Source organism: Corvus cornix, chromosome 1 (assembly GCF_000738735.6).
Source record: "Corvus cornix cornix isolate S_Up_H32 chromosome 1, ASM73873v5, whole genome shotgun sequence".
NCBI classification, from domain to species: Eukaryota; Metazoa; Chordata; class Aves; order Passeriformes; family Corvidae; genus Corvus; species Corvus cornix.
The window spans coordinates 84,456,483-84,597,640 of NC_046332.1; the positions used below are offsets into that span (position 1 = coordinate 84,456,483).

General features: G+C 41.9%; 4 protein-coding genes and 1 long non-coding RNA gene across 16 annotated transcripts; 1 reads left to right on the top strand and 4 right to left on the bottom strand.

Moving 5' to 3' along the window:
• Window positions 1-1,745: 1,745 nt before the first annotated feature.
• Window positions 1,746-16,309, bottom strand: LOC104686023 (regucalcin-like). 3 transcript variants are annotated; one of them, XM_019282826.3, is made up of 7 exons: window positions 13,977-16,309; window positions 7,861-8,029; window positions 7,217-7,399; window positions 5,790-6,005; window positions 4,193-4,324; window positions 3,419-3,573; window positions 1,746-2,204 (listed from the first exon to the last, which is right to left on the bottom strand). In XM_019282826.3, the coding sequence occupies exons 2-7, from the start codon at window positions 8,024-8,026 to the stop codon at window positions 2,154-2,156; spliced, it is 903 nt and encodes a 300-aa protein (XP_019138371.1). In that variant the 5' UTR covers window positions 8,027-8,029; window positions 13,977-16,309; the 3' UTR covers window positions 1,746-2,153. The 3 variants fall into 3 exon arrangements, with proteins under 3 accessions (XP_019138371.1, XP_019138372.1, XP_019138373.1); XM_019282827.3 differs by lacking the exon at window positions 13,977-16,309 and adding an exon at window positions 11,305-12,675; XM_019282828.3 differs by lacking the exon at window positions 13,977-16,309 and adding an exon at window positions 8,810-11,038.
• A 111-nt stretch (window positions 16,310-16,420) lies between these two features.
• On the bottom strand, window positions 16,421-27,962 carry LOC104686024 (regucalcin). Of its 3 annotated transcripts, none has more exons than XM_039571069.1 (7): window positions 27,864-27,962; window positions 27,412-27,577; window positions 24,475-24,657; window positions 22,976-23,191; window positions 21,354-21,485; window positions 17,504-17,658; window positions 16,421-16,764 (listed from the first exon to the last, which is right to left on the bottom strand). In XM_039571069.1, exons 2-7 carry the CDS (start codon window positions 27,572-27,574, stop codon window positions 16,714-16,716), a joined length of 900 nt encoding a protein of 299 aa, XP_039427003.1. In that variant the 5' UTR covers window positions 27,575-27,577; window positions 27,864-27,962; the 3' UTR covers window positions 16,421-16,713. The 3 variants fall into 3 exon arrangements, with proteins under 3 accessions (XP_039427003.1, XP_039427052.1, XP_039427104.1); XM_039571118.1 differs by having other exon boundaries at window positions 27,838-27,936; XM_039571170.1 differs by having other exon boundaries at window positions 27,860-27,877.
• LOC109143945 lies at window positions 27,733-40,195 on the top strand. 2 transcript variants are annotated; one of them, XR_005604511.1, is made up of 4 exons: window positions 27,733-27,903; window positions 32,469-32,601; window positions 38,854-38,915; window positions 39,702-40,195. It is a non-coding gene; the product is annotated as an uncharacterized LOC109143945 (long non-coding RNA). The 2 variants fall into 2 exon arrangements; XR_005604515.1 differs by lacking the exon at window positions 27,733-27,903 and adding an exon at window positions 28,774-30,729.
• On the bottom strand, window positions 35,303-101,459 carry JADE3 (jade family PHD finger 3). 7 transcript variants are annotated; one of them, XM_039570437.1, is made up of 12 exons: window positions 101,431-101,448; window positions 83,755-83,807; window positions 68,365-68,424; window positions 67,155-67,237; window positions 56,482-56,639; window positions 54,481-54,671; window positions 52,124-52,335; window positions 49,411-49,578; window positions 43,546-43,662; window positions 42,614-43,087; window positions 40,206-40,323; window positions 35,303-38,697 (listed from the first exon to the last, which is right to left on the bottom strand). In XM_039570437.1, exons 3-12 carry the CDS (start codon window positions 68,411-68,413, stop codon window positions 37,805-37,807), a joined length of 2,463 nt encoding a protein of 820 aa, XP_039426371.1. In that variant the 5' UTR covers window positions 68,414-68,424; window positions 83,755-83,807; window positions 101,431-101,448; the 3' UTR covers window positions 35,303-37,804. The 7 variants fall into 7 exon arrangements, with proteins under 7 accessions (XP_039426371.1, XP_010392481.3, XP_019138375.3 ...); XM_010394179.4 differs by lacking the exon at window positions 101,431-101,448 and adding an exon at window positions 100,982-101,086; XM_019282830.3 differs by lacking the exon at window positions 101,431-101,448 and adding an exon at window positions 87,854-87,872.
• A 7,578-nt stretch (window positions 101,460-109,037) lies between these two features.
• Window positions 109,038-127,047, bottom strand: RP2 (RP2 activator of ARL3 GTPase). The gene is made up of 5 exons (XM_039571511.1): window positions 126,826-127,047; window positions 116,050-116,715; window positions 114,291-114,405; window positions 113,041-113,126; window positions 109,038-111,615 (listed from the first exon to the last, which is right to left on the bottom strand). Exons 1-5 carry the CDS (start codon window positions 126,961-126,963, stop codon window positions 111,532-111,534), a joined length of 1,089 nt encoding a protein of 362 aa, XP_039427445.1. The 5' UTR covers window positions 126,964-127,047; the 3' UTR covers window positions 109,038-111,531.
• Window positions 127,048-141,158: the final 14,111 nt, after the last annotated feature.

A 141,158-nucleotide genomic window follows, 5' to 3' on the forward strand; every position in this document is an offset into this window, starting at 1 on the left:
ATTGACATGGTGCCAAAGGGCATTTAGCACCTTTGCTCTTAAGAACCCCCAGCAGTTTAATTACTATTGGAATTATGACTTAGGAAGAAAAACAACAGCCTATTTGTTGAGCAAACATTACAATAAGCTGAATGTTTTATTTCTCAATCAAGTTGTCTCTGTGCAGCTCTGTGCACTCACCTCCAGGGCAAAAGATAGGAGGGATAGGCCAAGCCCCTTTACCCTGTCATACAAATTATCTGGTCAAGTAGCACAGGAGCAAAGTGCTTGCTAATGACATAAAGTAACCGTCTACAATAAATGTCTGGAAAGTACCTAATGTGGGTTTTAGAGTAGACTTCAGGTAACTGCAGTGAAATAATGCACTTTGGAAAATCCTGTTCATGGCCAAATATATTCAGTACTACTTAATGAATAAAGCTCCCTTCCTGGTCCTCTGTATCTCAGATTTCTTTCCAGACTGTGGCCCAGTTCAACTGAGGGGCCAAATATACATCCTAACCTTCCCCTGTAACATCCACTTTGAAACGGGTAGGACATTTTCCTAGGATACGTGGTTTGACCTATCCTCTGACTGACCAGAACTCAGCACTAGACCTCCTACTTGTCAGCAGGACAGAAGGCTAGCACATAAGAGAGTTTGGCAATGTGGGTATTTTTAAAGGAATAAATCAACCCAGTTTGGTTCTTTCAAAACTGCTGTGAGGGACCCCTGGCTAGGAGAGGGATGCTGGGTTTGGAGAAAACAGCTAATTCTAGAGGCAGTCTGCGTACAGCCCTGTGGAAACTGTGTTTAACATTTCTGCACAGCTAACCACAGTTCCTCTGCTCCTCCATGCATGGGTTGTTGGGGGAGGTTATCCTCCAACACTGAGGAACATTGAGGCATTGAGTACCTTCTCCCTGCTCATAGTGTCTGAGGGCTTTGAATGGCAGGGGTGAAAATGTCAAATACCTCAGAGGAAAACACTGAAACATCTGGTCTGGTAAATGATGCATATTATTGCCTTCTTTGTAACATTATGAAGTATCAGCATTAAAGATCTGAAAATGTATTATATGCTGTATATCTTTCCAGGCAGCAAAAAGACAGCAAACTCAATGCAAAGGCTAGATTTGACTGCATATCTACAGGTCTCCAGCATTCTGAAATCCTGAAAGGATCACAGCGGTTCAGTGAGTCCAGGGTAGCGCTGGGTCATTATTTAAGCAGCCTCTAAAAATACACTTTGATGTTGTGCTTTCTGGAGGAGAAGGGAGGGGAAGATCTAAAGGGAAAAAGGAGGAAAATACTTGAAACAGGAGAGGAAGAGCACCAGAAGAAAGGGGAACAAGAAGGTGAGGCTGTGCGCACATTAAGAGACGTGTAAAGCAAAGGGAAGTCTGTGTGTGTGGGTGTAAATGTCGCCCCTGAGAGGACAACTCCACCGAGCATCCGTGTTTGGTAGCCCGGGCCGTCCTGGTGGTTCTCAGCCTGTGTGTGCACTGACTGTGTGTGGCCAGTCAGCATTTTCATGGTAACATCTGAATGCAGAGACAAAACATCTGTAAGCATTTTTTTAAGTATAGTTGCATAGTTTATTTTCAGCAGCCTAAGTGGTGTCCTAAAGACAGGACAGCCTGGAAAAAGGCTAATGAGGATGTAAAAATGGAACCTGGATACTACAAATAGGTCTGATCATCAAAAAAAAAAAAAAAAAAAAAAAACACCTCGGGGGAGTCCCACAGCAGAGGAACAGTCCAGCTCAAGGCACCACTTTTAAAATGTTTATTAAAATCTGCTGAATCTGCTGTATCATTGCTGGTATATCACTGTAACATGAGGAGTCAGATTCTGCTTTGGGAACTGCACAGACTTGAAATTCCAGAGCTGGTCATCAGAAAGTTCAACAAAACTACACTTGAGCTCTAAGAGGTTTAGGGTAAGTCACAAAAGCTATCAAGGTGTAACACAGATTAACTTTACCTCTCTAACCTATTGCAGCAAGCCATAGGCCCACAGAAGAAGAAATATCTTCAACTCCAAACATGCACACTCACAAATGTGGGCTTAGAAATCCTCACACAAACAAATTCTGTAGTTCATTTGACTTCTCCTAGTCAGAGCTGCTGCAAGATGGAAGCATTTCTTCTTTGCTGTTTAGTGTCAAGGTTCAAGCAGCATAGAGATTCTGTGGGATCCCTTTCACACCCAGGCCTGTTATCTGTTTAAAAAAAATTAAAAATTAAAAGATAAGAGAAAGAAAACAGATAAATCTCCAACTGCATATAATGAAAACATTCAAACATTGTAGAACAAGTATCATAGCAACAGACTCCTATGTGGAGAGTCCCCTGCTTCAAGAGGAGCCCAGAAAGAGTCATTACTTGGAGTTCTTTCAAACTCATTAAAATCACTAAGATTATCTTGCACCACTAAATAATTTTGCTAATTTAAATGTTATCTGTGGCCCTTACATGTAGTCCTTATCTTCAAAATGACTCATAGTAATTTTTAACATGCTTTGTCTATGCAAGACAAATGTGAATTTGGAAAATACCAATTCCCTTGTGGGACTGGAGAACTCAAGAACAAAACCAAAAAAGACAACACTCATTTAATCCTCCTGTGGGCTTCTAAACTATACTGCTTGAGCAATATATCAGGTCTCAGCCATGAGAAATCTGCTCTAAGCACAGCTTTCAACTGGAGTGTCCCAGATCCTAGAATAGATCTCCATCCCTCCTGTAACATCTTCATCCTGTTGCCAAACAGATAAAAGAGTTTGGTTTGGGTTGATGGCAATTGCTGAGTAAGAACGGCATTTTATGTGATGTGCTTTTTGCTAATGGAGTGGAAAAAAGAATGAAGAGAGAAACAAGTTTCAGATTCAATAGCCCTGGACAAAAATGTTTCTCAAAAAGTAGCAGTCATTTTTAACAGACCAAAAAAAATCCCAGAAGTTTTCAGATTGAGATGCAAAATTTTGCCCTGGTGAATTTAAGCATTTAATCTTTACAGGAGAAATATGTTCTGTAAACCTTTAGATTTCCTGGCACAATTAAAAACTGAGAAGTAAGAGAATGAAATTTCCAAAAGTGATGGAAGTATATTAAGAGATAAAAGCAATTCCTTACAGTATATTACAGAATATGCTATCTGTATGGCAGATCCATACCCACTGACTGCCTTCAGATCCTGACCAGCCAAGCTGGCCAACCCAGCTAACAACACTATTACTTGTATTTCTCCAAATCTTCCTTCCAAGTGCATGAGCAGCTCTGCAAAAGCAGCTGTGCCTGGCTGGGGGACAAGCAACGCACCTGGAGCAGTTCATGAGGCGAATGGGATGAGCAAGGGCAGCCAGGGCCACCTCACTCTCAGAACATGAGACTTGGCAGGTCTGATGTACAGGAGGAAAGAAAAAAATCTGCTCACCTTGAAAATCTCTCCTGCGTGAGGTTCCTTGGCTAAGGTGGCCTCGTCCAGTCCATCATATGCAGAAGTCACATACATTTCTGAGTAGTCTTTTCCACCGAAGCAGCAAGAGGTGATCCTCGGAGTAGGCAGCCTCACAGTTTGGATTCTTTTTCCTAGGAAAAATGTGCAAGTGTTTTCTAATGTTCATTTTCTAGGAAGCATGTAATTATGAATGTACTATTAGTGCACATGGCACAGATGTGACATTTACTCAGAAGGCACCTCACCTTCAGACAGACCATATCCTGAAGGACAGTTTGTGGGGAAATCAAATTATTTCATCTAACTCATCCCTAACTATTTTTCAGCCACTCCCCTGCATCTGCGAAGCTTCATTTCCTTTTCTCCAAATGAAGCAGTACAGTGTGTGAGGCCAAGAGGGCAGGGACACCTGACCTGGGATGGATGTTTTTCCTTAAAGCATTTCCCAGTTAAACATTTCAACACTGAGAAAATTTATATGCAGTATTTTTGGTGTGGGTTTTTTGGTAGTGGTATTATTAAGAAGAGTGTGCAGTTCATCAGCAAACAGTGGAAGCAGGGGTACCTGACACTGGGAGGCAGCCCAGGGAGCTGCACTCTTTACATGACCAGAGCCTGAACCAGCAACGGTCTTGGCAACCCATGGGGCAGAAGTGGGCAACAAATTTCGCCTTCTTATATCACTTTCAAACTGTTCTTCCTGCTGCCATTCCCCTCAGGTTTGTATGCACAAACTGGTGGAGGTCTCACCTGTCTCTGGGTCTATGCGAATGACTCTGCCGCCGTCAATACAGGCCACCCAGAGCTTCCCTTCCGCATCTATGCACATCCCGTCTGGCATTTGCTCCTCCTTTTCCAAATGGTACAAAAGTTTGGGGCAGGCTGCAGGAAGAGTTACAAAGCTGATGTTATGTGGGCTGCTACCCATTCTGTATCAGTTCCCAGTCTAACATCTTCCATGCTCTTGCAAACATCTACATTCATTTTCTGGGAGAAAGACATGCTGCAAAATGTACATAACATACGTATTTTAAATGTGTTAAAAGCCTGATTCAGCCTGGCTGAGACAAGTCCCCAGCACTGCCATTTGTGTCTGGGATTGTACCGAATTAGTGCTCCTGTTATTCTACCAAGAGAAGAGAACAAAATGCCCCCATCTCTCTTGTTAACCCACCTGCTGCCTGCCATAACACAACTGCTGCAAGTGCAGTAACTTTTCCTGGACTTTCATTGGTCATGGCAGCCTGTATATGTCACATAAATAATCACCTGGGTTTAAACATCGGTGATAAGCAATCTCTCCCAGCTAAAGATCAAAAACTTTACTTTTTAATGGCCATCCAAGCTACCAGTTTTGATTAAGCCTGGACACCAACTGCTCATGGTCTAGGACACAGTGCAGATGTGTTGGTGGGCACGTATGGTCCATGGAGCAGGGTCCACGGGCCGTGGACCACCTGCTCTGACCCACCCAGCACCTTCTGGCCATTACACTACCCAAGGAAGAGACAGTTGTGAGCATAAAGCCAAGCCTAGGAAGCTCAAACATATTACTTTTTTATATTTTCAGGGGAAAAAGTTGCATTATATCATCTTTAGAAACCTCATATCCTAAAATCTGTAGAAATAGATGTTCTCAACAAAATGAAATCTGAGTGAATGTAATTAATTTGTGCGATTTTTATCTGTGATTACCCAAAGCTTGCACTCTTTAAAGTACAAAGGCAGTTGAGCCATTTAAATTCCTGTGAAGCATATAAGGCTGATACAGCATGAAAATATTTCAAAAAGTTTTGAAATGAGATTATATCCATTTTGCTTACACTTAAATTTTCTTTCTTGCAGATATAATAAAAAATGTTTATCCATAAAATGAATTTAAGTTAGATTTTAAAACATCTCAATTTCAGAAACTTGGTTGGGAAACCTACATCATAATGACAGCTTGATCCTTCAAATACCTTTCTGTGATACATACACAAGCACGTTCTCCACTTGTATTTATGGAGCTAGTACAATCAAAGTAACTCCAGTAGATGGCACTCAAGAATAAATAGCATCCTAAAAGCTCTTTCTCATTCTGCAGTGTAAATGGCTTCTTCCCTGCAACTCCTTGAATAGGTCTGAGCCATCTCTCTAGATGTAAGTAAGCTGAAAGACTGTCAAGTTTGTTCACCAAATACACCTGGTGAGTAACTAAATTGAGAAATATCACAATCAGCCTGCTGACAAGCTGTAACCAGAAAATATGAGATCTGTCAAATAAATCACTGCATCTCACAGGCCCAGGTCCTGCTGCAGGCAGAGCAGTAGCACTACTTGTCACCGAATTTAAAAGCACGAGTACCGATCTTTCCAGTGTGCATGTCATAGCTGAAGGCATGGACAGCATATGACAGGCTGTCGATGTGAAAGAAGGTCCTGTGGTCCAGGGACCAGTCCAGACCATTGGAGATGTCCAACTGGTCTAACTGTTTTATTACTGAATGGTCAGGGAAGAGGGTATAAAGAGCTCCTTGCCGCCTCGCTCGGACCCCTGGTGCCGTCTCTTCAGCCATCGTACCTGAAATGGAAGTGGGAGCACTGGTTAGAAAGTAGAAGCTTGCTCCTCATGTTGGATCAAAAACCTTCTCTAAGTGTTACCAAGAGGTCCTAAGGAGAATCACAGGATTGTGGGTTTTTTTCTTTTCTTCCTAAAAAGAAGAGATTTTTAGGAAAAATTCTTTGCTGTGAGTGTGGTGAGGCACAGGAACAGGTTGCCCAGAGAGGTTGTGGATGTCCCATGCTTGGAAGTGTTCAAGGCCAGGTTGGATGGGGCTTTGAGCAACCTGGTCCAGTGAAAGGTGTCTCTGCCCATGGCAGGGGGGTTGGAACCAGATCATATTTAAGGTCCCTTTCAACCCAAACCATTCTATGATTCTACAATTCTACAATTCTATGATGAAAGGGACTAATAGGTCCTGTCAGATTGATGCGAAAGAGGAAAAGGAGCAGATCAGGAGCAGCTGCCTCCCAGAGAGCTGATCCTGGCCAATGAAAGGATGTCTCTGCATTGCCACGAGGTTTAAGTCATAGACATCAAAGACCCAAAGGACCACCAGGACATGCCAGGGGGTTGAGGTTTTGCTTACAGCGAAAGCCAAGATGCAGGCAGGCATCATATGCTGGTTTTGTTGTTGGTCTTTGTAGGCTACTTTCATGATTTAAATGGGCCATGGCTTTAAAATACAGGTGCACACCATGTGCCTGAGAGCGTTGTCCAAACTGTTCTTGAACTCTGTCAGGCTTGGTGCCATTACTGTTCCAGGGCCTGACTATCCTGCGGGTGAAGACCTTTTACATAATACACAACCTAAACCTCCTTCCTTCTTGCCTTCAGGAGGCTGAGGATCTCCCTTGTTTTCCACAGGCTAACCAAGAGAGGCTGCATGTAAAAGGTGCAAGCTGCAGTTCATATTCTGCTCTAGAAACTGCGTCCTTCTCTACATCTCCAGAAAAATTCCCACCTCTATGAGCCCCTCACTGGCTTTTCATCTTCCATGGAGGCAGTTGTTTGAAAAACACCATCCACCAAGTAGGAGAGCCTTCCTGTCAGATGGCCCTTGTCAACAGCATCTGTCCTCATCTAGGTCAGAGGATGTGAAGTCTCCTGTCCTCCTCCACTGGGCAATAAGCAAGCAGAGCGTTCACAAGACAGAGAATAAAATGCCTTATATAAAATACACTGTAATTAGTTTCCCTTTGCTCCGGGGGAAATTTCTGCCAGGAACTTACCAGCAAAAAACCTCCCCTTTGGATCCACTTTCCCATCATTGAACCTGTTGTTGGGTTTATCTTGCTCGAGCTCGAGGATGGTGGTGACTGCCTGGGTGTCCCAGTCCAGGAAGGCAAACCTGGTCCCCAGGGCGATGACATAGCCCCCACACTGCCGCAGTGCCACTGAGCCGACACGGGCATCTGTGGGTGAGAGAGAGCTGAAGATGAAGGGGAGCTCTGGGGTCATCACTCAGCCCTCACAGAGGGCATCTGGGCTTGACTGGGACATCCCTGACAGGGAAAGGCTGAGCTGATGCCAAGATCCTTCTTCCCTGGGATTGTTAGCACATCTCTCTGGCTCTGTGTTCCATGGACTTTTCCATCTGCTAGAACAGCACAGCCATTAGTGCTATACCTTTTCCTCTGCAGGTCCCAAATGAAAAGTGCATTCCCATTTAGGCTTGTTGGGGCAACATGTGCATGGTCCTCTCTGCTCAGCTGGCTTAGGCCACACTGTGCTCAGCACCACATTATGGGAAAACAAGGTGTGTGGTCCCATGGAAAGTAAGAGAGACCACCAACCTGCAGGACTCCTACCAGGAGGGAGGGATGGGAGAGACAGAGAAGACTCCCAGGATGAAGCAGTGAGTACAGACTCTTACCCACAGACACACTCTGCACCTCATTGGTGACTGGGCTCCAGCGGCAAACTTTCTGCGAGTTGATGTCTACATAGACAAGTGCATTCTCCCTTTCTTCCCAGACTGGGCACTCTCCCATCCGGTTCTTCTCCTTCACAACAGACTCGATTTTGATGGAGGAAGACATGATCTGAGGAGAAGTTAATAATGGATGTAATTAGAAGCCCTGGTGTGGATTTTTTTATGGCTACAATGTTTAAAAGCAGAGTTTGTAAATGGCAAAGCACTCCAAATCTCACATGACAGAGTAATTTAGGAGGTTCCTATGACATTTCCATGTTCTCATGGCTACAATGAGCTCAAGGCACCAAAGCTTCTCCTTAGCAAAACTTTCCTAAACCACAGCTGCTGATGAGGCACCTGGTTCCAGGCACAGGAGTGCTGGGGTTATGGCCCTGAGCTGGAACCGAGCTGTTGTCTGGGGATCAGTGATCCTAAGGGTCCCCCAGACCACAGGGAGGGATCAGTAGGCAGCAGCACCAATCAGTCAGAAATCTTTTTGTGGAAAAACAAGGCTCTGACCTATCACCACAGGTGCATTGACTTCCTCTATAGGAAGATGCTTATGCACCCACAGCACCGACTACTTGCCACAGAGGCCGCTGCACAAGTACAAATTCCCACACCGAGTCAGTGAGAATATGCAAACACTGAGGAAAGCTCCTGCCTTTGAAATTCTACTGCTTTGTTTTCCCTCCAAGCATTTCCTCTTCATCAGCCCCCTCACTGCCCCAGCTTCATCTCCAACCCCTGCTGCACACTCCAAATTTTGCCCAATGCCAGGCTGTGGGATGCAATTGCCCCAGTTGTTGCTTGGGGGGCCAAGTGAAGCTCCCATTCCATATGCCTGCTTCTGCCAGGAGTTGTTCATACCCTGGCTACCCCATCCCCATTGCAGCAGGGTACTCACAGGGACATCAGTCAATCAGCCACAACTGACTGACACCCACATAGGGTGCACAATCCATCAGGTTTGTGTCCAGAGCCCACTGATGTCCTCCAAAACATGGATCCTGGGCCTGCCCTGACCTTGCTGAGGGGTGGGATGTGAACAATAATCTCCGTCATTCAGCTCTTACAAAAGAAAGAGGCCCACTCACTGCCTCAGTCACCCCTAATAGAGCCGCCTCCACTGCTGCACCCACTGGCCTCAGCACATTTTTTCCACAGATTGGAAGATAATTCTTGGGAGGCAGCCAATCCCTGACATAACATCAATCCTAGGGATTACTGTCTTCAAGTGGGTATTGTTTCCTAGTAGGTGAGCTGTCGATAAGGTTTCCAGATAATTAATTAGCATTAATGCACTTCAAAGTATGTGGTAAGAGCCAGTCGATCACTGTGAGTGGAAACGCCAGGGCTGAGGGACATGGGATCTTTCCTGCAGTGAGTCATAGTGCCAAGGTAAGATTCATACCACCCAGCTATCGAATAGATCCTTCTCCCTTCCAAAAAACACTGGCCACAAGAGGATGGGCAGCAAGCTGCTCCACACAGACAAACAGCATCAGTCTAAAGTATAAATGAGGATACACAGCAAGATGCCAAGTTTTAACCTCCAAAAACCTATTAAACAATGCTTGAGCTGAAGGAGTGAGTTTCTCTTAGGTTAAAGCTTTGTGTCATGTGGCTGCCATATGTGGGACCCGAGGCTTGGAGACACAATGCTGACTTTATTGTATCATGGTCTGGAAAGCACAGAGCTGTTCTCATCCCTGTGGGAAAACAAGAGTTCGGCAGCAGCTCGGCAGCAGTGAGGTCCCTGCAGAGGCAGAAAGACTCCAGAGGCAGAAAGCCTCCAGATCTGCAGTAGCCAGTGCATATTTGTCTTGCCATCTGCTTCTTGACCCAACCGAGCCTTATTAAACCTTTCTTTTCCATTTCATTTACACCCCCCTTGTCCAGCTTGGCCCACACCAAAACAGGGGCCTGGCAGATAAGCCACGGTGAAATACCGATTCACAGACACACCCCACATGCCATATGAGGAGTACACAATCACACTACTGCCAGCTGTTTTGCAAGGCACAGGCAGGGGAGAAACCATCCTGCCTGCATCAGCTGCCTGCTTCCCCTCTCCTGTCCCCCCAGGGATGCTGCAGAGACCTGCCCTGTCCCGTGGACCCTCAGTGCATATCTGCCTTCCCTGACTGCACATTCAGCCTCAGCATCCATCCCCTCTGCCAAAGAAATAACTCCTGTGTATCACTCCAGCTGTGGAAGTTTTCATACTGATGAATATTTTGGCTCAAATCATCATCACCCCTCCCTGTTTTTAAGAAGAGGGCAATTAGAAGAGAATGTCTGTGTTTTGCTAGCTGAGGTTTCACTAATCTTTACAAGCAGCTGAAAATGGAGGCTTTTAACAGGAAGGACCATCCAACCCTAAGTGGCAGCACTACCCTCCAAAAGAGTCCACACAAGCTGGGAGGGACTCAGCCCTCGTCCTGTCCAGACCATGTCCCCACTCTGCTCAATGAGCCACCTCCTGCCATGCCCTCCCTGCTGACACCCCGTGGAACTATGCAGCAGTAGCGTTTCACCAAATACAGTATCTCAGAGAGAAAAATGAGGAAATGACCCCAAAAAAACCTCGTTCAAAATACCCCAGCATAATCAGTCCCCAGCCATCCTGCCACCTGGAACCTTTATCCGTGGCACCTCGTACCCTGCTTGGTACAGCACTGACCCATCAGAGATGGGTGTGCAAGGAAAGACAAGAGAAATTCCAAGCAAAAATCACCAAATCCTTTTGTAGTCTCCCAAAACGAAATCCCTGGAAAAAAAACATCATCACATTCACCCTGCCTATATCCTCTTTCAAACTTTTGTTGGCTTTGCAGCCTCCTGGACTCATGCCTAAACCCCTTATGGAGACTACGGGATGGACAGGTGTCACTGAAACATTTTCCAAGTTAAACTGTTTAACTGGTAAAAGTTACCAGAATTTGGAGACCATAAGAAAAAATTCCTGTTAGGAATAAAAAACTAATGTAAAAACATCCTGTCTGCTCTGGAAACTAAACCCTCTCTCTGGTAGCTGTTTGAAAACAGCCTTTGTAGACCTCAGTCCACATCCCTTTTCAAATGATCTGGACAAAAGTTGATCATTTCAGTACCCCTAAAAAGATACAGGTAAAATACAAATGAATGACTGGCCTTAAAAGTTTTTTTGCTGTTTCCCTCCCTCTCTCCCTCCCATGCAAACACACATCATTTCATTTTTGATGTCAAGCTGAACCTTTGAATAAGCAGGCAGACAGCTAAAACTTTTAATGTACAGTCAGGAAACCATCTGCATAAACCAACTTTAAGAACCCTTTTCCCCTCAGTCAAACAGCTGAATATTTTTACCAAGCTGGAGGACACCTATGCGAAACTCTGCAGTTCATCACATCAACGCACCTGCTGAGGAAAATATTGCAAGACCTGGGTTGGTGACTCTTTTCCAGCACTGGTCCTATGAAACTGGCTGCTGTTTTCAGCGACGGTTAAAAATGTGCACCAGTTGATGTTATCTGCATGGAGCAGGTAACCTTTTACATTTTGTATTCAGTCAGCAGTCACATGAATGATGAGGTAGGGACCAAAGCCTTTCTGAATAGTCTGGTTTGCAGTGCCAGCAGCAGGACATGGGATAGAGAAAAATCCTTGCTCAGTATTTTGCTCATGTCAGGAGAGAGCGAGAGGGAAACTGAGGCGTTACACCATTCGGTCGCCCCAAGGGTTAGCCCAGTCTTCCCAAATATGGGGTGTCAAAAAGGGAAGGTTAATGAAAGAGGCAGGGTAGGGTTCTGTAGTACTCTGATAAGGAAAAAAATATTGTTGTGATTAAGGCTTATTATCATCATTAAGACTTGGCTCCTACTCCCAGCTGTGCCACAACCTTCTTGTGTGTGAAGTCACAAGGCTCCTCACCTCAAGCATGCAAAGCCTGATCCCACTTTGGCAAAGAGCTCCAAGCTGCTGCCTGTAGCACACACAGGGAAGGACTTTTGCCAGGAAGTCTCAGCAATTGCCATGGATGCTGCAGGATGGCGATGTCTTGCCTGGCTTTTATTTTCTCCTTTCTTTGGCATTTGCCTTCTTTTTGTTGTCTGTGGGAGGCAAAGTGGAAGATGCCAAGTGCTTCTCCCACCCAGCCCTGCTCAGCAGAGGTAGGAGATGGCAGGGCCAGAAAGGTGGGGACAAGGCAGGCTTGCCATGGGGACAGAGTCCAAGCCAGGCAGTGAGCCAGAGCAATCACCAGAGTTTTGGTGACAGGGCCACACTCAGTGAGGGCAGAAGCCACTTGGGAAGAATCAGCCCCAATCCAGCATGCAGGAACAATGCATTTCTTTACTCATGAAAGATTTTGATGAACTTTTTAATTTGATGTTCAAATGATTCACAGGATGAACATGTTTCCCTGATAAGCAAGTAGACAGGATAGACGTATTATCCTATCATAGTCGCCATCAATCCGCATTCAGAGATTAAAAAATTACAGTCCTAAGACAGAGACAAATTCAAACATTTCTAGGGAAAAAGCCAGTAATATTTCCAAGTCAAACTCCTTCTAAAATCACTGTATTACAAGCAAAGTGATTCTGGGTGCCTTGAGGAACCTTCTCAGACTTCCTTGGCCTCCAGTGGCTCCATCCCATCTGAGCACAAACACCCAGTCTCTGCTTGCTCTCAGAGAAATTATCACATTACTCTCTGCTTTCCTTCTTTTAACCTAGATGATAACTTTGAAGGGACATTCAAGTAGAACAATATGCTTTTTTTTTTTTTTTCACAGCATTTTCAGCTGGAAGACATACTCAAAAAGAAAATTCTGGGTTATGATAATTTTCACTGAAAACTAATTTTCAATTGAAAAGAAAAATGAGTGAAATATGTAAGTTATCCTTTTTTCTGCAAAATATTTCCCAAAGCATTTTCTCTAAATGGATTTTGGAGGAGAAAACCACATTTTACAGACAGCTCTTCTCTTCTGGTGACTTGATTGACTTCCTCACCACAGGCTGCAGCAAAGTAAAACCAAGCCAGGCAGAGGGACAAAGAATTCACCTTGCCGCAACTGGAAACACCAAACATACATCTTTCTGGGTGAGCAGCTTGGATGCTGGATCACCAGCGGCATAGGAAGGACAGCAGCTGGGAAAATTATACCAGAACACGTCTCTCTAATTTATTCAGGTGGCTGCAAATGCTCTGAGGATGCCCCTGCCACATTTGGTACCATCTCTTATTCCTACCCTGACCACTTCTAGGCTACCAACACAAGTATCACATCTTCCACCCTGCCATTTCAACATCCCCCATGTCTGCCTTTCCAGAAGTCGGTCACTTTAGGAAGAGACCGACTTTAGGAGGTTTTGTGGGTGTTGTTGAATGGTGCAACTCTGCAGTAGCAGGTGCATGTATTTGCTAGCCAGGCAGCTATTCTTTTAATTGTTTCCACAACATAAAGAGCCTGGCCTTGCCATGCACTTTGTTTGTTTCTAATGTTGCTGGGTTGCAAAGCAGAAGTTTCTGGTGAAGTTGGCCAAAGGCAGCCACGCACCCCTGTACCTCTGGTTGACACCCAACCATCCTGTCTCCTTCTGGTGTGGCTTCCTCTCTCCTTTCCCATTGCTTTGGTATCCTCTGATGCAACTCTTACCAATTCTTTTTATAGTCCCTAGTTTTTATCAACATAGAGTAGTCAGGAGAGTATCAAGGCATTATTGCACGATATAATGTTGTATTTAAATAATTGTACTTGTCTTCTGTTCCCCACAGGCATGTGCTCAGACAATAGCTGGGAATTTGCCCCTGTGGCTTTGCAAATATTTAGTAAATCCATCGCTTCACTTTTTCCCCCACAAGTCCCCAAAATATACTTGCGTTACTTATTCCCCTTGAGGCTCCATCCCGTCATTCATTGCGCTAGAAATTCAACTTTGCCTGTTATTTGGTTGTCCTGATTTCTTCAAGTTTTTATGCACCTCTGCCACTGTCTCCGTCTTGGAGATGACAACAGGCATGGTTAGAGTTAACGAAGACACAGGTATTAAAAACCCCGGGCAGATACAGGCATAGCTACTCACCCCAGCGATATCACACTCGACAGTGTTGTCCAAAAGTGAAGCCAAAAGGCTTATCTTTTCGGGTTTCGCCCTTTTGTAGGAAGGGCCTGGTCCCTCCCCTGTGCTCGAGATGGGAAGAACTGGAGCTCCCCAAGCAGTCAGTGCCGCCTGCTTTTATTTCAGCAGAGCTATTTTGCCAGCAAAGGATTACAAGAGCTTTCTCCAGCTTGGTTTGGAATAACTACGCTTCACCTATGACTATAGATTTTGGTCATGAGGGTGAAGAAACCCTTCAGGGCACAGCAGCTGCTCCTCCTGATACAGCCTTTCCTGTCACTGGGTTCTTGCTCAACCCTAATTGAAATCAGTGCTGGTCTTTGATCAAAGAGGTGAGCGCCATTAATAAGCGAGGGATTAAACAAAAGTCAGGAAGCCTTCCTAATTGAGGGAACCGGCAACGGCTCAGCTCCAGTTTGCCAGATCCAGTGCTCTGTCATGGGACTCGAGTCAAAATATGCCGGCAGCACCAGTTTGGGCTCCTCGGGGCTGGGGCGCGGGAAGCAGCTACAGCCTCTGCACTGGAGGCTGCGCAGAGACGCGCTCCCAGGGCATTTCGGCAACATTAAAAATGCAACTCTCCTGGCAGACTTGGCTCTTCCTGCTCATGTGAAGCCCATGAAACCTGTGTAGCAAAGCCGAGCAGATGCTTTTACAGAAGGGGGAGGTGGCATTCATTTGTAAAATGTCTGCAGCAGCTTATTTTACCTGCCTCTGCTCCCACACTCACAAGCACAAAGAAATACATTATTCAGACCTTTGCCCAGTGCCACCCATGCACAGCATGGAGGAAGAGGGGCTCCAGCAGCCATGTCCTCCCTGCGTCTCATGGGTGCCTCCTGGCCAGCTGTGATAAACTAATCTCTGACCTGATTTTTCATGCCTGTACAAGCTATTGCTCTTACTTTTCTAATGCAGCAAGATAAAAAAGATCAGTTTGGTATTTTGTGTTGTGCTGGCAATCACCCTACTGCCATTGTGGTGGTATGAGGGTGAGGACAGTACAAAACCTCAACAGTGATGGCAGAGGGAGCTTATCTGTGTTTACGCCCACTTATTTTCTGCTGCATCTCTGGATCTCCATTAGCAATCAACCACAGCAGCCCAACAGCACGGTTCCTGAGCTGCGGGTATCACCAGATTTGTGACTTTAGTGAGATCAGAGCCCTGAACTTGCCACATTCATCATCTACCTCAACTCAAGCTTTCTCAATACTGTGTTTGAGATTGCCTTGTAGCACAAAGTAAATGAAGGATATAGACGTTCCACAAAGAACAAGGCCCAGCTTCCTTCACTGCCTCATGCTCATCCACACTGAAGTGGGGCTGCTTAAATCTCCTTTTTTTTCCAGCTGCCAAGACAGACCCCTGCATGATTAAAAGAGGGGAAACAGTAACTTGCACACAATAATCTTTGAACCCTAGGATCAAAGCAGCACCGAGGCCTCAGTGGGCAGCTGAGTCACCCACTGCGCACTCGAGTGCACGGCTGACACAAGATGATCCATCAGAAACTAACTCCACAGGCCTGCAAAGATGGCAAACCATTACGTGCTGATTCTTGGAGCTACCTGGAGAGAAAATGCACTGCCACAGGCTCGCTTGGCAGTCACTTGGTGGGTTACCCTCACACAGCAGGGTGGGAACAGACAGCTGTTCCACCTGCAGATGGAGGTACACTAACATGGGAACATGTAACATTCCAAGAGCAAAAATCCGCAGTTTAAAATCCAACTGAGATACATCACAGTTGTTGCAGCACATACAGGCATAAAGTTACCAGACCTCTCACTGGACTGCAAAATGCAATCCAGGGAGTAAGTTTTTCATTTACAACAGGTAGTGTGAAGAAATCACAATGGAACTTCCCTTTCCTCCACATTTGTAAAAGCAGTGTCTATTTGGGCATGTGGGCTGCCTTGCCTCTCTGTCCTCTGGGAGAGGTTGGTTCAGGAGAAGGTATGTGCAGGTGGTGCTTTATGTACAAATGGTCAAGAATGCCTGATGTTTTCCTGTCATCATGGATGTCCCCAGAACAGGGGATCTTCAAATGATGGAAAAAGATACAGTTCTTGATTCCAAAAATCTGTGTTTATATTCAACAAAATGAGCAACATGGTAGCATGCACGGGGGAGAGAGGGTGATCAGCTCCAGCCAGAGTTAATTTAAGCACAGCCACAGCCGAGACCTGTTAGAAGGAAGCTGCAGGTGCACAGTGAGAGGTATTAATGTTTCAGTTGTTGAGAACATCATAGGACAAACGAAGTTACAGTTAAAACAGTGGTAAGACCACCAAATGGCGTTTTATGAGGAACTTCAAAAATATGTAAAAGAGACAGTACAAGCAGTTTAATCAGTAAAACAATATAACATAAGTTGCAAATGAGACAGAAGAATACGAAATAAAAAGATATTAAAATATTATTTAATCATAAAATAGAATTACAACAGTAGCTTATTAGGATGACAATCTTTTTAGCAAACAGTAAAAGTACCATCATATATTTAAAGTAAGTTTAAAGGGGAAAAAAAGATCAGTTTTAAAATATTCCATGTATTTCAGTAGTTTTTCATCCTTTCCTGATGAAATATTATAATGGTGTCATGATTTCAAAGCAAAGATGCTGAACACCAGAATAAGACCTTCAAACTTGTCTTGCTTATGTCAGCCCTCTCTAATCCCTTCTGAAGAGTGTGTATTTAACCTGCAAATGGATATGGTGGAACTCCTTTCACCCCCAGTCCTGTTATCTGTTAAAACACAGAGGGAAAAAAAAAAAATTAGAGCAATAATTCACCATTATCAGACATTTGCTTTCCTTACACAACTAGACATTCTTTAACTGAGAAAAAGACTGTGTCCGCCAACGTAACATCCTACTATATTTTGCACCCATCAGCTTATCACAGCTAGGAATTTCAATGCATGCTCTTTTCTCTAAAGCTCAGTAATCACAGGCCAGAGTCCATTCCCCAAAAGCCTCTTCTCTTAGACACTGCTAAGCCTTAATTCTGCAGTTCACAATGTAACCTTCGGCATGCACACACAGAGAAGAGCAGAGCTTTAAAACAAATCGCAGCAGAACAAATGTTTAAAGAGATAACTTTGTGATAATTAACTAGAAAGTAAATAAAAGCAGATGCTTTTATCTTCCACTGATTAAGACATGTAAGTATTTACCCATCCTTTCCATAATAAATAGAAAATGCAAACAGTGTTGGGAGAGGGAGAAGTATAAAGAGATGATTGCATAGAAAATTTGCACTATCACTATTGTTACGAAGTTTAAACCCCAAAGTATCTTCAAATCTCTAAATGCATTTAACCTTCCACAACAGGAACAAAAAATACAAATAGCTTAACATATATGATCAGTGTCCTAACAGCTATCTTTTTCCAGCTTCCCACCACTCCCAACTGCTTTGCTACCTGAAAAAATCAAGAGTGAAAAAATGGCCTTCTAAAACGAAAAGAGAAAGTATCATTCACCTTGAAAATCCCACCAGCCTGTGGTTGCCGTGAAAGCCACTCTTTATCCATCCCATCAGTGGCAGTAGTCACATACATTTCTGAATAATCGTTTCCTCCAAAACAGCAGGAAGTTGTTTTGTCAACTGGAAGTTTCACAGTCTGGAGTCTTTTTCCTGAAGGAAAGCACACATGATGTTTCCTGTTTGTCTACTTACATCAAGAAATTTAAACAAATTATTGCAAATAACTGTTGCAGAGCCAGGTGTTCTGCAGAAGTGGGAATCAGGGCTGGGGGACGTCCCATCCTGACTGATGAGCACCAAGACAGGGAGAAACCAGACTTCTGTGAGCCCTGTTGTTGATCATGTATTGTTTGACAAGTTTCAGGTATCACAAACAAATCCCATTCCAATCCTAGTTTGTCCTCTAATTAAGCACTAACATCCACAGCACAGACACATATCTGAGCTTGTCATCTAGGCTGTCCATGCAGTCAATGGAAATGGGATAGGATTCCTCTCTAAAACAGGTCACATGAATCACACCCTAGACCTGCTGACTTTTCTACTTTTAACTACAAAGGCAGCCTGGAGCGAGCAGACCTCGTGCAGCATTACAGAGGCGAACCTCCTGCTACACCTCTACTGCCTGCAGTTAAGGAAGATTAATTCCTAGAAGTTTTTCCTGAAACTCCAATAGTCTTTCAAATCAAGCTTCCATAAAATAGGGATCATGGGACATGTCTGATGTTTACAAGAAACTAGCGCTACCATAAATAATACTACGCACTTACTATGCCAACAAACAGCTATGGTCTTAATGACGGTAGTGAACAGATCTCCTCCAGCCCTAACCAGAAGGTTTGTTGAGACATCTTACAGCAGATTTTCCCAAAATTTCTCCTAATCCTGGGCAGTAAGAGCCTATTCCCATTATGCCTATTTGATGTACCTGTGAGTTTCTCTTTCTAGAAATATGCTAAAGCACATGAATTTCCTTACAAAATGTGTCATTTTTCTGTCCTCCCAACTGCATATGTAAAGGGCTTGGTCCCCTTACAGCAACTAACTTTAGTGATGTATTGAAATAGCAGGAAAGTAACTTTGATGTTGGGAGCCCTAGAAATTGACTGACACCAAGTCTGGGAGAAAGTGAGTGGGAAGGGCATTCAAAACAAAAAAAAAAAAAAATGAACTGTAGGAAAAGAGGCATGAGCCCCAAAGACCAGGGGATAGACTGGTTGCAGTTGTAGAGTGCTCTCAGTGGATAACAGCCTGGAAGGTATCATTTACAAAGCTCTGAGATGAGCAATGTCTCCCTGGAGTTCCAAGAAAATCTGCACCTGGATGTTCTACAATCTATCTGAAGTATTACTCTGTGCTTGGCCTCTATAGAAGAGACAAATGTAGCAAATCTTTTTGACACTATAAAAATCAAAGGATATTAAAAACAATCATTAGGAAGAACTGTAAAATATTTAATTGAGGTTTAGACTGGGCATTAGGGAAAATTTTCTTCACTGAAAGGGTTGTCAAGGATTGGAACAGGCTGCCCAGGCAAGTGGTGGAAACATCATCCCTGAAAGTGTTTAAAAACCATGTAGATGTGGTGCTTAAAGACACGGTTTAGGGGTGTACTTGGCAGTGCTGGTAGATGGTTTGACTCGATGACCTTAGAGGTCTTTTCCAGCCTTAATGGTTCTAGGATTCAAATTAAAAGAATAAAACTAGCAGGTCACTAAGTGATCAGAAGGTACAACAAGACTTGATAACATGTAAGTTAGACATCCCTTTTGAGTCATTTGCAAACCCCATGGCATCAGCCATCAGCTCTTCCCTGTAGCACACCCTCAATCTAAAGGCAGCAGCCATCTCTGCTACAGAAGCCTAGACCCAAAAAGCTGTTTTATTCTGAACCTCTAAACCTTACTTAGGAAAGATGCCAAACAAACAAGTTTCCTCGTCCCATTGCCCTAAAAACAAAGTCCAGGCTTTGTTATCATTGAAACCTGAAAATCCCTCACGTGCTTTAGATGAGCTCTTTATCAGTGAATGTATCTGCAACTGGCTGACAGCCATTCAAGCCACACTTAATGGCTATTGTGCGTTAAAAGAGAGGCTTTCAGAGAATTCTCTTCAAGCCTGTCTGTGTTATCTCCCTAAATAATGACAATTCATTCAGAATTCAGCAAATTGAAGATTTTAGATATTACTTTAAAATGCTAGCATGAGAGGGCAGGTAAGCATGAGACAGTCACAAAAAAAGGTGGCTCTTTTTGACACAGACACTTATCCTGTGAAACTTCATAACACTGTTCCCTGAAAGTGCTATGGCATGGGTGAGGGGGGAGACAGAACAGGTTCATGGAAGAGAAACACACTGAGAAACACACTACCAACACATCAGTATCTCATCCATCTGTGAGCATAGTTAAGGACTAGGAGTGCATTAGGGATATGTACTCTGCCATCAATATTCTTACTATCCCAGTGCATCTGCTTATGGACACTATTGCCTCTAGCTTTCCCATATGAAAACACCTCCAAAAGGGAGAAGGAAAAGGAAAACAAGTGGGAAAAAGGGAGGGAAAAAAAAGGTCAGGGAGAAATAAAAAAGGCCAGGGAGGAAAAAGGTGGTAACAGTGAAACAGAGAGGAAAAATGATTGAGTCTAATACTCCAGAACGGTATTCAGAGGGCTGGTGGATGTCACCAAGGAGGGCTCTGCCCACCAAAGTGAGAGGATGTGGGTCCAGAAACAAGCCAAAGCACTGCTGGCATCTCCCATCTGGAGCTTCCTTCCCCTGGAGGAGAAGGAAGCACCCTAGCACTGGGGTGCATACTCTGCAGAACAGAAGTCCCACAGGTTAGCAAGACTTTGGATGGGTACAGATTAAAAGGTGAGGGGGAAAGCACAGTCTGAGCCTCAAGTAAAGGTTTCCAGCAGAGTCAGAAGACAGGCTGGTGCACGTGTGCACACACAGCTCTGCTGTGTGCTGCAGACGAGGCACTGGCGTCCCTGAATCCACAGTCCCACAAAACCCCAAATCTTCTACTAGACTCCAGATGCATCCCAGTGCAGTTGCTCTTCTGCTGCATGATGCAAACTTGTGCTGTCTGGGATCTGACAAAATCACGCTCCCATTCTCACCCAGCGGCCCCTTCTAGCCAGTGTGGTTCAGTTTCCCTTAAGTGCTTTACATGTGTTTTTTACCCAGAGTAAATCATCCCTGGCACATCATTGGAGTCCAAATGAGACCAGCAATGAAGGACAGACTCAGACAATGGGCACACCCAAGACATTACTGAGGGAATGATAAAATGCTGTGGTATTCATTAAACATTTTTTGATCATTTCATTGCAAAATTGATCGTGTAAATAACTTTCAACAATAAAAAATATGTTGCTGGCATCAGTGTCCTGTGGGACTTGTAATAAAATCCAGTAGGCTGCCCAAAATAATACACTAAGCTGAAGAAACAAGACTCAAAAATGGCTTAAGTCATCTTTCCCATTTATCAAAGAGGTAAACATTGGTCTTAATTTTGGAGGATGCAATAGGATGCTAACTCAAACAATTCACAAGTAGAATGATGATCTCCTTAGCGACTTTATCCGTTCCAACACAACAGATGCTGGGAACAAAGGAGACTTATTAACAAAGGTAATTTTTGAGAGCAGGGACATAAAATCGTTTAAAGTAATAATAAAAAGCAAAAAAAAAAAACCAAAACCCCACAGTTTTTTAAAAAAGAGCAGATATACCATTTCTGTGAAGGGAAAAAAGCCCCACCTCTCACTTGTTTTTATTTCCACCTGTTTTGTTTTGTTTAGCACAAAATTCCAGTCCATCTTTTGCAAGGACTTACCTGTCTCAGGGTCAAGGCGAATCACTCTCCCACCGTCATAACAAGCTACCCAGAGTTTTCCTTCTGTGTCAATGCTCATCCCATCAGGAATGCTCTCCTCTTTTTCCAGTTTGTATATACTCCTACGGTTGCCTGCAGGTTAGAAAAACCACAGAACTGAGTGAAACAGTTGTTAAAATTTTTATCAGTTACAGCCCAGCAGAGTTATTTGTATTATTATTTTCAAAAGCTGTGCTAAGGCCCTGAGTTCTTTTCCCATGAAAGAAGTAGATTGTGTCTGCTGGCCTGTTTGTTTCCCGAGACAGTTGTTTCTCAGCATGAAAGCCTGTGGGTCAGTTTCTATCCATTGAAAGTATAATCCTTTTTTCTGGCATTCATTTCTAGTGCACCACTCATGTTCCCTACTTGCAATATTAAATGAATAACTGAATAAATTAATGTTAGATATATTCATAAGATTAATTGCTTGTTCTAAAAGCAGTTTGAATAATTTCAGGTATGGGTTGCTCCAGCTGGAGACTTTTCAAACAGTTTGCTGGAACATGCCAATAATCACTGTTCCAACACAAAACTGACCTTCAGATCTATAAACTGAGAGCTTACATAAACACAGAGTTAGGAAACGCATCAATTTCAAAGGCATATTATCAACCTAAAAACAAACAACTCTATCTGAACTTTTACCACTGTTATTAAATAAAATTAAACCCAACGTTCCAACATTGTTTATTTCATGCTCTGACAACTTCAATGTTTCTCATATGCAGCAATATTCTTAATGAGTTTCCTTTTTGCTCCTGGGGATTTTCAGACTGCCCACAGAAAGAGAGTGAGCAAGAACGAGTGAGAGAGAGAAATACCCTATTTCCTAAGGAAAAACTCAGTTGTAAGCCATAGCAGAGAATCATTAGGACAAGGTGCTACATCCAAAATTACTTTAAATTCAGAGTTTTAAAGCTAAACATCAAATTGGCTGTGTTCTTTTAATGCAAATACCTCAGCCCGTGTACTCAAAAGCAAATTACTAGTCCAAGTCACCTGAATTTTTCTTTTGCCCAAGCTTGTAGAAACCCTTAAGGCGTTGTTTTGTTTTAAACTAATGAAGGAAGCTTTGAGTTACTGCTACTGTTGTTGCCTTGTTCTTTCTGCAGAATCTTCATTTAATAGCTTATATTTTAAAAAACAAAACAGGGTGAAGAGTGAAAAAATATCTAGAGAAGCTGGCAGAGGTTTTGCACAAGACTACAAGCTTGCTGTCAGTTTGCCTGTGCTGCCAGTAACAAGAAACACGCAGCCACAGGAACAGACAGATGAGATACACTTTGTCCTTTTCACATTGGAAGATCAGATACGCCTTGTGTTTAGTAACAGTAGTACAGATTACTACTCAAACTGCCACGCAATTTAAATACTTTATAGCATTACCAAACGACCCTGACTGGTTTGAGCCAGAAGCCTACGCAGGCACAGACAGATGTTAATATGTCTTCTGTTGTTTTGCTCTAAAGAGGTTTCTGGATAAGTGCTCCCAAAGCTCTCATCATCTGTGTAATAACCAGAGCAGAAACAAATATCACAATCTTTAGGCACAAACAATTATTTTGGAATACAACCACTCATACCAATTTTTCCAGTTTGGAGGTCATAATCAAAAGCATCCACCGAGTAGGACAAGCTGTCAATGTAGAAGAAGGTTTTGTGATCCAGCGACCAGTCCAGCCCATTAGAAATGTCCACCTGGTCAAAGTGCCTCACCACTGAGAGGTCAGGGAAGAGAGTGTACAGAGAGCCTTGGTGTCTCTCCAGCACAGCGGGACGAATCTCCTCTGCCATTGTACCTGTGAAGAGCCAAAGGGGAGGAAGCAGGTTCAGAGTGAATGGACTCTCCTCCAGGTCTGGGGGCAGTCCCTCACTATGATGATGATCACACTGCCAGCATAGAAGGGAGCAGTGAAGATGGCTTCTGAAATTTAAGGAAGAAACTGAGTCAAAAGGAAAAGGTGCATTTTCAAAGTGCTTGCTCTTAGCAGAAGGTGACAAAACACAGCTTTTGTTCTTTTGTTGAACATTTTTGGGGCAGAAATGGTGTGCAGCATGATTCCTGCAAAATGCTGTATTCAGTCATTCATATATTATGACAGGTGTGGCCAGCATTTAAGTTACAATAAATCTTGATGTCTTGTAGAGCTGAGAGAGTGGAAAAAAATTACCTCCTCCCTCAGAATGAGTCTTACACTAAAGCCTCTTTTAAAGCAAATCTCATCTTTGCAGCTTGAAGTTGGCAGCCGAGACCAGCTCTGGAGAGGCTGGGTAAATGCAATTTAAGGTAAGCCTCGGGACTGAATGGCACAGCAGGAGCACAGAATGGTGTTTTAAAAAACAGGAGGACAGGATCACAGCTGAGGCTGGACGGCACCTCTGGAGATCATCCAGGATCACCCCCTGCTCAGAGCAGGGTCAGACACTGCAGATTCCTCCCATCAGTGTTGGGTGTTGAAGATCTCTACGGATAAAGACTCCACAGTCTCTCTGGACAACCACTGTTCCACTGTTTGATCATCCTCAGTAAAGGAATTTTCTTACATCCATACAGAACTGACTGAGTTTCAGTTTGTGCCCACTCCTTCTAGTCCTTCAGTGGGCATCACTGAGCAGAGTCTGGTCTCCATCTTTTTTACTCCCTCCCCAGTCAGGTACTTATACATACAAGTAAGATCCCCTGAGCTTTCTCATCTCCAGGATGAATAGTCCCTTAGTTTTTAGAAATAAAATTCTGACTTATGAAGAACAAACCACACAGTATAATAAATTTCTCACTAGAAAAGTATTTTCTGTTGGCACCCTTCCAGTATTCAAAAAACAAGTAGCTGACAGGGAAGAGGCAAGGCCAGTATCTTAAACTAGGCAGGCTCCAAATAGTCGGCCTCTTTTAAACAAAATAGTCCAGATTAGATAGTGCCCAGGTGATACAAATAGATTTGTAAATGGGATTGAACTCTGTTTGAAGACAACAAAAAATCCCCACCACTTAACTGTCAAGGAAAACTTGCTATGACTGATCATTGCATGTTATCACCAAAACCCAGCAAGCACCAGAGGGAAGGAAGAGCCTGCAGCATACCTGCGAAATACCTCCCTGCAGGATCCACCTTCCCATCATTGAATCGAGTATTTGCTTTATCCTTGTCCACTTGAGTGATGGTGGTTACCAGCTCCTCTTTCCATTTCAAAGCAGCAAACCTGGTTCCTAGGGTGATGACATAATCCCCAGACTTCCGGAGAGCCACGGAGCTCACAGGAGCATCTGGAAAAAGGGTGAAATTGAAAAGTGGGATGTGCTATGAAGAGATATTTCTCTTCTGCCCACTTTAGACATGCAACCTGAACTCAGTGAAACCACAGGCAAGAGAAACAACCTACTTTTCTACCAACAAAATTGATGTTTAAATACATAGAAACAGATTATGTCATATGAACTTGAGTATTACCACTGCTACCAGGAGCTATAATCATTACCAGCACCTAGCTGAGCTAGGAGCTGAATTTAAAAAAAAAAAAAGTATAAAAAGGGGGACAGGAACATATACTTTTTACAATAGCTTACTATTTTTCCCTCTCCAAGGGAAAAATCAATTGCCACAAGAGCTCTAGAGCAACTGTGTTTATTTAGCACAGCTCCTGCATAAATGAGCCCTGCAGTGATGGAGGCAGGGTATCTCTGCACTGGGACAGGACACAGTGGGCAGGAGAGACACCCCCCCCACACCACACTCTGCTGTGCTGCACAAACCTCCAGCAGCACCAAAAACACACCAAGAGTGGCAGGACTTCCCAAGAGCTAAAACAAAACAGAAAACTAGTAAATGCTCCAGATTAGTTTACACTCACTTGAGCTATTATGCATAAAACCTCAATTGCAGGTTATTATAAAGGAATTAGTAAAAAAAAACCCCAGTGAGCGTGAAGATAACATTTCTGTAAAAGCCTAACATCAGATGCAATATAGGGAATAATAACTTTAGGCAGGGCAACAAAATCTGGCATAATATTTTCTATACATGGGACTAATTGCTAATTTTTAAATTTAAAACTGAAACATTTCTTGTATTTATGGCTTTGCAGGGGTATAATTAGGTAATAGTTTCACAAACACAACCACCATCAGTCACCACTAGGTACTAAGAGGAACTGCTCCTTTCCAGCTGTTTGCTCATGGGTCAGGATGCCCCTTCCCTTGGAGGCCTGGCAGCAGTACCACCATGACAGAAACCCAAATGCTATTTGCCCCCAGCACTGGAGATGCACACCTGGACTGCAAGCTCTGCCGTAGCAGCTGAGGCTGCTGATGGTCTGGGCTCATTTACACTGAGGTGCCATTCCTTCCTCCCGTGCCAGGACAGAGGGCAGCAGAGTGCCCTCAGCCGTGTGTGGCACCTGCCACACAGAGTAATTTTGCTGGTCTTTGGACCACACCAATAAAAGTGGTTCTCTGTCTGTATCAGTGGCAGGGACTTTCCTAGCAGAGCATGGGAGTGCAAGTCTACATTTGCTCTCCCAGGAAAAAGCCGGGGGCCATGGCTCAGAGGACTCCTTCCACCTGGGCAGCCCCCAGGGCCTTCCTCCCACCCTGGGGGGAGCAGCCCCGAAGCACGGCTGTCCACTGGAGGTGTTGGACATCCAGGTGCCCCTACAGCCACAAGAACGTTCCCTTACCTTCCTGACAAAGCACCCCAGAGGAAAGGGATGCATGAGGATGCAGCCACCCTACTGCTCACTGAACAAACATAGCACAGGCAGAGTCTCAGCCCATGCATCCAGCTCAGTCTGCTGCGACCCCGGAGGGCTTTGTTAAAGCAGCACCTGCAGGAACTGATTGATTTGCAGCACCATCTTATGCCCAAGAGAAAACTGACTATAAGGTCTCCCCTCCAGGCCCAGTTATGCATTTACGATGTTTCCCCTGCAGAGTCAAAAAGGGCATTAGAAGTTTTTTCTAAGCATGGGGTCGTTGTAATTCTCTATAAGCATAATAATGAATAATTTCTCTCTTCGTTTCTACTTAGGAGACCCACTACTATAATCACATGGCATTCTTTGATTGTTTGGGGGTTGGGTTTTTTTTTTTGTCTTTTAATCATAGCATTCCCAAAGGCACAGCTATTAACCATAACTATTTTATTACTAAAGAGAGGAAACAATAAAATGTGGTGTGCTCTCCCTTCCACATCTCTAGAGGCCGCAAGTAAAAGATTACACCTTTGAGAGCAGATCAAGTTGAGGGGAAAGGCAAGAAGAAGCACACTCCCTCAGCTAAACTAAGAGGAAGTAAGTTTGGGAAGCAACTCTTCCAAAATTAGTATCAGGCCTTCTCTCATCCTAAAATGGGAAACTACAGTAATTTGAAAGGCAGATAAGCTCAGATCAGTTTCTAGTGAATAATGAGAACAGCTTACAGGTAGGCAAAATTGATTTTCACCAACTGTTACTGAACATGAGAAAATAATAAATTGTACTGAAATCACTTAAGGAGCTGTCTCCCAACACAAATATTTACTTTATCACATCCAGCAGTAAATCTGCAATCCTTTTTTTTCTAAGAGTTAGCATATCTCTTCCTTTCTGGAATAAATACTCAAACCACTGAGACTGTAGCTGGTGACACCATTACCTTAAAAAAAGTATCAACTTCTTAAATCGTTTTTGGAAATCTTTCAATAGAGAAAATATTATGAGCATTAATCATTCAAATCAGAACTACTATAAACACCAACAGAAGAGTGTTACTTCTGGGACAAAGTGGGAACAAAAGAGAGCGAGTTGTGGACAACTTACAGGAAAAAGAAATAGATCAAACATAACCCAGTAGCACAAAATCATAGGGGAAGTCTCCAGAGCTACCTCTGGTCTGTATCTAGTGTCTGTACATAGTCCCAGTGTGCTGGCAGCCTGGGAAACCCCAGCTGTAGAAAAAGGTCTCCAGCTCTGAGCACCGTGCAGCTGCCAAGGGACACAACACGCAGCTCCCGCACACAGAGGGGGTTTTCCAGCGGCTCCTTACCCACAGGAATGGCCTGCACCTGCCTGGTGACCGGGCTCCAGCGGCACACCTTCCTACCCGTGATGTCCACGTACAGGAGCGCGCCCTCCTTCTCGTCCCACACGGGCGACTCCGCGATCCTGCAGCCCTCCTTGGCCACGCACTCGATCCTGACGGACGACATGGCCTGCGGAGGGAATCGTCACCGCGTGTTACCCCCGGGCCCGCCACGGCCTGCGGGGACCAACGAACGGGAATGGGGGGCGGGAGAAAAAAAAAAAAGGAAAAAAAGGGGGCAATAATAAAAATAATAAAAAGGAGGGGAAAAATTAAATCGCGGGGTGCGTGCGGGCGCAGGGAGGGAAAGGCCGCTCTGCCGGCGGGCCCGCCCCCGCACGCCCGGCTGCTGGGGCGCACGGCGTGTGCCGCCGTGTCATGTACACTCACGAGTGTGTTTGTACCGAGGTACCTGCCTGAGAACGCGGGAGAGAAGAGGAACACCAAGAAATACAGGTAACTCGTAATAACAAAGCGCGCCCCCCGCCCGCCCCGGCCGTGCCCGCTCCCCGCCCCGCTCCTGCAGCGGGCTCGGACACAGCAAGCGGCCCCTGGCCAGGGGCGGGCCCCCCGCGGGCCGGGCTCTCCTGCCGGGCCCTTCGGGATCCTCCTCTCCGTGCGCGGCGAGCCCCGGGAGCGAGGGGGGCGGCTGCTCAAGCAGCAGCGGCTCGCCCCCCCCCCCCACCGCTTCCAAGAACTGCAAAGCGGAAAAAGAGGGAGAAGTTTCCCACCGCAGTGTCCAGGTTTCTCAGCCCCCAGAGAGGCTGATTCCCAAAAGGCCTGGTTTCTGCTTGCCTTCTTGCCACAGAACCTTGGCCCTGGCTTCCAGCATCAGGGAACCTTAACAGCTCCTGCAGCAGCACCTTGGTTATCCAGAAATCCTGGCCCTTCGGCATGCTGTGCCCTCTTTTACTCCCTGTGCTGTATAGTCTCAAAAACTTTCAAAGCCACGAGGCAAACAGCTGGCATCAAAATTTGCAGATACAGTTCTCTGTTGTGCCTGCTTATCTCTGTGCTATGGCCACTACGGCTCCCAGGCCTCAAGTTTCAAAGCAGTGGGTACGTCTTATATCTCAGGTCTCCTCTTCAGCATCCTATGACATATTGCCTTTTGACTTGGAGTTGGTGATTCCCATAGGGATCAGTGACATCAAGTGGCTTCAGGCTCACTGCTGCGTGTCTTGTGTGTCTCCTCCTGGAAACTCAGGAGCACAAGGCAGGCACAGGCTGGCTTGCTGCTGTGTCCCCACAAACCAGAATTAACTAAGCTGCTCCAAAACTCACTTCTCCCCCATCCAGACTTTGGTTTCCAGCTCATGTAGCAGCCCCATTATTCAAGGGGTACTGCACACCAGTGAGCACAAAGCATCCAGCATGGTCTTTTAGGAGGTAGTCCCCACAAAGCTCCTCTTACAGATTTATCTCTTTGTTATCATACACCCTCTTAGCAATTATCACCTGTTGAATATTTTTATTTGGTTGCCTTTATTCACAAAGCAGGTGCTCACAGCCCAGGCTTCACTTGGTCACAATTTTTTCTAGTAGTGGTATATTTGGAAAGTTCATGGGCTACATGACCTTACCAACATGTGTTTCATGTACGCTTCTTTTGATAGAGCACTGATGTGATATTTATTAACTTATTGTGGCTTTATCTGAGCAGTTAAGACTTCTATTTTATAGGCTTCCATGGCATTCCTTCTGTGCTTAGCACTGAATTTCTCTTTCTGTCCTACTGCTGCCTGTACAACAAATAGCAGGATTTCATCTCAGACCTGACACAAGCAAATTATTAGCAACAGCCAACACAGAAAAACATCCAGAAAAAAAGTGTCACATCTCTGTCCTTTTTTTCCATACATTTTACAACACGGAAAGAAGATGCAGACGTTTTAAAAAATGCATGCAAAGAATTCATTAACTACAAGGAAGAACAATTATTGCTTCTTACAAAGCTTAGCCACATTTACTGCTCTCCCATTGTCTTTGCACACTACAAGGCCATTTGGGATACGATGCAAGAGCTTACTGAATCCAGCAGCAATAGGAGATACACCCTCAACCCACCTCACCAATCTCTCTGCTCCTTGCTGACTTAGGCATTTGCCAGCATGGTTTGGAGGCATCAAAACAAGCTGTGTGCTGGCACACACCTTGGGAGAAAATTAACAGCTTCTGTAAGTGCTAGGTTACAACACACACTCTGTGCCTTGTATTTTGAGCTTGGGTCTCTAGTTACATAGGACAGCACCCCTGCTTTGTCTTCTCTGTAATGGCTGATCCAAGCTTGCTGAAAGGTAGAACAGGGAGGAATCCATGGTTGGGGTGCCTTCACAGAGAGCATCAGATGATGTCTCCTGCCAGTACAAGTTTACTGTGGGAGAGAAGAGCACAGAAGAGGTGGCTGCCAAAGGTTGTGCTACTTTGCGCCTTCCCCACTGGGAACTTCCCACTGTTGAAGCACAGCCACAAAGTCTACTGTGTGGCCTCCAAATCTGACTGATAGGGAGCTTACACAGCACCTCTGTGGCTTCCAAAGGGCACGCTGGTAGCTCAGCACTTATTCCACATGGTAGTGCACATCGTACACTTACTCCACCTGCTTTGCAGGGAGCAGGGAAGCAGAATTCTTACTTACCTACAATCATGAAGAACACAAAGAGTAGATCTGTGATGTGGGAGGCCCTGTAGGGTGAAGTCACAGCCCTCCCCCAGCCTGCAGGTTCCCTGAGCCTGCCAGAAGCCATTACCTTTCTTGCCAGTCAGGAAATGCTCAGTAGTTCTAGAGAACAGCCCAGAGCACCACAGAGATGGAAAAATCCCCCCACCCTCAACAACTGTAGGCAAGAAGAGGTGCTGGACTATTTCAGGCGCTATAGAGACTGGGTTTTACTTCTGCTCATTCCTGGAAAGTTGAAGTTGTTCTTCTCTCCTTTTATGAGCCTGATCCTGTTATTTCTTCATCTTTAGAGCAATCCTCATCTTTTTTCCTTCACCTTTCGTCTTTACTACTGTTAGTCCTCCTTCCTGCTTGAAGTTGGGAGGGCTCTAGGCCTTATCCACAGCTGGTACAAAGTGCAAATGCCACAGTCAGATGTCTGTGCCCCAAGAGCTGCCTCCGAGTATGGAGTCTGTCAGGCCTCCTCTGCAGATGGGCGAGGTGCAGCTGAGAGCGGGGACCGCGCCAAGGGCAGGGGAGCCCAAGGAGCCACTACTTCAGAGCAAACCTGTTAAATCCATTGGGGCAACCAGAGTGGACACATGGGAATTCTCCACTAGCAGGTAATACTGCATTTGGGGGTGCACAGATGGAGGGACAAGCAAAAAACATTGAGCAAGAGCAGAGGGAGAAAGACAAAATCAGTCACTGCAATCAGTTGGCTGGAAAGCAATAGTTGGCACTGCTGTGCACTTGTTTGCAGCCAAATACAGTTCTTGGAATTGGCTTGTGTGTCCAGATCAAGTTTTATTTGTTAGCAAGCAACAAGTAGGTCCAGGAGAGATCAAACTGCTGAGAAGTTTAATTGTTTACTAGCCTGGATGATCATATTTGTGTATTTAAACATAAAACATTTGCCAAAGCAGTCCATTTTCCCATTTGCAAATGTCTGCTTGGGAGAAGGTGGCACCAGCAGACCTGTGCCCATTGACTAATTTATGTGTCTAACACTTACCACTGTCACACAAGTTAATGCAGAATGGATTAAGAATCTCAAATAGGGAATCTTTTTTACAAAGGATTGCACCAAATCACCATGAAGTCATACTGAAGTATTTAGCCTTTCAAGACTAGTTTTCACAAAAATGACAACTGTGCCCTGTACTTATTACAATTCATTACACAAGACTAGTTTTCACAAAAATGACAATTGTGCCCTGTACTTATTACAATTCATTACACAGACTTCTTTCAGCAAATTCCTTCTGTACTGGCCACAGGCTCATGAAAAAGCATCTCTCACTTAAGAATACCATGCTGTAAGTGAACGTGTGATCCTTTCCACTGCAGCCAGCCCCCCCAGTGCTTCATCAAGACCCTCACAATGTTACAGGTGCACCTCCAACTCCTTTGTCATGGGAGCACCAACAGGTGCAAGTTTCTGCTCCCTTAAGCTGCCTCACAAAACTGGAGTTCCCAGCCTGTGCCTCTCCAGACCTCCGCTCTGCACCGGGAGCAGTTGGGCAACAGGGTGCTTCAGAAAGCGTTCTTCAGTGGAGCGCAGCCAAGACATTTTTCATTAATGCCTTACTTTTCTGCTCTCTGTATCCCATGTGACCTGGATTTGCATTTTGCTTGCCTCAGGATAAAAAAAAAAGAGCATTGATATGTGCTACAGCAGCTGCAAAATTATAGTCACAACAGAGGTCATGCAACAGAGCCAGGACTTCAGGGAAAGGCAGCATCTTTCATTCAAATAACTGATTTAGCAACAGTACTTCCAGTGTTTGCAGCTTACAGGCATGCAAATCCTTTTTCTGGCCTAATCAAAAATAAATTTCAAATTAACTGCAGATTTACGGTGACTTCTCAGAGCCTAATTTAAGATGATCAACCAGACAATTTGAGAAAAGTCTGGTTTATGTACTAGCCATTTGTAACGAGTGTAAACTACAGCTTGCTTATTAGTACCTGCATCACCTGGCTCATCCAGTTTTTAGGCCTCTGTGCTTCCTTTAACAAGGCTTGTTGTAGAATAATCAGGAAAAGGATAAAATAATGCCCGTACTTCATTTTAGAGGAGACAACAGAACAATAGCTGAGCTAGTTTTAAGGAGGGAAAGCACTTTGTTCAGGTTCCATTCAACCAGATGCAAATGGAGCCTAAAATGCCAGTGACAGGGGTTCCCAAACTACTCAGCACCACCCTTCTGAGATAAGGAACTACAAAGGAATGCAACCAGACACCGTGGTTTCAGGTGAAGTGGGTGGGCTAGTTGAGAGACGTTTTTCCCCCTCAGATGACTCATTCCCTCACTAGGGCCTGCAGTTCCCAGGGTATCTAACTTTTTTCTTGTTACAGGTACTACTCTTGAAGTCTGTCACAAGCTCAAGAGCTCTCAGATGACCAAGAGATTTCTTGATGGCATCTTCCTTTTACGTTGCTGTTGTGCTAAGTTTTAAATTCTTCCTCAGGACACTGGCCCACTGATTTGGTGAGCAGAACAACTCTGGAACTGTTATGGAACTGTCACAATACAACTTGTGTCTTGCTCCCCAGTGCTCTTTCCTGGGGCTAGGGTGGGTGGAGCAGCACCTGAGGAAACACAGCAGAAACCGGAAAAAATGCCTTCAGGATGTTTAAGCCAAAATAAACCATAAATGTGTCATTATGGAGCCTACCCAGAGATTTAAAACAATGTATCAGATAAAGCAGCCAAGGCGAGGCAGATACCCAGCTCCAGGGCTGCTGAGAAAGCAATGGAAGGCAGAGAGGGTCTGCCCAGCCTGAAACAAAAGAAGAGTCCCAGAGAAAGGGCAGGGCAAAGTGGATCCAGGAGGTTGTCCCAGACAAAAGAAGCCTACTGGAAAAAGGAAGATTATCTGGAAGCTGCACACACAGAGGCAGGGAAACTAATGAGCAACTATCTGAGGCTGCTTCTCCTTCTACAACCACGTGGTCACACAAATTTATCCAAGCTCTCTGCAGAGGGGGTTAACTTGAGGAACAGAAATAGGCTTGCACATCTGCTGTTTTCAAATAACTTACCCAACTGCTATGTAACATTTTCTTTCAGAAGGCTGTGCTTGCAGTCACTTTAATCCACCTGTCACATCCCGCTAGATGTGCTGACTTAGGAGCAGAGCCTGGCAGCAGTCATCCCAGGATCATCTCTGCAAGAGGGACGTATTGCAGAGTTGCACCCCAGGAGTGGCAGAAGTCTGTTCAGCCATGAAGCTGGTGTAAAAGGAAGGTTCAGAAGCAGCAGTAGGCAGGGCATCTCTCATGAAACCAGAGCCCAGAAGTCTGTGTGTCTTCACTTCTTCCTAAGGAAGCTGCATTGAGGCACTCTATTGTTTTCCATCTCTGCCCATCCCCAGTATTTTTCCCTTGCATGCCAAGCTCCCAGGTTGTGCAAGCAGCTTTTGTTCCTTAATTCGCATCAAAAGCATGTTTTCCTAACAGATGTGTCAATTCCCTGCAGTGCTAAACCTTTACAAGTACTGGGATCGTCACAATTCCAAACGATCAAAATGAGTAGTTTCGCTGGATTATCTTCACAGCTCACAGAGGCAGGCTTTAAACACTGGGTCCCTCCCAGGTATCAGATACACATCATGCGTCTGCAGTACAGCCTCTACATCCAGGCCAGGTAGCCAGATGTACCACATTGAAATCAAGGGAATGTTTCAGGCTTACATGGAATAGCTAAACATTTGTCATTTGTCCTTCTATGATTTCAGATTCATGGTGCAAAGGAAACATTCCACAAGTTATATACACAACTGAGAAACATTTCTTTCAGGGCAGAAACATAAATGCAGAAATGATGGTGCTCAGAGCCACTGTGCAGCCCCAGTTAGTCCTTAGCCACGTTACCATCAACAAATAACCACAGTTATATGAAAAGACTCTACAAACCAATAGTAGCTGTTTCCAAATTAATGGATACCAATCTCTTTCCTTGGCCCTGTCTTTCCCACATCCCAGCCACAAGCAGACTGTATGTGCAGAGGGAATTAGAAGCCACCAGTCAGAAAGTCAAAACAAGGAAGTCCGTTGCTGGTATCTGTTGCAAGATGTCTTTAGAGAAGAAGAAATCTTGGTCCTGAAAAACAACTGGCAGTCCAATGCTTACTGCTTCTTCCTAGTCCTGGTTTTTCTTCCCTTCTATCTGCACCTTTATTGCCTTTCCCCCTTTTTTTACCTCCTGTTTGTTTTTCAGCTGAGGGACTTGAGCTCCATTTCACCCAAGCTTTCTCCAGCTCCAGTTCCAGCCTGCCTGGGGCCACCTGCTCAGTCACTCCAGTCCTTAAGCCAGTCCAGAAGTGTGTTGTTGGCTGCTCAGTTCTGACTCACTCTGCTGCTGCCAGACCCATTGCAGAAGCAGGAGGGTCACTGCTGCCTGCAACACCCACATTGCAAATCCCATCCTTCTTGAAGGCTGCCTGTTGCAGAGGCAGGCAGAGGAGGGATGCTATGGGATCAGTTGTGCAGCTACCCCAGCACCTTTCTCTCCACCTTCTCGTTTTGCCTTCTTCCCTGCTCTAGGCCGGGGAGCAGCTCCCCTGTGCCAGCAAGGTACCTCACAGCACCGGCCTGTGGAAGCAGGGGGAACTACAGCAGAAGGTCGGGTAAAACCCACAAGAAGCCGACACGAGCCCAGGAACCTGCTCGCCCTGCTTTGTCCTTTGCACGCAGATGGCAACAGCGGGCTGGTGAGCGTTCAGCTGCACACGTCTGCGGGGTTACACGAGGGATCAGACAGAAGGCCTGGCTACGGCTCTTCCTCTGTAACTCACTTTGTCCAAGCAGGGAAAACCAGCCATACTACAGCATAAGCAAATACATTGAAAAGTGAGGCCAGGGCAGCAAATGGTCTGTTACATTTGCTCAGCTAGGCAGAAACAAAAGCCAGGCTTGCACTATTTGCTTTGCACAGCAAATTAGTGCTCAGCGACTCTTTTCTGGGAGGCTGAAGGGGAAGGGTTTTCCTGGATACTTAACTTATTAAAGTATTGCCAAATCTGCAGAAATAATTTACTCCTGATGGACACAGTACTGATGAGTTTCACAGCCTGCCAGACACAGAGGGTAAAGCCCTGAATAAATCACAACAAATGAAAATATTGTTAGCAGTTTCATAATTTAATGAAAAAGTACTTGTAAAAAGGGGACATCTGAAAAAGACCGAGTCCATATTGGAAAATTGAATATATATATATTTATATATATAAAACAAAATGCAAAAACACAAAAAAAAATTGACAAATAAGGTTAAGAGGTAATACTTCAAACAGTTAGCCACCGAACGCACAATAAAAACTAGCAAATGCACTTTGGGGACAATACTTGAGAACTACATAACCAAGGGCTCCTTCATATGTCTATTAAAATAATGTAAAAATTAGCAAAACCATTGCCCAGACTGGAAACAACTGAATTGATAACCCCAGAAGAGCAGAAACGCTGAGTTTTGCTGAAGCACCATTTTCCTCTCTCTTCTGTCATATGCTTCCAGCCACAAAATAACATGAACACTTTGCTGACCTCCCAGATAAGTGTTCCCAATAAAAGCTTCGTAAAATTTCATGGCCAGTGAGAGAGGATTACTAATAAATATTGAAGGAGAACTAAGAGAATCAGAACCAGAATACAAATGAACAGACATTTGTTTACTTATTCTGAATGACCCATGGCTTAGAACACAAAGCATTTCCCATTAAAATAAAATATGTGGAAACCTAAATTGCTACTGCATATTTACACCAAAAGAAATAATTTTGGAGATACAGCTCTAGAAAGATCAATTACACAAATATACATAAAATCAAGAAGTAAAAAAAAAAAAAAAAAAATTAAGATGCATGAAGCAAACAGAGCAGATTGGCCAAGTATACTTTTTTTTTATTATTTCACTACTGAAGAGTCCTCCAGCCCCTGACCTGCTAGTCCTATTGCAGCTAGGGAGATTTCAAAGTTTAAAACAAATCTGAAAATGTCGTTGCCATTTCCCAACCTAAAAGCAATAAATTAAAACCATGAAGCGAAATGAGCTGCTGTTCAGATGCTGCATAGCCATCTCCTCACTGTGGGGGGAACACCTTTTGTTTCTAGACAAAACTGAGCCCTCAACAGAGCTATATGACCTGCCCTACACTACCTATGGGCCGTTTCAGCCAGTGATGTGGGGACAGAGGATGTTGTGTGTTTATGAAATGTACAGCATTTCAGAGAAAAACAGTGCAGTTGCTTTGTTGATCAACACAACACCATCTGTAAAACAAGAAGTTAGTTTGCATTCAAACAAAAATCCCTGTCATTGAAACAAACAGAAAGGGATTCATTCCCTTCCCTTCTCGACTCCTCAGTCAGTACTGACTGAAATTTAACGACTATTTAACAACTGCTGATTTTAAAGGACACACAAAAGATGTGTTAGACTGGGAAACAGCAACTGATCCAGAGGTTGAAAAGCAGTGTAATAAAATAGTAGATTTTAAGCAATTTAAAAAAAAATAATTAATTAAACCATCATACTCCAAATGATGACTGGCTAGAATTTTACAGACCTAGATGCCAGAAGGCTCCTATGCCTGTGTTCAGGCAACTAGGGTTGAAAATTTGCACCTGAAAAAAAAATTCAGCTAAAATTATTTCTAATTCAGCTGACTTTAAAAATACCAGGTAAAAACACCTCTGGATATGAAATCTCAGTTTCAAGAGGAACCTGGCATCACCGGTGATTGCCTAAATGTAAGAGTCAAATAGCATTTTTCTTTGAAGTAGTACATCTACTTTTGTAAACACTATCCACAAAATTAGCCATCTGTACTTGTTAGCTGGGTAAAATATTTACAAGTGCATCCCACAACAAGCATCTATGTACAGAGATTAAAAAAACTGAAGTACTAGAAGTTGTATATTTACAAAATAAGCGAATTATTGTGAAGAGAAACACAACCTTCAGCAAAAGCAGGGAATGGGGGCACATCTAGAGGTCAGCGAGTTTGGCAGCGCCAGCGACGCCCGCTTCCGCCCTCCGCAGGGAGCCCGCAAACGCCACTGCAGTTCGAAGCCTCCTGCAGAAGGGGATCGTCACTTAGTAGTCACTTTGGGCCTGATCCAGCAGAGCACATCGGCATGTGCTCGGATATCTGAGCACAAACGTTCCCGGGGGAAACCAGCAGGACTTCTCACATGCTTAACTTCCTAACACATCCGCAAGTGCATTGCTGGATCAAAGCCATACTGCAGCTGCCGTAACAACGCAGTTTCAGTGTCTCCGTTTGCAGTCTCTTGCAACATGTTAGAGCAAAGCAAGGACTTCTTTAAAACCTGTCCACCACCATGAGACTGACTCCACATGAACACGGTGCCTCGCACATTAAGCTGGCAAGGGGGAAACGGTTTCCTGAATTTTTGCACAATTAACGCCTTGTGCTCTCCCAGATGTTACGCTCTGATAAAACACACGACTTCCACATGACTTTGTGGATAAGTGAGCTAACCTTGCAAAGACTGCAAACCAATTCACAGTTGAACAAAACTACTCTGATTTCTCTCCCCTCTCCCATCCCCTACTGCAGCTCTTCCTAACATAGGTCCTAGACTATTTTCTGGAACCTTTTGATGCTGAGCTTTGCACTGGTACGCTGGAATACATAAAGGCTGAATTACCCCGTGGGGGCTTCTAATCACCTTTGTACCGAACTGTGAGATATCATATTCTTTTTGTTTCTATTGTGACAATCTCTTCCAAAGTCCTTACTTGGGCTTTCTCTCTCTGAGCTACTTCGTCTTAACCTCACTTGCTCTTTGTTTTCATCACTTTCTGCTTCAGAGTCACTCAGCTCTAAGTCAGGACAGTACCCATCATTGTCCTGGTATGGAGCACCTTCAAGTGTCTGCTTGCTCCACAAGCGATCTTTCGTTGCAAGTCTTCTCGCTGGCTTTTCACAGCACCGGAGATCTTCCGTGGTCCTCACCAGACTGTTGGTAGCCTCTTTAAAGGACCGGCTGAAATGTTCTATGGTGGATTTTCGGAATCCACTCTGGCTGGCCAAGTGAGCCGTGAGCACGGACTCTTGTTCGTAGGACGTCTGGCTGGAGCTGTCTCTCTGGCTCACATCTCCAGCCCTGCCCATCAGACCATTGGATTTGGACACCAGCCTTGAGTTCTCCTGCTGCACCCGCCCATTCCCAATGGAAGACTGTCCATGCAAAGCAGCCTGGAGTGCTAAAGGCTTCCCGGATGACTGGCCCCGGTGAAACTCCATCAGCTGCGTGGGGCCAGAATCCTTTGCCTCGCTCCGAGGCTTGCCAATCCCTGCCAGCAACCCGTTACTTCTGCTGTCGTGCTGATACCTGGCATAAGATTTTGCTTTAATTTCGAACGATTCCTTTGACATTGGCACACTCCGTTTGCTGTAAACAGTGCTGTTGTTGTCAGGAGAAAGCGGTCTGTTGCCAGGCTTCAGCGAGTTATTTTTGCAGTCTCCCAATGCTGATTTGGGCATTTTTAACTTGAGGGTGATCCTGGGAGGTGGGTAGAACAGTGTGTTCTCTAGTGCACTTGTCAGGGTATGGCCTACAGGAGAAAGAGACAAGAAAGTAGAAGAAAAAGAAAAAAGGCGCTTTTAAAAACAGTAATTTCTTTTGTCACCCGTAACAAGTTTTATAGGCCATTATAAGGTGATGCAACAGTAAGAAGCATTTGCAAATAATTACTGTGAAATTATTTTAGGACACTAAGGAGAAGCTGGGAAAACCAAACTGTTCCAAATTATCCACCACTTTGGAATTTAGGTAAGCATTTAAATATTTCCACTAAAAACAACAATGTGCCCTTTTTACGGGGCTTTAAGCCAGCGAATTGAACCAGTTTTGAGATGTGACTGAAGTTGTTCCAACAAAGCTGTAAAAAAAGTTCATATTCAGTTTTGGATGAAGAAAAAACAATGCTTCAAACTGAGTTTCAATTTGGACTTGGTTCAACTCTCTGCTTTGTATTATAAAGTTCTCTAAGCTTTAAAAGCCTAAAATTTTTACCTCGACATATGAGTTATTTACGATAATACATGCATACAGCACCCACTGCAAGTATCAAGCTATTATAATAAGCATTAAAAAAGCACTTGTATTTGTAAAGACATAGAGTAAACTTAGTAGACATTTCTAATAAAATGCATTTATGCACAAAAGCAAGGAGCTTCAGAGTGCCAGTGCTTCCACGAAGTACTAGTCTGAGCTAAAACAGTTTAAAAAAACCTACCTTATCAGTACTAATGAAACCTACCAGCATTTCAGGAGCAGAGAAAAAAAGCACAAAGACTTCACCCTAAACTGGTGAAGTATGTATCTTGAAAGACCAGAGAGATCTTAATTTCACACAGGAAAATAGCTGCCTTTCCTATTAAAAAAACCCCAGTAATTACACTGGTATGCATACTCTCTTCCTTTTTCCAAATACTGTGTTCCTTATCTTAAAAAGTTGCTGTAAATGTGAAGGGCAGAGTAGGGTTTGGCACCTCGGCATTCCTAAACAGTTACTAGTCACTATTAATAACCAGAGTACTTGAACTCTTTTTGAAGGAAGGAGAGCAACTGCAGATGGCAAGCTAAGAAACCTGCGCTGCTCATGAAGGCACAGGAGAGCAGCAGCAATTCCCATCAGTCAACTCTTTCTCTTGCCTGAAGAAACCAACTACTGACAGCAAGCAAAAAAGCTTTCTCAGCTGGAGAACCAACCAGCAGGACAGAGCTTGCTGTGGGGGACCAGTGCCACGGACAGCAACCCGAGGGTGCACAAACCTGGAGATCACCACCAGCTCATTTCTGCTATCTGGATGCCACACTGATTGATAAGCAATAGGCAAATACCCAGAAAGAGCCATAAAATAAAGAAATATTGAAGCAAATATTTTAAGCAATTTAAGAGTTCTCTCTGTGTTGCTACTTTTATTGACTATGTACTTGAAGAAAATTCTTGAAGACATTTTTACATGTTAAAGGCACTAAGCAGGAACATAAAGAGAATACACTGTTTTAGTTTAAATACAGGCAGGATTTATACATATTTTACGTTTATATGATTACCTGCAGCCATTTCCTGATTAATGAGTTGAACTTGCAAGTTGAAGACCTGTTCATGAACTTTACTGTGGGACAACTTCAGTTTCTCTCTCCTGCTTACCATGTAGCAGAGATTTCTTACCTACAGAGGAATAACAGGAGACTTAACAAGCAATAAGAAAATAAATCCAGACAGTTTAAAAAGTGTATCATCAAGAGAATCAAAACAACATTACATGGAAGATCCCTTGGTAAAGTTCTTGTCAATAGTACTAAACATACTTAACAATGCATTAAAAAAAATCCCTTCTTTTTTTTTTCCTGTCAATTCAACATATGCCTTGAAAATATTTTGCAAGACAACAGAATATATTTTCATTTTGGCTGACCCATTTACCAGTTTATTTTTTGACTCCATTGCATTGACTCATAAGGTTCAACAAGGCCAAATGCAAGATCCTGCTCCTGGGTCAGAGCAGTACCCAGGATCAACATGGGCAGGGGGATGAATGGATGGAGAACAGCACTGCGGAGAAAGACGTGGGAATAACTGTGGGTAAAAAATTGGACATGACCCAGCAATGCACACATACAGCTCAGAAAGCCAATTGTATGCTGGGCTGCATCAAAACCAGCGTGGCCAGCAGGGCATGAAAGGTGATTCTGCCCCTCTACTCTGCTCTGGTGAGACCCCACCTGGAGTGCTGCATCCAGCTCTGGGGTTCCCAGCACAAGACAGACATGGACCTGTTTGAGCAAGTCCAGAGGAATGCCACGAAAATGGTCAGAGGGCTGGAACTCCTCTCTGCTGAAGACTGAGAGAGTTGGGGTTGTTCAGCCTGGAGAAGAGAAGGCTCTGGAGAGAGACCTCACTGCAGTTTTTCATTATATGAAAAGGGATTATAAGAGAGAGAGAGACCAGAGCCTGTAGTAACAGAAAAAGATGTCATGTTTTTGAACTGAGGGAGGGTAAGTTTACATTGGGCATGAGGAAGAAATTGTTTACAGTGAGACACTGGAACAGGTTGCCCAGAGAAGTTGTTGAAACCCCATCCCTGAAGTTCAAGGCCAGGCTGGATGGGGCTTTGAGGAAATCTCATGGAAGGAGTCCCCATCCACGGCAGGATGGCTGGAACTAGATGGTCTTTAAGGTCCCTTCCAACCCCAACCATGCTGTGATTTAGTTCCACATAATTCTATTTTTACTACTTGTCTGAGTTAATAGCAACACTTCCACCTAAGGTAATAGAATAAGAAGAGACACTGAAAGCTCTTGATAAATACCTAAGAGTTCTTTCAAAACACAGGAACAGCATAGGGGCTGGTTAAAAGGTATGTGTCAAACATACTTTTCCCAGCACCCAGTTCCATCTGTTCAGAACTGGAATCTCTTTACCCAGAAACAAAATTCCAAGATTCCCCAATTTATATTTATCCCAAGATATAACAGAGTAGAAAATCTTGTGGCACAAGAAGTCTAGAAACTTGGAGACAGGCATTTCAAATTATGAATCACCTCCACCCAAAATACGTACATCAATTTCAACAAAATTTGGTACAAACCAAATGTTTATCAAACAAAAAGCCTGACATGGTCTCTTGAAAAACAAAAAACAATCCACCCCCAAATACCAATCCTCCATCTGAAGCATGTTATGGGTTTGAAATTTTTTCTTAAAGTAAGCTTCCATACCAAAAGCAGTCCTGGAAAAGATCTGAGATTGATTATGACAGATTCAAGACAAATGACAGGTGCAAATCTTGGCTCCAACAATCTTCCTGTATTTTCATGTTGTTCTCTTCTCAATATTTGTTTCTCCTTTTCTTACAACACTATTACCTCTCTTCTGATTTTACTTCCCCTCTCCTCATCCCATCTACTTTATTACCTTTTTTATATTCACTATCTACCTCTAAGCACTTGAAAACTGCGGGTCACCACTATCCAACAGGCCAACCTAAGGGGCAGCCTCCAAGTGGTAACAAGCCTTACTCTTACTTTTTGTTTAATAAAAGTAACATTTTTTTCTCATTTGATATGTATCACTAACTACTACTACAGTGGGTCAAATAAATTTCCTCATTTTTTAAACATTTACTCAACTGAAGCTGGAATCATACAGTCAATTACCAAATATGTCCATTGTGCATAGAAATATGCATCTTAAACCACATAAAGGAACAGCCTTCAAGCAAGTCAGGAAGCACTCCTCTCACATTGGATCTTTCACTGGACTGAGAGGGGCAGGTCCTGAAAGTCTCTGCAGCAGGCAGTGCAGCATATCAAAAGATTGGCGTTACTTTAAAAATTTTTTTAAATTATTATTTTTAAAATCATCTCCTTTTGCTTTCCCCATTCCTACTTTCATCCACAAAGAAAGATCTTGCTCACCTGCAAATAGTTTTCAAAACTTTACAAGTTAAATTCTTACCCTCTCTAGGTCCTGCCTTAAATGCATGAACATCCTCATGCGAGTATGAATGCTATCTTCTTTTGGCTGCACCAAGCCATTTTCTTCATCCTCCTTGGGAGGAAACAATGGTTTGTTAAAGTTACTTTTTCGCTTTAATTTCCAGTAATTGTAGATGAAGTCTACAGCAAGTTTAGGAAGGCCCAGCTCTGCTGCAACATCCTCCACTTTTACTAGTGAGTAAAACTCTTCTTCCAGCTCTCGGAGTTTTTGGGCTCGCAGGCTCGTTTTCTCACTCTCTGTTTGCTTCTGCTCTGACACGCTCTTGGGGTGCTCCTCAACATCAGGCAGTGAATTCTGTTTGTTCTTGCTGTGCTTTAGACAATATGACTTGAACTTGACCTCATCCCCATCATCCAGGATAGTCTTCATCTCTAAGCTATGCTCAAAGGCACAGGTGACATGAAAGGCAGTGATGCAGCTTTTCACGGAGCACTGCATACAAAATAAAACAAAAAGCCTCAATTACTAACAGTAGCAGCAAACCAGAAAAAAAGGACATAACTACCTCAACTACATGAAAATCCATCCCTACCAAAACCTATTTCCTACACATTCTTAAAAATAGTACCTTTGAAGATGGTATTACCCAATTTAGTATTTTCTTGTTTGCAAAGAGTGTTCAGTGGAAGGAATTTTCTGCCCATCTTTGATACACATAGTAGTGCCTCTCAAACATCTCAGCCTTATTCAAAAGGCAGCAATCCAGACTAATTCCTAAATCCTGTCCAGTCAACTAATTTGATAGCAAATGGCTATGAAGAAGCACACATCTGTCCAACAGTCATCTCCATTGTAAAACATCTCTGAACACAGGAAGAACAAAGTGCAAAACTGAAATTGCCCTTCTGACAAATTCACCCCTGCAGAGTCACTATGGGACAAGTACGTACCTGAATGCAAGCACCAGTTTTCAGTTTGCATAAACTACACACTAGAGCCCATCGACTTGGTGGAATGTGAGACACCTTTGTGATTGGCTCCATCCTTTCTGGGCAAGCAATACTAACCTGTAAAGAAACAGAACAGAGTAGAAAACTGTTATCAAAGGGGAAAAAAACCCCCAAGCTCTCCATTTATAACAGAAGAAGAAAGCCATTCATTTCTCTTACTGCAAGATCTCCATGTGCTCATACTTCTTAGAAAGGGACCCCAAAAGATCCCACAAGCAGGTGATAGTGTGGAATACTATCAGTTTAACCTGGTGACTAAAAGTTGCAATTATTCAAAACATTCGAGGCACTTACAGCACTCCCTTGTTATGAATCAGTGCCCTGGTTCCAGCCAGGACAGGGTTAATTTTTGCAGTAGCCAGGAGGGAGCATGGCTAGGACTCAGAGGTTAGTCTATACCAGCTCACATAATTTTCTGAGGACAGGGGGAAGGGCTCTCTTCTGGTCAGGGTGTGGCGTGAAGCGAGTGGTCAGGTAGTGTTGGCTCCTTCGTTACTGACAGTGCAGCTCTTACTGTTTATTTTCTTATTTCACTGCTGCTTCCAGTAAATTGTTCTTATGTAGATCAGTGATCTTTACCATTTGTGCCTCCAAATCTCCTCTCCAGCCTGCTGCAGAGGAGGGGGGAGTGGCACATGGTTTGAAGTGCTTCAGTAGGAACACTAAATTGGGGAATACCATTCCTAAACCACTACCAGTTGAGAGACTGCAGCAAGTGATACTTAAGTTTTTTCAATTCCCTTGTGGTTTTGTTTCTGGTTTTTTTCCCCAGTGCTGCTTTCACAGGTCTAACTTAAAAAGTGCCAAAATACAAGCCCCTCAGAACAAAACAGGAACACTTTCCTGAAAAGCTCTTTCTATAAAATCCCTAGATCTGCTACAGTATCTACTCCTGTCAACTCAAGATTTGGGACAGAACCAGATCTATCAGTCAGCAGCCAGGAAAAGCCTTGCTTCCCAGCCCTGCCTCTCCACTAAGCATTCCCATTGCAAGAGGTGATACTATACTAACTGATTTCCTAACTATGGATTGTATCAAACATAATTTGAGAAAAAACACAACAAGCTTCTCTTATTGCAAAGCAGGATATATTGTCTTGTGCTAATGTTCACGTACTTAGACTGGATGATCAATTTGTCTCTGGTAGACCAGATTAAAGATATTACTAAAAGAAAGAAAGAAAGAAAGAAAAAAACAGATACAGACAGAATAGCTTTTCCTATTCTTTGTTATATTAACTTCCACATATCCATTGTGATAGAAGTTTCTCAGTTGCCTGTTGTCTATACAGGGCAATGAGGACTGTCCTCTATGATTTGGACACCAAAACAGATATATCTGTATCTGTAGGCATCCCTGAGCCCCTCCTGACAGGATTTATCCAAGCATAGAAACAAAAACTTGGCCAGCTCTGAATGACTAACATGCAGAACTGAGCCAATATGAGAATGGCACATGGCAGAAGATTTCAGTGGGATAACTGTCCCAGGAACACCAGCCTCCAAAAGTTTGGATTTTGACACTTCTACAACACTTTTTGAATTTAGCAGCTGCGTGCCTTGGAGGGCTACCTGGCTGAAGCAAAACCACAATGCTGATACTAGCTAGGAAGCTCTCCCACACTTTCTAAAAGCAATTCCTCTGAATAGAGCAGACCAGTATTTCCTGTGGTGGGATATGGGCTTCTTCCCAAAGGTGTCAAACCTAAGAATTCAAAGAAAGGAGGTTCCTAGGTCATGCTCTGTGGCACTGTGAGGCCAGAAGAAAGCTGATGGCTTAAAAAAGCAGGTAAGGATGAGATTTCAACAACAGCTATTTTGGTTTTTTGGAAAATTTTAAGAGCATTACGCTACAGTAATTTTCATAGATTAACTTCACAATAAGAGTCACCCATGGAAATTGGGGTTGTATGAATTAGTTTAACATGTGATAATTAAACTGGTGACTTTACAAGAACCAGTAGCTGTATTTCCTAGCTTCCCTTTGGGGGTACACTATCAATCACTTGATGCACATACTCATTTTGAAACCTGTTTAATCCCTGAGGATGAAAAGCTTTGCTTCAGCAGACCTCCTCAGTGAGGTAGACTTACCCAAAGATAGCAGTGCTAAGTCATAGTTGCTATGCTCAGAATATTTTTGCTATTCTCTCCTTATCATACATTGCTTTAAGGATCATTTAAGTAGGTGGAAAAAACAGCTTTGCAAGAGATTACTCAGTTCATCATTTCCACATTAGAAAAAAAAAAAAAAAAGCTGACCAGCAGTTCATGCATTAATGACATAAATTGACTCAGATATATGTTTGTCACAGTACTTCCTCCTCTGATCTGCCAAGTGCAAGCCCACATCTTCTGGAATATACTGAGGTGAACCGGCTGCACGGCATTTCCAAAAGTCTTCATTAGGAAGACACTGAGATGCTTCAGAAGGTTCAAGTTTTAAAGAAGAACAGGCAGGCAATATGTAATGCCCTCATGAGATAGAGGCAACAAACAATTTAACCTCTTGTGGCCTTCCTATAAATTGGTGGAAAAGTGACAAGACTGTCCCTGGAATGCCCAAATAGTTCAACAAAAACATGGTCATCATTCTTAAATATGATCAAATGTAGCTTTTTTACTTCCAAAAGGAAAGAGCCTAACTTGACCATGCTCAAAACAGCTGGTTACAAGTTGCACAGGTATTTTTGAAACAATATTGTACTAAGATTGGCTGTTACCACTACACTAAGAGACAAGACTTCCTTTAGGAATTAAGGGATTGTGTCAATGTATCAGGTTGTCTATATTCTTTTCAAAAAGAAACCAGAACCTGCCATGATTTTTTTCTGGAGACTAAGTAATACCAGCTTTCCCCTGGGCTTCCCAGCAGGAGCTGGGAATTTATGTAGACCTTTTTTCCCCTGTCCCTCTCTGCCCCCTTAAATGTTCTCCCTGCTTCTTCCCCAGAGGAGACCCATAAGGTCAGGAAACATTTATACTGGAAATACTGTTCATTCAGCTTGTAATGCTGGCTGTTGATATTACCCCACTTTGTAAAAGCACAAAGAGGCACTTACAGAGTCAGGTGCAATTTATTTATACTGGCCTCGTGCCACCTGCATGTTTCTGCAGAGAGGAGTCAAGGCAAAGTCTGTTTGAACTTTGCTGCTCACAAGGGATCCAGAGAGCAGAGGCCAACCTTTTCATCCCCCAAGAATTCCCATTCCAAGGCAGAAATGATCCATCTGCCATAACATGTAGTCATTTTCTCCATTTCTTCACCTTGCATCAGGTTAGATCTTGACTGCTATACTCTGAAGAAGTTCAAAGAGTGGGAGAGAGTGAAGACAATGGGTTGTTGAAGCCTATTATCTGCAACTGTTGTGCACATGATCAATCACCCTGCTGTCCTCTGCTTCCCTGCTAACTGTGCCACCAACAGCTGCACCAGTACACAGGGATCTCCATCAGGCTGGGAAGGGCAGCCCAGTGGCTTGAGCACAGTCACTCACAACAGCTGCTCCGGACAGTCAATTTCGTCTTTCCTCTACAGGCGGGGGGGTTAGCACCTTCTGCTTCAGCTAACACCACACTGACTGGCAGAGGACATACCTGTAATAGGTTATCTAAGGCAGAGAAAGACCTTGAATTTCAAAACACTCAATACAGGTTTTCTGGTATCTGTGTTTCCTTTTTTTTTTTTTTAATTTAGAAGAATGCCTTTTAAAAAAACATGAAACAGACCACATATTTACACTAAAGCAAAGTAAAGGCAGAAGAAAACGAGGATATAAATCAACAATGAGTACACTTTGGAAAGTAAAAACCTTTAAATGTCCCAATCAGTCAAGGGAGCATAAAGAAAGCCTTTAAACAGCATTAACTCACAAGGAAGGCAGGGAAGAAAACACATTTTAAGACAGTGCTGAATGAATTTAATTCAGGAGAATACCTGGCGCAATTGACTGCAACAATGCTAGACTACACTTGGTGACTCACGAAGCCTCTTTGAACCTTTTGCCACAAGACACAGACATGTTTATAGCCCCCTCCTCCCTGCATTCTGCCTTGCTCCGCTTTGTTAGGGCCACAAGAGGAAATACCAGTGACTCTATAATTAATCTGTTTCTTTCACGGAGTTCCAGCATGCTAGTACCTTGGGAAGAGAAAAAATGAGATATGAGAATACACATTCTCCCCTAAAGCATCCATACCTGGGTTTTCAAGCTCTATGTCTTTCTTGCCCCTTGCAGCACATAAGGCCACTCCAGACAGGAACTAACCTGCCATTTTAGTAGAGATTTACAAAGGTTTTTTCTGGCTTCTCTGGTAACTGAATTGTTTTACCAGTGACTGCACACAAGCCCGAGAGAGAGAATGGCTCCAAGAGGCATTTCCCTGCAGGCAGGTGCCACCTCTTCACTATGCCTGACACACTTGCTATTGGTGTGGAGGGGTGGAGGTGTCCAAAGCCTGGAATCACTAAATGGGCTGTGGAAACAGCTGGATTCAAGCTCTCCCACCGTGAGTGTCCCCCAGCAGCTTCTCTTCCTCAGCCAGAGGGAGGTGGGCAGGCAGGAAGCCAGTGTGTGCTTCCTGCCCTGCCATCACCTGCTCCCAAACCTCACTGTTCCTCTTCTGCTGATGAGAACAACATGGCAAACACATGCAGAATGGACCTCTTAGAAAAAACAGTCAGCTCAGAGCCAAGGAGAGCTTCCAGTCAAGACACTTAATAAGTACAGGAGGAGAAATGATTTTTAAAAAATAAATATTTTTTGTTTTCTTCTCAGCTCCTCTCTCCTTGAAGGTCAAAGAGATGCCAGAAACTACAAGAAGGCCTGAAAGGGGAAAGTGCAACTGCAAAGATTTTCTCCTTAAGAAGCAGATATTAACACCCGAGACAACTAAGAATTACACATTATATCTGGTTGCTAAGTTAAAAAAAACCCCCACCAAAACAAAACACCAAAATCTTAACATCTTCCTCAAAGTTGTGCCCACATTAGGCCTGTCTGCAATTGGGAGCAGAAGATTCAGAAAATACTGTATCCTTGATTTCATGGTGCTGACAGACCTGGCTACTGCTTCACATTAAACCACCTGCCATAATGCATTTGTGAAACTTACCAGAAATAAAATGTAAATATTCCAAGTGCAGAATTAAACATAAACTCCATCTATACCTAAGTGAACTTTCTGTTTTACAGAACTACACTGTGATGCTAAACTTGATTCAAAATTGAGGAGAAGTGTAAAACTTCATTATGACACTCTCCATATATGTTATGTACAGATTTATCAAAAAAGGCTTTACTTATGAAGCATAACATGGAGTTAAAAATTCTCATCTCCCCACCATTCAGAAAAAACCTAATTCAAAGAAACCTTAACTACAAATTTTAGCATACATCCTATAGAAATAATACAGTGCAGGCATTCTTTAAACAAACAAACACAACTAAGAAAAAAAGTGGAGGTATTAATGCAAATTACACATGCATCTGAGCACACAAATTCATCAAAAAATAAGAGAGACAATGAAGCTGCAGTTGTAAGATACAGCATATTTCAGCAGTCCTTTCTAGCAGGTCACAGATACCATAACGACACCAAGAAGTGATTGCTGAGTAAATGGAGGTAACAAAGTGACTCATTAATAGAACATAAGCTGGACTCTATCCGAGTCTTCACAGACTGAGAAGGCTTATCAGAATAAACCCCAGTATTATGTCAGACAAAGACCTTAAATCACGAGAATGTAAAAGGGCAGATGATGGAACAAGAAGGAGAAGGACAGGACAGAAATTAGGTTTTTACCTCTGGAATCCAAAGAGCACAGCTCACATGTGCCCACTTGGTCCCTGTCCTGGTAGCTTTCATGGCACCTCCTCTTTTGGGACAGAGGAGGCACTGAGGATGTATTCCCAGGACGCAAGTGCGACACAGCCAGCTCCCTTCAGGTACTTTTAAGATACCATAGCAAGCCTTGGAGAAAAACAGATACTGGAATCATTGCGCTGAAACGATTTCACACACAAGCATTCATATTCACACAGAGGAAAGCTTGCAAAAAAGTAAAGGCACAATCTGGCCTTCACTTAATCTTTCTGTGATTTCTTTACCTTAAAATGAGCCAAGTGATCCAAGAGAGAAACAGCCTCAAAAGCAATCGTTTTTACATCTGTTTATAAAACATATCCATTGTGACTGCACAACAGCACTGGTGTTATGAACCTTCACCTTTGCTTTTAGTGACTTTTAAATTTCTGAAGTGAACAACATAGACATTTCTTTAAATTAGCTTCTGTATTTAATACTAAAATCACAATTTCCTACCGCTAAGAACTTAACACTCTAACATAATTCTATTTAGATGTGAAGGGGTATGAACTACTTGACCAAAAATAATTTCCTGCAATGTTTGCATACTTTTTTCTTTGACTATTTATATAATATTGCAACAAATATTAAAGCATATACCAAAATTATAAGATGCTAGCTTTTATGCCTATTTCCCAAGTATTAACCACAGTATTAACCACAAGTATTTTATGCCTATTTCCCAAGTATTAACCACATGGAAAATGAGAGATTTCTTAAGTTTTGCTAGGTTTGAAAATTAAAATAAAAAAAGCAAAATAAATAGTTTGATTTCCAATTCAGATTCCTCGTGGTTCTTAATGGAACCAGCGATGGATCCTGCTGTACATACTCATCCCCCTTGCCCCCCATGAAGCTGAGCATATCTGAAATCACTGGCTGCCACCAAGGTCTAATTTCACTCAACCACTCCAAATAAAAGTTTTATCCAAAGGGTGGATATCACAGGAAATCTCATCATTTCTAACACTATCTCTGGTAATGATAGCATTAAAAGGCTCAAAAGATTGGGATCATTATTTGTAACCATTCCCTCAGATTAAATCTAGAATAAAATTCCCATACTTGCCTTTCCAGCCTTCTGATTATAAGATCTTAGTATTTAATATTAAACAATATCATAAAACACTGCACATTTATGTTAGCCTTGCAGGGAGGGGGACTTTCCTGAATTAAATGTGTGAAGACTGTCTAACATAAATGTTTTCTTGATGTGACAACTCTGTAAAAGCTCAACAGGGGGAGCTGCAATCTAAATTTTACAAGTGTTCTTTTCCTCTGTGGCACATTCCCACAAGAACTCTTTCTGTTACTAGAGCAGAAGTGACATTACCTCTAAGATCATATCTAGGGTGTTGGAAATGGACTGAAACCATTTTCTAATTTAAACTGATAAGCAAAGGATGCCTACACTACTAAAACAGTGTTTTCACAATGTGTTTCAGCCAGCACAACAGGGTACCATGAAGGAGGAATTTTCTCACACTCCTCCTCCCCTCCACCTCCAAACTGTGTGACAAACAGACCTGAGGCTACTTGTTGAACCAAAGCTGATCCAGATTAAAAATGAAACAAGTTGTTGTTATAGTTAGGATTAGCTCTAGCCCAGACACGCTCTCCAGTTTGTTTCAGGCAGATCCAGCACAGGGAAGAGTGAGGGGCAAGGAGGCAGCAGACCATCAACTCAAGCTTAGCTGTCAGCAGACAACCATGAGCCTTTGACTGCAAATCCATCATTACTCCTTAACAGCCACAAGCAAGGACTAAAGCAGGCAGCCCAGCATCCAGCCACATTCCTGTCACTGGCCACCTTACTGCCAACTCAGGCTCACACAGCTGCTTTACACAGGGACTCGGATCAGGAAAGCAGCTGGGCTGGAAGCCAGCCTACTCTGAGCAGGGAGGTGACAGGTCCTTTTTCACCCAGATATGTTTTCCAAATATTACTTGCAGTCAGTACAAAAATACATTAAAAAAGAAGAACCTTCTTGGTCTCTTTTCAATTTATAGCAAAACTCCCAGAATAGGATGTATACAAATCACAGGATTCATATCCCTTTTCTGACTATAAGGATACCTCTACCTGACTGTGGTGAGCTTGGGCAGTGTAAAGTCTTGGCTACATCTGAAACACTATAAACATGAGCACCATTCAGACTGAGACCATGGTTTTTGCAGGTGCTGATGCCTTCTGAAAAAGACCACTTTGTTGAAGCGCCTACACGTGGTTTCAGATGGCTAAATTTGGCTAATTAACTAGCCAGTAAACGAAAAAAACATAGCTCTGAAACAAATGATCTTTAGATTTCTCACGAATAGGCAAGCCAGTATTTCCTGCCCCGTTTATCTTCAAAAGCAGGTTTAGTAATAGGGGGGAAAATTGTTTACAGTCACAGAGGAAATACCTGCATGTCCCAAAAACACACTTTGCATTCCTGTTAGACTGTAGCTGTCCACTTGTTAACTATGCTAGGCCACTTAATCTACTGCAATTGTTAAGAGTCCAAAAATTCACCTCAGTATCGCACCACCCTCCGTATGTAGAAAACCGCAAAGTCCTCCACTTAACATTTAATACCTGTTCAAATTCCACACTTGCCTGGGTAAACTCAGACCACAGGACAGTGTCAACATTTCTGCAGGCACTAACCTGATGGACACAAATATTACACTTGTCACAAAACACCATGTCATTCCCATCTTCACTGTCTGGGGACCGGCACACATCACAGATGACGTCCTCATCATACTCGATACCCAACCCTTCTTCAGTCTCGATGGCATGATTCATATTCTCATGACAGTGCCGCTCCAGCACTTCAATTGTCTTTTCCATCGTGTTTTCATCCAGGAGCCCACATCCTACAACATGGAAAGGGAAGGGCAATTAGAGGACAGTCAGATGCTTCTGACTGAGTCAGAGAAGCAGGAAGAGAAAAAAGACAACTTCGAGCAACTAATGGAGTAGACACAGCATCTAAAAATAAAATAAAAACAGACTTTTCACTCACAGACTAATTATAACATTGTTTTATAAATACAAGTAGAAGTCCTACTTGAGTAAAAGTTTAAGTTTTATATAAACCACAAGGTTGCACGTTGAAGAAAATACTACAGCATAAAAGACAGCAGTTGCTGTAACTGCTAGCTGCTCCCATACAACCTTTCCTGCACCTGCATCATTTTACGAAACACCAATGAAATCCAAAAATCACACACTGTGTTCTTCTGAAGACTAATGCCCTAGAAATAAAACTTATCAAGAATACTTCATATCTTATAATGATACAGAAGTTGCACCACCCAGTACCTCTATGTCCATTGTGATAGTGATCAAAGCATGATGATTATGAAAAGTGCTTTTATTTTTCTGATTTTTTTTTAAATAAAGTAGTAGATAAATACACTATTGCAATCTATACTATCTGTTCACTCAAACACTACACATGCTATATATACTCACCACTAATCAAACTTAGCATAAGCATGACCACTTAGAAAGTATTTGCTGTGAGACTAGCCTTCAGCTTGCAGCTTCAGGACATGCACTGTGTAAGAAATCCTACAATGTTCACAGCTATAAGACATCTCCAAACTGCATCTTACCAAAATCCTTGGTCAAAACTGATCATGATCTTCACAGTTTACAATTTACTCAGGCCTTCAAATGCTGGGGTATTAATGTAACATTCATCGCAGAGGCTAATATTTTAACTAAGCCTAATTGTGATTCCTTGTTACAAACAATAAACAGGGAGAGTTAAATTGTTCTCTCCCATGCCCTAATACTTTCTCATTCCCTGAATTAAAAGAATTACAGAATCAGTCAGGTGGGAAGGGTCCTACAGAGGGCTTCAGCCTCTGCCCCAGCTCCAAGCAGAGTCAACAGTAAATCAAAAAAAGGCTGTTGCTAAAGAGATATGTCTAGTCAGATCTTGAAAACCTCCATGGATGCCCCCTTGAAAAGCTAACAGCTTTTGCTAACAGCATTCCTGTATGCCTGGGAAGCTTGTCCTTGCTTCTAGTTCTTATATACATCCTTGGGCACTGGAGCTCAGTCATGAACTCCCTACTTCACCAAACCAGTCTCCCAACACATCTACTCGTTTTCCTGAATGTATAAGTGGAACTTTCTTGTGCTTGGAGGACAGTGTCCTTAAACTTCTGCTAGGTCTCTTCAGTAATTCCACTCTTCAGAGCTGCCTCCCAGATCCCACCCAGTTACTTAAGTAGAAACATGCTGTCCTGAAGTCCAAGACCAGAAAAACTACTTCTTCTCCTCACTCCCCTCCGGGTCTGTCACCACTATTTATTTCATAGCTGTTATAGGCAATGCTGCCAGTGATTATCATCACTGCTCTACAGGTCCTTCCTATTTTATTAACAGAAAATCCAGGAGATGCCAACCTGTCCTCCCTAAAGGACCTGCAATCACCCATGGAAGAATACTAGCCACACAGGCTATTCCACCACAATTCAGTTATTCCACTGATAATTCCAATATTATTTTCCATAGCTCATTCCTGTTCATAGACCTCTATACCCACAATTTGCATGGAAAAAGAAAGTTTACTTGGCTGATTTTAAATGGGCTAGCATGTGTGAAACTTAATTACTCTGTTGAGAACCCAGCATGAAAGCTCCTCAGAACTCTGAATTTGTAGATATGTTCCAAGTTTAAGAAATGGAAACATCTGCTTTCCCTACATAAAATCTTTAACTTTTGAAGTCCTAAAATTAATTCCACCTGGTGTGGGCTTTTTCTCTCTTGCCTCAGTCTGCAGAAATTGCAGATGATTTTGGTTGTGAAGAAATTTTTAGGCACAATACGAAAAATATGAAACATTAAGAGATGAAGAAAGTAATTACTTTTTTAGCTCCTGTTTATCTTAGCATTTCCATTCAACTCTAATTCAGCAATCTTTAAGAGACCTTACACAGCAGGTGACAACTCAAACAGCAGAAATTAAGTGCAGCTTTTAAAATGAGAACATGTTGTGGAATTACCCATTTCTGTAAGCTCTTCATTTAGCTCCTGGAGCCAAAAGATGTCCATGTCATCCAAGTCATAGCGACACACAGATTCTGCTAGTTCCAAAATGTTGATGTAACCTGGTTCTGTGGGTTCTTGGCTGGAACAGTGGATGTATTTCCTGGGTCGTGTATACAGTACTTCTTTTACTTTTTCTGCTACAACCCTGTGAGTGAAAAGAAAAAAAATACTTACAGCTTTTTAAGACCCATCCTTGAAAGACATAAAATATTTGCTGTAAGTGCAAAGAAAGCTGGTGTTTCACACATTTTAAACTAACCAGTAGGTGTAGTCAGGCTAGGGAGATATGACATTTACAGAATCCTTTTTTTCACCCAAATTGTTCCAAGGTTTACTGCATATAGAGAGTTCTTTTTAAAATGTAAGCCTGTGCATATGATTTTCAATTTAACAAATGCTGCTAGTATGACAAAGCAACTGCTTCTGAAACCCACAGAAAGTATTATGCACAAAACCAATACAATCTCTGTCCTATAATATTCCTAAATGCTATAAGGTAATCTTGCCGACCGATCTCTTGAAAACACCAGCTTTTCCACAAAAGCTTAATTTATTCTACTGTAGTGTCTGTGTGCATTTGGGAAACAGTCTACCCCTATTTTGTAAATGACACCTTATCCACATTACAAATACATTATTTTTGTTATGCAAGAAACATTCTGATGCCAAGCAAAAATGTAAAGGGGAAAGTCATCCAAGAAGCAAGGGAGAAAAAGATTTGTGTTCTCAACCTTTCAACTATTTTCGGAGATAAAACTCAGTGTTTGATTAGTTTGATTTTGGAATGGAAAGAACAATCTTAACTAGATAAAGTTCAACCTTTCTCTGAATTCAATGCAAAAAGCCCTAGACATGGAAGGAAGCCAGAGGGATACAGAAAGGAACAGTGCCATGCATGAGCAGCTCTACATGCTTTCTGGAACCGACCCTCCACAGGACAAGGAAAAGATAAAAACTGTGGAAAATAAGGCAGCAAAGAAGGGGCAGCTGTCAAGCTGTATCCCACATAATTCTTACTGGACAATGTGGATTACCAATGTTAGCACAAACAATGTCCTTCTGCCAGTCTTCATCCCCCTTCACCCTGCTCATCTTTTCCTCTAACTCCCTTGTGAGCTTTTCTTTTCTCTGGTCCAGCCAAATCTATACCAGTTTTTTCCTCTAATATAATACTGCTGGTATGAGATGTAATATATTTACTTTTAATAACTTGGTACTGACAATAGCCTCGCTGGAAATTAAATTATGCTGGCTCAGCGCTTTCACTGGACAATTCATTTATCTTCATCTTGAAGACCACGCTGGCAATAACCTTTCTACGTTGAAACACGCTTTGTTTCCACCAGGAAGGGACGCAGGACTACAGTGCTGTGCTTCCCTAGTCTAAACACAGTGGGAGAGAACAGAAGATTCTTTATTTATCTCCAGAATCTGAGATCACTGAACTTCTATAATGTTAAGCAGCCAACTGTGGTGAGAGAAGGTAGAAAGGGTTAAAACATTGAGAATAACCAAAATTAGGTTATTTAAACAAATGAGTAATTTTACCACGTCTCAGTGATTACTGCATGCCTAGTGCTCTATATCATCACACTGTGTAGGGAAACCTTTCAAGTAATATGCATAAGATATGGGTTTATTTTTAATTTATTCAACTCCCCATACTCAAATAAAAAACAGCTTTTAATCCATAGCAGCATGTGACTGAGGAAAAAAAATCTTTTTACACTCACAATGTAGATACTGTAACAGTGTGCAGACAGAGTGAGATATGGACTGAAATGTTTTCCAAATTGGCACTTGTGTGGTTTAAGAACATGTCTGAAGGCTGCTACACTGAAGATTTAAACATACCAACAGAGAAAAGCTGACTGCACTTAGACAGCTTGATTTTGAGAGACCATCTCCTCTGAGTTGACATTTTGTGCACATGATCCACGTCTGATCACCAATACCTGAGAGAAGGCTGTGGAATGGTTTCTGGACTGGCTGGAACCTGAACTCCTTTCTCCCATTCTTGTTTCCACGTGTCCGCAAAGACGTAATACTCATCAGGGTTGACATGGTGAGAATCTGGTAGTTTCATGGCACTAATGAGATCCTTGCGGAACACCTGTAGGAAACATAGAGTGAAAAGATGGCTCTGAGAAAGAGCGTTGCGCTAAAGAATGTGGCAGGTATTTTTCTTAATCTACACTGAAACAATGCATATACATTGAGGACTTTTTTTAGAGATTACCAACACAAGTCAATTTGAAACTACCTAGATTATTGATTTTTAGTGTATTAGGTACAGTACGGTAAGAAGTTTACACTGATTCAAAACCATGGTGCTGCCCAAAGGCTAATCAGAAGGAAAGGAGGCCTGCATCTGATTCAAGACTCCTCACCCTATTTTCAGTCAGTTTATTGCCACTCTGTAGGCTTTACCCTAACTTAGACACAAGGCAGCATATCCTTTTCTTTCACTCAGTTCACCTACTTTAAACTGTCATATTCATCAGGGGCTACAAACAGTTGCCATGGCAAAACTGATGGATAGGCACTTGCTTATTTATTAAAACCACTTGAAGTTTTATTGGTTGGGATCTCTGAGATCAAAGACGAACAGCTGCCTTTGCTGGAACACAAGACCTGTGTTGCTCTGTGCCTAAGCAGGGATGGACAAAATTCAGCCTCAGCATCCTTCAGGAAACCTATACAATGAAACACCACCCTCATACAAAGCAAACTATCAGCAACAAATCTCCAGCCATAACACTTGGCTCAAGGGAGTTAAGTTTTTACAAGCATGTAAACATGATTATCAGCCATCTCAAAGCTTACTGAATGTCAGTATCTGTCAACTACAGGTGTGTACAATTTAAATACATGGCCTATGTATCCCCTGTGGGTTTTTTCCTCTACTGCTACACTGCACCAGATTAATATTCAGTAAAGCAAAACAGTGACTGTGACTTGGTTTTAGGGAGACACTGCAACTAATTAACTGTATTATTGTAATGAGAAATCAAATCCTCAAAGGGCAATAAAATGAAATGGAAAATGTCCCTGCAATAAGTTGTGACAGGTTTTACTCTCTTCTTACTAATTCCGTTTTATAACCAGAAGAGTAATAAACTATCTCAGAGGCCAATATCTTCGTGTACCCTTTTCAATTTGACAGTACCAGACTGGTTATGCCTACTGCAAAAACTCTCAGCTGTTCTTGGAAATCATCAAGTAAACATTATTTTAAAAGGCTCTGTGCTAAAACAGGTATTGAAATAGCTGCTGGTGACCTGGAACATCAGCGTTACTTCATTATGTTCTACAATTGCATCTCATATGGGTGGCCAGGAGAGCAAGCTGACCAAGGGAACTCAAACTCACAGACTCAAGGCTCTTGTATGTGCTATTAATGTGTTATCTGCCTTGGTTCAGAACAGACTGTTCACTGCTGCCTTCTATATAAAACTCCTCAGGTACCTAACAGGCCTGTATTAAAATCTGAATGTCAAGAGTGAAAGCATTGAGACTGAAAGCATCCATTTTTTCAAGCACTATATGTACACACCAAAAATAAAATGTAAAATTTTTTATGCCACTTAAAAGGCATTTTTAGTTTTCTGTGTTACAGGTACAGAACCAGAATTATGAGAAGCACTAATAGGGCACAATTCCAAAGAACACCAGAAGGAAGAAGTCTGATACAGGAAAAGTGTAATGACTGGTTTAATTACCAGAAAATATTTCTCAAATCTTATCTCAGGTAAGTGCTTTACAAACTACCTTTTCAGACACTGCCAGAATATAAAAGTGAAGTACTTCATATCAAACCCACTATTTTCTTAAACACTAGATGAAAAAGGCTATTAAAGGCATCAGTATTCTAACTACATTGCTTAGCAGCAAATCTTCTGATCATCCATTATGTATGTGAACTGTATCTATTTTTAGAGCACAAAATCCCTGGAGCATGAACTTCTGGGTTTCTTTTGACTGTTGTAAGTACTGACCACATCATCACTACGCCACAATATTAAGTTCTCTGCTTCAGATTTCTACAACTGACAGTACAGGTACCACTGAAGGTCAAAGATTTAACCAATAAAAAGGTAACCGTTGAAACCTTAAGGGACTCTAAAACTCACCTAAGACTTCCTAAGAATTGCCTGTTCATACTCGTGATTAACAGTGCAATTGAGGATTTCCTGCAGACACTTGGAATCACTACAATCTTTAGCTCTCGTCATTCTTCATTTCCTCACACGCGGCAAAGCAGGGTCTTCCAACAGTAAAATACTCTCAGACGGCAACGTATGAGAATATTCAGTCTGTATTTCCTTTGTTTTGGAAGTAAACCAAAATACCCAGGGGACCCAAGGAGAGTTTTCTAACAAATCAAGTAAATTCTACTTCAGCAGTCAGCCTCAAGGCTATGAACTAAGCCATCTACACAAGAGCAGCACACACGCCCTCAGGATTTAGACAACCAGCTTCTCCTCATGGCTGTTTCTTTTCCAACATTTATTTGAAAAACAATACTGCTCCTTTACTAACTGTGTCCACAGAACGACAGCTAGTCTTCTCCACAGTACACACTCTCCACTCCTGGCAAGGACCACCTTCATTTTCAGTTAGCCCATGAAGTGCAGTGGTCATCTTTCAACCACCCCAAAGTAGTTCTACTTCTTACCTTATGTAAAGTACAACCCCATAACTTTATTTTAACATCACCTGTAATACCATACATATTGAAAATACCTGAAAAACAAGCATGCCACAGCTAGGCTAACAAGGTATTCCCATCCAGAAACATCCCTCCTCACAACCAGACTCAGCTGGTGTCTTTAGCACACGACAGAGAAAGGCCTTGCAGAGCTCAGCTATAGCCGAGTGCAGCTCACAGAGCCGGCTGTGTACACACAGAAGTGGGAAACTCCCCACCACTCAGAGCATTCCACAGTAGTTACTTGGTGACAGTGGGATTTTTTAAAAATAATTTTTAGCAAGAGAGAGCATGAAAGTACAAATGAGTTTTAGCCTTACGATGCAAGACTGCTTGACCTGAACTTAAAATTTCATTTTACTGCCAGGAATTTTTAGCTTCAACCAAAAACAGTGTAGCACTTTGAGTGAACGACATCAATGAAATGTGTCTGCTTATGTCATCATTGTCTCATAATCTAATCTTTACTATTTCAGTGAGAAATAGTAATTAGTCTATTACATACTTCATGCTTTAGGACTGGGGCTTAAATCTAGAACAGAAGACCTTGTTCTTTAGTCATGTTGTGGCTTTAAGTCCAGGTGGAAATGAAACACAGCTCAGCCGCTCGCTCAACCCCTCCCCTGTCCTCCCCCCCAAATCCAGTGGAATGGGTAGGAGAATCAAAGTAAAACTTGTATGTTGAGATAAGAACAGTTTAATAATCAAAAATAAAGTAAAATACAATCATAATGGTAAATAATAGTAACACATGATAATAAAAAGGAAAAACCCAAACAAGTGATGCACAATGCAGTTGCTCACCACCCACTGACCAATGCCAGACCCTGCTTCCCAAATCCAGACCAGCTCCCCTTCCGGGTAACTCCCCCAGTTCATGTAACAAGTCCATGGTGTGGATTACCCCTTTGGCCAGTTTGGGTCACCTTCCCCAGTTATGCTCCCTCCCAGTCTTTTAGGTTTTGTGGTTCGTTTGTTTTTTTTTCATTGCATACCTCCTCGCTGACAGAGCATGAGACATATAAAAAACCAAGTCCTTGACCTAGGATTAACATGAATTACCAAATAACCAAAACATCAGTGTGTCATCAACACCATATTAATTCCAAATCCAAAACACAGCCCTGCAACAGCTATTGAGAAGAAATTAGCTCTACCCTAGCTGAAACCAGGACAGGTCAATATTAGTGTTTTGCTCTGCAGTAAGTTTGCCTGGATTTGCTGAGGAAATGAGAACCTCCCAGCCAGCTCTGCAGACTGCCATCTATAAAGCCTTTAAAAGCTAAATTCTACAAAAATTCTTGAGAAATATGGATGCTCTGCTCTCCCAAAGCACTAACACACCACGAAACAATGGTATCAAAGATATGGTTCATATGTTTTATTTGTTTTGCAGACTTCTGAGTCCTATTTGGAACTTACGTTAGAAGAATATGTCTGAGGAAAATTAACTTAGAATTTATTTTAAAATGCTTCACCAAAAGCCATCTATGATTTGAACCCAAACTCCTTCTGGAAGCACTCTATGGAAATGCAATATATAATCTTCCTCACAGGACCCTGCTGTGCTTACTATGAATAAATCAAGGCTCTGAAACAAAGAATATGATTTTGCATGAAGTATCCTTATCCATTAAAGACATCAGGAACAATACAAGTAATGCTATAGAGAATTACAGTAAATACTAGCATTGAAAACACAGAATGGTCTTGACGATAAAATGGCCTTCTACAAACCCCACCTTTGATGAACAATTCAAACATCAGATCTGCATAGACTTTCCGGCACCTTCTGTTCATCACCACTGCAAACTTAAAACCACATTAAGAAAAAAATGAGTGAAATACCTTTTCCAATATCCCTCTGCAAGCTACTACCAAAGCTGACTGATGCTACTGCTCATTCACCATGCCTTGCCCAAATGCATGTGTGAGGAAAAATAAATGGATTGTGTCATCTCTTAAAAATGTAAAGAGAACCGATACTACTTCTTGTGACACTCTCTGCGCTTTCAGGTACTTTGATCAACCGCTTACAAACGCCTAACATGAATAAGTCACTTGTCACAGGCATCTAGGCCAGGACTGGGAAACACAGCTCCAAGGCTTAAGTAAATTTTGGGTTAACTGCTCTTGTTACAATCAAAGCCCACTTTATGTTGGATAGCATGTAATTGCTTCAGTCCTAAGGCTTCCCCTGCATCCAGCAGGAGCCAGCAACAGGCAGTTCAGCTCACGCCTGTCACTTAGGAAGTCAGAAGACTCCCTGCTCAGAAACACAGTTACAATTTTTTAAAAAGCAGGAGGGAACTACTATGTCCTGTCTTCCCTGCAGAAGTATATTAAATCTTTTACAGCAAACAGCATGGAATAAAGGCCAGCAGCCTCTCTAAGCAGAGAACAGCTACCATTTTCCTGGATTTTTGGTGTCCTTCCCAATCCATCTTGAATGCCAAGTTTGAAATTCCATCATCAAACACTTGAGTTTCCATAAATTACACGAGAGTTTTTCCATCATGTTGATGGTCAAATAATCTTTCTTTATTGTCCTTTGAAAGGATCTAGTAACTTTCATTCCCATAAGCATCCCCAAACATTAAGGATTACTCTACCATTGCAGCTCTCAAGTACAGGCCCTGAGCAAAGGCAATTACAAAGCAGCAGGTTTACCCCTAAAAATCACATCATAAATAATAAAATTTAAATTCTAATATGACCTATTACAAGTATAATATAGCCATACAGTATCTCTGTAGTTTATCTTTGTATGGATATTTGACAGTATGTGCAAAAGACTGCCCATTTACAGGGGACGAAGCTCCAAGAACAGAATTTGGTGAGCTCATCCTGGAAAAGTAGAATTTTTCTTGTTGACACATTACAACCTGGGCATGAAGTTTCTGAACTAAGCTACCTTATAGAGAAGTGTAGAAACTTAAAGCAGGTTTGCTTTGGGTTTTGGTTGGTTGAGGGATTTTTGGCAGCAAAGTAAATAAAAGGCAACATAAATTTCAAATGGAAATGAAACTACAGTTCCAGGCACATATACCAACTGGACTGAAAAACTTAAAATGTTAAAAATGCTGTGATAGACAGGAATATGTGTAGAATTAAATGTGTAGTTCTCAAACATCCACACAATTTGGACAAGCAAGGCAATAAATCCTAATGTTAAAACCTCTACTCCCTAAAACTATTTTAACGAATTATCCAGGACTCAAGCAAATGAAATATTGTACTTTTCTTTTAAGTAGCCATGAATCTTCCTAGCCTCCTTTTACAAGCATGTATAGGAAAAGCCAGGAAATTGGATACTAAATCAACCCTACCTAACATCATGTCTCTGACAGTATCTCATGAGCCAGAAAAATGTGCAAGAACATGTCGAGTTTCCTTCTGGTTGCTAATCAGACATAAGCTTTGGATTTTGGGATTAATCCTAACAATCAATTTTTAAAGTGGTATTAATTTATACAAATACTTTAAAAAATCTGTACTTGCTATCATCTGTCCAATTCCTTTTTTAATCTTGTTTAATTCTCAGTCTCAACAACTTCCTGTAGCAGATGAGCTTCACAACCTAATTTCATGAAAAGGATATCCTTTTAATTGCTACAGATTTTCTAACTTTTGGCCTCATTTTTCAATGCCCCCGGCTGCCTTTCCTCTCCAGTTCTTCCAACACAAGGACTGGCAGGACTGAAGCACTCTAGCTCTGCTGTTTCCAAACCATTCATACTTTACTGTTATGCCTGCTCATTCACTTCAAAGGTAAAATAGCTCAGCCTTTTCACAAGCAAGATCTTCCACACCTTTCTGCATTTGGGTCACCTCTTCCTAAAGAGTTCAAATAGCCTGAGAGAGTATCTCAAAGGAAAAGAAGATCATAAAAGTAACTGATGAGTTTGCACCTCCAACCTTACATATTTCTTTAAAATCAACTAACCCAAGCAGGCTAAACAGTAGCTCATGGATAATGCATGTTTGCTAGAGGTCTTGAGAAGCCTGTACACATGTCCTGGATAATTCAGAATTTTCTAAGGTAAGCATGCACATAAAACTGACAGTCTCTTATTACACATGGTACACACACAGCAATATGGTTTAACCACATTGCCCATTCATTCACAAAACAAAATCAAGCACTTTCAAACAGCAAAGAGAGTCCATTTTCTGCCAAGAGTCTAGTCTTACAGGGTGCTTCTCAGGATCAAGACCTACGATTTATGTGGCAGTTAAATGCCACTAAACAGTTTCATGTACCCAAGTAATGAATGCAGACCATTTACTTTTGGAAGACAAGCCGCATTTTACATAATAATACAGCTGTCACAATCAGCAATGAGGGATTAAAAACTACTCTTGCTGTGAAATTCAAAACCCTATTTGCAAAGAGAGGTAAAATACTGCCATGCTATATGGGAAGGGTTTTAAAAAAAAAAAGCACAATGCTAACTTAACTTCTTTGCAGTTTCAAGAGGGAGACAGGATTGAAAAAAAATATACATAAGCTTGAGTGTCATGAAGATCTCTTAGGCTACTTTGTGACCCCACTAGCATAAGGGAAAAGAAATGGTCAGTCATTCAGGAAGGTCAAGCTAATGGATTTTCACTGCAAAAATTATTCCCACTACTCTGCTATCATTTTCTGCTGCAGCTTTCATGGAGACAGGAAACTGCCAAGTACAGGCTTCATGCTGAGCCAGACATCCAAATGCCTCCTACCCTGCTGCTCCCACACAGCCTACTGCTGAGGCCTGAGAGTCTCTCCTATCTATGTTTAAATCCACTAAGGGGCAAGACCACAAACGGTATGTGGCCAACATCATCATAGAAGTCTCCAAACCAGCCATGACTCTGTATTACTGGTGTGCCTCTAGCCTTAACAGAGCTAATTTATTCAAAGTAAATGCTAAAGCTAATTGAATAACAGAATTTTTAAGTCACCATTTCAGTAGTTTGTGATAGATTGTAATCCAGAAGGGGAGCAGTGAGAGACACAGCCTTGCTTTTGACATTACATACAGAAGCACCACGGTCTGAGGAAGCATCATTACAGGCTTCCCTTGTTTTCACTTTCTTCTCCAAGAGGAAACTGGAGTAAGTTGAAACCAGGTCCAACTCAGTAACATCCCTTCTGGATTGATACAGGCTCTGGAGCTAGGCTTTGACATTTGCACTGTAACACGACATCTCTTGGCCTGGCAGTAACACCAGATGACCTCACTCCACTGAGGCCATTCCCAAATCCACCTGGATTTTAAAGGATCGGGAAGGCAATTCAAGGCAGAGCAGTCCTCAGATGCAGCCACTCATCACTTTTTACAGCCAACCTCAGAGGACACTGGCACATACACTCACTACTTGCTTGTTGGAGTACCAAACCCAAGCTTTTATTTGGAGAGAACCCAGGTACTCAGGTTGGGCTGGTAATGGTAGAGGAAGGGGAAGAAAGTCTAAGTATTCACATGCAATTTATTTGAAGAAGCAAGGCTTACTGGCATGAAAGAAAAATGAACCATGAACAAAAATATTCCCAAACAGCTATTTATAGCTTTGACCTTCTAGATTTTCTGCATCACTAACTCAAGAAACAGCCTGCTGCCTGGCAAGTAGAGGTGAATGAAAGAAGAGCAATGCCAACTTGTTACAGAGAGGCCTTGCTAAAGAGATGCTGTCAGCCTGACAATTTAAATTTCTATCTAATAGATATTAGACAACTATTACTACAAAAAGCTTGTTACAACATGAGTTTTGGAAGGGTGTATAGTGGGGTCCCTTTTCAGTATTTGCTTTGCACCCTTGTCACCACTTGATGCATAAATAATCAATTTCAATGCTCTGCTGACAAAAGCATTTCATATAATACACTTGCCAGCATATGCTTTTCAAGGGGTTGGAGGGAGCACTTGATTTTAGCAGAAGAAAAGGAAAAATGTAAGAATAGCCAGAAGTCTTATGTACAAGAGGTAGAGCTTACTACTGTCACCTTCCCTTCCATTCCCTTTCCAGGAGAACTTAATTTGTTTCAGAGATCTTTTAAATATTGTACTCAGGACACTCTTTCCAAAGAGTATATATTCTAAAGTTTGCAATTTCTTTCCTTTTTTTTTTTTCCTTCTTTTTCCCCCCCTGGGAGGGGGATCTTAAATCAAATACGACAAAGAGATTCTAGTATTATTAGAAGGATTACATTATGAAATAGACTTTTTAAATTTCAAGTGTATATTCCAGATTTTGTTCTTCCAAGTTTTATGTTTTCAAGCATTAAAGGAATCAAGATTTTGCCTTGGAACTGGTGGAAAGCAGCAAAGATGATCTCAAAAGGAGGAACTGAAAACACTGCTCGTTTTAATTCCTAGAGGTTACGTAAACAACACTTGTACGCTACATACCTGGACCACATCTTCATAATTATTGTTTTAATGTACATATGCACATAGAGACAGAATGCAGCAAACTCAAAGAAGGCTGTAATAGGGCAATCCCTAAGGCGAAGACATACAACAAGGAAACTGGATGGCCGGGCAGAAAGAAGGGATTGGGAAGGGACTAGCACTGAGGTGTATGTGAAACACCAACAAGCCTGGCAATGTATGTGCTTCAGCTCCCATTAGCACAGCTTGACTGGTAACAAAGCTACTGCCTAGGCACACATGAGCAACACTTACAAGACCTCAGTAGCCACAAGCTGTCTTAAGATTAAAATTCTTACAGAACCATAATCCTCATAACATTTTAAAGGCAAAAAGCTTAGTGGGCTTTTCTTAACTTTCTTGGTGGCTGCAAATAAAACACTATGTAGCTAGTTCTAGACAATTTTATTTTTTAGAACTTTTTTAGCATTTTATTTTAGAAATAAGTGAGTTTTCTTGAATTGACTTGCAGTAAGAATTAAGCTCCCAAAGAAATGACACATTCTGCATCATTTACCTTGTTCTTACCAAAACAAACCCATCTAGTTAGCAGCATTTAGAAAAGAAGCATGAAGTATGTTTGCTGAATAGCTTAAGCTATAGGAGCACAATCCACACATTTCACACAACCTTGCACAGCAGTAAGTAACCACTCAGGTAAAAAGCTGCTGGTAAAGTACACAACTTCTGGGACATAACTTTAAATTCTATAGAAATAAAGTGGGTTTTGTCAGTCTTTTTTCAGCAGTGATACCAAAATTCTGAAGGACTCATTCAGAGGCAATGTGATAACAAGTAAGGGGAATTAGCTACAAGAAATATTTCTCCTATTTGCAGTTAGTATCTGACTTCAGCCCTCAAGAAAGCAAGCATAAAATCTGAAGAAGGCAGCCAACAAATATTCCACTAAGACGGGCTACCAGTGGAGTGGTTGACAGGATGGCTTTGGGCACTGAATTGTGCATGAATGCCAATTTATTAAATGGGTCAATACAGGTCCAGTGACAGTGGTGATAGGTGTTGAGGTTCTAACAGGTGGAGACAGCAGAGTAAAAAAAAAAAAGCTTTGCTGACAGTAAAAAGCCAAGAGTAACAAAGTAGCAGAGCAAACACTGCATATACATATCCTACCCACTTAATTGTCCCACTGTTTAATCCTAAAGCAGAAAGACAGTAGCCTTCCCAAACATATATGAACCACTTTTCTGTGCTATACTCTCGAATCCTAAGACCATACCAGCTTTTGCCAATTTCAAAATGATACTAAAATTTCAGGGAAAGGACAAACTACATGTTACTGTCTGCAAATGCCGTAAATCATTTTGGTACATCAAACACCAGAGTTCCTGTAATACTCACAGTGAAGAAAATGTGGATTCACAGAGAATTTAACAGGTGGCAAAAGGACTCACCAGCAACCGATTCATAGCTCCCTACTTCAAGGCTCAGAAACATGAAAACTGCATGACAGAAAACTACTAGTGACCAACCCAGTTCTTACCTCAGCAGGCTTCTTTTGTTCATTTGCTGGTGTTTTTGACTTGCTCCTGTATTTAGAACAAGAAGAAAAGGAAGTGGAAGGACCTGTTAAAAAAAAAAAAAAAAAAAGAAATTAAAAAGGATCATTATAGCTCAGTTAAATTCATTTAATTTTTCCAGTAAAACACAAGTCGCTCCAATCTCTTGAATTACAATTTTTGACAAGATGTGGGCAAAAAAAACCTGTTAGGCAGTCTGTAGGCTTAATTTCAGCTCCTCCTGTTCCACTTGTTCTTTATAAAACCACAGCACACCAAGCTTATGGGTACATTCTGCTCTGCCCAACGCAAGCATGAGTAAACAGAAACAAGCAGACAGACTGCTTTCCTTCATTTAGTTCCCTTCTAACAAAGTGGAAGGAAGAGTAAAACAGAGTTTGAAAATGCTCAACCTCCCCCCTCCCCCAAAGAACAAAGCAATGATACTAAAATGTGCTGATGAGAGATGCAAAAAACCCATAGGGTGATATCTTGGAAGTTTCTGGCAAAATGTTATTTCAGCAGAGGATACATCAATGACTTGCAATGAATTATTATTATGTATAGAGCTATTAGGTAGGCATAGGTTTATAAGAAACAAACAATACCCTGCCATACAGGGTTGTTCTGTTTTGGGCTTTTTGCAGATAAAATGGGAAGATATTCAGGAAGACATCTGCCAAGGAACAGTTAAAATGTAACTTTACTAAATTATTTAACAGACTGAAGTGGAGTAGATCAAGAACCAGTATGAGATAACATAACAATCAATATACTGATTATAATTCTAACACATCAATGCTCAAATAACTTGCCACCCCCAACTATTATAACATTGAAGCTCTGCACAACATGAGACAACAGGATGCTTTTTAAAAGAGTAATCACAAGAATAGAACCCTGGGCAGTAAAATTTCTCTTGATTTACAAATTTTTTCTTGCCAGCTATGAATGAGAAAGATATGAGTTTCTCTGGAAATTTAAAGTATACTCAAAATTCCCCTTATAAGATCCTTTGCCTTATTTTCCTCTGGTAACATGGTTCAGAACACTGAAGGCCACAAATGCAAAAAGCAATCAATCAAGAAACATTTTTCTTCTAAATTTTAAGAGGTGAAACAGTTTCCCCTCAAACCACACAAGGAAACCACAAGCGGGTGATAGACCAAAGGAAAACTAGCAGGTATTACTTACTCTCATTGTCTGAACTGTCACTGGTGCTTAGATGCCTGTGGCGTTTCATCCTGACGCATCCTAAAGAGAAAAAAAAAAGTTTATGGCAACCATTCTACCAGAAAATCACCAGCTGCTGGCTGATGCCAAGTTCTTCACACTAAAGGCAAAGCTCCTCTGAAGAGGTCTCAAGCATAGAAATAATCCCAGTTCAGTCACTATGTTTTATTTCTGCAGGCAACTATTATATCACAGTATTATTTGTGAAACTGAGCACCCCCAAAACCAGCATGCCTCTGCTGGGCAGAGCTTGCTTTTAATTTTGCAGAAATAAGTGCAACCCGCCAGCTGATTCCCGGCAGGGCATGAGCGGTGCACTGCTCGACTCAATGTCCCATCTGTTCAGCTGGAGGAAGAGTTGCCATGGTGGCAGTAGCTAGCTGAGAGACGGGTGGAGGCCAGGAAATAAGGTGGATGCACAGCAAGGCAAGGATTTAGAATGATAACACACCTTAAAAAACCCTAAACAAACAAACAAACAAAACAAAGCACAAAGAAACCCTAAGGCATCGATACAAAGCAAGAGGTAGATTTTAAATAGCGACAATCATAGAAAGTAGTGACTGATCACCATTTATTTCACAAGAAATGTGGTTTCCAGAAGTTTGAGAATTGATCAAGAGTATACTTCAGTGGCACTGCACCACTTGCATTAAAAAAAGGTATTGAGCTTTTTGAAATTCATTTTTGACCATGTAATGCTACAGAGAGAAGGGAAAAACAAATTTCTGCACCTCTACTTAAAAGAAAAATCAAAACAGTTATCAGATACATACTCTAAACAAGTGCCAAGAAAAATCCATATACATTCTTATTAGTCCTGCCACTCTATAATATTCAATGTTACGTTTGTTAAATAAGGTTCAATAACCGTTTACAATTAATAGCAGTAAATAAAAATCACCCCTATGTTTGTAATGGAATGAATGAGAAAATCAATAGAGAAAAGAAGTAAAAAGTAATTCTGCAGGAATAGACAAGAACTCTCTTCAGGTTTTTTTGTTTGTTTTTAAGCAGAAGATCTGCACAAGTAAGCTACAGATATCTGAACCTGAAATGTCTGCAGTACTCTAAGTGCCAGCTTGCCTATACCTGAAATACAAGCAGCTTCATTGCTTAAACATAACCACACGCCATTAAAAAAGCAACACAGCTAAATATCCCATTTGATAAGCACTCCACATTAGTTACTGTACAATGGGTCTTGAGATTATCCAAATACCACGGGATAAACAAGATTTCCAGATAAAAGAAGCCTGCCCAAAGGCTTTGAAGAGATTGAAATTGAATTGTTTGCAGCACAAGTGTTTAATTTAGCGGAAAATTTCAGCAGTCTTTGTATTTAAGGGAGTGAGTTTACTGAATCTAAATGCAGTGATCACTCGAAGTTTAAATCAATCCTTTCAACCTGTTACAAAAAAAAGACATTGTCCACACTCCTGAAAGCTGACAAAGGAAGCAATGCTTCCCATTTTCAAGAAAGCAGATACAGAACTTCTGAGTCAGGTATTTAACCTGGCAGGGGAGGGGGAAGACAGAAAGACACAGGACAAAGGTAATTTGCATCATCCCTTAAGCAGGGTATAAAATTCCATTACACAACAAATAATTCCACATTAATTCACCTTCTCACAGCTCAGGCAACATAGGGGAGACAAGGCAGCCATGCTGTATGTGCAGACCAGTGTACAAGAAAAGACCAACATCAAAAATTAGAATACCCAAACCACCACAGGGCTTTGCTTCCAGCAAGCAATGTAAGGTCGCTTGTACAGATGAAGAAACTTCCATTAAGCTCTTGGACAAAAGCTGTTCAACAGGTAGAAAGCACTGGGGTCAGAAGGACTTGTCTTTTTACATGTTTTGGCGATACCAGACTTGAGGTTTGCTGCAGGGTAATGAAGGCAGGTCTAGAAGACTATTTTCATATTGCCAACTTGCAAAGTTTAAAGGCATGGATTTTAATCAAGAGCAAATAAAATTGTACTGCCTGTTTAAGAGCTTGCACTCCAGGCCAAACCCAGCCCCGTGGAGCATGCAACTCTCCCTAAAAAAAGCAGGTTCTGCTCATGACAACTTATCTGCTGGCAGGCTTCACTTCCAAACAACATGTGCTTAAAGGCCATCAGGTATCTTATGAGACATTGGGAGACAACAAAAAGAAGCACCTAGGTGAGCCAAGCAGTACTGCCCACTTCCATGTCTTAGCAAGAAATAAAAGTGCTTGCTGCTTGCTTTGGTTTTATGTTCAGGTGAATTTTTGAGCAATTGTTAAAAGGTGACAAAAGCTTATGGCAGGCAATTCCCATCTCTTAGAGTCTATATAAACATGCAGCAATAAAACCTTTTCATTCTGTACTAAGGACAGCTATCTGCAGAGCACAACATGAGCAATCAAAGTAGGGTCAAACATGAGGTTGAGAGAGCCAGCTACAGGACAGAACACCCAGAAAGCCTGGACTTCCGCCTGGGCAACTGGGAAAGAAGAGCAGAGATGTCTACGCTTCAAAGACAGCTTACACAGAAATAGCAAGTGTAACAAAAACTTCAGAACAGAAAGCACACCTCTGCCAACAACTCCATGAGAGTGGAAAAACAAACAAACAAACAAAAACTAAACAAAAGTAACAAGCTGCTATTTGAGAACTGGATTTGTAGCAGCTTAGGCAAGAGATTTACACCTCCATGATAGCAGAGAGAAAAAGTAGTCACTGAGGGCAAAAAGCCCTGAATAGTTAATAGTACTGGATTTCAGCAATATTTACCACATCAACAGTGAATAAAAATCCACAGTCACAAAAAATTACAGGTGTACTGTGTTTGGTAAGACAGGTTATTTAAGTGACTAACAGGCTACAAGTTCACTCTATGTCCCCATGTGAGGCAGGAGGACCCAGACCCTCAGCACCAATCAGCAGAGACTACCTCTACAGGGGATTTCACTCTTCTTTTTAACGGAGAACCCCTTTGCTGTACCTTGTGTACACTGGGACTGACACACAACTTCCAGCTCATTTCCACCCTAAAGCATGAGGGCTCATCAGAAAGGCTCACTGATAATGATGCTTCCATTCCCTAGACATTAGGGAGGGATCCCAAAGTAACATCCTTTCAGTGGGAAAGCTCCTACATCACACCTCACCTGCCTTTGAAGAATCAGAAGCTGCTCAGTTCAGAAAAACAGGAGACACACACATATCACCCCCCCACTGTGGAAATTGATGTCAAACTTTCCCAGCTTCAGTCCTAAATCCCCAAAGCAGACTGGCATCCTTCAGTTTGTCCAGGCATTTTGCAAATGTGCATGCTGAACTTCTTGTTTGAATAGACTTAAAGTTTTTTAAGATTTAAACTTTCTAGTAGTTCCAACGTACAAGCTAAGAAAACCAGGGAGAGTAAAGCAACTCAAGACTGAAATATTGGTGAAGAGCTAAAGAGATGTGGCTCCACCCCCCTCAAAATGCCTGGAGAAAATCCTTATTTCTCAGTCACTGGATCATGGTTCTCGTTACCTTAGAAAGTAAGCAGGGGTGCTTTGGCTATGGACTTGAAGAGTACACAGGCCATATAGGCAAACACAGATTACCTCAAAAATTATCATCTTTTTCTTTTCTTTTTTTTTTTTTCATCACAGAGGGACTAACAGCTTATCAATCACTTGTACGACAACATATACAAATTCTAAAGATGCCCACCTTCAGGGATCTTCTAAATAAAAACCAAAATACAGAAGCAACATTAAGAAATCATCATGTCACAAGACAAAAGATGTTCAACTCTCCAGGCAATTACTGCAATGAAACATTTGCTGGCATCATTTTTAATATGAATTACTACAGTTATTCCTAAACTTGAACTATATTCCACACCTGTTGCACTTCTGATTTGCCAAACCATGGCTGCACATTTATGCCCAATCTGCTTGAAACAGCTTAAGACCTGAACTGCAACTTTAAAAAAGAGAAATCAGCCTCATTCCCTGCTGTCACCTTAACGACTGAACACAGGTCAAGATGCCCTGAACACTTCTGTGTGTTTAAGCAGAAAACAACCCAAGGAAAACCTCAGCCACAGACAGCAACATTGCGCTTGCCAGCTTTCCCTGGCTTCCAGAAGGCTACTGTACATGTCGGGAAATTTTGTCCTGGAGACAGAACCAATGCTTGTATCCAACACATCACTGCACTTTCAAGGAAAGCCAAGAAAAAGCCACCCTGCACTCACCTGGCTGAAATTAAAACATGGATCTCAGGCTAAGAGGAATCAACACCTCAGCCAGCATGTGCAAGAATCTTAAGATGGTAACACTGGTATTTCCATAAATCTAAGGGATATGTAGGTAATGAATCATTTCTAAGTTTCATTTGATCCTTTTTGCTTATTCACAAGTATCTGCACTGATAAAGTGAACAAGAAGCAGCCATTTGCCTCTACCACCATTCTCTCCTGACCCTGAGGAAAATCAGTGTTGCACTGACTTAAGGCACTTCCCACTTTTGAAAAGCTAGTTACCATGGATTACTCAAAAAAATCACTCAAGCAGCACATGTAAGTAGCAGACAGGTAACAAAATTTCAGAGCCTTATCCAAAACAAAAACCCATTTCAAATACCTGCAGAAACAAGACAAACAAATATTTTTTCATTTTCAATTTGCATCAGAGTAAACAACTACATTTACCAAATAAACTATTACATTTAGCCTCTTTTTTTAATACATTCCTCTGGATAGTTCATTGGTAACAGCAGACACAAGGATGAGGTATCACAGAGTCTGAATTTGTACAGCAGATCAGGCAAGACATCAGTGACAAGCACACAAAATGAATCCTTAGAGCCAGCCAAGATTTCTGAACAAAACAGTATCTCCAAAGAGTAGCAGTTCTTCCTGGCTTCAGTTTGTTGCAGACAAAGGTTAAACATATCCATATGCTACTCAGTACCTGTTAGGACCTATAGAGATGGAAAAAACAGAACCAGAAAATTCAAGGAACTGCAAAGCAAATATATCCTAGACCTGCAATATTTTACTTCTTCACATCTTAAAATAGCCTGACAAAAATGGAATTGGCCACAACACTATGGAAATTTTCAAGTGGGACAAAAAGTAACCTACTTTATTTTATTAAAAAGAAAAACAGCATCTATGTATGAAAACCAAGTGACAAGCTACATGCAAATTTCAGATGAAAATTCTGTACTTACATTTTTACAATATGGCTTGTCTACAAAAAAAAAAGGCAGAGGCAGTAGGTAGCAATTTCCAAGTCTCCAAAATGTGGTTTATGTAACTGTTAAATTTAGATTAGGAAGCAAATTATCTTGAAAGGTCTCCAGGAAATGTAGTACAGTAAAACCATTTAAATAGGTCAGATTTCATAGTCAACTGCCAGGGAAATTACGAAATATGAATAGAGTTAATACAACCTTTCAAATAACTAGAGGAAGAGAGATCACTCGTGTTTGGGTTTTTTATTATTATTTTTTAATATCCTATCCAATCTCACAAAAAGGCTATATAAACTGGAAAAAATACTCACTTAGAACCTGCTTTAGCAGTATTTGCTACACTGAAAATGTTTGAGAAGTTAAACAATTCACAGAAGAGGATGTTCAGCAAACAAAGTAACAACATTAACAATTCTGTGATTGCTTTTTTATTTCACTCTAACTACAAAATTCTTTAAAATTCATAGTGTACTCCTAGTCTACTCAAGAAGCCCACAATAGAGTGACCATGTCTATCCCGGTCTCCCCTAACTCCCAAAATAAAATAATGTATTATTTTCTGAAGACTGTTCAGGGCCTACCAGAAAATAAAATTTTTCTTGCTACTATTTCATACTAAGTCTTGATTAACATAATGATCTGTAATTCAACAAAGGAGGAATGCACCAATTTTTAGAAGCAGCAATACCAGCAACAGACAATGCCTTTGTCATTAGGCAATAAATAATTGTAGCTAGCAAGGAAGTGCACATTACAGAAATCTGGCTAATAACATGGGTCTATATGAAATGCAGCAGCAACAAGACATAGTCTCAAGCTCTGTCTTCCTTGTATGTTACCTCTTAATAGAAAGCAATTTGGCAGCTGCCTCAAAGCTACTGTAGGTTTAAAAATGAGAAGAAAAAAATAAGTCCAAAATATCATATTCCAACATGACTTATCTCCTGAAATTGTTAAATTCTGGACTGAAGTCATCCAATAGATCATAAAACTAGGATGAAGAAACCCCAAATATAATCACCCACACACACATTCATTTGTGGATTATGGGCCAAAAGGGAACCCTGACATCATTTCATGTGCCCTTCTACCATGATGCTCCATCATTCAGTCTAGTGCAAAGTACTTAATGACCATCACTTTGCCTTCCAAGTATAAAAAGAGGGTAAGTGATGCTACTTCACATTTATAACATGCTTTGATGTCACTATAAAATACAGCACACCCCAAGCACCTTTCCTACCTCGAAAACAGAAGTACAGTTTTAATTTCTGGTACCACATCCATGCACTGACCCACTGCAAGGGTAGGGGAGCAGATTTACACCAGAGGCCTTCTAAATTGCCTCACACTAAGCAGCTTGTTAAAAATCAGCAATCCTCAGAAGAACAAGTCAACACGTGCAGTGCCACCATTACCTCTACAGAAACTCTCCAAGAGGCTACGAAGAAATTAAACTGCAATGTCTTCCCAGTGCTTTCCTGACACCCAGCAGTAACTGAGCAGCCTTATTTTCATCTTTGAGGCAAGCTACACGTTGGCCTGTACACAGAGGAGCCAAGTGGGTCAGGCTGACATGGAAATATTTCTGTCCATTAAACACGCAGTTTTAGCATTAGTATCCTGAAGACGATACTGATCTGGGCAGTCAATTAAAACAAAAATAAACAACATCAGACTGTCTTTAATTCAAGCAAATACACCACTGTGTATGAGGTTCTGAGCTACTCTCTGCTTCAGTCCTCATTATCAATTTTCTACTCCTGAACACAACACTAGTTTTATACCAGCTGTTTATCAACAGGACTATCATTTTCCTAAAACAGCAGCAGAGATTTGGACACACAAAATTATTTCCTTCAAAACACCATGTTGCACTTGAATGGAAGTCTGCTTTTAATACAAAATAAAAAAAGGAAGAAAAAAATCACTTCCTGCCCTAGAACCATAACCAGTCTGGTGCTGCCTGGCATTGCCATGCTTACACGCCTGAAGTGTGTTCTGCCCGGCTGCACCCTGGTGAACACTCCTCACACACACCTCCCAGCTCCTCTCACCCTCCCCTGGCATCACTCCCAGGCAGAGAAAAGGCTAAAATGAGGGTACATCCCTCAGGAAAGGGAGTCATGGCCCTCAGCAGTGTACTGTGCCTGCCCACCCCAGCCAGGTTCATCCTGCTGCTGTAGGTCCCCCCTCTGGGAGAGCAACAAAGTCCCCAGCATGAAGAAACGAGGAACAAGTTCCCAACAGCAAGTCACAGTGATATCGAACACACAAGCACCACCACCTGCTGAGGTGGCCAGCAGGACATTGTCAACAGAGGGAAGCCACAACAGCTCTCACTTCCTCAGGTCAGCAGCACACAAACTGTCTCTTGTCAGGCTGCTGGAAACAACACAGCAGCTAATTGATCCCTGAAGGAAGCACCCAAGAGGCAGGGCCAGTTCACATACGGCCCTCTAACCACACCTGCACTAAGTGCCATGGAAAGCAACAACCCCAGTTACTCCTGCTCAGGAAGCTCATTTGCTCAGAAGAGCCCTCAGCTTGGGAGATGCAGTTATTGATCATGTGCTGCCTGTCTTACAGGGCTTCCTTGGAAGAAAATTCATACCTGATTTAACACTAAGACATTCAAGAACCAAGGGACAAAAGAAGAAAAGAAAATCCCACAAGCCCACTTATTAAATGAAGCTAAGGACAACGTCTGCTTTGAAGAAAGACTGATACAGATGCACTGCTACTAAAAATGGACCAGTACAGGTCATCACACCCTGTGCTAAGCCAGGCAAACAAGGGGCTGACTGCCCAGGGGGTTCGACACCTAAAGACAGCCACGTGCCTTTTATCTGCAAGGAGACTGCAGTCACGGGCACGCCAAGCACTGGCAAGAAATAGGAGCAGCACACACTTCACTGATATGACTGAGCAGAAAAACCTCTGAGCGCGTAGCTGGGCTTTCTATTTTAAGAACTGGTATGATACACATTACCTTGGCTCTAAGTGTTTTTCAGTCTTCACTGTATCTACCCTCATGATAAGCTCATATTAAGCAAGCACTGAAAGCCCTGACGTTTCAGAGCTGCAGCGCAGAGCAGCCGTACATCACTCCGGGAGCCTCCAGCACCAGCAGGCAGCTGCATCCAGGTCTCTCAAGCGCATATTCTGCAACCTTGCCACTCACTGCCCTTCCTGCTGATGCACATGCGGAAACAAACAGAAGAAAAATCAGAAAAATCCCTGTGATGCACTAAGTCACTAAGTATTGTCCTGCTGTTGCACAGTGATGAAACTGCAGGGAGGGGGAAGATGAGGAGAAAAGAAAATCCCACAGAAGTGTCGCTACTTACGTGAAAATTAAGCAATAACCAGTATTAGACTAGTTCAAGTGAAGCCCACTTTGCCCCATGTGCCTGATGCTGCCAGCAGTTGCCCACTTGCATCTTTCTCTGTTCTTCAGCTGTACTAATGCATGCTTTCATGACAAAATACAGGTGCAGGAACTAGTACTGCAGCTAGGATCACAAGCAGGAAATATTATCAAAGAAGAAAGGATCTAGAAATGTATGCACTATTTGGGATTATGAAAAACAACTCTTCTATTAATAGCATAGGCAAAAGTCCTCATATGCTACAAAACACTTGCTTAAAATAGTAATTTAATTTTTTGGTACTCCCTAATAAATATATTAAAGTAGGTTTCACTGTTCTTGCTTTGTTCTTTCCAAATCTCAAATAAAAGAATCAACAGCAACCTGCATTAAATATTTTATCTGTTTTGACTCATTTTTTTCTTGCTTATAATGCTTTGAAGAGGCTAACCATTTCACTGCAAAATTTTTTATCACCAACAAAACTTGAGGGATTGTAAAAGGCAGAAAACATCAATATGCATTTTTATACTCTACTCAAAGAAAGTAAGAACACAAATATTTTCCTACAGAAAACATTAAGTTGATAATTTCTTTCCTTATCTGACAAGAAATGGTTGTCATTTACAAGTTGAAATAAACAATCTGGACACTGAAGTTTTTCTCAAGTAAAAAGAGTGCACTGGGGGGACCACTGGATAGGAGAAATTAAAGGGAATGTACTGTCACGGCCAGAACTCTAAAAAGTATTTGGAATATTTCAAATCTCTGGTTGAATTCTACTACATTTTCTAGCATTTCACACAACACGTATATATGCAATTGCACTATTATTTTGGTTCTCTGTATCAAAACACCCTGACACTGAGGCCAAACCGGAACACATCACAACAGGAGAAAACATTTACTATAAAGTTCCTTAAAATACTTTTTAGTTTAAAAAACCTTTTGAGGAGACAAAATATCTGTCTTAATAACTAATGAATTAAAATTAACTTTAATGTCTGGTCAATTAAACTAATATTATGTACTACAATCCGTAATATACAACGCATCAAAGGACACAGAGGGTCTTTTAGCCAAAGAGATTTAAAATAGATTTATAAAAATAAATGCCATTCCAGGTTTCTCTATATCATCAAACTGAGGTGGGGAAAAAAACATTATGAAAGAGATAGTGTGGTCAACTGACGTTTGTCCATTTTACGTACAAAGTAAAGTCAAAGAAAAGAATTTTTCTCTGTCATAACATGAGGTGCAGCAATACTAAATAAATAACAGACTTGTCCACTGGGGCTGACACTACCCTGAAAAGAGGAAAGGATGATTGTATTTTCCCAAGGTTTCAAAAATACCACATCTTGTTTGGGAAAGCAGTCAAGAGAAGCATCCTGAAAACCACATAAGGTTCAATTTCTCATCAAATGGCCGAGTTGAAGCCAAAGTACTTTTATATTTTTTAATGAGGGACACACTTATCAGGACTGACCATTAACATTCCTCTAAATTCCTCCTTCCTCTTCTGTCCTGTGGAAATAAACAGGATTTAAATAAGTAAGACTAGACCATCATCATTCTACAGTTCCTAATAGAAAGCATGTCCTTCTCAAACTGTGCTGAAGCTGAGCTGACAGAGGTGGCATTTTTGGCCCAGGAGGAAAGGTGTCAACCCACAGGGTGGGTCACAAAGAACACTGAGACATGAACAGGTGGACACAAAGTAGAGTGTTCTCACCCTTGTTTCCATTCCCTGAGGATAAGGAACTATCACAGCTGACCTTCCAAAGCTGCCAAGGTGTGAGGTAATGAGTCTGCTTCCAAAGCAAGTCTCTTGTCCACTCTGCACTCCTGTACTCAGAAGAATGGAAATGCCTACAAGCCATGGAAGTAGAGATGTGTTTCACGACATGTTTATTCATATGGTAAGAGCTACAAGATGCTGCAGCTGCTGCAATTTAATCCCATGCTGTCAAGAGGAGTAATAAAATATCTGCTGAGAAACAGAGAGAAAAAAGAGGTTCCAACTGAAAGTTCAACTATGAAACTAAACAAAACAAAACCACCTTTATAGCAGCATCACTCTTAAGACTCCATGATGCAATGCAAAACCTGCAGTTGATATGTTTTGTACATGCAACTCCACCTGGTCAGGGACTTTTTCATAGGCCTGTAAAGAAGCTGCCTTCTCTGCAGGCTCTTACCTCGCCCAGCTTCAGGACATGGGGCAGGCTGTAGCCATACCAGTTACCAGGGGCTCTGCAAAGGAGAGAAGGCACAACCAAGCCTGCGTTTGGAGTGGGGCAGAATAAAGCCACCCCAGACTCTGGCCCTCCACCTCCCCAGCTCTGCAACACCAGAAGTGACTGGCTGTTCACACAGAAGCTGCGATCTGCGAGCAGATCACAGATCAGGCATGTGCAGCTGCTCCCTCAGACATCCCTGCCAGTGAGGCAGAGTGCTGTTGCCTATCCCAATGCCAACTATGGTTTCCCGTTAGTACATACGCCGCCACAGCACCTGTGAGACACTTCTAGAAGGTCTGAAGAAGATGAAAACACACACACTAATTGAATGTCTTTAAAAATAGGGTACTTGGGCATTCCCAAATCACCTGTAGCAAACTACTGTAGGAGGAGAACAGCACAGAGAGCTGCAAGAGAGGCATCCTTCTGGGAAGGCCTAAGAGCAGCAGCAACAAGCACCGACACAAGCCTGTCTGGTTTCATTTGCTACACCCACTCAGCCACACAGAGAAAGCTTTATGGATGAACAACATTAGTGGATCCCTCTTTCAGGCTAAGTACAAGAAAGTACGTAGTGGGTTGGGTTTGTAACCAGGCAGAAACACCAATTTAGTGTAGTCGTTTGGTCCAAAATACTCATTACTGTTTATCTTCTGTGAGATAAGAATTAGGAGAAATGCAAAGCAGGCACCAAACTTGAAAGAATATAAAGAAGTTTATTAACAGACCTAAAAGAAAAGAAATTATACCACACCTTCAGAACTCTTCTCCTCCCCCCACTTTCCTCCCTTCTCCCACTGACAGTGTAAAAAGACAACCCTTGAGATGTTCAGTCTGTTTACCACTTCCATAAAAACCTTGTTTAGTCCATTTAGGGAGAGGAGTCTCTCTTGCCCAGGCTATGAACACATTATCACAACGAGACAGCCACCCACTTCCAAATAACTTTGTTCAGTCCATTCAGGAAGAGGAGTCTCTCTGCTCGCATGTGAGTCCCTTCCCCCGACTTGCAGCTTTTCCTGAAACTTCTTTCGAGGGTCCACTCTTGAAGTTTCTGGGGTACAATTTTAAGGTTGAGCCGTTCAGAAACAAAAGTTTTCTTCACCCATCGCTGGGAGCATTTCATCTCTAAGAACAGAGGCCCTTCTCCTTCCCTGGGAGCAAAGGGTCTTCTTCATCTTCATCTTTAGGACTATCTCTGGGAGTATCTCTAGGAACTGAGGTTTCTCCTTTCCCATTTGGAGCAAAAGTCCTCATTGCTTCCACCTCTCCCTGTCCAAACTTCTCATGAAATTACAGCTGCGTCAGCATCTGCCTATCTCAGCGCAGGTGCTTTTGCTTACAAGTTGAACACTCCACCCCCCATATCTTCATGGAATTACAATGGGATACTCTGATATATCATAGCTTCAAAACAGAATTTCAGCTTTAAGCATCTCCTCTTTCTCCTTCCTCAGGTTTTCAGCTCTTCACAGCAGTAAAAGGGTTAATCTCACCTCGGCCTTGCAGCTGGAATGTGGCTTATGGCAGTGGAGGGGGGGGGGGCTGGGGGGAGGGGGTTCCATGTGTGGAGCAGGTCCATCGACTCCAGGATGGCCGTGGCCCGGCCTGGCCCGAGCAGGGCCTGGGCTGGGCCCGCTGGCCCCCGCACGGGGCCCGCAGCCACCTGTGCCAGCGCCGGAAACGAGAGAGAGAGAAAGTCTGCCTCAGGGTTTCTATTCTTAAGTGTGGATCACAGAGGTGGTCACAACTTTAAGCGGCTTAAAGAATTGTCCATATTCAAACTGGCCACTGATAGGTTCTATCAAGTCCCAGAGGAAGCTGTAAGCACCCCTTAGCAAGGACATCCCTTCAGGGACTATGCTTGCTAACCTATGACACAGTATCTTCTAGCTCCCCTCAACACCACTGGAGAAGTATTTGCAGAATGTGAAACCCCAACTCTAGAATAAAGTTTGCCATGGCTTTAGGGTAAGAAATGAAACAGACTGAGACTATCTGTGAAAGGAGGATGCAGAAGAGGGGAGATCTGTTTTAAGTGGCAAAGAGAAGCAACAGGATGAAGAGACTACTCACTGCTTCTCACAGCCCAGAAAGCAAGGGACACAAAAAGTTACAGAAGAAACTTCAATGGAAAGTAATTAAGTGAAGAAAAAAAAAAGTCATTATGTACAAAATGACTTTGAGAAACTCCATGCTATAGGATATCATAGAGGTTGAAAAGCAAAGAGATTAAAGAAAATTAGGCATAATGGATAACAAGGGCTATTAAACACAATGTCACGTCAATCTGCTGGAAGTCCCAAAACCAAAATTTTACAAGAAACAGAGTCAATAGAATTTTATAATGCTTTCTTTCCCTAGGTGTCCACTGCTGATCATTACTGGAGAAAGCAACTGGCCTAATTCAGTAAGGGAAATAATCCGAAACCAGACATACTCATAACTCATAATTCCTCTCTGTGCTATGGATTTCATTGTTTTTTAATAGATCACTTCCTAACCTGACCTCTGTGGACTACAGATCAGATGGGTGTCTGTAGGGCCATGATAAATATCGAAATGAGAATTTTTATTAGATGAGATTTTGATTATGATGAGCACAACCAGCAGAGATTCTAACACTTGACATACTGTTGCCCTTAAAGTTTGTTGATTGCTGTTCATAGAACCATTCTGGACAAAATTATTAAGTAAAAAATTAGATCATTCCCAGTGTAATTGAGTTGTTGATTTTTAATTTTTTTTTTAAGGAGAAATCAAATAAACAATTGTACAAATACAGCCTAGATGCATATTAGGGCTCTATCCACTCAGGATTTTCTTTTGGGTTCTCTTCTATCCTGCAGATATTCAATCCCTTTAATAACTATCCTTCCAATTTCACGTCTGAAGTTTAAGAATCCACTACACTTTCATTTTCTTACGGCTTTCCAAATCTGGATAACTAACAGGGTTCTCGTATGATTCTTACAGGTTTATTATCTCAAACCTTTCCAAGATACACATCTGAAGTTATTCTGTCTTTCTCCTCCCTCATAGGGAAATAACCCAAAACCTCCAGCCAGCACTGTACTGCTGCACACTTGAATTCTACAAGCTAAACGCTTAAAAACTTACTTAAACTACTTAGAAAAACGTAACCATGCTTAAACTTTTGCCTGTAAAGCCCAAACATGATAGTGATCCATCTCATCTGAGCCATTAATTTCATTGGTGAAATCTGTCTGAGGTCATCTCTTCCAACTGCAATGGCAAAGCACAATGCATTGTAGCCCTGCTAACAGTACAGAATCAAGTGGGAGGAGAGGCTGATGCTGGTTTTGTGTAGAAAAGAATTGCTACGCCCTGACCCCCTGAAGACAAAGCGATGGTGCAAGAGTAGTCAAGGCCAAAGCTCTATTTGCAGAAAATCAATGGGTTATGCACAATAGCAGCTGCAGTCAGATGTTCACAGCTCAGCTGGAGTCTGTAGATCTGGTCTCTAAATTCAGACTATTTGACGTTGAAAACTAGAAAAAAACCAAAAAAAAACCAGTCCTCCCCTCCCCCCCCTTTTTTAAAAATTTAAACAGTCAAAGCAGAAGCAACCTTTGAACTAAAATTCTTGAAATTGAGATGAGTGAATCCCTTCTCTTTGGCACTCCTTATGATCTTTGGTAGCCAGCCAAATGGCTCAGCTTAGCTTCACTTTCCACATCAGTCCAAAAGTTGAATAAGTAATAAAACTTGCATGAGGAGAGGGCTTTATAATCACATTAGAGACATGCAGGGGAGACCAGCTACCTCGGTTCACCAGACAGCTTGAACAAGGCTTCATAATGAGGGACAGGTGTTGGCACCAATTAGGAACACTCAGCTCACTGCTGACATTGGCCCCTCAAAGCAATGACTGCACTTTAATCCTCTAAAGCCACATAAAAGAAAAGCAGAGAGTGGGCAGACAAAAAAAAAAATCTATAAATGCCTCTGCAGAGGATTGAAATATTTTTGCTTACTTAAGGGAATAAAATAGAAGTGTCACAAAGCTGCAGGAAGTTCACTATGAAGTATCTTGAGTATATCAAGAATCTAAATCTTCTGCAAGCAGAGTATTTAATTTTAGGAAGGGTATCACCGTGTATAGTATGCATTCATCACAACTATCAGAATTCATATCCAGAAAAGAAGCACAGAATAAAAATGGGTGGAAGCAGCACGTGTAAATATTGAGGTAAGATAAAATTATTCCATCTATGCTTACCAGCATTTCAAGCATTATGGGATACATAAAATAGATTTTAACTGAGATTATTAAGGAGTTCTGCAGGCTGAAACGTTACTGGTAACGGCTTCTTTTATGACTTCCTCCTCTTTAAAAGACTTTATATTCCTTTAAAAATTCAGAAAGCTTTCATTTAAAAGGTGACATCTGAAAGTTGAAGGTATATAGATTCAATTTACACATTGTAAACACCAATACACACATTTATTTATTTATTTTTAAGTATCAGTTCCTCCTTCACTTACATGCCAGGTCATGAGGTAGATGTTTTCGCTTCAGCTGATGACATCACAAGCTCCTAAAAAAATGAAAGGAGTGCTATTTAGGTAGTAGGAGTGACATCAGGCATTTCATGTTTGAGCTACAATTTAATTTTTGGCAAGTAAGTGAAGGGTGTATTTTATTTTTATTGCAACTCTCCCAACCAAGGGATATATCCAGAGTATAAAGCCTTAAATTCCACAATTCTCATTTAATATCTGTAAAAATGCAATGTATCAGCTATATGTGCACATACTATGATATAAATGTAGTAAGCATTACAACTAAAAACAAATTTATAAGAATATTCTCAAAATTGATTTTGCCATCCCTCTTAACATGAATGGAAAACAACTTTACCAATACCAACAAAATGAAATTTTAATTAGTATTTTCTCTATCCTGCTTTGGGAATAAAAACACTTCAACAAACACATTCAGATAGATGCATGCTTACTCATCTGGCTTAAGGTGTCGATTTCTCTTTATACACTGATGCTTTCTTCATTCAAGAGGGTCTTCTATGAACCATGCATGCTTATAAATTCATAGGAGGGCAAACAAAATAAGCATAGAGAGAAAGCTCCATGTGGCTCCTGATTTAATTCCTCACTACATTCCTCCAGACCTCTCCTTGACAATCCCGAATAGCTTAGCTTCCCTGGCAGGCATTCTGCTTACTCGCCCTTTTTAATCTAGTCCTGAGCCTTGAGCAATATTAAGTATGGGAACAGAAGGAATTTCTCCCTCCACTAACTGCCTGCATTGCCCTCCTGCAGGATCAGGCACAGGTATGTTTGGTGCCCTATTGTAATGCACCTGGCAAAGGCATTAAAGCCATCACACCCAACAGATGAGTTGCAGCACTCCTCAGGGATGTCAGCAGCCAGACCAGGGGCTGTCCTGGCAGGCAGTCCACCCCGTGCCTCAGAGCAAAAAGTTAACAAAAACAGGACAGCTACGAGCTGTGATAGAAAGTATTAGAGAGCAAAACTGCAAGTAAAAACCAAGGAAGCGGTAACTGCATACCCTGCCAGAAGAACAAGAACAAAATAAGGGGATATGACAATGTTTTTCTAACTGAAATAAGGCAGTTTCTGGCCAAAGTGTCAGCACCACACTCTTAACATTTGCGCTCCTCCACCCATCTGCAGTACAAGAAAAAGATACAAACACCCACCCACTGAGGAGTGGCACACATCCCATTACTTATTAAAACTATTGTTGCTCAACTTAGGCTGTGGCATCAAAGGAAAATAAAAGGAAAATACTTCCTTACAATCGCGGGGGGGCGGAGGGGGGAAGGAGAAGGGGAACACAATATATTACAGCTCCTGTACATTGACTGTGCAAAATTTTGAAGTTTTGGCTCTACTAATTTTCTTTGATTTGAAGTTTTGCCTTTGGGGGTTTTTAGTATTTGTGTATTTGGTGTATTGTTATTTTGGGGGGGGCAGCAAATGTGCTTGGTTGGTTTGGGAGTTCTTTTTGTTTTTTAAATTTTCCTAGGTTCCTCTTCCCATGTTCCTGACACTCTCTGGCTATACCCCACATTAAGCAACTAACTTTGAGCAACACAAGAAGATCTGTAGATCAAGGCAGTACCAGAGCCAAGGTTGTTGAAACATGAATCACACTACGTGGATCGGGTTTTTAACTTGAGATAAGCAGATACCCTCTGCCACCACACACATGGCCTGAAGCAAACCACAGGGTCTGTGCAGGAGATGGTGCACTTGGCACGAGCATCAACGGGAGCCTCCCATCTCCATCCAGAGGGACCCAGCTCAGGTGCAGCAGAAACACCTGACACACAGGGAGTGGGGGTGACCAGAGGGGCTCGCTTTAACAGCCCACTGCTGCTCTGCTGGGTACTACCCCACCTGGTGTTTTGCCTCTACCCTCCAGCTAAGAAATGCCAAGAGCCTCACCCACAAAACACACTGCAGGAGGGCAGGCAAGTGAAGAAAATAAGTAAATAATTAATAAATAGCTGGCTAAGTTTTCCAAACATGACTTTGACTGATTTTTTCTTATGACACATTTCATTATGGGATAATTCTTTAATGTCCCGACTGAACCCATTTAATGTAAGTTTTCCATAGAAACACAAGCAAAGCCCTGGTTGTGGCAGCTCAAATGGCATCATTAAAATGCAACACAGCCTACAACTTTTAAGTGTGAACAAAACCACAGCTTTTGCCTCCCAGCTGAACCACAAAACTAATATATTTTTGAACTCTTCATTAAAAACACATTTATTTGCTCAGTTAAATGCCAAGATGAACTCTGAAATACTGGAAGGTTCAACTAATTTTTTTTTTCTTTCTCTAATCCTTACAGTATAGAGTCATAATCTCAGTCCCAACTTTACTTATTTCACAACCATGAACAAATAAACAAAATAGGATGAAAAATACAGTTGCCCCCACAAAACACTGTTTCCCCCCCCTTTGTTTTGAAAGCTAGTCTTAACATATTGGTTGAGAAACATTAATTAAGTCACCTCAAACTAATGATCAGGGGGTGCTTCCCCAACAGATTGAAAAAAAAATGGAAGAGTGCCAACCTCCCCAAGAACAGCAAGTTCAGGACCAGGGTAAAGAAGGCACAGAAGATGCTCACCCTCCCCTCCACACAGACTGTGCCAACAGACTCCAAACTCCTAATCTCCAGGTGCATTTGAAAAATTAATGGGCAAGCAACAGAAACTGTGGCATGAAGAAACAGGAAAAAAAATTATAGGAACTAAAGGACTGTGTAGACACAGAAAAACTTAGAAATGCACAGTAGCTTTTCATAAATACTGCCTGGAAACTAAGCGTCACCAGGGAAAAAAGCATCAGCAAGATTTATTTCTTAAAATACAACTTTTAACAACAGAAGGCCACTTGGAACACAGATCTATTTTTGCAGTTATCACTACTGTTATACTATCGCTCTCTCTGTAATTTACCACAGTGCTTACCAACAGCCAAGCTACCAAAACAAGAATTGTGCTGGTTGAAAACAGAGCTTCGTGCTTTTCTTGTCAACCATCCCACACACGGCACTGCCATTTGCAAAAACAGAGATGGTCGCAGAAAAAAGGGTCTGTCAGGGTCCTGAAAAAGGACAGCTAGATAGGACCAAGAACTCAGACTCTGCAAAACGGAGGGAGCCCCTTCCACGCTGCGTGACCCTCAAAGTTTGTCCCAGCACTTTAAGCACACATCTTCCCCTGTGCTGCTCAAGCCTTTACCAGGTCTCTCCCTGCACTGGGCCCTGATGATATCATCCTTTTCTTTTTTACACAGTTAACCTTATGTTTGAACAATAACTGAACTCTCTTGTAAATACATCCTTGTCTTTTCTCCAGACTAAATAAAACCCAGTTCTTTCACCCCCTGCTTAAAGGACACATTTTCTACATTTCTGATTCTTCTAGTTGCTGCTGTCCACCACCCTTTCCAGGGCTGGCACACAAAACCAGTATGAAGTTGTGACGTCCAAATCTGGACAAAGTCTCCCAGCTGAATCCTTCCCTACACACAAAATGCTCCTCTCTTTTTACAGAAAAACATTCTTTACTGCCACATGAGTTGCAGATAATAATCCTACGTATAAACTCCAATGCCTTTGCTTTTGCAACAGCACGACTGTTGCCTCATGTCCTGGCTGTGAGCAGTTATTGCCTCTGGGCCCACTGCTCCCAGCCTGCAGGTGTGCAGCCAAACCTTCGTGCTGAAGACAGCTACCCCTTCACACAACCTGCTCAGCCCCATCCAACCCCTCCTTCCAGGCTCCTTCTCCAATCTGTTAAAGTAACTCTTAAGTTCAAAGCATCTTCTCAAGTAGACATGTGAGCTCCATCCAGCTTGATTCGGGTATTGAATGAACGGAGTCCTCATTCCTTCACCCACATCATTAATAGCAAATATTAATTCACCTGTCTTGTTTGAAACTAATTAGCAATTATCCTCTCAGTTTTCTCAGCAGCTACAAACATTCCTGTGAGCATTTCAGGTAATCCATGCTCCCTTAGCTTGCTTCTGGTAATACGGGTTGCCTGATAACTTATATCATCTACTGTGCAATTCCTACCTCACAAATTACTTTCAAAAATGAATCAGGAAATCGGTCTTGTGATGCTCCACATCTTCTTCTCCATAAATAATCCCAGGGATATAATGCTGCTTAGATGGGAAAGGTATTAGAAAATCATTTTATAATTTCCAGGTTTTTTACAGACTGTTTCAGGTATCTAGCACATACAGACAGCTCCCCATGGACTACCAGTAACATCACACAGACCTCTTACAAAAGGCAGATCAAAATTTTAATACTACCAAGACAGCATCAGAAATAAAGCTAGTAGTTTTTGAGATTATAAATATAGTATGAAGCAGGAAGGTAATGGTACTCTCTCCCTTGTAGTTCTGAAAAAATCATAATAGAACAAGTATCCAAATACCAAAACAGTATCCATTGTATTTAACTAAAGAGATATTTCCAGGCAATACTTACCCTACACGGATTAGAGGTAGAAAAGAAAAAGTCAGTAAGCTTTAAGAAAAGTCTTGTAAAATCCCTACAAAGTCTTTGTAGCAAACAGTGTTGGATTTTTGCTTGTAATAAACTGATTTGTTGTTTATTCTTCTTCACAAGCTTCTAAACAGTCCTAACTACAGTGTACTACAGTACTCTGCAGCTTCTCAATTTTTATCTCTCTTCCACACTGGCTTAGCCAACAAAGTAATTCAGTATAAATTCACAATTTCATTGTAAAAATCTAAACATAGTCCATCTCACCTTAAGGTAGATCAGAGACACTGAAAGCATTTAGTAAAGCCTGCAACTCTCTAGTACCTTCACTTCTTTCCACTGTCACAAAAATTATTTCATGACACCTTTATGCAGCAGTGATTTAGTAATTCCCAGCAACCAATTAAAACTTGCTGGGAAAACAATTTCCCACAGCAGCTTACCCCACTTTCAGACAAACAATGTAGCAGGATGTCTAGAAGGATAGGTTTCATAAGGCAACTAACAAGTAACATCAAGACATTTTATGAAATGCTCTGAAGTCCTGGGCCCCAGGCACTCAGATGGTGACCCAACACAGCAGTTATTTAGCTTGTGTGTAGTGCCAACCATTCTGCAAAACACTCAAAACATCTTACTGATTACTTGAAAATAATTGTTACACAACACAATTAACATATACATGCAAAAAACTGAGTCAGACTGAAAAAATTGCCCTTATGGAGGAAAGCTACTTACAGGATTTAACTTACAAACACCTACTTTAAGACACAAAGTTGTTTACAGTCTTCATATACAGGTAGGATATTAGAATTAGTCAAACAAAAGCCTGGGTTTGTAAGAGATTAAATGCAATGGGATAAATTTAAGAAAAAAACCAAGAAGTTTAGGTTTAGCATTAAGGAAACATCCTGAGAGTCAGAACTGCTGACCCAAATCCCCAGGGGGAAGATTGAAAGCTGCAGCTCTTGACGTTTAAACAAAGACTGGACAAGAGTCCTGGTTGCTGCACTGCCAAAACAACATGCTCCACAGAGCTCAGCTTTTCTCAACCCAGCCGGAGGGCAAGCCAACAATAAAGGGGACTTGAGTATAAAGAGCACTGCACAAAGTGGTTTGTTGGGACTGTCTGCGCTGAGGGCTGCACCTCACCATGCAGACATGGTGCTGTGGAGCACAAGTACTGTGCATCAGCTACTCCACAGAACTCATGAGTACCGCTGCATGCTGGTGACAGCAAAGAAATCCCAGGTAACTATTCCACCATTCCATCTCTCTTCCCTACATCAGAGACTGAAGGAGATACATGTAAATACATACACACACATATATATCCCTGCCGGATGCTATGGTGTACAGCTGCATGCAGGGACAGTTAGTACACAGCAGCTCAGGTCCCTCCTCCTCTTTTGCGGGACGAAATGTTAAGGAGACTTGTTACTTCAGCCTGGTGCAGGATGCATCTCTCTCCGAAGAGTGGGTATTCCCTGCAGCAGGACACACTTCAACGCAGAGGAATGTAGCAGAAAGAGAATACAAATGCATGAGGCAGAATGCTGCAGTACAAGACCTAAACTGAGATAAAAATACAGGCAGGAGGCTTCCTGATCCACAAAGCCTGGAATGGGGTACAGGCAGAAACAACAAAAGTATTTTGGCACTACCTACTATCAGGAACTTGAAAACAGGTCTTTGAGCCACAGAGTAGCAAAAACAAGCTATTTATGAGGATCTGGAGCAAAACAAAATAGATGCAGTTCTTGAGGAAGGAGAACATTACACGTTCTGCTGTTAGCCACAGCCACATGCTGGCCAGCTGGATTTTAAGTATCAAGCCACCTCATTCGAGTTGTACCTCCTGTACTAAACAGATGTGCTCGTGTGCATTTCCTGTAGCTTAGTGATGGCAGTACTGTTCCACACTATTTTCTGAAGGGAGGTTCAAACAAACATTTCAGAAGCAATAATCTAGATGACCTAGAGGCATCTTTTTCCTTAGCCAAATTCTATTATTTAATGCAACTATATTTGTACACAGTTAGGGACTTTTAGTGGGGATCTTAAAATAAGAAATAAAACTATTCAAGTGTGAGAACTTCTAAAGTATGGTAAGATAACAGATGTTATGTTTCTGATGGCACAGCTATGCCACTTCCATATTCTCCACAGCAAGTCCCATGATCCCACCACACACACCAGAAAGTCACAAATGCTAAAAGCAGTGTGTGTGGATCCTCCACACAATGCCAATATAAAATATGAAGGGACATATTTAAACTTTGGACCGAAGTAATACCAAACTGTGTATTTCAATGCCTTCAAGCTACAGCTCTGGCTCTGGAACAAGAAACAGCAAACCCCCCAAGATTTTAACTCCTCATGAAGCAAATGGAAAGGTCTTTACAGTGGGATTCAAAGTGCCCAGCATGTTCAGGAAACCCAGCTCACACACCAAATAAGGAATGATGCCAGAAATCTCTCCTCTCACAGATTGAACTACTGATTTGCAGTCCTGTAAATGGATATCTTCAGGAATCAGAGACATGATTGGACCTTTCTTCCTCCTCTCCCCAGATGCACTCTTCAGGCATCAATTTCAGTATCACGTTAAGGTGTCAGCAGTTGCCACATCTGCAAAGGCAGTCCTTAGTTTTCATCCCATCTTCCCAGTCCTCCTCTGCTGTCCAGTCTGCCCCAGTGCTTTCTCCCTTTTCCTCAAACCCTTTCCATTGCACAACTCTGCTGCTGCCTACCTACAGCATTCAAGCATCCTATGGTCATTCCCATCACCTCACCAGAAGAGCAGTCTGCGCAAGCATTTCTTATCTATGTTGTGGTATTTTGCTTCAACCATTTATTTGCAGGATGACCAACCACCAGTTGCTGGGGAGTGTCAGGAGGACCTTGTGGCTCAAACCACCACCCACTTTTACACAACAAATGAGCCTGCGGAGCCTCTGTTCCCATCCTGGTCAATGCAAGTAGGAAAAAAAGGAAACTACAAACAAAAAGATTGAGAATAATTTATGTCTGGATTACAGGAGGAAAGTTACCTCTCAACTGGATGACAGTAGTCAAGAAAAGATTTGTCTCCTTTTCTGGATACATTAAGTTGTGATGCTCACCAGTGTACAACACAGGGATTCAGAAAGGCTACAGAGCATGCTCTTTCGAGATTCTTCAACTGCTTCAGCTATGTGGAATTTGAGTAAATGTACATATACTGAATATTCCTGGCCCTTAAGGGGGTCTCAGTGGCCACAGAAAAATAACCATCATAAACAGCTCACCTCACATAAAACCATTTAGTCAGTATTTACTGGAATGACACCTCCCAGAGGAAAAAAAAAAGTGGGGGGGGAGAGGCAAGAAAAAAGTAATAGTGTTAACTTCACTTGATTAAGACAGTGATTTAAAGTACTTTTGACACCCTTTATCAAACTTGGGACACTGGTATTTGTGATTTTTCATAACGAAAGCCTCTCTGGTCTTTTATGGTCAGACCACACCAGCACTCAAACTGTCACCTTCCCGTGCAAAGAAACTCCATAAATAAATAAAGCACCCAAGCTTTGCACTTAGACCGCAAAAACACAAGGCTTGGAGCACAATCAAATGACGATTAATGAAGCAGCAGACACTGTAACACAGTAAACAAGACTTCATCAACTTCATCCTCTGTGGCTGCAACTCCCATAGCAGCAACCAAATATGACTTCTTCCTTGAAGATGATCTTAAATGGTCGGAAAGGGCTGTGTTGGGTTTGTTTTTACTGCTATGAAGGAGAAACTTGTGTCAATCCTTTTCCAAAGTCATTCCCACTCACTTAGACAAAATGTATGACAAGCTCTGAGAAATAAGCATGGAAACTTTGGTCTCTGTGGAGTCAACGGGAATTAAAACCAGTGCCAAAACAAAGCCAGAAATTAGCAGAACATTTATCTGATGAATTTATAAGCAGAATTCCTAAATGACAAAACTGAGTTTATTTCTCCTAAAAATTTCCTGATGCAAATATGTTGGGGATAGGTGGGGGGTTGCAAGATCAAGTTGCAATGCAAGAAAACTATTCCTTTTTTAAAGCACCCACTGTCAGAAAAACTTACTGTCAAAAGGAAAAACCTTTAACAGAATTGTCTAAAATATTTAGACCTTTCTAATTTCTTGTAGTTTATTAACAGACTTCCACTATGCAAAGCTGTTGCCTTTATGGAGGCAAAACTTCTGATATTGTTTAACAAGGGATAAAACTAGACTTGGATACTCTCCCACCCACGTCATTATGGATGGGCTTTCACCAGTTCCAAGGAGGACAGCAGGTAACACGGCCCTTCACAATACACTGGCATTAAAAAAAAAAAAAAAAAAAAAAAAAAAAAAAAAAAAAAAAAAAAAAGAGAAAACTTGCCTTAATAGGTTTGCTCCCTTAGAGGGTTTGCTCCCTTAGAGTTTTTTACATTACTTCTGCTTACCTGAAGCACAAAAACCTCTATAATCCTGTCAGACCTGGAAAGCTCAAAAGCAGAAGTAAACAAAGGAGCTGAGCTTTTTCTCCTTTGAGAATTGCCATCATGCAGTTAAATCCACAATTCTGACTGATTAAATCCCTACCAGCCTATAAGAGACCACAAATAGGCAGAGGTGCCATAGAGTACCCTAATGTGACATTAAAACCTGTAAAAGATAGCTCTAAAGATGCTTTGTTATGACCAAAGGAATCTGGTACAGGAGTGAAGCTGGCTCAACTTGTACAGCCCTTGTGCAAAGGCTGACACTAATACCACTTCTTCAGAATTAGGTGTACATGACCAATCAGATCAATATAACAGAGTAACACCAGAGCAACACCTTTCAAACTGTTATGAAAGCTGACTTCTTTGATAGAATGAGCTTAGTATAGATTCCCTACAATTATTTAAAGGGGGAAAGAAAAAAAAATCATTTTGACCAAAAAAATTATCATAGGGTAGCAAAGGGTTAAAAAAGGATTTGATACCTTATAAATAACCAGGATGCATTTATATGTTTTAAAAGTTACTCCACTAAACCAAAGCTCTGCCACTGTCTCACTTTTTCTAGCAGTTCCTCCCTGTATAAAATCAAGTTTGTTTTGAAACACTCTTATAATCTGTACCAAAGTAAATACAATTGCTGATGTGTGTTTGAGTCAAACACACAGATTTAACTTCCTTAACCAAGCACAATTTACCTATGTACAGGCAAAACATAGAAGGGCTTTTTGTTAAACAGTAGCTAAATAGTCATCACACCAGTATCAGCATTCACCAGAAAAAAAGTTTTATATCACAAACACTTATTTTAATGAATTTTTAAAAATACAACTTGAATTTTCGGTGCACGGTGCTTTTGTACATACACATATATGTAAACCCCCACAAATGTAGCAGCCACAAAAAATAAAACCTCACATAAAAACACAGGTGAAGGAAAAGGCCCCCTTTATCAGACTGAGCAAACTTACACAAAAAAAAACCCCAAGCCAACAAGTCTGCCAAAATACTTTCAGGTTGACTGCAAACAATCTGGAAGTCCATACTGTCTGTAGTCTGGTACAGGAGAAAAATTTAATTTGACCTAGATGATTTATAGGGTCCCAAGAAGACTGTGAGACACTCACTGGAAACACTGTTTTCTCCAATAACAAGGAAAAAGTTGGAAAGTTAAGTCAAAAAGAAGAGGGGACAGCCAAAGGGAGACTACAAAGGCATCAAAGACATGGATGGCTGAGAGAGATAAGTAAGAACTACAAATGATATTCAAGTTCTCATCTGCAATTGAGGCTTTACTTTTTTCCTTTTTTAAGTTTCTTCAGACTTTTTTTTCCTACTCTTAACCCATTCATACTTCAAAAATGGACTGATTCAAATGTGGAATTCAAGCACACAGAAGTGAACACACAGAAAAAAAAAGTAGTTCAATAATCTTAAAAAGAGAGTGAAATGGCACCTGCAAAAGTTACTAGGTTTCAGTAACCTAAATTAATGCACATCCCTGTTTGCTGTTACATATAGAGGCTTCTGAAAATTTAGAACAAGTACATAGAAGACGCCAAACAAAGGCTCTGAGACAGCACTTAAGCCAGGTTAATCCACGTAACTGGAGTCACGGGGCTCTGACTGATACTGAGCTGATTGGCAGGAGTGTAAGCTTTCTAATAAGTTATGTCCCACCTTCTGAAGTCTTATAGGATATACAGAGGAAGAAAAACGAAAACATCATGTATCAGATCCATATGTATTCAGTTTTAAGCAACAAAGGAGGGACTACTAAGAATACCAAGTACTGAAGCCTAAAGTAATTTTTAGCCTCCTCTTTCATGGAGTTCAGGGCAGAGTCCCATTTTCTACAGTATTCTACCACAGATATTCTGTCTCTGCATAGGTCTGTACAACCAAATAAGGCAAGTCAGATCTCCATCAAAACTGCAGAAACAGACACGAATGCAACCTGCCAGTCACTGGCAAAATCTCATTCAGTTGCCATTGTAAGTAAATTTTTTGTACACTAGCTGTATAAGTAAGTATTTGGATCAAAAATATGTTTACTACTAACTTCAACAAACTTAGGTATCTGAAAAATACCTGAATAAAGAAAAACTTTTACAATTTTCATAAAATATCACTGGAAATTATAGTATGATACATTAAAAAGAACAAAACTACAAGGACCAAAATGAAACCACCTGAATTTATGGATACCAGCTGTAAAGGGCACACAAAATAATTTTGCATCATTTCTATTTGTATAAAAATATGGAATAATTTCATCCCACAGGTTTTTCATCTTTTTCTTTTTTTATCCAAAAAAAGTGAACAAGCACTAACCAAAGAAAGTTAAGAAAATCAGTATTTGTAATACAGGCATAATATTTTGAAAAAATAACTTCCATAAAAGAATCAGTACCATAAGCAGAAGTGAATTTTACTTCCTAAGTACACCAACAGCCATTACAATATTGTTCTTCATAAACATGTATCTTAATATAAGATCAACTTTTGGTTCCTCCCTCACTGTCAGCACATTCTGTTACGGAGCTTCAAGTTCAAATTTGTCAAGCAAAAAGCTTCACTTACTTCTTAAGATTGCTCATGTCATGCTACAATGGAAATGATTACGTTGTTAACATAAGGAAGACTGCAACTTCATTATCAGGTTTAAGTATCTCCCTCTCAGTTGCTTAAATGACAGGCAATTTGATTTTTGTAAAAGAACACAACTGCTCTTGAATTAGGCCCAAGCTGAAGAGTTGCTAGAACTCCCCCAAACAAGGTTAACGATGTCAAAGCACAGCACCAACACTGACAACCAGTACCTTTCCTTTTTCAGAGCACTGGTCAGCAGTTCCTGAAAAAAAACCAAAACCAACAAACAAAAAACTAACATAAAAAGCTATTATCTGTGCTTGAAATGAGCATTTTTTTTCTCCCTCCTATCAAACAACACCTAACAAGTTTACATTGCACTGCAGAGTAATCACTCGTTATCACTATTTCAGTCACTATTTTCCTTCTGGGAAAAGAGTTTATTTGTATGAAAGCAGGAAGACGAGTACCACTTTATTACTGCTCTTTCTATCCAAGTATTAATAAGAGTGGGAGAGGTATTACTCCTACCTCTCTGCTGAGGCTCCTCCTTGCCAGATAATTGCTGAGCCTAACATTTTCCTGTGTGTCTCTAACACACTCACATACTGAGCATTTCAAGCTCCAGAAGGTCTTTGGTTGGTTTGTTTTTTTCATTAAAGCCAAAATCTCCGTAGGACACGGGCACTATTTTCTATGATGAGTCCTCTACAGCCACTTTAATATCAAGGCCTGCAAATTAACACTGAGAGAATATTAATAAATACAAGCAGTTAAAAGCAGAACAAATAAAGAGAATTAAACAACACAAAGAGTCCCACTAGAGACGCTTCCTCCCTTGACAGGGTACACATTTCTCCTATACACTTTTGTATCCAGCGGTTCAAGATGTCAGGTTTTCTGCATATCAGCAGACAGAAAATACGACCATTTTATTCTGCTATACTTGATATGTAGGGGAAGATTTAAATATTTGCACACTAAAAGTAATAATTTTCTCAATACCACCATGGTTTATAGAGGAAGCATTATTTAAAAACTGTCTGGTCTGTTAAACCAATACTTGTATTTTTTAAGTGGTATGAATGAAAGCTCATAGTTTAGTTATGGTTTTCAAGCGCTTATGAACAGCCACGTTACTGTAACTTTTGTCTAACACTTGTAGTAAATCCATCGTTTATCTACATATTTAAAGAATTTCATTCAGTATTACATGATAAACTACATGGCACAATTAAAAGACAGCACCCAGGCAGAACTTCTCCTATGCAGTTCTCCTCTCACTATTCTGTCATCAACTCAACAGCATATTCTGAAACAAGAATTGCCTGAAAATTTAAACACAGCTTGGAAAACTCTCCATAACACAGTCACACAAAAGTAACTATTTCCAGTAAATGTTCCTGGTCAGTTGTTTCACTTTGCAGCGCCTGGTGTGTGGGGTACCACCCCTCCCTTTGGGGCATCTCAGGCATCCCAGCCTCTACTAATCCACTGCACTGTGCTAACCCTCAGAAGCTGTTGGACTTGCTGTGCACCAAACCACTTGTGCAGGCATGAAACTGCTCTCTAGGACATGAGCAAGAGCCTGAGCCTTTCACCAGCAAAGGCTATCAACAGTCAGGAGCTTTAAGCAGATAAGACAGACCCTCAGAAAATACTCAAGCAAAAACTTTTTAGAGGAAGGTGGGAAAAAAGGAAAAAGGAAAGAAAGGCAACTGAGGGAAGCTCTGGACAGTAGATTAGCAAAGTAATACATAATTCCCTCAACACTGTGTGACAAGCATATTCAGTTTAGCAACGAGTCAAGCATGTGTATAAACCTGTTTTTTAACATCTCCTAGAGCTCTAATTAAAACACAAAGAGGCATTAACGACACAATACGTTATGTTCACCATTCAATTCAATAATCAAGAAACATAGCTCTTTAATCTAATGCTGTAACAGGTGTACTTTGAAGAAAAGCACTCCAAAGTTTTCAAACAAAGTTTAACAAGCTAAGGCAAGCATCCCAGCATTTAATCCAGGAGAAAGTTATAACAAATAGCATCAGCAGTCACGAGCTTATCCTCCCACCTTCTCCTGCTTCTCCGAAGAGGGCGACTAAGCAAGTGCCAGTGGAGCCTCCGCAGTCATGCTCACAGCTCGGGGTCTCTTCCATTCCTTTAAATCCGAATAAAGCCTGATTATAGCTCTACAAATGCAGGAGCTTTCATTAGGTCCAAGATCACACATCCCAGACTGCTCTAATCCCCAAATTCTTGGTCTCCTACACACTGAAATAAGATATTAAATGTTGGAAAAGTTCAGATATCATCTAGACAGGGGTAACTTTGAAACAAATGAATATGAAAGAGTGAACAGCCCAGGGAAACAGGGAGGTGCTTGGTAATTATATCGGCATCTTTCCACAGAAGGCAACGCCCGGATTGTCACACTACGCTTCTGAAACTTATTTGCCAGATACCTTCTTGTAGTCAAAATAAATTGAAGTATCAATAAAAATGTATCTATAGACACACTTTTTAGGGGTTCTGAATATCAGATGTGCAGTTGCAGCTAGAAGATAGCATAAAGAAGAGTAATTTTAAAGTGACAGGTGTAACTGATCATTTAACGTGAATAAATATAAAAGAAATCAGTTCTCACATTCTTTTTATTAGCAGCATTAGATTAAAATAAGTTATGTGCTAAAATGCAAAATTTCATATAGTTATCTCACTTTTCAGATGTGCCATAAAGCCCTACAGATCTCCAGCATCTCCCACTCCCACCTGACCCAGCCTCCGCCAGCACAAAACCTGCCAGGGCCTTGACATAACATTTTGTATATCAGCTCTTCAAGATGCAAATAGCATCTGTTGGCTTCCATTACATAAATACCCCCGATAAGAGCTATTATTAACTTGTTAGTTTCCATTTTAAGTAAAGTATGTAAAAATTGCATTTATGTCTCCAATTACATGAAGCCTCAAGCGTTATAGGCACTTAAAATCTTCAGAAAAGAGAAACACCACACCATTTCAGAGGTTCCCCTCTCCAGAGGATTGAAAAGCACCCTGAGTCCCCTTAGCTATAGCTCCCACAAAAACTGGGGGAGTGGAGAGTCTAAGCAGCACATGCAAACAGCAAGTTTTGGCTCAGTCCATTTCTGTCCATAATGAAAGAAGTCACTGAACAAGACAAAATACTACCACTGATCTAGACAAAACAGTAAACTTTAGGTTATAAAATGCATTGAGAGAATGATACCTATACTTTACAGGGTATTAACTTTTAAATTTCAGTTGAATACAACTCTTTGCAATCAAATTGCCTGGTATTTTCTGAAGAGTGGGCATCACACTGCACGATCAAACCCATTCAAGTAATAGCCCCCCAAACCACATACCGACTTCTAGGGATGAAAAGAGAAAGACAAACCACAGAAACAGACGTTTACAAGACATTTCCATCCATGGATGATAAAAGATGCACTACAGAAATGGGTGCACATTCCTTCACCAGATACATCTCGTGTCTTGCCAAGCTAACCAAAAATATGCAGACACCATGTCCCACTCCTCACCCAGTGAGGCATGATGGTCAGAAATTAATTTCAAATATTGAAATAAGCTACTTAAATACACCACAGGGAACACTGTAGGAGTGTTTCAAACTCAAGGCAGCTTGTACAAGGTTTAACTTCACCTCTCCCCACTAGGCCTAAAAAATCCAGCCATCTTCACCAAGGCCTTGGACACTTGACATCACACTAGCCAAGAGTTGAGGGCACCAGTCAAGACATCCTCCAGGCCAGCTGCAGCAAGCTCTTGGGGAAAATGCTCTACAGCATTCAGCATGCAGTAGCTACTACTACAGTGACCACACACACGTGTTTCTGCCCATGTGTATAAACATATAAAACTGTACAGGTAAAAACAATACTCAATTGTAAATAAGAAGCCTTCGTGTAAATTCTTCTCCATTAGCGAATCACCCAGGTCAATGAAAACTATGTGTATTCTAAAAATCAAAACAAAAAGTCCACCACAATCCCAGGTATCCCAATAAATCCCAAACACAAACTTCCTGATTTTCCACTGCTGAGAGGAAGTCCACAGAAACGCAGAGAAGAAAACAGCTGGGTTTACTCTACCACTACACTGAGATAGATAGACAGATCGATCGACCTATCTCAGGCTCCTACATTCACAGTGGATTTCCATGGTTTTAATGAGATCCCAAATGAACATGCATCCTTGCCAATAAATGCCACTGCCTATGTTCCTACATGAGTTCTCTAGCAAACCTTTGTGGGTTATCTGCTACATGTACATAACACAAAGCAAAAAAAGACCTACAGTCAGACCCAGCTCAGAGGAATTTCTCCCGCTGGGGGAGGGAGGCTTGTTCTGTAAAAGGAACCTAGAAAGAGGAAACATCAAACGAAGGACAGGTAATAGAAACGGTTCTGCTATTTTGATTACTTTTACTGCATCTAAAGTCCAAGTTTTGCAAAGAAAGCTTTCTTCTCCTCCTCTCGCAATAAAAACAGGGCATGTCATGTCTAGTCTGAAAAGAGGTCAGAAGTTCAGTTAAAAAAAAAACCAAAAGCCAACACAAACTTTAGATTCTAAAAGTACTAGCCTGCTTTTACTTTGAAAAGGTATATTCTTAACTAAAGCGACTTCAAATGGCATTCTCTCCCTTTGGTAAGTGCAGGTAAAGGCTTTTCTGATGTCTCCTTAAGGAACTCTGTAGCAAGCTTGGAAGTTATGCAAACATGCTTTCATTCAGGTCGCCCTTTCTGGCCTAAGGCTCTCACATTTTCAAGCTAGCTCTCTAACCATCACTATGATACGGTCTCACTTTGCAGAGATGAGCAGGTGTGCTCGAGATGCTCTACAGAACAGCCCACAAGCACCAACCTGACGTAAAAAGTTGGCTGCTGATTAAGCATCTTGCAAGCAAGCATCAGGACGAAATACATTTCTCTTAATCTTTCAGTTTTAGTGCAAAGGCTCTTTTACATTAACCGAGAGGTACAACAGCTTTCAAGTATCTAGTGTGTAGTAATTGAAGGCTTTCTAGTCACAACTGGATGTTGTCTTCAGCATCCCTTTTCTCCTGAACATGAAAAAAACCATAGGGCTTTGAAGTACGGTGCAAATTTACTGATATTTTAATAAAAATACGTAGCCACTCATTATAACAATTTGCAAACAATAGCTGAACTCCTCAAATAACTACAAATGCTTTTTATAAAATAACTCTAGTTAAAAGACGGAAAAAAGTGTCATTTATTTGCCTGTTAAGATGTACTTTACAGTGCCCTGTACCAAATTCTCCCTTTAATCATCCCATTATTATTTGCAAGTATTACTTTCTCTACATCCCCGGCCGCCAACCATACCGGTCGCGATATATCCGTAGAACGAAGCCATGCCTTTGCAGAACGATGAACAGCATTAAAGCAAACACCATGCAGAAGAGGAAGGTTTGATCTGGAGAAGTGAAGTCGGGACCTTCCCGCTCCTCTCCCTACAGGCAAAGGGGGCACTGGGGCGCCATCCACCCCCGCTGCTCAGGAGAAAACTTACCTTGGCGGCGCGGCCGGGCAGGCGGGAGGGCTGCGCTAGCGCTTCATTGTCAAACTCAGTTCTAGCAAGTTCCTCGACATACCGGCGGAGCGGTGCTCGGCGGCGGACAAGCGCCCGCTGGCTGGCTGGCTGGCTGGCTGGCTGGCTGTCTGTCTGCCCGCCCGCCCGCCAGCCACGCCCAGCCGCGCTCCGCAGGGCCCCGCCGGCTCGGGCACCGCCGGGTCGCCGCCTCTCCGGGCTGCGGCGAACAAAAGGGCGCTTGGCCGGGGGCCGCCCAGCCCTTGCCGCCCCCCGCGGGCGCAGCGCCCGCCCGGCTTCGGAGCCGCCGCAACTTTTCCCTCCGGACGCGGCCGGGGCCGCAGCGCCCACGCGGGACGGGCTGCCCGCCGCGCTGCCCGCCCGCCGCCCCCGGCGCGGCTCCGCGCGCTCCCCGCCAGCGCCCCACGTACCCGCAGCGCCCGCCGCCTGCCCGCGCTCGCCGCCGCTTCCTCCTCCTCCCTCCTGCCCGGCCTTGGCGCCAAACGCCGCCGCCGCAGGCCCGGCGCCTCCCCCGCACAGGCCCGGCGCGGCGGCCCGGCGCCCGCCCCCCGCCCCGCCTCCATGCGGGCAGCCCGGGCCGCGCTCACCTCCCGCCGCCGGCCCGGCCCGGCGCGGCGCCGCCTGCTCCTGCCCTGCTCGCTGGCGTGGGCGGCCGCGGCCGTCAGGGCTGGCGCTCCCGCCGCGGCGGCGGCTCCTGCTGCGGGTGCTGCTGGTGCCGTCCCGCGCCGGCGCGCATCGCCCCCGCCCGCCCGCCCGGGCCCGTGGCCGGCGGCGGCTCCCGCCCTGCGTGCCGGCTGCTCGGCGCGCCCGCAGCCCGGCCCGCTCCTCCTCCGGCGGCAGCGGCCGCACAAGAGCCCTATTGTATTATTGACAACTGCTGGGCTCCAGGCCCCGCCTCTTCCCCTTCCCTCCCTGCCCGCACCGGGCCTTCCTGCCAGCTGGCGCCGGCAGAGCCGCCCCTCGCCCGGAGAGCGAGCGGGAAGCGGACGGCGGGGAAGGAAGAGGGGCAGCGTATCTGGTGAAGGTGTGGAGCGCATGTCCTATGAGGAGCGGCTGAGGGAGCTGGGGTTGTTCAGCCTGGAGAAGAGGAGGCTCAGGGGAGACCTTATCGCTCTCTACAACCACCTGAAAGGAGGCTGTAGCCAGGTGGGGGTCGGTCTCTTCTCCCAGGCGACAGGACAAGAGGGCATAGTCTGAAACTGTGACGGGAGGTTTAGGTCGGACATGAGGAAGAATTTTTCCACAGAAAGGGCGATTAGATATTGGAGTAGGCTGCCCTGGGAGATGGTGGAGTCACCGTCCCTGGACGTGTTTAAAGGAAAGACTGGACGTGGCATTTCATGCTATGGTCTAGTTGACATGGTGGCGTTTGGTCATGGGTTAGACTCGATGCTCCCAGGGGTCTTTCCAACCTAATTGATTCTGTGAAGGGTCTGGAAGTCTCAGCCCTTCCAGTGAGTGTCAGGGGCTGAGAGGGGAGAACCATATCTGAAACCAGATGAGAGACAGGAGCTGGCTCCCACCGCTCCCGGGTGTTACTTTTCCCTTTGAGGTGCCAGTTCAGAAGATGAGCCAAGGGGCAATGCCTGGTCTGCATCCCTGAAGCCAATGGCTACTGAGACTCAACTTTGGACTGGGCAGCTGGTGGCAGGGACAGAGGTGGCCAGGCACCTCACAACATCTCTCTTACCTTCCAGCAGCTTCTGAAGGCACAGTGCACCCATCTCAGCCCAGTCCACCATTAAATTGAGAATATATTGTCTAAGTGGCACAATTTCTAAAATAATGAGCATAAAGTTTACCTTAGGGCAGCTTTTAGCCAGCTATCAGCGTTAAATCATTCAGCCCATTACACTGAAACATTAGGTAGGAAGCACAGTAGGAAGCATCAGAATAAAGGAAACAGTAGCAAAAATTCAGCAAACCTCCTCCATTGTTACGCCCCACACCCACACTCATTTCCCATACTGCTATTACCAAGTATTGCTTGCGTCATACACTCTGGAAACCCCTTTTGCCTTCCTTACTAGTAGGACTGCTGCAAAGAGTCTTAGCTGGAGATCATCCTTCGGCTGCTGCAGCCCTATTTCTCCATGCACACAGTAACTGAAGCATGGAAGGGCTATGGAAACTTGGCAGAGAAAGAAATGGAACCTGGGGACTCAAATCTGGGGTACAGGTCTTCTCTCGAGGCCAAGCACAGAGAAGAAACACCAAGATTATAATGAGTACAAAGGAGAAAAATGAAGAGATAAGCAGCAAGCACGGAAAGCATAGTTTGGCATGCCTGAGCTGCATTTCTACAATGTTTCCTGACAGCAGCCGAAAGATGAGGAGAAACAGATCATAAGAAAGGAGGCACTGTTTCAGCCAAATGTTCCATCTAGCTCAACCTAGCCCCGCACCTGCTCTACGAAGTCACGGACACCTCGCACTGACTTCCTCTTGGCCCAAGTGGGCATCCACAGTAAGATACTTCCCCTGAGTACAAGCCTCCAAGTACTTAATCACATTTCCCAAGCAGTATGTGGAGCGTCTGTTTAGTAACCCTCAACAAATCATTTCTCCAAGTACTTGTCCCAGTCAGTTCTCAATGAATTCATGTAGGCTTATGACTGTAAATCACTGCTGGCAAGGAATTCCATGCATCTACTACCTGCTGCAAAAAGAAAAAAAAAGTCTTTTTTCTTTTGAATAACTGGTTAATATTCCTGAGTGTAATATGAGGCATAGCTTTCTAAAAATGCAGTTAGACCACAACTAAACAACACTGCTGACACGTATGACTTCCTTCACACACCAGCAATCACCTCATTTGCCTTCAGTTCATTTACCTGCCAGAAAAGCACTCTGAGCAGCTTCAGAAAACCACAATATCGAGTAAAACACCAAGAATGCTCTCCCTACCACCGCCACTTGTGGAATCCTTTATATCAAACCAGGTGGACCAGGCAGCAGGGCAGGCAATATTGAATTTTAGACAAGAGATTTGAAGTCCAAAATGAAGGGCATTCAGAGTGATAAAGCCAAGTTCATGTACTAAAGACCTGTTTTCTAGTCATAAAAGAAAGAAAGTCTGGTTGAGTTAAACTAAACAAAAACCATTTTCAAGTACCAATATCTTCATCAGGATTTCAGAACAATTTCTATTTTTGCTGTGTCCATGAAACCTGCTTAATAGAGTGTGTATATATATATACACACACATATACATCTATAGTGTTTAAAGTATCCATTATTCTGAAGGACAATAAAGAATGTATAGTCCCATCAGTGAAGGAAACATCCCTACAAGAAGTTTCCTGCCAGATTACTTTATATATGAATGACCTCATCAGAAGCAGATGCAGCCAAACCCAGGAAAGGTGTTTAGCAGCTATCTTCATTTCCATGTCTGGAATCACACACATGTCCCTACACTGGCTGTCACATGTCAGAAGATGATATCCAAGCCTCTAATTCTTTAGTAAATCCACAGCTGTACATGGTGGGCTCATAGCCAAAAGGTAAATGACATAGGAAAACCCTTATCAGAAAGTCTGTGGGGCTACAAATTTCAATAAATGCTTTACATTGTTCCTATAGAAATACATCATGTATTTCTACAGGAACACCAAACAAGATGAGTATATAGGAAGCAGATTGTACTTTTTTCTTTTTTGTTCTTTTTAAAGACATAGGCAACAAAGCTTCTACATTTGTTCTCCAAAGGATGAACTACAGATGCTCTAATGCACTTAGAGAATATAAGGAATTTACAAAGTCAGATGTTAACATGTTGATAAAATGTAGCACAAACAGGAAGTCTTCCAAAGGGCAGAATGATCTGCAAATGAGAAGAGGTATGATCGGGACAAAATAATGTATGCACATATACCATACCCAAGTTGAACCAAGTCCTAATTCAGCTGTACAAAAGCTGCCTGTGGTATATTAGGATATTAAGGAAGTTACACTGAAGTAGCGTTTAACATTTGAGAAGATGGTCGGTCATGCAGAGTTTAACATGGATCTGAGCCACAAAAGAAGCACCTCTAACTGAAATACCTACAAGTAGTCCAGTGAATTTCAACAACAACAACACTAAAAAGTACCTTTTTTATACTGCATCTGCTATCACTGATCAGATGCCAGAGAAGCAAAAGACAAGAATGTCACAGAGGAGTAGTCAGGGGAAATAAGCATTGGAAAGGCCTCATAAGTTAATTCAAACCCTTACCTCCAAGTCTTTGTAGCATTCCCAGCCTGCACATAGAAGCCTGCCATGGCCAGCGATTCTAGTTGACTCTGATAAAAGAAATACACAGATACCAAAGCCTGGTATACCACTTTTCTTTGAAATGCATAGACGCTGCATAAAACTCCATTAGCAGAGGAGATACCATTGATGAAACCTTGATACAATGTCCTTGAAACCAGAGCAAGCATTGGCAGTTACTGGCAAGAGACAGAAAAGCTTAACGCCTGTATTTTCCTTTCACAGTGAGCAAAATTATTGAACCATAAAGCACAAACACACACCTGCAAACAAGAGCATTAATTATGACTGTGGAGAAACTTTCATTCTTGTGTGGAAAAAAATGCAAAGCAGAATCTCAAATAAGGATGGCTAGCCATCTTTAAACCCTTGTGACTAAAAATGTTTCTGATACTCAGTAGTAGATATAGAAGCAAAGAACACTCAGAGCTTCAAAAGATAGTCTTTAAACACTGAATCCAATCCTTTAGCACTTGTTGGGGCAGCTATCAAAAGATGCCCTCAGGTCATAGTACAGCCCTTCCATTTTATCTCCAGGACCCTATAAAAAAAGGCCCCTGAAGTGTTTTTTTTTTTATGGAGGGACTTCAGAAATGGGGGGGAAGATCTCCCTCATAAAAAGATCAGCACATTCAGACAAAAAAAAAAAAAAAAAAACCTAACAAAAAAACCATGAACCATTTACTCTCTTAAGAGCAAAATGTGCCAGCTTCACTTCCCAGGATCTGACAAGTTCAAAGTTTTGTGCTTAGGGAGATCTTTGATTCATCTTTCTCCTTCTAAGACAGTAGCACAGAATGGAGAGGGCTGCCAGTAGCTTTCAAAACCGATTAGTATTATAGCTCTGTACCTTAAATGCATGGAAGTAAGTACCTAACAATAAAAGAATCAAAGAATACATCTTATGCTTGTATTAGTGAGGAAATAAAGTTGCCTGAAAGACCTGGAAAGTTAGCTGCCTCTCTGGTTATGTATTTGCAGTTAGGGGGAAATCTCACCACAGCAGACAGCATCCATGTAAGTAGGGGAGAGTAGGGCTGCTGTTCCCTTCAGTGCTCAGAAATCACAGCTCTGTGGTCACTCCACCTTTCCACATCCCCCAAAAGGATTAATTTTTATTTTTATTTTTGAGACGCATGAGTTTAATGGCTTAAACAGAAAAAAAAAAAAAAGACAAACCAAAATAAAAAAACAAACCCAAGCTTTCCAAGTTTTCTTCCCTATGACAAAAGGTTCCTAAAAATAAAAGTGTGGATTCCCACATGACTCTATGAACTGTGACTTCACTACCACAATACTTGTGATAAAATGAAGTTGGAAAAGCAGAGAGATACATACACAGTCATCTAAGACACAGAGTCCTTTGAGCTCCCAGTACTGCAGAGGTGCTTTGCCTTAAATTTAGCCTCATCATTTGGATAGAACCTATAATAGCACATTGCTTTCAGTCTTTGCAGTTTGGGAACATCAGGCACTCATTTAAACACTGTTCAAGAGCCTTTTACCTCACCGTAATTTCCTATCTATCAACTTTACCTGTTGTTTGAAGGACAAACTTTCTACAGCTGTTTTAGCAAAAGGACACGAGTGAAATCCACACGTATTTGAAAGATCTCCTAGACCCTTGCAGCACTGGCACTTTTAAAGCCTTGAGCAATTGGAAAGAGGATGACTTGTACTTGACAGATGCTGGTCACATTGCTTAATATACGTTCTGGGAAAGTACTCGGATACTCTGGCCATGAAATTGTACATAGCTGGGGATTCTCACTAGATGCATTAAAAAAAAAAAAGAAAAAGAAAAAGGAATGAGCAGTTGCACATTTTTCTTTATGTACTCAGAAAAAACTTCAGAGCTTTTTTAAAAGCTCCTCTCACTTCCCCCTCCTTTTCTTTTCTCTTACTCAGAAGCAGCAATGACTACATGCACATCAGGAAGGTTCTGTGACCACAAACATTACCAGCAACAGTCTTATGGCAACCAGGCATTCTGAAGAGATGAAAACAGTAAAAAGCATTTTTCTATCCAACTGGACACCAAGATATTAATGTCTGGACTGTTAACGCTCCATGACTCCCAAGCTTTCAGTTAATTCTCCTGCACATTCTACTTCTACCACTTTTGATGTTTGCAAAGTTTTGCCATATGTAGATGGTTGTGTTGAGAGACAGAGTTCAGACTAGATAGCTTTAAAGAAAAACCTCCAGGCTGGCAAAACAGCAAATTATTATTTTTCAGAAATTGTCCTCAGCAAATTACTATAGCTCATCCTGCAAGCTCTGCAATCAGTGCCCAGGGAATGGGGTAGACTCCCAGAGCTAGCTGCCTTCCAACATACACTGCAGCAAAATGCAGTACTACAACACGCAACTTCAGGAAGTGCTACAGCCAGTTGCACCATCCCACTCAAATCCACAGATGCTAGAGACAATACTTACAATCGGCACTTATTCATAGCTTTTGAAACTGTTGGACTAGAATTTACCTGTTTTAGATCAAGTTTAAACATGCCTTAGAAGAGCTGTTCCTGCAGACCTCCAAAGACCTATGTCACCCTTGTGGATTCAGAAGGCTTACTCAGTAATTCAAAAAGGAAATGGCACAAAGGTCCCAATGAATCAACAAGGAACTTGATAGCAAAAGATGTAGAGTTTAGGAACTAATCAGGTAAGCAACTGGACTACTCCTAGGTATTGAAAGATTCATTTCACTATGTCCTGCATTAAATTTTTAGGAAAATTAGCCTGTGAAATCAATATATTTTAGAAGATATTATTATGATTGCTGATTTAAATTTGTGCAGAATACTGAATTTTGTATGAATAAAGCCTAAATACTTAAAAGCCAGCATTTAAGTAAGAAAATATTCAGCTACAGAGTTCTTACTCATGCCTAAGTCAGTAAAACTTTTTCCCCCCTTATTAGTCAGAATTACTTAAGCACATATTTTGTAATAAAAGGGTAAGGCTGCTTTATAGATTGAAAAAAATCCAAGTTTTGTAAGTGCAGCCTGGTATGTGGATTAAAGTCATGCAAAAAATGCATGTATAGTAGATATGACAAAAGAAAGGGGGTGATCTTCTAGCAACTGGGACACAGATACTTCTTCATGTTAGTATTTGAGGATGTGATTGGTAAAAATGGTGAAAATACTTAAGGGCGGCTTTGCTATGACTTAGACACTACATAAAAAAAGATTATTAGGCAACTTGAATCCAGCTGGGGTAACAAGATGGTTTTTAAACCGTATAATTGTACAATAATAGCTAAGGGTAAACCAAAAGCTTTGATACTTTAAAGCTTCACAATTTTACTCAATATATTCAAAAGACAATTATATTGATACAGTACTTTATGTTCTTTCCAAGCATTTATGCTTAGTGGAGTTACCCTAGACCATCTCTACTTGGAAGAGTCACAATTCTGACCACTTTAAAGCCGTGTTTGGAGACTTACTAATGTTTACCTATTTTCAGGAGGTTTTTACTGGTTTTCAGATATTACATGGACCTGCTTTCTAAACTAACAATTTTACTACTATAACCACCACAATCTCTGATTGAGGAAAAATCCCTGCTGTCAAAAAATACCACCTTTTTCAGAGGATGAATGACTAGAGAGTTAATGCTTATTTTTGATGAGCTATGAGTATCTATTTCAAGATCTATCCCTGTTTAAACATGGAAATCAGTTTTTATACCTAATATAATGTAATTATGTTTTTCAATATACTGTAAGTTCAAAAAGTCTTCAGAATCCAGAGTTTAAATACTTCAAATGTTTATTATGAATCACATTCACAGTGTAATACAAATTACATTAAAAGCTACACAACAAATGTACAAAGAATACATGAAACACATACCATTCTGTAATGCAAAGGATTCCTGACTCAAGCTAGAAGTGTTTTTAACACCTGTTAGCAAGAAATGGAAATCAAAAGATAAATAATTGGATTAAGAAACTCCTTCATTATTTAGGGATTTTTTATTAAAAGTTCTTGATGTCGGTAAACAGACTGTCCATGTTAAAAAAAAAAAGAAGCAACACTGCTCTTCCCAGCATGTAGAAAAGTTATTCCACTGTTTCAAGCCTAGATTAATTTTCAATTAATCATCCTGTCCTCCAGCAAAAGTAGTCACAAAAGCCCATTTAGCACTTTGTTTCCAGAGCAGGTTGATGATACAAAAAATAAGCTATAAACATACACATAATCGTGTGTCAGCAGGTAACTTTGGAAATATTGTATGTAAAAGTTTAGAGACCAAGGTGGTCCAGTATATGCACTGCTGATATAAATCACACACGGACAGCTCTGAAGTACATTATACAATTTCAATGTACTGTCCCATATCAAAATAATACATTTACTGTACATGTCTAGATTAATTCCTGTACATGTTGACTGATGAGTTGTGCTAGTACTTTGGAGAGCAAGGTAAAATTTCTAACTCTTTTCACAGCCTCACCTCACACTTATTAAAAAAAAAAAAAAAAATCCTGGCTGGCTAAGTGCAGGTAAGTGGTAATTTCTGCTAGCAGTTGGATTCTGGTGGTGGTTTGATTTTCTTTCACTTTGTCAAATAAAAACATTTCAGATTATCTTCAGATTAAGGCAATTATCTTACCTTCAGTACACCAATGGTTTATTCAGGAGATATTCTTCCTTATTTAATCTATGCATAACTGTAACAAGAGGTCCTAAGGACATATTCTCTAGTTTAAACTAATGGCAAGCATTTGCCCAGTAGCAACAAAATGACAGTTCACAACCTCTCTTGGGCATTACAGAATTATGAATTTCAGAAGAACAGATTCTTTCATGTGCTAATTCAAAAAATTAGAGATGTGTTTTTAGCCACCCACTGTGGAGCTCCAGAGCTGTGAAACTGATGAGTCAAGACTCATTTTCAGTTGAGATTTCCCTTTTGACAGATGACCATAATGAGGAAATTGCTTTAGCACCTCAACACAGCCCCAATCCATTCAATGAATTGTAAAGGCTATGCAAACTGGCAAGCCACTGTTTTAATTACGAAATTTGGTTTTGTGTGTCTGCACGCACAGTTGGTTCAAGTATTACAGAGGGCTTGTAAACCAAGACATAAGCTTTAAGTTAATGTAGAAAAATCAGTAAGGATGTAATATGCAAAAATAAATCAATCATGTATTTAATACCCATATAGACTGGCATTCTAATATGGACTATTTAGCAATAAGCATTATTACTGAACACCATTCAAATGCATCTCACAAAATGCTGGTAGCACTTCTTCAGCCTGTCTTTAAAATTAATACAAAATAAATCCTATGGTAGTGCATAGCACTTTCTGTACTACTTCTGAATGTAAAAGCCTTCTCCTGGGGTCTAGCAAGGAAGAAGGGGTTTTTAATGCCATCAAAGTCCTTTTCTGACTACTGGCTACTGTATGTCCCTTCTAGCAAACAACAATGTGCCAGAGGTTTATTGCTCCACGTGCAAAGAAACCTCATGTATATCCCATGTGTGAGCTGGGAATGCCAGAGGCAGCTGTATTGCCAAAGAACCTCAGCAGACCTTAGAGTAGCTTCAGCAGAGCACTCATGCTCAGGATTCACCTCAAAGCAGAAAAGCCTGGCAAGTACTCACTGACCAGAATGCTGTTGTGACAATTCTCACCATAAATGCTGCTGCAAACAACTTTATTCAAAAAACGTGCTGAAGCAGAGTAAGCCAAAGTCACAAACTGCTTTTGAAAGCATTCTACAAGGACAATTCATTTCAGACTAAGCTTTCAGAAAAAGTCAATGACTACAGCTTCCTTCCTAAACCCCCAGTGAAGACAAATTTGCATGTGGGAAAGTTTTGAAGGTCAAGTTTCACAAAAATACACTTCCTAAACAGTGTGTCTGAGTTAAAGATAACAATTACTACTGCATCAAACTTGGATCAGCATTGCACTAAGATATGTATAACCATTAGATGTTGTCAAGAAACATTCAAGTGCCGATAGATGTTTAGAAATCACTGTAAAAAAGTTAGTAGAAAAGCTGAATTGTTTTTTGAAGTTAAACTTAAGTTTCAAACACAATGGACATGGAGAGCTATGCCATTTACTCCAGTTCAGATAATATGGTATTAAAACCACCAGTGGCTTTATAAAAGGGATATATGAGAAAGACAAAACTAAATGACAAAACTACTGCAATATTCAAGCCAAGTGACATCCAAGTGCTGAGACAAACCGCACGTGAGCACCTTCACGCTAAACTTCACATCCCCATCTGCATGTCAGCGAAGTTGTAGAAATTGTCCACATCTTGAGATGCTGATGCTTTGCTTTCTGATACAAAAATCTGTTTTGTTAAACAAGAGAAGTTATGCATCAGTTAAACCAGTCTTTGCTCATTTGGAATCAGTAATGCTTATTTTTAGTTTTACATTTCAAGAGAGACAACTCTGTTGGTTCCCACTGCATGACAGAACAAATCCTAGAATTCTCTCAGCCCTGATGCACCCACCATTTGTTATCATCACCCATTCCTAGCACACATGGTAGCTGCATTAACCCTTGCCTTCAGGATCAGGAGTTTAGGGCTTCATTATTCAGGGGTCACAGCTTCAGTTAGTGTCTAGATGTATTTTGATTGGTAAAGTCAACTCTCTCCAGGAGAGTGGGGGAAAAATAAATACACAAAATCCTAAGACTACTACTTTCCTTTAACAGAAAGGGAGAGTTTGTAATAAAGACTTCCTTGTGCTATATTACCCTCAAAAAAACTTCGTTGCTTCTCCAGCAGATGACTATTTTTAAAAAAATAACTCTAATTACATTTACATTTTTCAAAATTTATCAATGTATGTGAAAGTCCAAGCTCTAGGACAGTCACCTTTGAAAGCTTTCAGCAGATCAACAACAATTGTTTCAGGCAATACTCAAACAGTTGAGTGTAACAGAGAGCATTGTGGCTGTTCACCAATCTCAACATGCAAGCAATAGCCTCAATCATAAAATTAAATGCTATGACTTTTTACAAGATGACTGGTTTCCAGAAACCGGGCAGCCTAGTTCCAAGTAACTCTTTTGAAAGGAACTGGAAGACTACAAGGAGCTGTATGGATGCTATGTCTCAAAGACATTCTAGTCTTCTTTGAACAGCTGCCTGAAAGCAAAGGGTTTATCACTTTCCTGTTACCCTGAGTGCTCTGAATGTTTCCAGAAACTTTCTCAAAACCATTGCCATTCAGAGAGGGGGAGCAGCAAGGAAAGAGGAGGTGTGGTGTAAGGAAGCTAAAGCGAAACAAGCTGACAGAAGAAAAAAGAGCAGTGCCTTTGAAGGAAGGCATTCTGCGGTGTCCAACACAGCAAAAGTAAACACAGAAAAAAGTTGAAATCCCATCATATTATCTTTGTCATGGTTTAATAGACAGGACACCACAAAGCTAAGTGACTAAATCCAAGACTTGAAGTGGAACTTTTTTGTACCATATTTATAGAACTTGATTTGGCTATTACGTGAAATAACAGTTTTAAGTGGAAATCTTGTGTTCTTCAGTGGATATGGGGATTCAGAACTCTCTTTCCTAGGACAATTTTCTTGTCACTAACAAGTAATTTGTGTTTTGAAGACAAAAAACCAAAATAACAACAAAAGGATATTCCAATTTTACTACCCGTGAATCTAAAAAGATTGTGTACTACGTCAACACTATATCTTGACCATGAAATAGCTCAGACATTCTGTAATATTTTCGGTGAATAAAGCAATACTCCAGCTTACCTTGGTCCCACTAAAAACTTCATTTATAGTGCTTCGACACTGTTCCACAGCACCATCTCCATTGAACTCCAAAGCAACCACTGGACCTGGAAAATAGTTTAATCTAAAATCAATACTACTTTTAAGCTTTGCATTGAAACAGTAGATTTCTCAATCCATAGGGAATTGTGAAGCTTGCAAGAAGTATTTTATTTTTTTGCTTGAGTAGCCCCATAACAGCAGATAAAGAATTAAAAACACTTTAATGTTAAAAAAAAAAAAAGTACAGTGTTATCTGCAATTCCATGCTTTTTTTTTTTGGCAGAGATTTGGGCAGGATTCCAGTTTTACTTCTCGAAAGGCAGCAATAGCACAAAAATGCTAAGGAGTGCAAGGCCTCATGGAAGTGAGTCAGACTATACCACTCAAATAGTGAGCCATTTCACAGACATCTGGAGTGGGACTGAGTCATTCAGGCATTTTTGCCTCAGTCCCAAGATAGCGAATTGCCTGATTTTTAGACTTGTTCTCACCCTCTATTTGCAGATCTGCTTTCTCTGGTTTCATTCTGAACATGGTATTTCTTCCCATATGACTGCAATATAGCCCAGAAACTAGACTATCATCTTGTAAGTGCAATGACTTTTGTCCTGTTCTTGCAATGAACATCACAAACCTCTCATGTCACCATGAATAAACCTGCATGTTGCTACCAAGCTCGGGAGCGTGTAGTGATCTTTAGCATGTAACAGATAACAAGATGTCAGTACTTCTGCAAGAAGAGACAAAACCCAACTGCAGTCATATCAATAGAAAGACTTTAGAAATACTCTGACAGTACACCAGTTATAAACAAGAATTTTAAATGCTTATCTGCTTTATGTACATCTATACCGATTTGCTTAGATATTTATACTGAAATGCTGAACAGCTCAGTGGTTGAGCAGCATTGCTGACAAGTTCGAAATAGGCTAAAAGCATGAGCTGCTTTTGACCATTCCAGGCAGGTCTGCATGTGCCACTGCTCCTGAGCTATGCAGTTGGACCACTAGAGGGGGAGCAGAGACACAAAATACATGTCAAATAACTAATTTCTGATGCCTTCAGGAATTTTGGCTGGTTTAGGGCCTCACTGAGGCTTCCAAAATTCATCTCAACAGGTTTTACAGTATGCCCTTGAAACACAAATTTCTCCTTCATTCCTCTTTCTTCTTCAGAACTCTCTAGTGACAGACTTCTATATCAAGAGAAGAAAGAAAACATAAACTCACCTTTTTCCAGCAGTGAAGTGAATTCTGATGCACTCTGCTGGAAAACTCTGTGAGCATCCTCTGCCTTCATTATGACTTCTTTAGTCTGTACCAGCTGAAAGCCTTTACTTGTCATCTGTTAACAGAGAAGGGATTCATGTTAAAAATGCTTCTAAGGCAGAGTTCAACTTGAGTATCCAGATTACACTGTAATAGACCCATTTTTCCCCCACACATTAAGTTACAGAGCAAAGGGACCCTTTTTGCTCTTTTCAGAGACCATTTGCTTTTTCTACACTTCTGTTTATTTTCATTCCACTCATCCAGATTTTCTCCTCTGCCCTAGTGCACCTAGAGGAATAAATGTGAATATTTTTGTTTTATATATTAGGGCCCAGGGTTATGTGTTTTTCCCCACAATCCCTCACAAGCAGAAACTAATGGGAGTTAAAGGCAGTCAGCATCTGGAAACAAGCAGTCAGTTCTCTTTAGTCTGCAATAGTTCAGTCAAGCATTAGCTCAAACACTCATCTATCCACTGCTGAAGTTTTCAGTTTTGGAACAATAGTTAACAATGTTTGAAAACACATATACACATCCTAGCCCACCCCCTCATTTTTACTCCACATCTAATATGGAACTAAAAGCATGTGGGAAAGGAGCAAATACATTTTTACTTCCAAAACATCCATTAATCTACAGAGCAGTTGGATTTCTACAGAAACTCACTAACTAGTCTTTTAGCATCTTCTTAACTCTAATATCTAAATAACTACCAACAGAGGAGAACACATCCATTACCTTCTTTTCTGTAGCTATTCCTTTGCCAGAAAAAAATCCAACCCATAAGTATCATTATCTCCCTTCACTCAGTAGCTTCACAAAAGTCCAACTGGGCAGTGGGAAGGCAAGGAGACACACTACAGCTTTCTTTCCTTGCAGATAAAAACCCAAGGGAAAGAGCTCCACCAGATGTTTAGTTGATCATACAACACTGTGATCAGCAGCTTTTGCAGACACCACTGTCAGATGCTGTAGCCCATGGTTAGTGGCTCTGCTCTGTGACATCCTTGGCACTTCAGGATGGTGAAAGCAGCCAGCTACTCCCAGGTTTTAGCCCCAGGAAAGTACAAACTCAGCCAAGCTTGGAAGCTGCTGCCTCACAGGAAAAAAAAAAAAGAAGAGACCAAAAAAGAAAGAAAGAAAAAACCAAGACCAATAAAAAAGCTATTCAAGTCATTGAAGACAGCTGACCAGCCGTGACAAACACTCACTGCCCCTTTCAGAAAAAAGTTACAACACTGGATGACACAGGGGATGCATTTTAACACCCTTTTTTTTTTTAAGACTCTGTTACTACTGGAAAAACTTTCAGGACAGACTTTTGTTAGCTGACACTTTCAGGGCAATAAGCTAACAAGTTAATCAGCTACATCCCTTTCACAAGCACTGTCAATCACTTACTCTGTATTTGACCAAGTTCATCAAATCAACTACACGTGTTCTTTAGAGCATCATTTTGCTGTGCCATGACGGAAAACTACACCAGAACTGTTAGAAGATAGATTTGCCACTCACAGCATGTCAGCTGTAGAGCAACTGACTGATCAAATGAGATTCAGTCCTTATCTTGCTTTAAGGTTTTAAACAGTGCAGTTGATCAGTATGGTCAGTAGGCAAACAGAGCCTCTATATTCCCCATCTAGGGAGCACCAGAGGCTGTCCAGAGGAAAATTTAATTAGGAATCGAAAAACCTGAATGAAGACAAAGGTTGCTTACCTCATCAATTAACTTCCTGGCATTTGCAGTTGTGTAGTCACCAGCAAAAAACACGGCCAAACATGATTCATCGCTGCTTTTCTGTCTCTGCCCTCGAGTTATTGGTATTATGCTCTTTGTAGCATCAGTAGAAATCCTGACGGTTTTCAGCTCCTCAGAGCTGGGCAAAGGAACATAATCTTGGACTACAGCAGTTTCAGGCAAAAGGCCCCAGTTATTTTCTCCAGACCCAGGGGTAAAGTCATGGATGTTGCTCCATGTGTTATTGAAGATACTCAGACCAGCATCTTTAAATTGTAAAGCAAGCTCAGGATAATAGTACTGGAAACATCCAAATTTCATACCTGTGGAGGACTCTATAATGGGCTGGGTGGCACAGCACAAGAACACCTCCAGCTTTCTGCAGTCCCGCGTGCGGAACTGTTGGCAGGCAACCACACATTTACAATCTTTGCAGTCCCGGAAAAACACACTGCCTTTTATCGGTCCTAAAAAGATTTGGCAATTTACACAGTCATCAACAGTGATTGTAGCAGAATGGTCAAATATGTAGATTTTACAGTTCTCGCAGTCCTGAATGACAAATTGTTGCCCTGCTACTTTTCCAGGCAGTCGACCCACAGTTTCATCTTTAAGTCCGGAAAAAGTGTAATCTTTGGGGTCAATCTGAAGGAGGAATAAAAAAAAATAAGAAGGTTAAAGTCTTCAAATACAGAGAATATTATAATGCTATATGCCAACTGACTTGCACTGACTGAAGTGCCACTGAATTGTACAGGATAAACTGCCACAAGGGGCTTCAGCGAGTGATGAAACATCAGAAGCAACTCTTTTAGCTAAACTACTGGAATACACAGTACTGAGGTACAACTAAGAAGTGAAACTACACTTACGAGATGCTCCAGGGGAAAAAACACAACAGCTCAGTTTGTCCTTTAATAAAGGAATGGGGCAAAGGGAGCTAGTTTTATCTGTGGACTCTAAACTGTTTCAACGAGGATGATGGTTCTGGGTATTAGAGTCGTAACTGTAATAAATAAATTGTCCCACATACTTACAGATTCATAAAGCTGGAGATACACAGTATTTCCTTTTTTAGTAGCTTTCTTGGTCATATTTCACCACACCTCAACACATTGCAAGGAAACCTTGTTGCAGTCAAGCAGTATCTTCTCTATTATGTTTGCAAACTACAGAAAGCTCATTAATCTGTGCCACAGCATTATCTTGTGCTAACAATGACAAGATTTTTGTGCTAAAAAAACATATGAGATTGTTTTAGCTATGTGAAAGAAGCAAAAACTGGCAGTGGTGGTACAAGAGGCATGTTTGCAGATCTCCTCCACACTCCAGCATCCCTCTCACTGGCACAGAACACCTGAGAGAGGCTGTGGGACTGGGACTCTCCTTTAGGGAGCAACAACTCAAAAGCCACACAGCACCTAGGATGAATACAATACAGGTGGAAAGCATGAATAATACAGCCCATGCTGTCCTAAAACCAAAAGAATCTGAGCTGGCTTATATCTAGATCTAAGTTAAGTCTCAAGTCAACTGCAATTCCTGGAGCAAATTCTACTCTGCCCTCTTGTGAAAGCTCATTAAAATAGCGCTTAGAAGTGTCCAAGTACCTGAAAGAGCCTACCACAAGACCACTTCACAAACCTGCTATTTGATTATCAGCCTGAAGCTCCTAAAATTTGCTGTACCATAATCAGTTTTGGTGTAGCCCAATTTCTAAGAAACTTCTCCTCCCTAGCATGTCAAACATTGACACGATATTTAGAGACCAGCAAAAGGCATAAACCAGAATGGGCTAGCACCAGATACTCAGTAAACCAGCTTTGGTAGCTTTTGACTGGAACAGCCCAAGGAAGCTAAAAATCTCTACCAACTGATAAAATGTACTTCATTCTATGCAACATATGTGACCTTCAGACAGGAAAGGAGCTTTGCAACCGATAATCTTCCAAATAAATTGCAAATTGAGACAATGAAGATGGTTTCCTAGAATTCTCTCCTCAATCATATGTAGTACCACTAGTATATATCCAGGAAAGTTAGTTGGAAGTGTTAAAAATAAAATTGTGAGACTCAAAAGATAAGGGACACTGCATGGAGACTCAGTCACACAGCATGCTTTGGATTCAAACTCTCCAAAGTCTTTAGTCTCAAGTAATGTTATATATTTGATCCATATGCAAGTTATTTACACTCATATTCCCTCTTACTTGAGAATATAAGTATTGAAACTGCTTTTGGACATATTCCTCCCAGGCATCTCCTAGAACATTTATGTATGTGTATATTTGTATGTTGGGTGTTGTTTTTTTAAATAACCATGGGAGACAGACTTCCCGCCTTCAAAAGAGGCACAGAGGAACAGTTACTTCTCTTAGGAATGAGAAGTTCAGTGTTTCCAGAACTTACAGCTTTTTTGAAACTTGGCACCTAAGCACGTCCTACTGAATTACTCTGCTCTACAAAGTCTCTGAAGCAGCACTAGCTCATCCTACACAGCGTCCTTTGTAGGGATGTGTGAAACTTCACATTGCAATTTTATTTAGGCCTAAGTGAAAAACACTGGTTAGTCAGCAAACTCACAGCTTACAGACAGTCTCAAATGAGAGTTTTTGAGTAAGAACAGTAGTCAAGTTAAAGATAAAAATTCACCTTATTAGCAGATTCAGAAGCTCTTCTTTATTTCCCTATTTTCCAGAACTAACACTGCTGCCCTGACACAGCTTTTACTTCTCAGTTTGTTGACCATGCTATGGAGTTTGCCCATTTCCCTTAATTTTGCTTTGCAGTTATCCTTTTAAAGACCAAGAGTATTTATTGATTAACATGCAGTACAGACTGGAGGGACTGCATGAAATAGATTTAATACTCTCTCCCCACCCTGGGTTACTGCCCCTGAGAGGAGGGGTAACCTAAGAGACTATAGCAGATAGAAATATTTCACTTCTCCTGGGTAAAAGAAACCTGCCAGAGAAACACGCATGAAGGCAGAACTGTGATTCTGAGGAAGCATCCAACAGCTCCTCATATGCTCCCAGGATTATAGAATAGTTTAAATTGAAAAAGACCTCTAAGACCATCAAGCGCAACCACTAACCTAATATTGCCAAGTCCACCACTAAACCATGGCCCCAACTGCCGCATCTACACATCTTTTTTAAATACCTCCAGGGATGGTGACTCAACCAATTCCCTGGGATGCCTGTTCCAACTCTTTCCACGAATAAATTTTTCTTAATGTCCAATCTATGCCTCCCCTGGAGCAACTTGAGGCCTTTTCATCTTGTCCTGTCACTGGGTGCTTGAGAGAAGAGACCAACCCTGACCTCCTACAGCCTCCTTTCAGGTGCTTGTAGAGAGCACTAAGGTCTCCCCTGAGCCTCCTTTTCTTCCAACTAAACAGCCCCAGCTCCCTCAGATGCTTCTCATCAGACCTGTGCTCCAGACCCTTCACCAGCTCCACTGCCCTTCTCTGGACACACTCCAGCACTTCAGTGTCTTTCTTGAAGTGAGGAATCCAGAACTGAATACAGGATTTGAGATGCAACCTCACCAATGCCAAGTACAGGCCATGGCCCTAGTCCTGCTGGCCACACTATTTTTGACACAAGCCAGGATGCCATTGGCCTTCTTGATTTGTGTTCACCATCTCTGAAATCTTCACGTATCATCAACAGGTTAATATATTAAATCACTGCAACCACCTTCCTTCCCCTGACAGTCAACACCAACTGCTTCTTAAGCTCTGTCTTGGCAACAAAGAAAAAAAAGGAGGCTAGGAAAGCCAAAAGAAACAGAAGAAAGTAACATCTGCAGCCTCATACGACCATAACCAGGGCTATGTACATTTCTCTGCCCATTCGTCTGGTGCTATAAAATCTTAAGCATGTGGCAGGTCAGCAAAACTCAATTATTTGATAACTCATATATTTGTCCTTTGTGTTTGGATAAAGTTTCAAAAAACTTCGTCCAAATCCACCCATCTCACTCAAAGAGACACTTTACTCTCCAGCCCTTAACAGATTTTTTTAAATGTCTTTTTTCCCCCAGGCTGATATAAGTTCAAAAGATGACTATTCATAGAGGTAACTTTTAATATTTTCAGCTGAATGTAAAGAGTTCTTAGAGTAGATAAGAGTCATACATTAATAGATATTGGCACAGCTCAGGATTTGAAACCTTCTAGCATAAGTGGCTATGCACAGGTTCAGGGATTACTCCACAGAATGACCTAAAATAACCAGATGTGACGATGAAAAAGTTAGCCCTGCTTACAGGGCTAATATTCTTCCTTCTCAAAACAGGCACAGAAGTTTAATCTTTGGTTATCAGCAATTACAATGGGGTGAAGTCTGTTACAAAGGGCTAGAGGACAAATTGTAAGGAGCAAGGATTTTAAAGAACAAAAAAAAGGAGAGAAGTGAGGGCAAACAAGTTTTTCATGGCTGTTTACAACTCTAGGACATCCTGTTACAAGTGCAAGGTGCGTTAAGCAGCTTTCCTTCCTGCAAACACTTGTCTTGCAAGAAGGTCAGAGGCTATGTGAAAGCTGCACATGACATACATCTCTTCAGCCACCATTATCCAGTTTACTGGCACCAAGACTGGGCAGCTCCCGTTTGGAAGAAGACTTAGGAGTACTAGGCCGTCACAGTTGTTAGTGGTTAACTGTGCCTAGAATCACAAAGGATCCCAACATCTTGAACTCTTTCTGGGATGAGTTCATGTCTTAGCAAGACTTTTTCACAGGGTCCATCAGGGAAGGAGTTTCAGTCAACAGTGATACGCCCCCACAGATATGAGAAGGTACTGCTGTTCTTAACAGGTTACAGCTCTCCCCTAGCTACCCGTGTCTAAGCTGCTGAGCAGTTTGTAAAGTATTTCTAAACCACTTACACTAAGGTCTTCTCTTTCAAATATAATTCTCAAAAAATCATCCCCTATCTTTCTAAGTCAGTACTGATGGCAGTTCGGAGATGAATTATATACAGCTGATGACATACAAAAGTTGGCTGCTGACCCAGTGACATTAAAAGCTGCACCTATAGGGTAGGCACACCAACTTAAGAAGCTTTAAGCACTATTTTTGTCAGCAGGGGAATTAACATAAGGGAAATAAGAAAGAAAAGTGCATTCCCAGGCCTAGACACTTCTGCATATTCATACTTGCAGGGGTTTGGTGCCCTTAAGTAATGAGTTGCAACATCCTCTGGAGACTGCTTGTTGAAGTTTCTCACCCACTGGCAGATTTCAAGATTCTTGCACAACAAGAAAAAGTGCAAAGAATAGTGCAGGTTTCTGTTACTAGCAAACAGTTTTTCATTTTGGAGCATCTCCTGCACACCCTGACTTTAAAAGTGGCCAATACAACAGTCTGAATGCTCATTTCCTTCCTTCTTGGTAATATTCACACTTTTCCATAATGCCCAAAACAGCATAAAACAGTAATTCACATATAACAAACCACTGCCAAATACTGCGTACAGAAAAAGTGAAAGAAGAAAGGAAGCTACTACAGGCTTTGATCTAACTGGCAATACTGCTTAATATGCACCTTCTGACTGCTTCTCAGTTGATCTCACCACATTCTGAGAAGTATAGCAGTAGTTCTGGTGCTCTGGGAAGCATAAGGGAGATACCTTGGATTTAAGGAGAAAATATTTCATTGCTTAGAGGGGAAAAAAAAAGTTATTTTATTAATATTCCAAAATAAAATACAAAATGGCTACCTAAACAAGATCTAGACAATTCAAGATACCCAAGTCAGCTCAGACCATTCACGAAGAATCCTCAAATGTAAGGTAAGTAACAAAGGACTATCTATGATTTAGGCAAAAAGTTAAACCTCTTGGTTTTTTTAGTTGTTTAACTACAGCTACACAGCACAGTAACAATGATAGCTGCATGTTTCCTATCAACTAAACCAGTTAAATTGCAAGTCAGTTGACATAAAACAAAACTTCACTTGTTCCTTCTAAAAGTAAAAAAAACATCTGGGAAGGAAAGTTCCTCTAAGCTCTAAATGCCACTGTGATCATAATTAATCTAATCCTACTTCTTTGAGCATGAGACAACAGCAAAAAAGATGATGCAGCTATTTGTGTTTCTTCTCCTGTGGAGAAGGTCATGAGTGTATCTGCCATCACAAGACACAAACGCCCAGTTCTTGTCTGTACATACCCATATTCAGTTACTGCTGTTAGCCACACAATGGGAAAGGAGAACAACCCAGGTGGAAAGCTAGCTGAAGAAGGCTGAGAAGGGCTGAGCACCACCAAGTTCCTCTCCCACACTTGGTCAGAAGGAGACTCGCAAGACAGCCCAAAGCCATCAAGAGACATAAGTCCTCAGGATTCAATGCAGTAATAACAGACTCTGGAATAAACTGTGCACTACTTATACTTGTGGACTCAGAATCCCAGAGCACCAAGAAACTGAATACTCATCCTTGTCCCTTCTGTTTTCAAGATAATCTGATCCTTTGGCTCTTCTACTGCACCATAAGTAATCTTCATACAGTTCTCTGAACCCAAGGCTCAGTAAGCATTAGAGACTCCAGCAGATTTACAATGCTATCTAAATTTGATTAAATTTTGCATATCTTAAAACTTCTGTCCTCACTTAAAGTCACACAGAAATCTGAAAAGGCCGCTCAAATTCATATACTTTCCTTAATTTCAATTAAACTACCAGCACCTTATAGTATTTTCTATTTAGATTTTTCTACCACATGGTCCATTTTTGGGACTATTACACAAGAGTTACATGGTCAGTGGAATATCATCATATTACTCTTTGTCTAGGGCTACACTAGCAGACAGTATCAATAGTAACCATCTTCTGCCTTCAGAACATGATTAAAATAGGCTCAACTAGCAATGATGTCCTTCAGAAGCAGAAGAAATAGGTTTTTTGGAGGAAACCCCCAGGTTCAGTCACTCCTCTACACATCCCTAATCACACAAACATGCTCACAAGTGTGCCTACATTTTTTTGCCATGTCAGAATGACATTAGTTTAAAGGAAGACAGCTGGAGTGTCTGAGCAGCAAGACATACCCACCTGTAAGAACATACAGAGCATAGTTTACAAAAACTACAGATAATTTCCAAACCTGCTTCCAAAACTACACTATATAACCACAACTGCACCACTGAGTAGGAGAGCCTAAAATCAGAAACACATCCCCAAATGGTGGAAATAAACATCAAAAGACCACTTAGCACATCTGTTGACAGAGTTGAGGTTTTCAGGGTTTAGAATACAATTCAGTGCACTTGATGAACAAAAAGGAGTCTTGATGCCACAAGTTTTCCAACTGACCTCAATATAACTTTGTGTACAAACACAAACTGTGAAATAAATAAGTATATGTGTCACATCAGAAATGAGAAAGCAACAGACAACAGGACAACATTTAAAGCTACTACATTAACACGGACATGGTATCACTTAATACAAACTGGGGTCGACAAGCTTAGTGCACCAAGTGCTCCGTACTCCTTCACCTAAGATAAGGTGACTCCAGTGCTTTCCTGGTTTAAGGTATTAATCTTAAACCCAAAAAGCTCAATGAAAAATAAGGCTGCAAAGAGCAAGAGAAGTGGACTTAAACATTAAATAGCCATTCTTAGGCTGTACAGTATAAAATGAAGCAGCTAATTTGATGGCTTACACAGTTCACTAGCACAGCCCATATTCACTGATTCTTCTGGTTTCTAAGAGCCTTTTATAGAAAAAGAGGAAGTTTTACATGTAATACCTGACAGCTTTTTTTTTTACTCGACAGAGGTAGATTGTTGGTGCTGTAACAGTTTCATATGTTAGCTTGAGCCTACTTCCAGCAAGTTAACAACAATCATCTCCTTAGCAACAAGGCCGTCTATTCTCTGAATCAAGTCTTTCTATATCCTGACTTTCTTTCTTTGAGTTTTCAAAGTTAGCTGTGTCTAAGTAGATGGGGTAAAAATTCTTATACTGTCATAGATTAACAAGCATAGTCCCGGAAGGGATGTCCTTCCTAAGGGGTGCTTACAGCTTCCTCTGGGACCTGACAGAACCTATCAGCTGGCCAGTTTGAATATGGACAATTCTTTAAGCCACTTAAAGTTGTGACCGCCTCTGTGATGCACACTTAAGAATAGACAAACTCTCCCCCCAAGCTCTCTCTCGTTTCCGCTGCTGGGACAGGTGGCTGCGGGGCCCAAGCGGGGGCCAGCGGGCCCAGCCCTGCTCAGGCCAGGCCACGGCTCCAGGATGACCCCCTCAGCAGGGCTGTGGGCAGCCGGAGTGGCTCGGAACCCCCTCCCCTCCACTGCGGCCAAGATTTCAGCAAAGCAGCACCGCTGTCCGGCAGAGGCCAGGTGACCAACAGCGATAAGCAACACAGCTGCAAGGCCAAGGTGACATTAACCCTTTTAGTGCTGTGAAGAGCTGAAAACCTGAGGGAAGAGAAAGAGGAGATGCTTAAAGCTGAAAGTCTGTTGTGAAGCTATGATCTATCAGAGTATCCCATTGTAATTCCATGAAGATATGGGGGGTGGAGTGTTCAACTCGTAAGCAAAAGCACCTGTGCTGAGATAGGCAGATGCTGACGCAGCTGTAATTTCATGAGGAGTTTGGACAGGGAGAGATGGAAGCAATGAGGACTTTTGCTCCAAATGGGAAAGGAGAAACCTCAGCTCCTAGAGATACTCCCAGAGATAGTCCTAAAGATGAAGATGATGAAGACCCTTTGCTCCCAGGGAAGGAGGAGGGCCTCTGTTCTTAGAGATGAAATGCTCCCAGAGATGGGTGAAGAGAACTTTTGTTTCTGAATGGCTCAACCTTAAAATTGTACCCCAAAAACTTCAGGAGTGGACCCTCAAAAGCAGTTGCAGGAAAAGCTGCAAGTTGGGGGAAGGGACTCACATGCGAGCAGAGAGACTCCTCTTCCTAAATGGACTGAACAATATTTGGAAGTGGGCGGCTGTCTCGTTGTGATAATGTTTTCATAGCATGAGCAAGAAGAGACTTCTCTTTCTAAATGGACTAAACAAGGTTATTATGGAAGTGGTAAACAGACTGAAAATCTCAAGGGTTGTCTTTTTACATTGTCAGTGGGAGAAGGGAGGAAGGTGGGGGGAGGAAGAGAGTTCTGAAGGTGTGGTATAATTTTTTCCCTCTTTTAGGTCTGTTAATAAACTTCTTTATATTCTTTCAAGTTTGGTGCCTGCTTTGCATTTCTCCTAATTCTTATCTCACAGAAGATAAATAGTAATGAGTATTTTGGACCAAACCACTACACTAAATTGGTGTTTCTGCCCGGTTACAAACCCAACCTGCTACACGTACCTGTTGCCCTTTAGCTGGTAAATTTGCTCTAAAATTAAAAAATATTATTCCAAAGGTTGATTTAGAAATTTACTTTTAGACAGACTAAGTTTTGTTCTGACACTCTAAAATATGGCTTCAGTACAGCCCCTCCCCCAGTAAGAACAGTCTCCATACGAGTGACAGGCTGCTATCCTCCCCTTCTCTGTCTGCTCTGTAAATATCCACTATCCAGTCAAAGCAACAAGCCCAACACAGATTGCTCATCTTTATCCTCAAGGAACTGATTCCTCCAGGCCACACGCACACTCTCTAACTCATCTCCATCTAAGCTTGTCTTAATCTACTTGGAAGACTTAAGGGACACCCTAGAGCACCTGGCCAACTCTAAAAAACAAGCAAGCTAAACATTCAAATAAGTTCACACATTTTCTTTTCCATATGTGTAAAATATGGCCTAAAGGTTTGAGGATTTTGTTGAAACCGCATCAATTAAGTTTATCGCCTGCCCCAGTTTCTGCTTCCCCCACCCGAAGGCAGCTGGAGAGGAAAGGAAGGGAGGCCTAGCAGGGCTATAATGTCATGATATATTTAGGAAGTGAAACTTGAAATGAGGCTAGGAAGAAATACATTTAATCTGGCATTTAAATGCTTTCCTACTTGAGTCTTCATGACTGCCTCCAGGAGCTCTGGAAACAGCATGGGGAAGGATTTGTCTTCATCTGTCATTTTAGGGGCTGATAAGTTAGTTCTACTTCCTCTAGCTTAAAAAAAAAAAAAAACCAAACAAACCAATAGCGCAAACACCCTAGCAGGAGGAATCAATACAGACAGTCAGGACACACAGCAGGAGTTCTGTACTTCCGCCGCAATGCCAGGTGCGGGGACTCGCCCCGGCACCAGCAGCTCCCCAGCCTTTAATCCCGGTGTGCCCGGGTGAAGCACGCACCCGAGGCACTTCGCGCTGTATGAGGAATCCCGAAGGCAAGCGAACACCCGTGGGGACTGCCAAAGCCAAGCTGCGTGCCCACAGCCCCCTGTCCCACGGGAGGCAGCGCCAGCCCCCATCCGGAGCAGCCCCGCACCGGGGACCGATGCTCGCACCGCCGGCAGCCGCGGCATCCAGCGCGCCGCCCTCTCCACTTGCACAATTTGAGACTGCCTGGTAAAATCCTTAGGCTAAACACTTTTTAATTGTTCAAATAAACGCACTGAACTGCGCGGACCGAGCCGTAACAGCAGGACCGGGAAGGCGTGCTCCCTGCCGGAGCACACACCCCGCCGCAAACGCCGGGCGGCAGGAGAGGGCGAGGCGGTGCCCACCGAGAGAGGCGATACTCTCCGGCTCCGGCTCCGGCTCCGGCTCCAGCTCCAGCCCCAGCCCCAGCCCCAGCCCCAGCCCCAGCCCCAGCCCGCGGCCGGCGGCAGCAGCCGGGGCGGTACCTTGGCTCGCAGGTCCCAGCTGTACTGCGGCGCCTTCTGCTCGCCGGGCGCCGCGTCCTGCCCAGCTCCCGCTGGCTGCTGCTGCTGCTGCTGGCCGCCCAGGGCCAGCTTCCTGCGGCGGGAGAAGAAACACCCCATGGCGCTGCCGCCGCCGCCGCCACCCGGCGGGGAGAGGCTGGGAGCAGGGAAGGGCTCGCCAGCGCCTCGCCGCCCCGCCCCGCCGGCTTCCGGTTTTCCCCCGTCTCCCGTAGCGACCGCGACATTTCCCCCCGCCTTCCCCTTCCGCGCTCCGTCCTGCTCCAACCATCGCCGCCGGCCCGCGGAGGCGCCTGGACGGGGCGGTGACTGGCAGAGGGCGGGGTGTCGCCGGCGGCAGCGCAGCCGCGGGGCGGAGAAGGCCGGGGGCAGGCGGCCAAGTGCGGTTTGTCAGGGATCGTCATCGCTCCCTCGCCCCGGCCAGGGTTCCCCCACGCCCGTCCCGCGGGGGCGGCTCAGAGGAGGTGACGACTGCTCCTGAACCCAGCGCTCTGCCGGGGTGAAACCTGTGTCCCGCCTGGAGCCGTGTGCGGCTTCAGCTGTGGAAGTCGCAGGCAAAACGCCCGGTGCGGCGTGTAAATACAAACCGAGTAATCCTGCATCACGTCATTTTCTTACGGATACACCGGCGCGGTCCCCACGGGACCGGTGACACCGCCGTGCTCTCCCCTCTGAAAGGGCTGCCCCAGGAGACCCGGCTTGTTGCAAGTGGTTCAGAGCAGCAGAAGCAGCAAGTGGCGGCATGAGAACCCCCAGCGTTCTGCTGCGTTGTGCCTCCCTTTGCAAATAGTCGGGCTTCCTCTGTTGGGCTGTGGTTTGTGAGTTTGTTGTTTGGCTTGGTTTTCTTTGGCTGTTTTTTCTTTTTTTCCCCCAGAGGAAAAGCCCACACATTTTTTTATCAGACTGACTGACCAGTCAAAGACATTTCCCCCAAGATTTTACAGATTTGATTCCTGCAGTAGAGGTGAAAGACTTCAAAATTGTCCCTGATGCTTTGTTCAGTTCCTTCAGAAAATATCCACCTGTTCTGTTGTGGGGTCCCTCATGGGCCGCACTGTGGATATTTGCATCTCTGTGGTCCTTTTTTGTAGGCTTCAGGGAAATCCTTGCTCCAGCAGCTGCAGCACCTCCATCCCCTCCTTTTTTTGACCTTGCTGTTCACAATGGTATTCCCCACATTTTTCTCTTCACTCCTCTCTCACTCACTGGTACGTAGTTGTTCTGCCCTTCCTCAAACACGTTCTCCCAGAGGTAACACTGGTGTTACCGGTGGGGCTCAGCCATTCCCCACGGTGGGGCTGTTGGAGCTGTCTGGAAGTGGCTGTGTCCGGCATGGGACAGCCCTGTTTCCTCACAGAGACCACCCCTGCTCCCAGCACCTGGCCACCTACACGCAGTCCATACCCACTAACAAAACTTCAGAGATATTTTGTGTTAAAGGATGACATTCCTGCTGGAGGAGCAGGAGAGATGAGAAACCAGGAAATGTGGCAGAGCAGTGCTCTGCCAGTTGAGCAGGCGGAAAGGCTTGTCCAGCTCAGGGCCTCGATGGCAGCAGAAAGGAGGAAGTGAAACCAATTGCTCAGAAATGGTTGCTAAGGGAGAGGGGTGACTGACACGCTTTCTGGCATCAGATGTACTGCGAAACCATATGCCTGCGCAGCAGTGAAGCCTACTCTGAGCTTTTGAAGCTACAGTTCAAGTCAACAGCTATCCTTAATACCACTAAGCACAATTTTACATCTCAGTAGAAAAGTGCATTTGCTCTATGAACCATTTTTCTGGGTTTCTTGGGCACTGGCTTGCTGATCTTCATTGAATCCTCTGTGCACCAGCTGTATTGACAGAGTGTCCAGCTAGGACTGTTTGAGACAGTTTGCAAGTTCAGGAGTCTGATACACCCTCACCTCTTCTAGCTCACCCTCTGGAAGTCCAACAGTCCTCCCAGACCCCTGTGTATTTCATACAGATTAGCAAAGTTCTGCAGTCTTTTGGCAACCAGGCTCTTCTTTCTGTGCATTCATTAAAAAAAAAAAAAAATCAATAGAAGGAATAGAAAGCAACATTTGATACATTTTTGTTAAAAGCTAAAATACCATTTAGTAAATCTAAAACTAACAAAACTTAAAACTACGTTATCAGAACATTGTTATCTCACACTAATTATTGGATTACCTGCTGTAACAGAAAATGTTATAGTCTGTGTGTGTAAAGAGACTTCTTTCCCTGCTGAGATGCACTCTGGTCTATAATGGAAATGTCTCACCACTGCTGTAGTAATGCTTCACAAAGGTATTTAAATGCAAGAAAAATAAAGTTACTTTTATATTACCAATGAGAAGATGCAAGGCAAATGCAAGTTTCTGAGTTGGGATTTTCCCATGTTGCCATGACCAATATACTTGTCCTGCAAAATTATCAGTCCCATAAAAATACAGGATTTTTGTATGACTACAGCTGATCTGGAGAGGCCATAGGTTTTATTTCTCTGGCATAACACAACCTCTCAAGCTCTAGGGTGTTTTCTGACACCAAAGCCCCAGAGTACTTACTCCTGAGCAAATTAATATGACTTGTGATTCATGAGCACATAACTTATTAAGAAATCGCAAATGCGTAGTTCAGTTCTTCATTCTCTATTCATCTGCCAGCCAGACCCAACCCTCTTGGCTTTGAGATTTGATACAATCATAGCCTGAAGTGTAGTAATACAAGATTGCAATAGTATCATAGTCACTACCAACCATGACTACACTTACCTTAATTTCAACAAACTGCTGTAATTAGTGATTTCCCTCTTGGAGATGTCATGAAATTTGTCTAATTACAGTCTAATACAAAGTTTTGTGATCTCCAGAAGTGGTAGCTAGGTAACTGAAAAGTAAAACATTTTCTTTGTAAAGGTTATATTCTAAAGTGTTTGGTGAAAGAGACTTGCTGTATTAATACCTTCTGGGCACATTCAGCTCGCAAGGAGCCTTTCAGATCTCTGCTGTCCGTCCCAGGGGGACAGTGATGCTGTGCTCAGGCAGATGGGCAAAGCACGTGCATGGGCTGTGTCTCTGTATGGACTGCTCTTATCTCCACATTGCTTGGTAGTGCTTGCATGCCCGCAGATAAGATCCTAATTCCTTCTCCTCCTTTTGATTGACACTCTTCTGCATTGCCCCAAAAGCACAGAGGGAGTTCTCAGTAAACATCAGGACCTGGAAACCTGCCTAGATCTTGAGCAAGTATTGTGAGGAAGCAAGAGCTCAGTGTGTGCACATCTGCACTTCTCCTATCATGGCTTAGAATCTGTCTTGGTAGTGTTGGAAACTTGACAAAATGCACAAAGCCAAAGTTTCACAGCCTTCTTAATGAGACTCATTGTATTCTCTGTGTGTCTCTTAAATCTCTTGTAATAGTACCTTTGTGACAAAATTGAAGTGTGTCTTGTTTAAAGCAGGTTTTTAATCCTGTTGGTTATAGGGAAGACCTTGAAATTATCGTTTCTAAGACATGAAAATAAAGAGAACAAAATAACTTAAATATTATTACTTTCTAAAAGCTTATTTCATGTTTTCTACCAGCAAAGATTATAAATCCTGTGTTTGAGATCCTAGCAACTTATCTAAAATTGGTATAAAGCTTTGAAAAGAATTTCTAGTTAAGATTAGATTAACCTATACTCATACAAAATTGTGAATTATGGATGAGACAAATCCTTCCATAGTATTCAATTCCTTACATAGTATTCAACAGAAAGGAAGGGAGGGATACTTTACTGCTGGGTTCACTCTCTGAGGCTGTGTTCTGATACACATTTAAGACAGAGGTGTCACAGAAAGCACCTGTTGCCTCCAGCAGCTTATTTAAATCCCCAACCACCTGTGCAGTGGGACAGCAAAAATGTTTGTGCACACTTGGTAAAAAACCGTGTTGGGAAACAGATGAATGTGTAAAACAACGATTTCAATTAGACATCTGTGCATTTCAGTCTCATACACTTTTTTATCTTTTTTTTTCTTTTTCAAAAGCAGATGATGAATATACAGACTAGGATTTTCACACAGAGTCATTGCATACTGCGAGATCATATTGGCCTTTTTTGGTCTCTTTAGCAGATCTACTGCTGGAGATTCTTGCCAGACTGAACACCAAGAGAAGCTGGTCTGCAACTTGAGATTGGGTAGAAAAATAATATGGCTAATTTTGTGAAAAGATGTACTAGAATCTATTTTGCATTGCTAATGGTGATTTTGGACTAATGTCCTCCCCATTTTCAAGCAATATGTGGCTTTTCAGCATCTCCTTGCATACAGAAATTAGCCCTGGTCACCAGTAACTATGCTGAATCACATCACTGCTGGTCAACAAGGAAATGCACTTTTTCTGGTAGCTTTTTGGGTAGCTGTCCCTAGCATAGAATCTGTGATTCACAGCTTTAGTGCTGGGGTTAAGTGGGAACAATGGATAGGCGTGCCTGTGTCCCAGGTTACTGAGAACTTACCTGATAGGACAAGGAAAAGCACAAATATCCAAACTGAGTAGTTCATGTTTGCTAAGTTGTTTGTTCAAAAATTACCTTTCACATACTTCCAACAAACATTACCTTCCCTGTAAGAGATTACATCTTGTCTACAGATCTTTTCCTGTTACTGGTGTTTGGGACGAAAGTGAGCAGTGTTCTATGGAGTACATGAGACATAGACAGACAGCATACTATTTAAAATCATTCTTTAAAGGCACTACATAGAACTACAGGTCATTTTAGAAGTGTTTTTTACTGAAGATCCAAACAGTCAATAATTTTTAAAAGGAATAAATTAAATATTGTTGGCTGAAGGAATGAAAGACTATATCCTAATATTAGCATAAAGGAGCATGATGCGTGATACAAACTCCACAGTAATTCTGAACACTGCCTCAAGCCATCTCTGAGACAAATTCTGCAGCTGGAAAGGTCACAATTGGCTTAAGGGCTGCTAATGTAGTCAGTGCAGTTATTCAAACAGAGCATATTTAAGTTTTCAGCTATAATGCATATTCTTATGCAGCACTTACAGGTCGATAGATCTCACACAAGAGTCTATATCCAAGATCCTGTTTTGTGATATGAAGAGAGCTGCCATAACCAGGGTATTGCCCAACATTCAGGTTGCCAGAAAGCCTTGTGTTCCATCTGAGCCTCTAGCTGAAGCAGACAGACCCTGCAGTTTAGTGTTAAATGAAAATGCAATGTAGTGACATTACAATTTATGAAGTGTACCTCTTCAGCTCATATTTAATAGGGCAATAATTCAGATAATAAGGTGCAGTGCTGATTCAGCAAGGCATGTATGCACATGCTAAAACCTACAGGTTCCAGTGGGATTTGAGGGAGTGCAAAGAGTTAGGCACATAGTTAAAACTAAGATGAGTTTTAACAGCTTGTTGCATCATAGCCCAGAAGCCCTTACATTTTTCCCAAGCTTAGAGTTCTTTTTTTCTGTAGTAAAAGTGAGAGGTGTTCTAATTCCCCATATATCCAAGTTAAAATTGACAAGATCATCTATTACCTCATCCTGCAGCCATATGGAGGAGGAGAGATATCCAGCAGGCAGGAATTGTGCTGCAAGATTGATTTATTTAATTATTTTACAAACTCTTTTATAGACTTTTTTCTTCATAGTCTAATTGGACAAAAGATCAGCCACCCCTTGGGGGTGATTGGCTAAAATCCTAAAACATCCATTGTCAAAATATTTTCCTACTGTACTACAAACAAAGCTCGGCAAGGTCGCAGGTGTTCATGGTTTATAAACTCTGCTACTATCTTCTGTGAGAGAGAAAAGTATCCCACAGACTTAGAAAGTAGCAAGAAAAATTCTTGCTAGCAGCATTTTTGTATCCACAATCATCTGCCAGCATCTGTCTCCAGTTACATCTCTTTACCCTTTATCGAGGTCTCTAGCATCTAACATTGGGGTGCTCAGTGGAGCAGTTGCAAAGGTCAGCTCATAGAAAGTTTCCCTCTGCCACAGTCCTAATGTGGAGAAGTCAAGAAAACACTTGGTAAAGTGGCTTGCTCTTATCACTTGGCATTTTAGAGCATTTTTAACTGTACATTCTATTTCTTTGGGTTTTGGTGGTTTTTGGGGGGGGTTTTTGTTGTTGGTTTTTTTTTTTTGTTTGTTTTTTTTTTTTTTTGCTTAATGTCTGACTTAATACCAATCTTCTTTCACTATTGGTTTCAGCTGCTGCAGTGGCACAGAAAAAGGATTGCTGAGACCTGGGGTAGGGACTGTCCTCCTAATTCTGGTGCAGCAGACCATGACAAATGGGTAATTGGAGATGGCAACATGTTAATTTGCTATTGCACAATTCATCATAATTTGTCTATCTGGAGTTTCATTTTACATTGTTGCACAGTTTATTGATGCTCTTCCAATCTGAAGCTCTTAACATTAATTTTGTGGGATGGCTTTATCTGTGGTGCCAAACTGCCATGCATTGTTCTTGTGGGTGTGAACAGTGGCTGCCTGATGCTCCCAGTGAGACTGGCAAAAAGTGAGAAAAGTGGGTTCCTCAACAAAAATGTAGAAGGCATCACTGATCTGGATCTTGGAACCCTGCCAAAACATACTGACGGGCTGCAGCAAGGCAGTACTCTGGCTACATTAACTTTAGGGAATAACACAGGAATCTATGAGCCTGAACAACTCTCGCACAGGTCAAGATTTTATAAAATTTCATCAGCATATTTAATGAGCCAGTGAATCAGATCTAAACTGCACATTTAAATATTCAGTGTTAATTGTAAGAAAATCCTGCTGTTAGAGTAAACAAACACAGGACTCTATTTGTTTTGCCTTTTCTTCCCTTTCTGTCTTTCAGAAGAATGTGCAATAAACATTCTAGACTGTTTTTGGAAATAGTGCTATGTCACTGTAAGACTCTGAGGAATAAATTAGTTAAACTGTTAATAATACAAAATAGCAAGGAACACTGCAGAGACAGCAGATGGAAAGAAAATACTGAAGTAATTATTACTGGGAAGAGATTAAACTCTAGAGCTTACTTGGTTGTTAGGAAGACTCACACTAAGGCTGGTTTTCAAATAATGTCATTTGCACTGAAGGAGCACAAAAAAGGAGTATAGAAATTGGTAAATAAAATGCTCAGACACAGAGGAACTGGAGTTGAATGAAAGATATGTTCTCTTGCAAAATAGACCCATTCACTAGAGAGAAGTATGAACTAGTAAAATCTGACATGCGGAAGGACCTTCCTTTCAAGTCATACAGATTCTAATATTGTAAGCTGAAATCCCAGAGGAATCCTGTGATCATAAACAGGGGTAAGTACACTCCACATAACCTCCATGTAGTTAGGCAAATTGATCCACAGTTAAAAGTCAAAAGAGGGGAAGCACAGCCAAGTCATGAGAAACTGGTGCAGAGCTGGCCACTGAGCAATGTGAAAATGGGGAATATTTTTGATATAAGGCAAATTAAGTCTTTTCTCATTCAACCTGCTGCCGTTTTGATGATTTTCAATCCTTCTCCTTCTAGGAGCTCAGGGGTTATTCAAACTGCAGTAACCTCTCTAAACATTTTAATCCAGAGAGGCATCAGGAAAAGGCCAAGTAAAAAAAAGAACTAAAATTCAATGATAGCTGAGTTTGGGACTCACGCTTTACTCTGTTTCAGACCTATTGAGCAGGATGTAGGTACCCAGAAAAAGTCTAGTAGTTGTCTCTGGTTTTAATCATATAAGGAAAAAACCTGTCTCTCCTGTACTTCTGTTAGTGGCTGAACGTCTTCAGTTCAGGCAAGTTATCAAGAAGTGCCTTTTTTTCTTTTTCAGTTCACAATACTCACTGGAATCCATTGTTGCCAAACAAACTAGAGTCCGGGGTAGACTTCCCTAGCCATAGTATGGTAGGTCTATTAGTTAGAAATAGAACTCTGAGTTTGTCACTCAAAGCAATCTTTTTGTAGGCCATGGAAAAAAATGTGGGGATGGCAATTCATCTCAGATAAGCACTTTTGGATGGTAGCTAATCAGACCTATCTCAACTTCCAATTTTTTTTTCTTAGTAAAGTAAACAGTGATCAACACAGACGTAGACACCAAAACTTTCCGCAAGGCTGTTTTAGGTTAATTACACTTCTTATGTTCAATTGTTTGTCATTGATTATTTCCAGGAGTTCTGTCCAAGTTATAGGTGCTATACGTAAATGAAACCTCAGTCCATGCCAGAAATGGCTTACATCTGAAAAGCAGCTAAGCCAAATCAGCTCACACACACAATAGAAGGTCAAATCAATTCACAAATACGTTAAAGAGGTGCTTGCTATAACAACTCAGCTTCAAACAACTGGTTAAATTATATTCACTTGTTATTTATGAAGGTGACATATCTATTTAGATAAATACAGAGGGCAAATAACCCTGGATCATACCGTGAAACAAATGCATTTAAAATCTTATTCGGGCATACAAAAAAAGATATTAGAATTTAAATGCTATTTAAAGATACGGTAAACACAATATTAGTTTTCTGGATTAAACCGGTTTGTGGTCTATTTTTACATTGCCTATTTAAAATTATTTCCTTTTAAAATAATTTGCTTTGAAGTTCCTCTCTCTATTTTGTAGCTATTTACGTACCAAAGGACTAAAGCATAAATAATGGAAAACAACAAGAAAATAATTAGAAGACATCAAAATAGCCTGGTGCCATGAATGCCAAAGAAACACACTAGAGAAAACCCCAAACAGCAGACTATGAGTGAAACTGCACTTAAGAGCAAGTAAAACAAAATATGTCTTCCATAACAAGCAATTGCACTTTATCAAAATGTGAGTGCATCTCTCTCAGTTGTGGCAGAGCACTGAAATACTTTCCATGGATGGGGTGTTGGGGACTGACTCATTGCACACTTAGCATGTCTCAGAGGCCACAGAATATGATGTCTGAGAAAGGAAACAGTGGGAACAAGCTCCATGGCTTTAAAGAACCTAGCTTCTCTGTCTCAAGGTGTCTGGCAACCTACTGTTCTGCCCAGAGGCTGCACCAGCAACTCATGTGAGAAGGCTTCTCTGACCAGTCCTGTGGGAAAGCCTGGCTTCCTAATCACACAGTTGATGAGGTGCTCAGTGTTCAGTGTCTTCTGTTGCCACACTTGTTGCCAGTTCCATCTCATCTTCGTGGCAGTAGTTTCTTTCTGGCAGACCTGGTCTTGTCTTTCCCTGCTGCCAAAGTCAATATCCCAGGCAGTGGATCACTTGTAGCTTCTTTTTCAAGCTGTGGGGATTCCAGACCCTCTGAGAGGATGTCAGCAATGATGGCTGCACTTCTTCAAGGAAATAGAACCCACAAAAACAGGGAATCAGAACATTATCTTTGACTTTTTGAGTCACTACAGAGAAAGCATTGACAATTTTACCTCCTGGTTCTCACTGTCATTCCTTCTTGCACTGGTGATTCCATGTGGATACAAAAATGCTGCTAGCCAGAATTTTCTTGCTATTTTCTAAGTCCATGAGAGACTTTTCTCTCACAGAAGATAGTAGCAGAGTTCTATAAACGATGAAACATCTGCAGCCTTGAAAAGTCTTGTTTATAGTACAGTAGGAAAATGTTTTGACAATGGATGTTTTAGGATTTTAGCCAATCACCCCAAGGGGTGGGTGATCCTTTGTCCAATTAGACTATGAAGAAAAAAGTCTATAAAAGAGTTTGTAAAATAATTCAATCAATCAATCTTGCAGCACAATTCCTGCCTGCTGGATCTTCTCTCCTCCTCCCTACAGCTGCGGGACACGGTAATATACCCTAGGGCATTTTAATAATTCCAGGTTCCTTATTTCTCTACATGAAGACCATAGTAGGTGTGCTGGTTTTGGCCAGGATAATTTTCTTCATAGTTGCTCATGTGGGGCTGTGTTTTGGATTTGTGCAGGAAACAGTGTTGGTAGCACAGGGATATTTTCCTTATTGCTCAGCAGTTCTTGCAGAGTCAAGGCCTTTTCTGCTCCTCACCGTACCAGGGAGGAGGCTTGCGGTGCACAAGGAGTGTGGTGGGTCACAGCTGGGACAGCTGAGCCCAGCTGGCCACAGGGATATGCCACACCATACGGTTTCGTGCTTGGCATATAAATCTGGGGGGAACTAAAAAAAGAGGGGGGACATTCAGAGTGGTGGTATTTGTCTTCCCAAGTCACTGTTACATGTGATGGAGCCCAACTTTCCTGGAGATGACTGAATACCTGTCTTCTCCATGGGAAGCAGTGAATTAGCTCCTCGTTTTGTTTTGCATGGCCTTTGCTTTCCCTATTAAACCATCTTTGTCCCAACCAAAGAGTTTTCTCGCTTTCACCCTTTTGATTTTCTTCTCCATCCCACTGTGGAGGAAGTGAGCAAGTGGCTGGCTGGAGTTATACTGTGACACCAGGAAAGATTAATGACAATGTGTTATTAGTCGACAATGAAAACATTGCTGCAAAACATTCGCTCTGCTGAGCGTTTGGAATTTTTGCTGAATTAAAAAACTTTTCTCAGTCTTACCCTGGCAACAGGACAAAATAGGGGCTGGCATAAATCTGGCAGTAAGGTGGGGTACAGCAGCACAGAACTATCACATATGTGATAGTTCCTCTGTGACCTTGGCATTTCCCCAGCAGCACAAAACTGCTATGAGTGACTTTGACAGTGCCTTGGGCTTAATACCACTAGAGGTCATGCGATGTACTTATTATCTAAGCTGCTTTTGAAAAGTGCTCTAATACCCACATCTAGTAGATGTATTTGTACTGACGGGATCTGCAGACACTGCTCTGGCCTCTAGATGTCTCAGCTTTTTATGCAAGTAGTAACTACGCCACAATAAATCACCCCATCTGTTCTACTGCCCAAACCTGGAATTTATCTCAACTAGCACACAACAGGGGAAGCATGAGGAACTGGGAATATGCAAATAATATTAACATGGAAAACCTTCTTTATAGAATGAAGTACTCTATTTACTCAAATAAGGAATAAACAGGTAAAGACAGTGCAGTATAACATCAAATCCTTCCTTACAATACTGTAGGTGGTATCTGTCTTACAATACCAATAGTCTGATCTGACTATATTGATGCTGATTCGAGTAACATATCTGTCTTGGATATTTCCTATAATGAGGTTACAGCCTGCAATTATATCGATTGCACCTTGAAGCAGCTGACAACTACTCTCTGTCTTTTGATTTCAGTCTTTCGTAACTTTTTTTTTTCCCTCCTCTCTGCCTTTGGCCAGCAGCCTAGCAGTCAACCAAATAACAAACACCCCTATCTGCATCATCCTCATGAAAGCTGCATGTCCAATAGGCATATTTTAGGGAGCTCTCAGACTTCTCATTCTGTCACAACGTGGCCCAGACCTACTATCATAATTTTTCCACTAGATGCAGATCTGTTTTGAGGGGGTTCAACTGTTGAAGCCAGTGTGTTTCCCGTTAGATCTTGCCATTGGTATTAGCCAGGGTCTCCCAGAAGCTAAAACTTGCCCAGCAGCACTGTCTTCACCAGCCCAAGTCTGCTTATTCTTGGAAAAGAACAACCATCTCCCAGTACTGGCATCACCTGGTCTTGTTCTGAACTTATGCCTGACCCTCATCTTTCAACTTGGCAGCCCCTTCTGCCTCCCTGACTCAGGGTTCTCCCAAATTGTGTGGAACTGGCTGCCCGTGTAGCCTTTCGGAAAATATGTCTCCAAATTTCCTACATGATTTTTCAGACTCTCAAAATGAGCAGTATTAGTTAATCAGTTCTTTAGTTTCCACAGTAATAAAGATTTACAATTAAATTTCATTTTGAAACACCACTCTCAGACTTTTGCCAGTATGAAAAGCTCTGGAGATAAATGTTGTTGCTAAATTAGATATTCACAATCTCATAGTTGATAATCTAATCTCATTTTATCATATATTGATAATCTCATCAATGTCTATAAATATCTGAAGGGAAGGTGTAAACAAGATGGAGCCAGGCTGTGCTCAGTGGCAGGACCAGAGGAAATGGACACAAACTGAAACACAGAATGTTCCCTCTGACCATCAGAACACAGTTTTTGCTCTGAAGATGACTGAACACTGGCATAGGTTGCCCAGAGAGGTTGTGGAATCTCCATCTTTGGAATTGTTTAAAGGCTGTATGGACATGGTCCTGGGTAACTAGCTCTAAGTGTCTCTGCTTAAGTAGGAGTGTTGGGAAAGATGGATCCCGTCCAACCTCAGCCATCCTATGCTTTCTGGCCAGTTAACTGATGTTCTGTCTCTCTCTTAGTAAGTTACTTCTAATTTGTGCAGAAAACTGTTTAGATTATACAAATTGACTGTATTAGTATACTGCTAATAATTCAGCTCTTTCAGCAGAAATAGAGCTTGTGGCAGCCAAGTTATACCTTCTTACCTCCAGTTATACCTCAAACCTCTTTCAAAACAGCAGAGCATGTTGTTCAGTATGATGGGAGTAATTTATCGCTAAAACCCACTTCTCCATGGATGTTTTAAGATCTCATATTTTCTAGGAAAACTTGTTTTCCTGTAGGAGAAACTAGAAGTTTCCTGTTTGATCACTTCTTTTCAGAACAAGTGCAAAAATAAGCACCTTCAGACGTAACTTCCTAAGACAGATCTAACCTTTTTCTGTCCGATGTCTAGCCATGCCTCCGGGCTGCCTAATTCAGATGAAGCGAAGATGCTTAGCATAACTTTACTTACTAAGACTCATTTTCTAGCCTATGCAATGCCTACAGGCATACATATCGAGCATAGTTAAGATTTAATGAAGCATAATTTTGACTGTTTCTCTATCAAGAAGAGAACAGCGGCTTTCTTTTGCCAAAAGGTTTGGTATAATTGTGTAAATATGGAATAGAAATATTTTACAACAAATCTGAATGCCACAACACTGTACCCACATTTTTCCCGATCTTTTCTCCTTTACGCTTCAGAACTGCATGCAGGGAAACCTTTTGCAGACACTGTTTCTGGTAGTGGCCAACTGACAGCTGTCACCAGTAGAGCATCTCTGTACATGCTTGCGGTTTCAAGTGATGTTTGCATAGCGCCTTCTTCTGTGCATGAGGTTAAATCATAAATCACAAGCCTCAACTGAGGCTCACTTTCTCTTTTCCAGAATGTTTTTCAGACTCTTCTGGCACAGGTTGAATTGTGGCACTTGTTGAGTTGTGATACTCACTTGTTTTAATATTTATGGGGAATATGGTGGGAAGTGAAGAGTGATGAGAATAATGATTTCTTAGCTTCTTCTTCGAGTGATTACAACTTTGAAAGTCATAACCATGATGTGCACCTGCCAAGGGTAATGAACTGCCTTCTTCTGAGGAATAAGAGACAACCTGCTTTGTCCCCAAAAGAATGGCACTTGCTGATACCATATACAGCTAGAAGGGGAAATAAATCTGCTTGGGTACACAGGAGATGACAGAGCACTCTTATAGAGATAAAATTTCTAGTCATATGCCTCTCAGACAATTTGAACATTTACCATGACATAAAAGCTCTGAGATGTGGCTGCACAGTGCATGACTCTTGTACCTTGCAAACAGCACAGAGCAGCTTTTACCCTAGCTAGACTTTTGTCTATTGGAAAGGCTAATTATGATTTCTGCACTTGCATTGATGGAAAATGGCAGTTCTGACATTTTCTCAGCTATATGACACCTCTGCAGAACTGGTACAAGCAGAAAAATGTGTCACAATTGTTAGCACTTCTAACCAGCTGGAGATTTGAAAAAAAAATGGTTTTCAGTAAAAATATGACATGTTCTTCACAATTCAGCTTCAGAACACTTAGTTGTGTTTAACCTCACATCTCAATAGGGTGTGTTTTATGGTGTCCTGAGGTATGTGGATATCTTACACGGACACAGGCAAGTAGCCCACAAGACAACACCACTGGTGCCAGAAGCTGGGTATAGGTTCAAAATGAGTTGCCATTTTAAAGCACAGTGAGGGGAGGGTTTGGCTTAAAAGGAAGAAAGGAGTGTGGCTGACATGGCAGCTGCTCTACAAGGCTGACCTGCCTGCTAATCAAATTCCTACTGCATTCTGGATTAACGTGCTAGAAGATATGAGCATGCAAAGGCAGTTGCATAAACATGACACACATTAAGATAAGGATTTGTTTTGATTTTCCATTTTTTTATAAGCCCAAGCAACAGTGAGACTTTTCTCCATCAGAATCAGTCCTACAACAGCATGTTAGATCAGTGAAAATCTCAAAACTGCTGCTTTCAGCAGCACAAAGGGCCAGTCTCA

What these genes read in the sequence shown, in the direction of transcription:
- LOC104686023 (XM_019282826.3), bottom strand. Translation starts at nt 8,026, where the DNA reads ATGTCTTCCTCCATCAAAATCGAGTCTGTTGTGAAGGAGAAGAACCGG. An exon ending in TCGCATAGACCCAGAGACAG is followed by an intron (nt 3,574 to 4,192) that starts GTGAGACCTCCA and finishes CATTTTTCCTAG; the next exon opens with GAAAAAGAATCCAAACTGTG. An exon ending in ACGCAGGAGAGATTTTCAAG is followed by an intron (nt 2,205 to 3,418) that starts GTGAGCAGATTT and finishes TTTTTTAAACAG; the next exon opens with ATAACAGGCCTGGGTGTGAA.
- LOC104686024 (XM_039571069.1), bottom strand. Translation starts at nt 27,574, where the DNA reads ATGTCGTCCGTCAGGATCGAGTGCGTGGCCAAGGAGGGCTGCAGGATC. An exon ending in GGTGCAGGCCATTCCTGTGG is followed by an intron (nt 24,658 to 27,411) that starts GTAAGGAGCCGC and finishes CCCTTTTTCCAG; the next exon opens with ATGCTCCTGTGAGCTCCGTG. An exon ending in AGGCTGGTGGGATTTTCAAG is followed by an intron (nt 16,765 to 17,503) that starts GTGAATGATACT and finishes GTGTTTTAACAG; the next exon opens with ATAACAGGACTGGGGGTGAA.
- JADE3 (XM_039570771.1), bottom strand. Translation starts at nt 68,413, where the DNA reads ATGAAACGCCACAGGCATCTAAGCACCAGTGACAGTTCAGACAATGAG. An exon ending in TGACAGTTCAGACAATGAGA is followed by an intron (nt 67,238 to 68,364) that starts GTAAGTAATACC and finishes TTTTTTTAACAG; the next exon opens with GTCCTTCCACTTCCTTTTCT. An exon ending in TAAGGCAGGACCTAGAGAGG is followed by an intron (nt 40,324 to 42,613) that starts GTAAGAATTTAA and finishes ATTCCTCTGTAG; the next exon opens with GTAAGAAATCTCTGCTACAT.
- RP2 (XM_039571511.1), bottom strand. Translation starts at nt 126,963, where the DNA reads ATGGGGTGTTTCTTCTCCCGCCGCAGGAAGCTGGCCCTGGGCGGCCAG. An exon ending in CCAGGAAGTTAATTGATGAG is followed by an intron (nt 114,406 to 116,049) that starts GTAAGCAACCTT and finishes CTCTGTTAACAG; the next exon opens with ATGACAAGTAAAGGCTTTCA. An exon ending in AAGTTTTTAGTGGGACCAAG is followed by an intron (nt 111,616 to 113,040) that starts GTAAGCTGGAGT and finishes TTAACAAAACAG; the next exon opens with ATTTTTGTATCAGAAAGCAA.